The following is a 104,021-nucleotide window of genomic DNA, read 5'->3' as shown; positions in this document are numbered from 1 at the left end:
CATATTTGGATGAGAGGGTGGAGCTGACCATAGGGCTAGCTGCTAGATTAGTTGGCACAGTGCATTTACAATCTATGGTTAACAGTGATAATGCTAATGCTAATTTTCGCAAGTGAAAAACAGGCCTAAAACTGTTAAAACAAAATGTACTCACTGGAAAAAGTGAACATCCAACTCCTTAGAGGGTCTTTTATTACAACCAAATGTTGAACAAAACTTTTTTTAGGCGACCAAAATGTTACAATTAACTTTCATGAACTGAAAACACACTGTGAAATAGCAGCAGCTACACCTGTACACCATGGTTACGTTACATAATCAACGTTGTCGCCATGGTAGCGACTTGTCAATCACAGTGTAGCCACACCCTAAAGCATATGCTCCTTTATCATCTATTTTACTCTAAATAAATAATTTACAAAATGAACATCATGATGTATAGAAGAAGACTTGAAACTAGCGGTTGAGACCATAAACTCATTAGGAAAGTGTTTAATGAGATAATAAATCAAGTAAGGACATTTTCTCATAGACTTCCATACAATCAGACTTCTTTTTGCAGTTAGTGGAGTCTCCCCCTAATGGCCATTAGAAAGAATGCAGGTTTAAGGCACTTCCGCACTGGCTTCACTTTTCAGACCAGCAGCTACCCGCTTGAGTGCACCACTACCCCATGTTCTAAATAGGATTAAAAGCATTCATGTTTTCTTCCAGTTTCTCCATGCATATATTGCATGTTAGCAAGTTATGTAACATTGCTTTTAGTCCTATTTAGAAAATGGGGTACTCATGCACTGCAGCCTCTTGAGTATTACAACAGCAAACAAAAATAATCCTGACCAAAAAAAAAACCTGCCATCGTTTCACAGATGAAAAAAAGTACCAGGAAAAATGATCCTGGCAAAAAAAAAATTCCCACCTGTTTCACAGATGAAAAAAATTTAATTAAATTTAGATCAGACTAAGAAAATGGATCACCAATTTTTTTTTCTCACTTGCCTCCCAGGGCTTCTGTACATCTGTCTTGAGAAACGAAAGAAAAGAGTTTTCACATTCAATGGGCCTCATACAAGAACCAGATGTACAGACTGTTTTGTTTTTATATTTTACAAGGTACAAACAAAATTTATGAGCGATTAATACCTGTATGAACAGGGAAAAACACTTGATTGGCTTAAGAATAATAATGCCTTACTTTTAAATATGATGTTGAAATCAACTAAATTAACTAAAATCAGGCGGAGGTTCAGACACTGTTCAACCATTCGACATGTGGGTGAAGCATGACGCCTTTATGGTTAAGATGGTGGCAGAAATATAAATGGTAATATATCCAATGCTCACTTGCTGAAATGATTCATGTGTAAGGTGAAGATGGCCAACATGTCTTCATGACCACTTTATTAACAATTTATGACACTTGTCTCCAAGAACTATAATGGGTAACTTACTAATTTAATTATCAAGACTAAACCTTGGCTATGATCATCAAAGTTCCATCAGAGAAAAAGATTATTCACAAACTTGTTGACTTTCCCCCAAGTGACAGTCTGGCCTGTAGCAATCAGAAGGCTTTCTTTTTTCCTGGATTATCCAGTGAATAGCAGTCAATGAATACTGTTTCAATTTCAAATCAAAGTCAATTCTTGTGTCTTTCTTCTTTCTTTCTTCTTGTTTACCATATGATGATGATGATGATGATGATGATGATGCATTTCTCAAATGCCAGATTGCGAGCAGTGAGCAGCTCCTACTCTTTCACTCAGTGTACAGACTGCGCATTGCACAGAGAAGCCTTGTTTCCACTAGCTAGCTGCTTAAAATTTAATGTAGTAATTTAATGTAACTGTTTTGTATGGTGAAGCAAAGCAGTTTGCTTAAATTAGTCACAAAAAGATGTTGTGAGTGACTGGAGGAAGAGACTTCTGCATCAGGTTCTCCTCTATAAGTGCCAAGTAACGACAGGTATGTGGCTGCTAATTCAGCCATTGATGGGGAAAGGGCAGAATTAGCAGCTGCTGCTGAAAGAGCCACCTTAATTCTCCATGCACTCAGAAAAGCAAATTTAAAATTTTACCCTCCTATTATGTTCTAAAAGGATATACATGTATATACTTACTTTGATATTTTATGTACTTTAGACTACATTTAACTTACAATGTACAGATTGCTTTTAGTTTAAAATAAGTACAATGTATATAAACTCAACACAAATTTGTGTTTGGTAGATTATTTCTTTGTTGTAGCAATGCTTCTTGGAAATAAGTCTTATACCGTTGGAAAGCGTGTTTATTTCCCTTTTAAATGGTGCCACATTTGTAAGGAACATGCATTTGTGGGATGAGCAGCAGAGGTGCTGTGAGTTGCGCCCATGAAAAATTTGCCAAATCTTCTCTGCCAATGCCAAACAGCTTATTCTGCCATTGACTCTTCCTTGGTGTTTGGTGGATTGGATGATTAAAGTTTGAAGAAAAAAGACATATTGGCAATTTAACAATTTATTCATTTAACAAACAGGAGCCTCAGTAGCGTGTGGAAGAACCATATACAGCCACAACAGCCTGGCACCTCCTCCTCACGCTGGTCACCAGCCTGGTCACACACTGCTGTGGGATGGCATCCCATTCTTCAACCAGCATTTGGTGCAAGTCAGCCAATGTGGTTGTGTTGGTCACTCTGGCACGAACAGCACGCCCAAGCTGATCCCACAAGTGTTTTATAGGGTTGAGGTCAGGACTGCTGGCAGGCCAGTCCATCCTCTCCACTCCCAAATTCTGGAGGTAGTCTCTGATAAACCCCACTCTGTGGGGGCGAGCGTTGTCATCTTGGAGGATAGAGTTTGGTCCCAGACTGTGGAGATATGGGATTACCACTGGTTGCAGAATCTCATCTTGATATCTCTCTGCATTGAGATTGCCTCTAATGATGACAAGCCTCGTTTTTCCAGTGAGGGAGATGCCGCCCCACACCATCACACTGCCACCACCAAAAGATGTTACTCTATCGGTGCAGCAATCAGCATAGCGTTCTCCACGTCTTCTCCACACTTTGACCCTACGATCCAACCGCCATAGGCAGAATCTGGACTCATCGCTGAACGTAACGTTCCTCCACATGTTCAGGTTCCAGTGCACGTGTTGCTGACACCAGTGCAAATGGGCCTGGCGGTGAAGGGCAGTCATGGCAGGCCTCCTGGCAGCCCTATGAGACCGGAGATTGGCTGCGTGCAGTCTGTTCCGGATTGTCTGGGCAGAGAGCCGTCGGCCATATCGTCCTGCAAACCTTGACTGCAAATCTGTAGAAGACAGCCTACGGTACCTAAGTGCTGACAGGGTGAGGAAACGGTCTTCTTGGTGTGTTATATGGAACTTGGCCCTCACTTTGGAGATAGTACAAGGGCTCGCTCCAAATAATGCCGCAACTTGGTTTTGCAGAACACCAGCTTGAAGTTGCCCTATCGCACAGGCCCTATCAAGATCGGTCAAACGTGGCATGCCGATTCTTGGAGCAGACACCTACTGACCACTGTAGCAGGGCCCATGCTCACCTGGGGGTACCAGAAGCTCAAAACAAGAGTCAATAGCAACAGCAAAATAAGCTGTTTGGCATTGGCAGAAAAGATTTGGCAAATTTTTCATGGGCACAACCCACATACTCAGCTCTGCTGCTCATCCCACAAATGCATGTTCCTTACAAATGTGGCACCATTTAAAAGGGAAATAAACACGCTTTCCAACGATATAAGATTTATTGCCAAGAAGCATTGATTACAACAAGTTTATTTTATTGCTTATGATGAACAGAACATCCAAATATATATATAAATAATTCCCAAAATAACTTGTTTATATTTTCTTATGTGTTAAAATGAGCAATTATTGTTACATCTGTTGTGTTATGGGCTAAAATTGACACTGAAATTGATTTGAACTGATATACTTCCCTAGGCTTATGGCCCCTCCAGTTGTATTTTTTGCCTCCTCTGTTTAACCCCTCAATATCCACCCTTTTTATAGAATTTTCACCTATTTGGCATACTCAAATGGAAAAGCTTATAACAGAAGAACTGTAAGGCCATGATGCATGTATTAGGCTTTGGATGATGAGCAAAGCAGGACACTGAAGTGTTGTTGGTTGTTCAGCAGCTAAAAAGTCTTTACAGCCATCCAGACGATGGACATTTACATCAGAAATGGCTGAAATTCATTTTTGGAGACAACCTTTGTCTTGTGTGTGTGTGTTCGGCACATTTTACAGTCTGCTTAACAAGACTACAAGTTCAACTACAAGTACAAGACTTAACAAGTACTCTACAGGGTTTTCCCCTTCTTCATCTTCAATCTTTGGGTGAAGGTTTGAAACATGATTTTTTTCCGTTACTCAGTTAAAGGAATATAATATATCTGTGCTAAATCTAAGCTAGTGACCTCTGGCTACGTTCTTCCCTTTGTTCAGGATCAGACTCCGACGGGCACAGGTCTTATCTCATGTGTCATGTGACACATATTTCAGCCTTTGGCCGTAACCAATGATAGTGATGTGGAAGATGTTCAGCCTCATAAACAATCCGATACCCACATCCAACAAATGGACAGCTAGCTCGCTAAAGCTTCATACTCGACCTTATATAAAGATAATTAATGTAGAGCTTCTTATTATTAGTAAATTACATTTTATTACAAAAGCATCTCCTGGTCACTCAGGTTCTGCTCTACTGGTCACTCAGGGTCAGCAGTAGAGATTTATTAAATCAATTCCACAGATCTACAATTTACCAACTTTTTATTTTGATATGGACAAACTGCGTGGTAGTGGTGCAACAGGTATGCAGGCTGTATACAGGATTCACAATCAGGCTTCAAGCAGTTGTGCAATGACATGTTTACCAGCCAAATCGGCCTTTTCTGGCTTCTACTTCTGAAACTATTGTTTGCATTTCAGTGGCAGTAAAGTTTTTCTGCATCTCATGAATCAGACAGTAATTTTGCGTGCGCACTTATTTTGTGCACAAAGTAAGAACATTTCAACAAACATATTAGTGAATGAGGCCCAATGTGTTCTTGAAGGTCTTTTAATAATTCCCCTCATATAAATTTCACTGTCTTGTGTAATTTGATGTTTATTATTTCTAATTTATCAGGAGTCATTGAGATTTGTAGATAATCAGTAACTTAATTCCAAAACATTGTTAACTTGCAGTAAACATGGACAAGTTCCAGGTAGACTGGAAAGGGATCCAAATGTAACATCAAGTAAAATTCAAAATTGACAGTTACTTGGATCTTTTCAGGACTGTTGAATGTGTTGAAAAGACATGAAACCTGGTGAATCTGTTCTAATGTCTCACTCCACAGTGATGGTCTTATCAGCACACCTGCTGTCGGTGCTCATTGCTCCACAGCCAGCTGATGGCAGGCTGAAGGAAAATTTCTTCATGATGCTTTTTCAAGGACAAAGGAATTTCAGTGGTTAGAGGTTTCTGTTCTGTCACAAACCTCATATTGCATACTGCTCTCTCTGTTAGTGAGGCAATAGAACATTTTACCATTTCCTATATAGCTGTGATTTTATCACTATTTTAACCACTAAGTTTCAGGACATCCCTGGTACTCTTTTTTTTCAGGAAACAACAGCCAGGTGCAGTGACCTCCTGGAGTCTTGTCATTGTGGTGTGTTACATTCATTTTCTCCATTGATGTCAGGTCTGTTCCAATACCCACATTTACAGTGTTTGCAAGTAGTCGAGTGGCTACTTGTGTGACGTAGTTCCTTTTACTGTCACAGAGCCCAGGTGCCTGTTAAGACCACAGGAGTGTGGAAGTTTACCAGAGCTCACTGGGACATTCTTTACTAAAAGCACATCCCATCACTCACGCAAATACAAACACTGTTAAGTACATGGCACAGTTGAGCTCAATGATTTATTGAAGTAGGAGTGAGATCAGCCAAAAAGTATTACAGTCACAGTCAGATGACAGTGAAAAACACACATTCAGATGAGAGCACAAAGCAATTTGTTAGTTTGTTAGCAATGAGTTAGAAGTTCTAGAAGCACGTAGCTTTACTAAACACACAAGAGACAAAAGACAATGATATATTGAATGGTTTTTGTCTGATAACATTTTATAAGAATGGAACATATTTTTCCAAATCTTTGAAAATGGATATGATATTTAATATTGATCTTGACAATGTAAGATATGCAATATTACTCTTATCAGTCCCATCAACAAGAAAAAAGGATTGTTAATATTACATAATAACCATGTGTGGAGGTTCTGATCTAACTGGATATTAAAGGATAGGTTCCCAATTCTTAAATCAACAGTCAGGTGTCCATATGAACAGTGTTCATACTGGTTATTAAAAGATCCCCTTCAAATGTGCTTTCAATGTAAGTGATGGGGGCCAAAATCTACGGTATGTCCACACAGTTATTTAGTGCAAAAATGCATTTAAAAGTTGATGTGAGGCTTATATGAGTCTTCAGCAGTCTGAGTTAGTCATATCAAGTGGATATCTGCCACATTTACAGTCTTTTTAGCATCAAATTCCCTCTTTGTGTTTCCTCAGACAGTGTTTTCCCGTTGAGCTGCGGTGGAAGTATAGTAACAAAAGGACTGTAATGTTGAAAGATATCTACTTGATTTGACTCGTTTGGACACTGAAGCTTCATATTCGCTTCAGATAAACTTTTAAATACATTTTTGCACAGAAGGAGGACTGTGGATTTTGTCCTCCATCACTTTCATTGTAAGTGCATTATGAAGGGATATTCAGTGGTCAGTGTTACATACTCCCCCCCTGCTGGATGGGATATGTACAGCCTTATTACTGACCCTTTGTTTGTGCTCTCTCCCAGGTGGCCCTGAGAGGATGATTGAGGGGAGGGCCTATAAAGAAGGAAGGAATGTGGTTTGGACTCTCTCTTCCATTTTCCCAGCCTGAGTAGCTGTAGTTTGGTTCTTGTTCTGTTGTAGTTTTGCCTTTGTTAGTTCATTGGTTTGGGTTGGTGAGTCTGGTAGTCCTAGCTTTATTTCTGTTAGATTTAGTTGTTATGTGGATTCAGGTTAGAGAAGAGCCCAGATCCTACAGCCCTTTGTGGGCTAGTCTGGGTGTCTCCTCTTCTTTTTGTTAATTTTAGTTCATCAGCTTTTGTTATTTGGTTGTTGTTTTTGTTAATAAATGTGTTTAATCTTTGTGGAAAATCCTGACTCCTAATTATGTTGGGCCTTCTGTGGGCGAGCTGGTTTTTAGAGGGTTGTAACATAATTTTGGGGGCCCGTCGAAGCTGATTGAAGACTTTTGAAGTTTTCAATGTGTGTTTTCTGGCATCTAGATTTGGTGGCTTAGTGGCAGTAGTGGTTTGTACGCCTGAGGCCAGGTGTACTGTGTGTTGCCTTTTGTGTTTTTGGTGACTTTTGTGGACACAGTTTGTTGGCTTTGTGCATGTTGCTGTAATTTAGGTTGCAGTAGTTTGAGTCAGGAGTTTACTGTTTTGAGGCTGTGTGTAGCAACATTTTTTGCTGTGATTGGATTTTGTTGACTCTTTTGAAGATGGAATTTAAATTGGAGCAGTTTGTTGAGTCTCCTACCCTGGGGGGGTTCATCAGTGTACTAAGGATAATCTGCTATTAATTGCCAATCACTTTAACGTTGTTGTTTCTAAACAAATGGAAAAAACAGGTGGTTAAGGCGGAGTTATACGCTGCTTTAGTTGATAAGGGTATTCTGCCGCTGCGTAGTACTCCTAAATTTCCAGACCGGTCAAGTCAAACTCTCGATCAAACGGTAAGACTTAAAGAATTGGAAGTTGAGTTACAGCGTTTGGCTTTAAAAGAGAAAGAACTACGGCATTTGAACGATCTTGAAACAAAAAAGCTTGAGCAGCAAACGAAAATTCGCTTGCGTGAATTAAAGCTTGGTGTTGTTTCTCAAGTTTCCGCTAAATCCGCAGATTTTGATGTGAGCAGAAACATTCGTTTGGTCCCTCCTTTTGATGAAAAGGATGTTGGTAGTGTTGAGCACATGGCTTCTACGCTGAAGTGGCCGAAAACATGTGTGGACTTCGCTGTTGCAATGCGTCCTCAGTGGTAAAGCGCAGAAGGTTTACTCGTTGCTTCCGGCGGAAGAGTGTCTTGATTTTGACAAAGTAAAATCTGCCGTGCTTACGAGCTGGTGCCTGAAGCGTACCGTCAAAGGTTTCGTAGGTTGAAAAAGCAAGGACATCAAACTTATGTTGAATTTGCTCGCGAGAAAGAGGCTCTTTTTGACCGCTGGTGTATATCTAATGACGTTAGTGATTTTGCGCAGCTTAAACGGTTAGTGCTGATGGAGGACTTCAGAAACTGTTTCCCGGAGAGGGTGTCAACATATTTGAATGAACATAAAGTTTGTGATGTGTTTAAAGCTGCTGTTTTGGTTGATGACTATGTCTTCACTCAGAAGGCCATTTTTGTGGATCGCCCTTTCAGTTACGTTAATAAGTCTTTTGAAAGCCTGAATGGTAATGGGAAGAATGGTGCTAAAAGTTTGGCTTTGTCTCAGAGTGGCGGAGGTTCTGGTCCCCCAGAGCTTGATGTTAAGGTTGACAGGGAGGATGTAAAGGATAATGTAATGTGCACCTATTGTTAGAAAAAGGGGCATGTTGTGGCAAGCTGCCCTGTGTTGCAAAAACGAAATGTAAAACCAGTAGCCTTAGTAAACAAGTTTGATAAAGACTTGAACGAACCTGGGATGTCTGAAATGTCCAGTGGGCTGTCGGACTTTGTTCCTTTTGTGATGGATGGTGTTGTCTCGTTGCCTGGCAACAATCTTAAAGTTCCGGTGAAGATGCTGCGGGACACGGCTGCCTCCCAGTCCCTCATTCTGGAGGGTGTTTTTCCACTTGGCAATGAGTCTGCTGTCCGGTGTTGGGTCTGGGCATGGAGAACATAGGCGTGCCGTTGCATAAAATCCTGGTTGAGTCAGACTTGGTGTCCGGTGAAGTAGCTGTGGGAGTGCGCCCTGGTTTCCCGATTCAGGGAGTTGCCTTTCTAATGGGGAATGATTTGGCTGGCGAAAAGTGCTTGTTACGCCTGAAGTGACGCCAGTCCCTGTTAGGCAGTCTCCAGATGAGCTTGCTCAGAAGTTTCTCAGAGTTTTTGCAGCTTGTGCTGTTACTCGATCTATGGGTAAAAAGGATGATGAGGAGGTTGATTTGAGTGACAGTTTTCTCTGTGATACTGGTGATAGTAGCTCCTGTCCTCCAGACGCTGCTGAGAGTGGCACCATGTGTGTTAAAAACTTACCTGAGGTTGAAAACTTGTCCCTGTCTCGTGAGCAGTTAATTGTTGAACAAAGAAATGATGCTATCTTGTCCCCTCTATTTGAAGCTGCGGCAGTTGGAGATAAAGTTGAGTCTTTGTCAACAGGTTATTTTGTGAAGGATGGCCTGCTCATGCGTAAGTGGACATTAATGAATGCCACTGCTGCAGATGACTGGAGAGTTGTGACTCGGATTGTTATTCCAGGTCCATATCGGGCAGAAATCTTGAATCTGGCACATGACAATCCTCTTGCTGGTCATTTGGGGGTCCGGAAAACTTACAACCGCATTTTGCGGCACTTCTTTTGGCCTGGGCTAAAGAGGGATGTTGCACGTTATTGTAAGTCTTGTCACATATGTCAGGTGGCTGAGAAGCCAAACCAGACCATTCCTCCTGCTCCACTGTATCCAATTCCTGTGATGTGTGTGTGTGTGAACCATTTGAACGTGTCTTGGTTGACTGCGTGGGCCCACTTCCACGGACAAAATCTGGTAATAAGTTTTTGTTGACGGTGATGTGTGCGTCCACTCGATTTCCAGAGGTGTTTCCTTTGCGTAAAAGGCTCTGACTAAGTTCTTTTCATTGTTTGGTCTACCAAAAGTTGTGCAGACAGACCAGAGTTCAAACTTTATGTCGCGGGTGTTTGCTCAGGTGCTGAAGCAGCGCAAGATTAAACACTGCTATTCCAGCGCGTACCATCCTGAGAGTCAGGGCGCACTTGAGCGCTTTCACCAGACATTAGAAACTATGTAGCGAACTTATTGCCTGGAGTTTGAAAAGGACTTGGATGCGGGGGTTCACATGCAAATGTTTGCTATCTGGGAGGTGGTTCAGGAATCTCTTGGGTTTAGTCCATCAGAGCTAGTCTTCTCTCATACTGTACGTGGTCCCTTGAAGCTCTTGAAGGACCAGTGGCTGGGGGAAGGAACAGAGCAGAACTTGCTGGATTTTGTCAGTAAGTTCAGGTTCAAGCTACGACGTGCTTGTGAGATAGCCAGAGATAATCTCTGGGCAGCGCAGGCTAGGATGAAGGGCTGGTATGATAAGCACGCTAAAAGCAGAGAATTCCTGCCTGGTAAAGTTTTGGTGTTGCTGCCGCTTCCTGGGTCTAGCTTGCAGGCTAGCTATAGTGGTCCTTACCTGATCCAGGAAAAAAACTAGTGATAGAGACTATAGTAGCCACTTCTGATCAGCGGCGTAGAGCTCATCTGTCACATTATGTTGAAAGCTTACTGTGATAGGGAGAATGTACAGCTGGGGATGGAGTCCAGTTCTGGTTCAGGTGGCGCTGCTGTGACCTCTGCAGCGCTGTCCAGTGCTGAAGTCACTGCACCATGTGTTTAGTCTTGTTGCGCTGTCCAGTGCTGACGTGAGTGATGGAGTTCTGTCTGTAGTTCTGACCCAGGGAAATTTGTCAAACTCTGAGGTCTTGCAAAATCTCCCTGCTCATTTGTGTCATCTGCAGTGCTAGGATTTGATTGAGTTAATTGAGTCTAACAAAACACTGTTCCCTCTCAGACACACCCGTTGACTCACGATATTGATGCGGGTGACTCACAGCCCATTAAGCAGCGTCCTTATCGTGTAAACCCAGACAAACGCCGCCGTCTTAAGAAGCAGGTGGTCCAGTATGATATTGCTGAGCCCAGCTGTAGTGCGTGGAGCTCCTCGTGCTTGCTTGCTGATAAAGCTAATGGTGAAGATCGCGTCTGTACCAATTTTCGAAAGGTGAATGGTGTAACAAAACCAGACTGTTATCCTCTTCTGAGGATAGAAGATTGTGTAGATCGTGTCGGGGGAGCCAGGTTTGTTACCGAGTTAGATCTACTAAAAGGATACTGGCAAGTTCCGTTGACTGAGCGTGCGAAAGATCTCAGCATTTGTTACACCTGATGAATTTCTTCAATACACCGTCATGGCCTTTGGCATGCGTAATGCGCCGGCCTCCTTTCAGCGTTTGAATGTCGTTCTCGCTGGGTTGTCTTTCTGTGAGGCATATCTCGATGATTTGGTTGTGTGTTCTGAGTCGTGAGATGAACATCTGGAACATCTGCGTACAGTGTTTTGCCGTCTGAAGGAGGCGGTTTTGACTGTGTACCTGTCTAAATGTGCGTTCGGGCAGGCCACAGTGATTTATCTTGGAAAGGTGGTGGGGGGAGGTCAGGTTCGTCCTGTTCAGGCGAAGGTGTGTAGAGTGTATTTTGGCGTTTCCTGTTCCAACCACTCGAACTGAGCTTCGCCGCTATTTAGCTATGGTTGGCTATTACAGAGGATTCTGCCTCGTCCTTAACTGTCCTGCTTAGTCCAAAAGTGAACTTTAAGCGGTCTGATGCCTCCCAGTCCGCTTTTGAACAGACCAAAAGTCTCCTGTTAAATGCACCCGTCCTCGCTGCACCGCGCTTTGATCAGTCAGCTGTGGATGCGAGTGACACCGGCGTGGGCGCTGTTCTCTTACAGGATGGTTCTGATGGGGTAGAGCATCCGATTTCTTGTTTTTCCAGAAAACTTTGATTTCCATCAGAAATGGTATTCAACCATTGAAAAAGAAGCCTTGGCGCTTATTATCATGGCTCTGGAACATTTCGAGGTTTATGTCGGCTCGTCTAGCGCTCCCGTAGGCCTACTTGTGTATACGGATCATAATCCTCTCGGTTTTTTTTTTTTTTTTCTTTTTTGCATAGGATGCGAAATAAGAATGGGCGTCTGAGCTGGAGTTTGCGACGACAGGCCTTCAATGTGGAAGTCAGACATATCCGTGGCAGGGATAATGTTCTGGCTGACGCATTGTCGCGTCTGGAATCAGCAGGTTCCTGAACAGTGAATCCTGACCAGACTGTACACTTTTGGTTTGTTAACTTTCCCCGCGGGATGCACTGTCCAGTAACATGTACAGCCTTATGACTGACCCTTTGTTTGTGCTCTCTCCCAGGTGGCCCTGAGTAGATGATTGAGGGGGGAGGGCCTATAAAGGGGGAAGGAATGTGACTTGGACTCTCTTCCATTTTCCCAGCCTGAGCAGCTGTGGTTTGGTTCTTGTGTTTGTTCTGTTATGTTGCAGTTTTGCCTTTGTTAGTTCATTGGTTTGGGTTGGTGATTCTGGTAGTCCTAGCTTTATTTCTGTTAGGTTTAGTTATGTGGATTCAGGTTAGAGAGGAGAGCGCTTTTTGTTCATTTTAGTTGGCTCACCAGCTTTTGTTATTTGGTTGTTTTTGTTAATTTGTTTTAATCTTTCTAGAAAATCCTGACTCCTATTTATGTTGGCCCTGCTGTGGGCAAGCTGGTTTTTAGAGGGTCGTAACAGTCAGTATGAACAGGAAGAATGATTACAGCAAGAAAAACAGATTTCAGTGTTTATTTGGGCTCCTGACAGTAGTTTTTAATAATATTCACTCTGAATCCAACATTGTAACTTCAACTTCTTGTCTGTTGATTATAGTTGGTCAAACAGAAACTGCTGTCCCTCAATAGTTCCAGCATGTCGTAACCACAAACTGACATTGTTACATTTCTGTTTTCCATTTGGACTAAAACAACATACGTTTAGTGAGCTTCAGAGGCATTGGTAGATGTATTTTTGAATTTTGGGCAGAGCCAGGCTAGCTATTTCGCCCTGCTTCCAGTCTTTGTGCTAAGCTAGGCTAACCACATCCTGTTCTGTACTTAAAACAGATATGAAATTGATATCCATCTTGTCATCTAACTCTGAGAGAAAGTGAGCAATTTCCAAAAAAATGATCTATTTCTTAAAAGTGTGAACTCACCTCAGAGGTACAGCTGCAGCAGGCAGACCTGTTTTTTTTTGTTTGTTTGTTTTTTGTTTTTTTCTGAAAATTGCCAACTTTTCCACTCTGACTTAGAGAGGCAGTGATGTCATGTCTGTGCTTTAAATCAAATCAGTTTATAAACTGAATTAGGGCCATGGCTTATTAATGTCCCTGTATGTGTACAGCAGACAAATGGACTGCTGAGGACACTGCACCAAACCACCTGGCCCTTGATAGTCATGTCTGCAGTCTCTGCACTAAGTTAAGCTTGTTTCATGAACAGTCTCTTGGTGCTGTTTAATGGACAGGTTGCTGGCTTCAATATGCACTAACCTCCCAGCATGCACTGGGTGCTTTATAGCTAAGCAAGAAGTGGATAGTCTGATGCCAACTATCCCCTCCAGGTTAGGACTGTGTCCATGTGAGGTTGTTCATGTCATACTGTATTCATTTGTCTTCATTTTATGCAACATGTAGTTCTGTTAAATGTTCCTCCAACACTGTATTTCACCAGTTCATTCTGCTACCGGGTTATGGGTAATTTCTAACTGGCACCTGTTGGTGTAAGTGATCTCACCAGTAGTGTACAGTACAAGCAGTCACTTATTTGACCTCAGTCCTAGTTTGCACTTTTGGAGGAGGGATTGGCCTGTGTGATTCACACAGGGATTCCTACCACATATTTTTCCATTGTGTAAGTAGGGGTGTATGTAGGGCAAGTCCTGAACAGCTGGAACTAGTTTTCCTCATACATAATGTATTTTTGGTCTTGAACAGCGGAACACAAGCATTATGTGAAAAACATACATAAATAGAGCTTGTGAAGAACAAACACACAGGACTAACATCTGTATTTGGGAGGCCCCAAATACAGATGTTAGACTGATCAGTGATTTTTTTTTTTTTTTTTTTTTTTTTTTTTTTTTTTTGTCAAGATGCTTTTCATAAATTGTGTGTTTTGTATTTTATCATTTGGAGTGTTGTTGTTTGGTGTATGTGTTTTAATGAACTGCCAAAGACAATTTTCCTTTTTTGTGGACAATAAAGTTGTATTGTATCAGGGCAAAGATTTTCTACTGAAAGCATGATGAGACTGTTACACAAAGTAAATCAAATAGAACCACAAGACAATAGCCAGCCGATGGCCACTGACACACATGAAAGTAAAGGCTAATAATCTCATGTCACAGGAGGACTGTCCCTTTCAAATTCTCAAGAGTTCTTTCAAAACCTGGAGATTATCTATTGGTGCCATCTACTGGACATGTCACATTGTCAAAGAAGATTTCTAATTGTTGATCATAATTGGCTTTCTCTTAATCTCTTGCTCTTCCTCTGTTATTATCTGTTTGATTTGCTGTTATCTGTTGTTGCACCTACCTGCAAGTCATGTCATTGACCTGTAGCTTTCTCCTTGTGGATGAGACAGGAAGAGATGTATTTGTGTCAGATGTGAATCAGAATGCTCTTGGTGCTAACTAAAATGTTTATTTGCTCAATGTTAGATGTGAAATAAAGAGCCAGTTATTTTTCTCAGATTTTGCAACCCGCTAGAAAATTAAAAGATTGCTCTAAGAAAGAAGAAAAATCTAAATTTGCAGCCCACATATAACACTGAGTTCTAAATATTTGAAACACTGTGAAATTGTCCTTCAGGCTGGATTTGTGACTCATGTTGTAAACTCCAAGTTTCAAAAACCCCTTTGAGAGAACTTTCAGGTCACACCAACAGACACATGACACATCCACTTTTCTGTGTATCACACATTTTATTTTTGCAAACAAGTTGGATGTCTCATCAACATACAGTGTGTTATTTTGAAGTGCAGAATGAACCCAACAAGGGCTGAAACACTAAAACTACAAAAGTCAATTAAGTTTTATTTTTCCTTGTTGAAGTAACTGACACCGACCAACTTCACTGTATCTCATACAAGTGTTTCTGACATCCGAGTGGTTGAGCTGTCTGACCGCTCAGATGAGTCTTGATCTGTCTTGAATCTGTCTCATTTGCATCTTAATGTACTTGTCTATGGGGAAGACTTTAGACACAAGATCAGAAGCTGTCTGGGTGTTGTTATGTAATTGGGGTAGGTGGTATAATGTTTTGGAGTATCTGATTCTCCTTCATTGAGGGGGTGGGGATGGCAGCTAGAGTCTGGTTTGGCTTTCTGTATTTTGATGATGACTTGGGTGGTGTCTTCTGGGACTTCTTTTTTGGGAGTCGGGATAGTCTTGTGAGTCCCACCACCTTCAGCTTAATTGGAGCTTCAGATATTCCTGCCATGTTCCGTGCCTGGCAGCGATATTCACCAGCATCCTTGTAGGATAACCCGTTCAGGCTGATTATTGACCAGCGAACTCCTACTCGAGGAGATTCCTGCATGACTAGAACAGAAGAAGTTGCACAATGTCAACTCTCAGCACACAGTGTTTCCCCTCAAAGTATTCTAGCATGGTGACCTGCTACAGAATCACAAGACACACTAGCATTTATAATTTACAAATATAAAAAATATATTTATATCATTTTCTCAAACTACAGTTCATTTGGATGGAATTGTTCACTTTAGCTACCAGTAGTGTTGTATTTACATTTATCTGAAGTCATTTGGAGTCTGAGGTATACAATCTTTCCTAGCAAAAAATATTAAAATGGCACTTCACTGATTTCACATGTCAGGTTCAGTTTGCCTTTTATAGTTAGTGCTACTGAGCCTATGAAAACCGTTGTAATGTGAATGAATACTGTATGGTATAAACATATTTAAAACTTTAATGAGACAAAGAAGTACAACTTACAACTTTCCAAATTCCTGGGTAGCTGTTCAGAGTTGTCAAGGATGTTCTTTTGGCAGCAATCTGTACAGAGTACCAGATCACAACCACATGACTCAACTGAGACTCAAAATGTTTGTAAAACCAATTCATCACCTGAGAGGGACCTGGAATTCTCACCAGCATTGGCTGAGGTTTTGATCCAGGTCAGAGTTGGTGTTGGATAGCCAGTGGCGTCACAGCGGAGGATTACGTTGCTGCCCAGTGGAGAGATGACTCTGGTGGCTGCAGGCTGGACAGAGGGCCTCATACAGCGGGACAGCTGGACCTGGGTCAGCAGCATCCCTGACTGACCCAAAGACCTGCTGCATGTCAGCAGCTGGTCCATGAGAACCACAGGACTCCCCAGGGACATGGAGAGTGACATCACCATGGAGATCTGGCAGTCACACAACCAGGGGTTGTCATGGAGACCTGGGTATCCAGGAAAATTGGGCTTGTTTTCATCATTGAAATGTTTGCTGTAGGTCACAAACTGGGTGGAGAAATGGTGTGGATGTAATGACAGGTTTGTGTAATTTAATTCAGTATTGTTGTCACTACAGACAGTTTCTGCCAAATATATTTTCACAGTGAAAATAACAGTGATGGTAACAATGACAGTGATGTCTATTCACAATCCATGTGAGGCATTTGCTTCTTTGACAATTCTGAAGTATTTAGCACCAAGTTGGATATATGAGAGCTTAAAAAAATTATATGTTTTCTTGTATGGAAGTCCCATTTAACACTGCTGAGAGCTCCTTCTCTAGGCAGGTGGTGACAAATACTGTAGCAAAAACTAACATTCTCACTTCAAAGACTGTAAATGATTGAACTTATTCTGCATTTCAACACTATCCAGAGGAGTGAGAAAAGAGTGGACCACAAAGATAACTAAATTGTGTGGGCTCATACTTTTTTTTTTTAAATCAGCATTTTACAAAACTTTTGAACTCTGACAAATTTTCCACTTATGAGCTCACAATACTACTAGTGTTCATGAGGACGTTTCCAAAGAGGATGGTAAATTACAAGTTCATTTAATGGTGCTTACTCAATGATGTTAACAACTTTTTTTGTTCCTCCTCAAAATGAAATGACACTGAAACGGAGAGAAGAAAATGACTCGTGGAGTCGTGTCCATTTCTGTCAAAAGGTTGAACTCACAGGTTCCATTTAGTGATTTGCATATGCTATAAACAATATAAACATTACTGTAAATCAACTAACTGTGTGAGCAACTCTTCAACATCATGAATATTGACCTGGATCTTCTATTGAAAGATATTTACACATTCACTCTTCTTCATGGCTTTGCTGATCTAAACCAAGTAAGCATATTGTTGATAGGAGTAGAACGTCATGTCTCTCTATTCATCCAAAACATACTGTACCCAAAATTCTTCTTTGTACTGGTCCTCCCTGTTGACCAGGGAGAGGAAACCAAAGGTCCAACAGCTCAGCAGGCAATATAGTCAGCCTAAAGAGAAAAACAGAGGCACTTACAACACCACATACAGCTCCTACCCATTGATCAAAGGCATAAAACAGACCAACAACCCATCTCACAGACACCCATAACTCCATTCATCATCCCTCCTCAACACCCCCCCCCCCCACCCCCACACACACACACACACACAGCTATACCACAGCAAGGACTAACCCATTCAATTTTCAACAACACAATATACAAACCATGATATCAAGTCATCACATTCAGATACATATACAGAGACCCTCCTCCCCCACAGTAGACACAGCCCTGTCTATACACCCGACCTTCTGAAACCCCACAACATCATTCACCTAGCTGTAATAAGCATATTCAGCCAGAGGAGAGGAGAGGAAAGGAGAGGAGAGGAGGGGAGAGGAAAGGAAAGGGAAGAGGAGAGGAGGAAAAAGAAAGGAGTGGGGAGAGGGGAGGAGAGGAGAAGAGAGGAGAGGAGTGGGGAGAGGATGGGAGAGTGGTGGAGAGGAGAGGAAGAGAGGAGTGAGAAGAGGAGAGGGTAGGACAGGAAAGGACAGGGAAGTTAAGAGAAGAGGAGACAAAGAAAGGAGTGGGGAGAGGAGAGGACAAGAGGAGAGAGGAGGAGAGGAGGGGAAAGAAGTGGAAGAGAGGAGTGGGGAGAGGATAGTAGAGTAGTGGAGAGGAGAAGAATAGAGGAGTGAGGAGAGGGGAGGAGAGGAGGAGGAGACAGGAGAGAAGTTGAACATGTCTGTTGAATACCTCTGAGGTTACATGGTTCTTTAGCAGTTGGACACACCTGTTGCTGGACAGGTCGAGGTAGGTGATGTTGGGGAGAAAGAGTGCAGCGTGGGCAGGAAGGCTGGACAGACGGTTGTTGTGGAGGCCCAGAGTCTGAAGGCGGGGCATGTCCCTCAGCCCCTCCCAGGGGAAGGCTGTCAGGAGGTTTCCATCCAGACGCAGCTCTCGCAGGGCCTTCAGGTTCACAAAGCTGCTGGGGTGGATTGATGTGATGGAGTTGTAGGTCAGCCACAAGAAGCGCAGCTCTGACAGGTTGTAGAAGGCTGCTCGGGGCACCCTGGAGATTAGGGTCTTCTCCAGGCGCAGCTTGACTGTGTCAGCTGGGACATTAATGGGAACAGCTGAGATTCCAGGGTCACTGCACTGCACCAACCTGACAAGTTAAACACAAACCTGTAAGGGTTAAGGTTTGGACAGATAAATATCACTGACTGTATATAAATATGGAGGTTATGACAGCTCCCCAAAAGTGAAGCCAAAACATCTGGATTGCCCCCAGATGGCTGCTGCAGTATAAGTCATAAGTCCCGCCCCCTCCATGTTAGTGGATGGGACATGAGCCAGTCTAAAAAATTTTTCCTAAAGATGGTTTCTATCATTTTAAGTAGTTCTTATCATGCTGATGGTTGTCCAGGTCACATTTACTATTTAATAACTTATCCTGATTTATAATAACCAATCACTGAAAAATGTATAGCATTTCTGGTGGCACCCTGCAGCCTCCACAGGGGAAGACATGTATATCAAAATGTGCAGTCATTAATGGAATCTTATTGCTTTTGGATAATGTCTCCTCTTCCAAAGAATATGATGTATGTATTACACCCTCAATTTGCAATATAGAATGCTATCCAGTGACAGAATTTACATAGATTTGATTACAATATTTATTGCATTAGCACTACTGTGTTGTGTTACTTCTTTAATATGATAATTCTTAAAATATAATAGGCTGTAATGAGTTACATTCAAGCAGAAATTAATTGCGCACAGAGAGAGAGAGAGAGAGCGAGAGAGAGAGAGCTAAAGTGTATTAAGTCAACCTCACTCAACCTGAGCTCTGCTATTCCAGTGTTCCCATAAGTGCAGGCACATAAAGCTGGACAGGAGTGGACCACCGACAGAGAGGACTGCAAGATGTGAAGAAGGACCAGCAGATACATCCTTCAGACAAATCCCGTATTCACACAGGCCCTTTGTATCTCCATATTCCCAGTCATGTCCAGTCTGAGGCTGTGTCCACAGTGCAGAGTGAAACTGAATCCCAGATTAGCTGGGATTACACTGCTTACAAGCGGCATGTAATCCCACGCCTCACTGTCAGAAGAACAAGTCACAACATCAGGGCCGTTGGGACCTTGAGGACAATTTGACCCCACCACTCCACTCTGTAGAGTATTTCATAAACAGCATTATACATCACACAACAGTGTAAGGCATCAGTGTATAATCCTAAAATGGGACTGTTAATTATGCTATTATTAACAGAAGGGGTGTAACGGTACACAGAATTCATGATTAGGTACGATTTTGGTACACCAAGGAAGAAAAAGAAAGTTAGAAAATGACATATTGGTCCTTTAATTTGTGAAACGTAAACATCCATGGCTAATTGGCCAACTATTACTGACAGTTTAGTCGCTGCAGTGGAAAAGGAAAACAAGCTTTCTGTTTCTTGCAAGGAGTCAGGACACCTGCTGACAGCTGTTTTATGCTGATTTATTAATTATTATTAATAATTACTGTATATAAAGTAGTGTAAACTAGCTCCACCTCTAGCAGCTACAACAGGAACATGCTGCTCTAACACTGATGCTTCACTATTAATAATCTAATGATGTCATATAATCATAATTGGTCAATTGGTCAGAGGGACTAAACCACTACTTTTACTGCAATACTTTAATTAACGTTACATTTTTCTCTCTCAGAACTCGTTCTTACAACATGCTGTCTGAATGCGTCAGAAATCAGATGTGTTTATCGTTGCTCTGTACGGCTTCACTCAAAGGTGGAGTGAAAAGCCAACCGTCACAGAGGGGGGGGGGGGGGGGGGGGTAACGGCGCATATTTTAATAATAATGTTTCACTCGGTCAGTGTTACGGGTCTCTCGATTATCACTTTGATGGCTGCAACACATGGTAACCTGACTACCCTTGGCTAAACCGGCTAACATAGCACGCCACAGCCATGGATGTATACAGAAAACGTGTTCTCTTTATACATCCATGGCTCCAGCTATGTGGTGCATTGTCAAAACGTTCCGGGTGGAACTCGCATTGTAGAACTATTGTTCCGCACTACGGACTAAATGGGTATGAAACTATTTTGACAGTAATTGTTTGGGTCACAGAGCGTATTCTTCATATGACTGCATGCACCGAACCATAACGTCCGTACCGTGACGGTTCGGCAAGAACACACGTAACGTTACACCCCTAATTAACAGTGTTATTATAGTAAGTGATGCTGAAAACTAACACTAGTGTTTCCATGAGGAATGTATTGTTTAGATTCTTTACCCCTGAAAACTTGGGCTTCAAATCTCAAAGTATTTCTCTATAGAGTTTAACATTCAAAAGCTACTCTGCTTTATCAGGACTGTGTGGGAGTGGTTTGATCAGGTTTGATTGACAGTGAGCACATGATTGACAGGACCCCATCACCCACGGTAAAAAGCTAAAAACACACTTTGTGGGTCTTTTATTGAAGTAAAGGTAACAGCACCACAGTGTAAGAATCATTACTAGAAAAAATCCATTCGAAATTTGACTTATAAGTAAAAGTACTCTTTATGCAGAAATATGGCTGTATTGATTGTCACAGTACTTTATGTTGTATTGGCCAATTCTTAATACTAGTGCATTTATGTGTAAAGACCATTCTCATACTATTGAGCAGTGTAATATCTAGGTCATCATCTGTTTTCTGTGTAAAACATGAATCAGCATAGTAATGAGTAGGGAGTGAAAATTACATTATTTTCCTCTGATAGGTACTGGAGTAGAATTTTAAGTATCAAAAAGTGGAAACTGTCAAGTAATGTGCATTGTAAGTACCTCAAATCTGTAAAACTGTACAATACTTAAGTAAATGTAGTTTGTTACATTACAATATTACTGAACAAAGGAGCAAGGTGTGTCAGGTCTTTAAATATCCAAACTGTTGTAGAGTTTAGGTCCACATAAAGTTCTAAGCAAATAATCATCAATTCCAGCCATGTCATACCTTCCTCTTTCTCTCTGTCTCACGTTTCCTGTCACAACAGCATCAGAAGAATAATTAGTCCTTTCAGCAAAGTATTCTTGATACAATATGAGTGCAGAATGATATGTGTCATGGCTCAGCCATCAGGAAGTGAACAAACAATAGCTGTAGCCCTGTCCAGGCACTGCATCCTCTGAAGGATGTGGCAACAAAGGTGGGTCCTCTAGAGGACCCTGAAGACCAGGCTGGCCCTGCTTCAAGGAAGTTCTGCTCAAATGGTCAACACACTGGCAAATACCAGTGGTAAACTCAGGAAAGTTCCATGGTACCTGAGTTTGCACTGTTTAAAGAATAACAATAACAGACAGCTGTTAAATGATTTTTATGTTATTTTGGGGCTTTTGTCAGTGGATCCATTCACAGTTATAATTAATAATAAAGACACTGTGTGAGAAAAAAAAAGTCTGTTCTTGTATTTGTATTTTACATACACGCTTGAGAATTCTGCTTCTGCTGCCTTGCCAGAAAAACAAATTAGAATACAGGGGCAGAAATGGTCTCTGGTTTAGAAAGTAACCCCTTGATGGGGATTAAGTTAAAGCCTAAAACTCTTCTATTTCACAGGCGTTATAAAACTGTGTGCAATAATCACAGAAATTACACAGTGATTATGATCATCGACTTTACTGTCAACAATTAACACTGGAGTGAATTCCATGAAATTAGATGTATGTAGTTTAATAAAGATTCTGTGTTATATTTGATCACATTTGTGTGCTGCACCCCTCTTTTAAATAGACAAGACCAGTATAGACATGTTTCTCTGAACTGTTCCATATTTGTGTGGCATGCATAATGTGACACACTTGTCCAGATTAGATTACCGGGTTTACCGGGGCTCAAGCCCCGGGTCCAACGACGTGAAATGGCCCAAGGGATTAAAAGACTCCTGCCTCGTTTGTACGTTTTGTCCGTTTGTGGTGTCTCGATTTAGAGCGAAGTGAGACGTCACCTCGTGTTTAGTATCTCTGCTGCTCCTAAGCGGAAACCGAAAGTGCAACTGTTGCACTTTACACTTTTAGTTTCACTCTTTTTAATCTTTCTGCCGTCTCTTTATATTTCTAATAAGGTTGTTTGACCCTCTGAACGTCAGTTCGCGGCAGTTACTGTTATTCAGAGTTTCTATCGGCGTGTAACGCCGCAGCGGGAAGTTAAAGCGGTTAGCTGAGGTTAGCATGCCGGCCCGTGTGTCGGTTTAATCAGTGACCGTGTTATCTGGTGATTTTCAGGCGAACGTGTCGTGATGACAGCAGCTGTTGAAAACACAAACAGAACATGTCGGTGTCTTCCCAAAAGTCTTAAATGATCGTATGTTCAACACAGTATATATTCGGCTGATCCTTTTTGTATTACATTGTGTAAATTAAATGATGTCGCCAACAAGAAGCATTCACATTTTCTCGCGTAGTTTTCTGAAATCAGTAGTTTTAAATAGCTTGCTTGAGATGAAACGCTGAATCTCATTGCAGTATTTACAGTCATAGTCACAAGTTAAACAGACGGTAGGCTGGTCAATCCCAGTGAATAATGACCACACTCTATACTTTTAGTGTGTGCACAATGACAAAGCAGGTTAATTGGTTGAATATGGGCCACTTTGCAATTGAGGATAACGGTATTAAATCACAAGATAGAGTATAGCGGCACTGCCAGTTTATAGGCTTCGGTTTGTTTCCCACATTTTAAGAAACGTTACGACGTGAATGCTTCTTGCTGAGCACAATTTGACTCACACAAATGGTTGGCGTAGATAAACATTGATTGACTGAATCAAGTAAAATTGATAAGGCTTTTAGGGGCCAGCGATTGTCACTACGAGCAACCACAACTCATTCAGCTGAATCTTGCCAGTGAACACACACACTCACTCACACAGGCGCTGGTTACACCGAAACACCTTTCGCGGTGTGACCGAGTTATCACGTGGCTCTGAACTGAACGTGTCGTGGTTGTCGTGGTGACGCTTCCTCCAAATAGTATTCGTCTAGTCTTTTTGTATTACGTTATGTAAATTGGATGGTGTCGCCAACAAGAGCACTTGCATTTCCTCGCTTATTTTTCTGAAATTAATCTTTTTAAATAGCTTGCTTGAGATGAAACGCTGAATCTCATGGCAGTATCCACACTGTTGCTCACAAGTTCAACAGACGTTCGGCTGGTCAAAGTCAATTGATTATATGAATATAATATCCACAATTCCGATTCAGGATAACGGTATAAAATTACAAGATAGACTAAAGCTGCACTGCCAGTTTACATTTTACGTTTCTTTCCCACATTATAAGAAACCTTACGAGGTGAATGCTTCTTGTTGAGCACAGTTTAACTTCTGTAAATGGTTAGTGTAGATAATAAACACATCTATTGATTCAAGTTAAATGATAAGGCTTTTAGGAGCCGGGTGCCGTTACTACTAGCAGCCACGACGCATTCAGCTGAAAGTTGCCAACGAAACACCTGTCAACTGTCAAACATTATATTAAAACGGAATCATGCTTGACTTGACATCGATGTTATTGGAAGGTGACGTTGTTAGTGCCCTGGACTTTCCCCCCGAGTGTGTGTGTGTGTGTGTGTGTGTGTGTGTGTGTGTGTGTGTGTGTGTGTGTGTAAGCGCACATATGCGTGCATTATGTGTGAGAGAGATGGCCAACGGTGGGCCGGTCTGTAACTTTTGGTGACGCAGTTTCTGTATCTGTTTTGTATTTGGTGCTGCGCAGTGTTGTGTCGTTGTGTGGCACTCCTGCTATCTGGTCGCGGGGGAACGCGCAACTGAAGATAGTCGCTGTAAAACGACAATCAAACGTACCGATAATCATAATCATTTATAAAGTGAGTAGATTTCAAAAGGGACGAACTGACTCATGTTTTTGAGACACAATTTACTTCGAATAATAACCTACACAAATCAATATCATTCTCATTCCACGTCACATTCTGTTTAAAATCCAGATATAATTAGAATAAAATATATTCATATTTTGTATATTTATAATATTTATTTTCTGTCTCTATAGTTCTATATTTTATGAATTCTCTATATAGGGTATTTTTTTGCAGGCACTTTGTACCCCCTTTGTGATCCACGGCCTATCTCTATAATTTTGCGTTTTGATATATTGTTTTATTGGACAGTTTTTGTCATAGAATGATCCAAATAGTTTTAGAAATGTTTCATAGGCTTTGTCAATATCTTCTTCATCATATAGGCTACTCCTTTCCATTTTTGTGTTAATGATTCATGTCTAAATGCTCACCTGTATTTTAATTTACTGGCATAATTGTCCTTCCCATAATCACAGTCATAAGTCACAAAAACTGGCAAATGGTCACTGATGTGCATCCCTTGCTATCTCCAACAAGGAAAATGTCACGTCCTGCTCTGAGTGTAGTGTACATTTGCAAGTAGTGCTGCTGTAATTACCACCCAGGCCTGCAGGTGGTGCACGTTGACATGTATAGACTATATAGAAAAGTGCTGGCTATGCGGCTTTGCTCCAATTGGATGATGATGTTGCGTTCTCGTGAACCTGTCGCGAACGCGCCTCACAGGGCGTACGATCACCTCACTCTTTCGTATGGTTTGATTCCTGAAAGTTAATGTCAGTGGACTCGCTGTAAAATGTCCGCTGTAACGCCGCCTGTGCAGGACCAGTATGTTTTCCATCGACGTGATTTTGAAGAGCCGTCGTTTGAAAACCAGAGCAGATGTCACACTCCTCCTCAGCCCGTCCTCGGCGCGCGGCAGATCGCACCACACCAGCAGCGACACCGGGTAAAGTACATGAGCAAGCTAGCTGTAGCCGCTTAACGTCAGATGATTTCATGCTAACCCGGTCGTCCTGACATTGGACCCTTGCTGACCAAGAGTCAACGGTGGTGCTACTAAGCTTACAGCGAGACCCTGTGCTAGTGAGAGAACGAGTCCGTGTTCGTTAAGGTCACTTTACTGCGACTCTACAGTTATCAATCTGACTTCTAACCCTGAGTGACAGCGGAGCGGTCTGTGCCAAACTCCACTTAAACATGTGATAATGAATGTGTCTTTTTAAGTCAGGCGATACTTAACTTACCTTGTAGAACATGACTTATGAACTAAAATGAATCAACAACATTAAGTACTCAATTCGGGATATACTTGAGCCCGATAGATAATTAGCTACATATATAATAACGTTAGGTTGTATGAGCTGCCTCGTGTATTGTAACATGTAACGTCAAACTTGTCATGTCCTACTAGTTTGGGTGTGTGTGTGTGTGTACCTAACGTTTCGGCTGGGCAGCACAGCAAGTATAAATGTAGTTTGGTGACACGTTATCTTCTCAAAGAAAAAAAAACATCATGTGACAAGGCGAGGTTTAATCTTGAGTTCAGTTTAACAGACTGGGTAGGTAGCTACTATCAGCGGGTCTAATTACAACAGGGCTTCAGACTGTAAACACCAAACTATATTGAAGTCTTGGTGCAGTTTAGTTATTTTACAAGTAAACTTGAATAAAAAGGGTTGTCATTATATTAGCATTGCGCTAGTTGTTTTCGAATCCAACATCATTTTTAGTTCAGACTGGTGGCAGCGCTACGTTGTAATTAAAGGCATTGCTATAGCTTCAAACCAACAAGTGAATCCACATTCTCAACCCACAACCTCTATTCGACATGATGCTGTAATTTCTATCAGTGTGTAGTAGGGATGGGGATTGTTAGGATGCTGTTGATACCAGTATCAATACTGACTCTGTTTATCGATACCCATACTTATCGATAATCTTATTGATACTACTCTCCATAAAAGACATGACATGAAAAGATGTGAAAAGATTCAACAGTTGTTTTATTATTAAATTGCTTGCTGAGTTTCCTGTTTATATAATAAAGGACAAAGCTGTGGCTGCTGCTTGACGTTGCTGTTTATAACGGATGCTAACTGTGACCTAAGCTAATAACCACAGACTTATTTTTAACGATAACAAGTGTTACCTTGATTTGATGCTGCACTGTTTCAGATTTATAGAGCTGTATTTGGAAGTGTTTCATGAGGTTGCTGGTGTAACTTCCTTTACATGCAACTACCTTTTTACATATTTTGTGTTTAGCTGCATTTTTTTTATTAAATTTAGTCAAGTGAGCAGACACACTTTCAAACGTTTTGCTCTGTCAGCCAAGACTGGAATTCACAGAATGTAAACACACAGTCACACAAGTTCATCTGCAGCTTGGTCATCATTAGGAGGCGGTTAGGAATTTGAAAATGGCAGCTATGATACTGATAGCAGCACCATTTATCCAGGAGCTTATCAGTATTTCAGTACTGATCAGTCAGGAACTGTTACCAACTTAGTATCGGTTCTCGCTACCCGTCCCTAGTGTGTAGTCACAGTCTTTGATGTGTGTGTCAGTTATTCACTGTGGTAAAGCCTTGCTGGGATGAAGGTTTTAAGGTTTGCCTGCAAGATTTTCGTTTTGAATGGGTGTGCAGCGAGTGGTGTGCTGCTGTCTAGAAGTCAGCTTGTTTTCCTGCCTGTGGTGATTTCTGTACGGACTGTAAGCTTTGTTCAGAAAGGCAGCAGGTGAAATGTATTAGAGCGACATGATGGGGTGTGTCTCATATCTCTCTCTTGTTCAGTGGTCAGGGAATTGTTCTAATCATCCTCTCATTATGCTACTGGTTCAGTTACATTAGGAAACAGATGGGCCAGTGGTAACACAGCTCTGAGGAGTTTCATGATAATGACATCTCATCATCAACATGTCTGCCCAGAGCGGTGTTGCCAGATGGACATAACGTTGCCAAATCAAAGCTTAAAACCTGCCCAGTTGTCTTAATGTAGCCCAATTCTTGAAAGGCTTTTTTCACATATATATGGGTTCCATCACCTCTGGTTTCTGCCCAAATGGTACAAAAAGCAGCCTGAATTATCACAACCTGACCAAAACGATTTCTACCTACCCAATCAGATGAGAAGTAGTCTGAACGCTGTTCAATCTAGCAACACTGGCTCAGAGTGAGGCAGGCTGTAGTGCCAGCAAATGAAAGAATGTACTGTACAAGCTCATAATGAGGTGACTCGTACTATTTTAACTGTTGGAAGAAACACACTGAACAAGCTGCTTCCAGTTAGTGAGCTCTCTGCTTCTTCCATTGCACTCTGGGAACTGTTGAGAGACATAATGCTGTAATGAGGAAGTGACTGTAATTACTGTCGTCTGATTGGTACTGTTCATGTCAGTATGTAAGCTCTAATTACAGCTGGGAACTGTGTATTGTCTTAAAGCTCACTCATACGTTAGACTTGGCTCTAAAATATGAAAACAGTCTGAAAGAGCTCGTCATTGTTCATGCTGTCTTGCTGTGTAGCTGCACACTACAGCTGTAATGCTGTTATTACAGTCTTGGGTAGTAGGAGTGGTAGTTGTAATTGCTGTCTTGACTTGTGTGATGATGTGAAAGCTTACAAGTTATAATTGTAGAGGAAAAGTAGTGAGTGTGACTCTCTGTGTTATACTGTTTTGTAGAAAGCATGACTGGCTCCCTTTCTGCTGAACTTTACTTGAACCCCTGATAGTATAAATGAACTGTCTTTCTTAATACAATACCTGATCTGTTTACCACATTTATGTGCTAAATGACGGAAGGTTGAAATATATCCTAGCCTGCACATTGACCTTTTTTTATCAGTCTGAGACAAGAGTGTGTCTTCATTTGGGAAATGCCTTAATTAATCATTAATGTCTATCCCTTCATTGAATGCAACTATTGACTCTTTGTTCTTATGCATATATAAACCCTGGTGAGGATGCACTTGGGTTCCATTCCTCAGCAGTCGCTGACTGTCACTTTGTTGGTTTCAGTCCTTTTGTGCAAAAGATAAATAAATATTAAATAAACAAATTTCTCTTTGTCAGTCAACAGACAACTTCCACAATAATCACAGTCACCTTTGGATCATGGATGTGACATGAACTAAAATCAGACTGATATTGGAGTTTTGATGCCAACAGCTTTGAGTGTTTAAGAAATCCAATCTTTTTTTCATGAACACATAACATGAACAGACATTTTTAAATGAATCTTTGCTAGCAGCATGTCTGTAAATATGTCATCAGCCTCTGCTGCACTTTGTGTTCATTGCCAACTAGCAAATGTTAGGAAAACATGCAAAACTAAGAACATGGGAAACATAACTGCCAAATATGAGCTTGTTAGCATTGTCATGGTGAGTATGCAGATGTTAGCATTTAGCTCAAAGCACCACTGTGCCTGAGTACAGACTCTGTTAGCATGGCTGTAGACTCTTAGTCTAACTTCAACTTCTTTCTGGTGGACATACAAAGGACATAGTTTTTCAAAATCACCTAAAACATAAAGTATTTTTGCATTTCTCTACAGATATCTCTTCTATATCTGCCAGTATATTGGTTCAGAGAATGTATTAGTCTGATTATAAGCAGCAGGACTTGAATGAAGTGTGTGGAATGAGTTAATGCTGTCAGGACCTAGTGCACTGAGTGACAGAGTTTATATTTATACAGTTGTGTCTATCCTATAATATCTCTGTGTATTAATAATACTCATTATTCATAATTCTGGTCAATGTTGCATATTGTTCGTTTACTGCTAAATGAGGTTTTGCCTGAATATAATGTAGTACCTCTATTCCTCACATATTTCATTTGCTGCATTATCCAAAAAGATTCATCTCCATCTGGTTATTATTTATTATATATTACAACATTTTTAATGTTGTATATCACAATAAATACTGTTATATAGTACATTGTGTGGTAGAGGACTTTATCCACATCAACTACTTCTAATTACAGTTTGATAAAATTGTATTAATTATCCATTAAACAGTACATTACATTAAAATTGTATTCATATGATAATTTTGTCATGATACAGTTGTATGTAGAAACAATAGTTCATGGTTGTTAGTTGAACAAAGCCATTAATTATGATTTCATAAACAGAAACTGTTTTCCAACCACTCCATAAAGCCATCCCATATACGAAAGTGAGTCCAATGACGGTGTGTGTGTCTGTGTGTATAACCTGTCCTGTTTGGCCTCCACAGGGTGACACCATCAGGACCCGACCACGGCCTCCCAGCAACCCCGGCAGCAGGTGGCCACACATGGATGACCCCACTACCAGGGAGCCTCAGACGGATGACTGTGAGCGGATGGGGACTCTGTTTGGGATGATCAACAAGTGTCTGCGGGGGATGGGCTTCAGCCAGATGTACTTTGGGGACAAGATAGTGGAGCCAGTGGTGATCGTCTTCTTCTGGCTGCTCCTCTGGTTCCTGGGCATCCAGGCACTCGGACTGGTGGGAACTCTGTGCATCATCATCATCTACATCCAGAAGGAATGATGAGCTGCTGATCAGAGCAGAGCCTGCGGTTCTCTTTGGTTAATGCTCACACACACGCAGGACTCATTTCACACTGACGGAGGTTTGGGTCTGTGCTGCTCTGGTGATGGTGCCGATGGACACGGCAGGTTTATGTGGATGTTATCGAGCGTTTTCGTTCAGAGCAAATCCAAGTGGTGTGTAGCTTCCCCTGCCTCAGTGGCAGGAGTGCTGCTCTCCTCATGACTTAATGGTGTTGATCAGCTGATTTTAAAGGAACATGACATGTGAGAAGTGTCTGGTCTCTGTGTGAGTCAGAGGCTAACAGAGAGAGGAAGCTCGGGAGTGCCAGCTCGCAGGAAACAGAACTGTGTGTTTGGCTTAAAAAGATAAGAGATCTGTACCATGCAAGATGTTCATGTGGTGTGCAAACCCAGCAGTAATATCACTCCAATAATCAATCATAAGAAACAGTGTCTGAATGTATGATGGCAAACAGTACGTTATGCTCTTGTGAAGGCTTTTTGCTGTAAAACTTTTATTCTGTGATAGATGCGAGGGAGTTGGATGATAAATGAGGAAGTGTAATTATTGTTATTGCTCCAATAATAGAATTTCATCTGATGATTGCGTCTGACAATACAGAGCCTCTTTACAATCTGCTGTGCAGAGAATTGCCACCTGCAGAACCTGGTTCTGAATGAGGATCACTTCTAAATAATGTTTTCTCCTCTGCTCTCTGTCTGTCAGTGGCTGTATTTTCCTGAGAATGTGACACAAATACACAGCAGATACCACAGAGGAAATAATAAAATGAAGAATGGTTACAATTTACCTTAATCAACATCAGCTGTTCTCGTTAGTATGAGTGACAGCAGTAAGAGAGACAGAACTAGCAGAATAGAAACGTCTTTGTGCTAATATTGAACCATAATGCACAAGCTAAAACCAAACACTGACTAAGTAGCTGTTTTATCCTAATTAGCCATGTATCTTAAAATGTGATGAATTCTTCTTACAGACCCAAGGAAGGTTGAATTGAGGGTAACTGGACTTGGTTGTAGATACTTGAAGACAAGGGGATTCTTCAGTTCTGACTGACTGGCCCAGAGTCCTAGGTATTTAACCTCTGTGGGGTCGTTATAAAGGTCATTGATACCACTTGGTTTGTTAGTGCTCCTGGCTGTAACCACAGTCAGTCATTAAGAGTTGTTGGAGTCACCTGAGGCCCAGTGTAAACAACAGTTGTTGGAGTTGTCACATAGCCAAATGTGAATGCTTGTTAAATCTCCTTGGAAGGGATGAAAGGACAGTATTGTAAGTGGGAGGATGTGGTAGACCTCCTCCCCTGTTGAGAGATGGTTTCTCTACTTTGACGTAAATGGCCTCCTTCACTCCTCTATCAAACTATTTGTCCTCCCTATCCAAAATATGTATGCTGTTGTCCTCGAAAGAATGTCCCTCATCTTTCAGGTGCTGTTGCAGACATCCAAGAAAGTCCAGGAAGGTTACGTCACAACGCGTTCACTCATTGGCAATAAAAAACAATTAATACGTGTGAATTGCTTCACAATTCTACGTATAAAGCCTTTAATCGTTGTTTACTTTCCCCAATGTACAAGTCATGTGCATTCCTCAGGGCAGTGGACTGCATACACTAGATTGCTCTTCTTGTGTTAGGGTGTGCAGTCTTTCAGGTGGACCAGTATCTGTCTTAGTGTGTTGCTGGATTTGAAAAACACAGGGATGCAATGTTTCTTAAAAATCATTCTGAGTTTCTGCGATACTCCAGACATGTATGGAATAACTATGTTGTTGTGTTTATTCTTCTTTTCTTCACCACCTGCAGTGTTGTCGTTCTTCTGGATCTTGTGGCTGTTTTCACAAAGGTCCAGTTGTGATATCCACAAATTTTAAGTGCATCCTTCAGGTGTTTGTGCTCCCTCTCTTAGGCCTGGGCATCAGCTCGGTGGTGCAAGGTTCTGATAACTCCTAGCTTAAACTCCAGTGGGTGGTGAGAGTCAAAAACTACTGTATTGGTCTGTGTGTGGGTTTCCTGTATACTCCAGTGTGGAGGCTCCTGTCCTCTTCTATGTGTGCGACACAACATCCAGGAGCACTTACAAACCAAGTGGTATCAGTGACCTTGATAACAACCCCACAGAAGTGAAATACCTGGGACTGACTCCCCACCAGTCAGTTAGAACTGAAGAAGCCCTTTGGATGAGAGGCAAAATATTTTCAAGTATCTACAACCAAGTCCAGTGGCCCTCAATTCAACCCTCCTTGGATAACCATGACCTAGATGATGCAGAATCTTCACAGACAATTCTTCTAGACTTTGAAATCAACCTCCTCCCTCTACCAGATAAGAGAGATCAACTGTGATATTCCACATTAGTCATATCTTAAGCCATCAGACTGTTTTAGTTGAGTTCAATGTACACTAAATGCCTCTTTATAATCATCATATCTAATCAAACACAACATCTTCTTTTTATATATCTTCTTCAGTTCAGCTGTTGTTAGTCTAACACAAACACATCAATCCAAAGCTGAATGTTCTCACTTCAGACAGATGAAGATGAGGCCAATCCTTTTCCTCTCCATCAGCTGCATGTGCAACTTATCTGTGTCAGCCATTCACATTCACTGGCAACGTTTTGCTCCAGCGCAGGAAGTACTGTGGTGTTTGATGAGGTGACTTTATAATATTTAACCAAGACCACAATCTTTTCCAAACCGTAACCAATGGCACAGATTTCCTAAACATAATTAACCATAAATCTGTTCATCTACTGTTGTTGCCAAGAGTGAAACCTATACTGGGCTGCATGAAGTTTCCATTCAAATTTATGAATCTAATGCAAAATGCGTTAGATAAAGGAATGAAATTTAAAAAAAAATGATTTTAGCAAAATGTCTCAATGTGTTTTGAGTCACAAACGGTCTGGGAGCATCTAAAAGGTGGATTTTAGTTTGATTTGAACTTTCAGTGCTCTGGTGGTCTCAGGTAGTTTTAAAGTTCAACATATTTTATTCTTTTCTGTTGTATTTTCTGCTGACAGATTCAAACGTGATTGTAGAGGAAATGATGCACAGATTTTGAAGTTTACTACTGATTGTTACATTTTTCCAGGGGAAACATCATTACTGATGCACAGTATGGTCATCACTGACTTACTGTAGCTATGCTGCATCTGTCCTTGTTCAATTATTTTGAATATACATTATTGTTTATGAGGCATTTGCACTGAGAGTTTTATGCATAACAAAATAAATATTGAATCTACATGTATAACAATGTTTATCATTAAAAGCGAGCCTTCCTAAAAAAATGTGTTTTGGCTGTGACTGAGTTCTTTAGCATCTTTTGGCAAGTCTGAATGAACATGTATGTGTCAGCATCATACACTTGAAATGATTTGTTCTGGGAGAGTCATGTGATCTATGATCAGATCATTTGTCACATTGTCACACCACTGTGCTCCGTTATCAAACTTTGGACGATCAACTGCATGTTTTATTGTCAGTATGTAATTAAAGAATAATTCAGGGCTTTTTAGAACTTCGGTCTTGTTTACATGGTTTTGGCCATGATATCTATCAGTAACAACAAAACTACCCACCAAATGAATTATTCAGATCTGGGAACACAGCAATATCACTAAAAACAACTGGCTGTATTTCAGTCAATTTCGATCTCTTTACAGCACTGAAACTGCCTTAATTAGGGAAACAAATGATCAAGTGCGAACAGCTGATGTTGGTGATTGTACAACTATAATTCTACTTGATCTTAACTCAGCTTTCGATACTGTCCATCATGGATCGCCTTGACAGAAGGATTGTCCTCAGGGATACTGCTTTAGATCATACTTGTCAAACAGAGCTTTCTCACTTGTTGGTGATGCCTCCTCTTCACTGGCCCCTCTGACATGTAGTGTTCCCCAAGGCTCAATCCTTGGCCTCCTGTTGTTCTCTATATAATGCTCCCACTAGTACATATTTGCAAACATATTTCTTATCATTTGTATGCAGATGACACTCAGATCTATGTCGCATTAAAAACTGTGAAGAATGCAGCCTAATCACCCAATGTCTTTATCAGGAATCAAGTGCTGAACATCCCAAAACTTACTCCAGCTAAATAAAAATCAATAAAATATATCAATAAATAATTGTATTAGCCACATCTTCTCTACTGAACAGTCTTGCCTCCTTGTTTACTTGCAGCCCAAAACCTGGGTGTAGTGTTAGATATGAACTCTCCTTTGACAAACAAGTCACAGAAGTTGTCAAGTCACACTTCCTCCAACTGACAAGTCTTTCAGAAAAGGTCTTTGCTCTCTTGCACTAACCTTGTGAAGATCATACATGTGTTAATGACATTGTGTCTAGATTACCAGTAGTCATTCTATTCAGGGTTGAGCCAAAAACAATCTCACAAAATGCAGCTGCATGGCTTCTAACAAATACTAGAAGACAAGATTATTTCATTCCTGTTTTAGCCTCTCTTCACTGCTTACATGTCACTTTTAGAATTGATTTTAGAAATTTTACTGATCACATTTCAAGCACTTCATTCTACTTTCTTCTCTCTGAACCAACTCAGTAACCCGCCACAGTCCTATTCTAATTCAAAATGTGTCAAAATCAACAGCCAAATTAAATTAGGCAAATCTTGATAGAATAGATTCTTATAAAGTGTTGACACACTGAAATACTGAATCATCACTATATGTTGTGACGCTTCTGCAAGTGTCACTCCTAAATGAACTTAGAGCAAAAACATGTAGAACTATCCGGCAACTAAGACTCCAGGTCCTCTTTGTGTTTGCATTTATTTGTGGAGAAGCCTCATGAAACATTAACATTAAATACAAAAAAACAAGTCACTACAACATTTGTTTGAAGGTGGTCTGTAGGGCTTTTAAATATTAGTCTTTGATGCCAAAAATCTGAGTGTAAAATTCGTCACCCTACCCCTGGCAGGTTTGGAAAGCACAAAGAAAAGAGAGAAAAGGAAGGGATGGCGGGTAGAAAGGCACATCAAAAGGAAAGAAAAGTGCAGAAAACCAACATTATCATTAACACACACAACAAAAACATTTGATTGAGTGAAAGTGCATTCTTGTCTCACCACATGGTCCATTAATAGCCATGTCTGAGCTTTTGATCACATCACACTATGTTCCTCAGCAGACAGAGTTTGAACAGTTGTCATGGAATTATAGATGTTTCCATTTCTGATTTTTCTGAGCACCTTTGTGTTGTCAAAAAAACACCCAGTGTTCCAAACAGTTCCTGCAGTTATGTGGTTAACTTTGCTCGACTCCAGTACTTCTAATTGCTTGTGAGAACAGAACACTGGTGCAGTGATGTCTGCTCTGCATGTACTGTGGATGGAGCTGTCTTACATTAACCTGAGGTAGTCAAATGTCAGGCAGATATACGTTTATGAGACTCATAAATACTTGAGGTGTGAGCTCACACTGACAGGGTTCAGTGAGCAGATACAGAGAACAAGTCGACTTCAAACTGTACAGGTAGGTTGACTGAATTTTACACTCACTGTAGAGCCAACAGAGCCGAACACACACTATTTACAAACATATATAGATTTACATGAATGTACACACACCTTCCACTAACCCATGTAAGCTGTACAAACATCACACTTCGCTTCAGGGCAGGAACGGGAAAAAAACAAGTGATGGTTGATCAGACAGGCTGAAACAACATAACACACCACAAACAGCTGCTGCTCTATCGACAGTGTCAGTGTTTATCTTTAGGGCGATACAATGCAGTAGAATATACAAGCACACACATTATTTACATTTTTACAATCACCTACCTGGATGTATGACACTTTATTATATACATGAAGCTGAGTGAGTCTCTTTACCTCAGCCTGAGGTGCTCTGAGCAATCAGGACACTCTTAACTTTTCATTTCATTTTCTCACAAGAAAATGTACAAGGTGCACAAAAATATATATTAAAAAAAAAGAAATATGTCAACCCCCTTTGATGGTCGATGTTAAATAAATATAAGATAGGCAGGAAAGATGGGACTCCTCAAAAAACAGGATTTGAATGAGATAAGATGTAGAGCCGGAAACGTATCAATAATCAATAAGCTGTTTGGCTCATAGAAAATACAGTAAAAATACCTACAGTCTGGTTCCAGCCTCTCCACTCTGAGCTTTTGCAGCTATTCTCTGTTTGGCTTCATTATCACTTCAGGTGTTTGGACTGTTGGACAGATCAAATACATCATTTAAGGCTCTGCTTAGAAATCTGTGACTGGCATTTGTCATTATTTTCAAAGACTAAATGATAATTGAAAAATAATTGATAATCTACTTTGAATAAACATAATCTTTAATTGCAGTCATGCTAACATGAAATATTGTAAATAGTTATGTGGGTACTCAAACTCTCCACTTGGATCATGCAAAAAGAGTGAGGAGCTAGTTTTCATGAATAATAATCCGGTGGAAGATTTCTGTTTAAAGAAGATGACACTTAACATGCCTTCATCTGACAAGCCAATCAGTGACCTTGTGGCCTGTTTACAAGTCATGAATGGAAACACACTAATGATTAAAAGCCTAGAGCAGGAGATCATGAAGTTGTTTCCCCAACATTAAACGTGCAGCCATGCTGAAAACCTCGTGATGTCATCACTACATGGACATTAACAGTTTGAGCAAGTTTGATCACATTAACTCTAATTCAAACCTGCTCTGGCTCTACTGATGGCTCAGAATCAGAAGCTGAAAGATTTTAGAGCAGCAATGAGTGAAAATTCATCTCTCAGTGTCCGTTGCCGCCCTCAGACAGGATGCGGCTGGGCTCGGTGAACTTGGCGGTGGCGATGTAGAACAGGGCGGGACCTGGCACGAGGGCCAACAGTGGCAGGTCCTGCTCCAACTTGTCCAGTCGAGAGATAGAGATGATACCGTACGCATGGAGCAGCCAGTGGCTGAACAGCACGACCAGACGTTTCTTCTTAGCAACCAGGTTCTTAAAAGACTGAGGTGGAAGAGATGGAGGACACAGAGAGAAAGGAACAGGTTGGTAATAACACCAGGAGATCTAATGTTACCTACTCTCAAGAATTCCAATCAAGTTTCTAAACAGCTTGGAGTTTGTAAAAATGAAGCCCATCCTTTTTCCCCTTCTAAATCCATCTACATAGCAGACCATACCTGGAGAGTTACAATATAGATATAGATTAATAAACTGATGCAGTTGACAAATATATTATAAATTGCTAATTAAATATTAATTTAAATAACGTATTAAAAACCAACCAGCTGTTATAATTTGTTGGAGTATGAGCCAATCAGAGCTCCTTCTGCTGCTGTGTCAGTTGGACTTCATTTATTTTGAATATGATTTTCCTTTTAATGAAAGCAATCACTAAATGAAAAGTGAAAAGGTTTTGTGGCTTGTGAGCCAGAGTGTGATAAGAATGAACATTAGTTCAACAGAATAACAAAGTCTAATTTAAAAGTCTTTCTGCATTTGATTTTCACATTACAAGTTTTTATTGTTAATTCTGAACTGCTTGAATTATTAACTGGCCAATTTAATTATGAGTTTTTTCAGTTTGAGGTTTTCAATGCATCATTTAAGTTTTATTAAATTAATAATATTTATGAAATGTTTTATTTTATGAATTAACCATGATTAAAGTGAATCATAGAAAAGGTCTATAATTACTGTGATGGCACACTCCAGACTCTAAATAACACACACATTCCAAAACCTAATTCAAGAACTTCTCACTGACTTTTACAGTAAAAATTACTCACATAAATGACACGTGTCAAAAGAATTTTTAAATTATGAACACAGAAACAAACAGTACCTGTATCTCAGAGGCAGACATGTAAACAGCCAGCGTGACCAGAGACAGGACCAGTATGATGTAGGGAAACGCGTAGTCTGAAACACACACAGACTGTCACTCACAGCTGCTCAACCTGTTCAGTTACTTTGTTGTGGAAGCTGAACAGATGAATACTGCTGCTTCTGCAATCAGTAAACAACTCCACTCTGAAATAGTGAGCAGCCTAACTGATACTCACAGAGCAGTCCTCCTCCCACAGCCTGCAGCACAGTGAGGATGGGGAAGAAGTACAGAGCGGCATAGATGCTCTTGAAGCGATCAGATTTGCCCAGACCACACGCAATCTTCTTCACCAACAGAGGACGCAGCAGCATCATCAGCACCAAGCAGAAGGCGTAGTAGATTAACACGATGGTGTAGCTGAGGAAGAGAAAATATATACAATATTTTATTTAAAGACAAATTCACTTGACTGCCATCTTGAATAATGAACTAAATCATATATCAAAATGATTTAAGATAAATAAACTCACTTCATTTTATTTGGGCCTAACTAACAAATCTATTAACATACATAATGTATATACATAATGTGCTTTGTGAGGGAGCCACTTCTACACCATTCCTTGGAGTAATTATAGATAATAAACTGATGTACAAATCACATATTAATATTTTCTCATCAAAAATAGCAAAAAACAGGAATTATTGGCAAAACTAGATACATGCTTAATTTCAGCTCTACATTATACTTAATTACTTCATTATTTATCCTCATATAAGTTACTGCAATATGGCTCTGACGAATACGCGCAAAACAAAACTGAAAAAGATTTATCATTTCCTAACCCTAACCCTAACCCTGGTCCTAACCCTGGTCCTAACCCTAACCATAACCATAACCCTAACCCTAACCCTGGCCATAACCCTAACCCTGGCCATAACCCTAACCCTGGTCCTAACCCTAACCCTAACGCTAACCATAATCCTGACCCTAACCCTAACCATAGTCCTAACCCTAACCCTAGCCCTAACCCTAACCCTAACCCTAACCCTAACCATAACCCTAACCCTAACCCTAACCCTGGTCCTAACCCTAACCCTGCCTTCTGTCATCAGTTTCAGAATTTTTAACAGTGGTCCTAGAATCTGGAACTCAAGTAATTTTGTAAATTTATGCTCAGAGCTTTTTCCTCACTGTTAACTTTTAGTTCCTCTCTCTTTGTTTCAAATGTTTTTTATTGTGAAGCATCACACTTCCTGTCCACAGATTCTGCTTTGCACAGATGAGCACATGGATGTTGACTGTAGATATTTTGCTGATGATGATGATGATGATGATGGCTTTTTGGCATCTCTTGTGGTTGTATGAATATTTCCTTGTGATTTAACCTGTTATATTATTTATCTGTTATATTTTATCTTCTATTTCTATATTGTGCAAATAAACAAACAAACAAAGAGGAAATTCAGTCACAGACACTGTCAATGAGCAATTAAGCGATAATTCAATAAAGACCTTTCTCACTGAGAAGTATGAGTTTCACATTCTACACTTCTTATGAGTTCCACCTATGGAACTACACAGTATTCCACTTATAGCTTTCATCAATTTGCCTTTTTATCCATAAAACTTTCCTATGGATCACAGTAAAACTGCAGGTACATACTACACTGTATCAGAAAACATCAGCATATTCACAATGTTTACTTATTCAGTTTAACACTGCACATGCATTTCTCTAACTGTGCAAGTGAATAGTTGATTGATCAAAGAAATGAAACTCCTCTCTGCTTCACTTCCAGGGTTTATCTTCTGCAGCTATCTTCATATATCAGGACTTGAAGCTTTGAGCAGGTTATTCCACTCATGAATGATTAAAGTGCAAGTACTGTTCTCTCTTTATATAGAGACTCTATCAGTATTATGATTGTAAACTCTGGGAAAACATTACTTTCGCATCCCCATTAATGAGGAGAGGCTGCGGCCTAGTAACACCACAGAGCCACGGGGCGTCTCTGAAGCACTAAAGCAATGTTGGAAGAGAGGATTTCACAAAGATCATGATTGATTATGTTGTGTCTATGCCGTCAGCAATGTTCACATTCTCTACCACAGACCTGGTACTGAGCTACAGCTTCTCCTACTGGATGGAGCAGTTGGAGACACATTGATTCTGAGGGAGGTGAGGAATGTGCTCTTCATGGTTCTGGACAGCATTTGAACCATGGGGAAATGAGGAAAGCATATGGTCTGTAGCAGGACAAAGCCAAAAGCATGCCCGGGGTGGTGCTGGAGAGTTGAAGGTGAGCTTAACAGAGGCTTCAGAACTGACAATCATCACATTTTTAGTTTTCTTCAGTATCCAGGGATAGTCGTCTGTACATCCATGTTACACTGCAAACAGGAGCTGCTAATTGCTGATTCAGCAGATGTTTATTGGAGACTATTTGCCAAAATGTTAACAAATATGGTCTAAAAATGGGGCTGAAAGAGAAAAGCAAAAATGATGATTAATGGGGTCTTGCTCTCCTGATGCTTTTATTTTTTCTGTCGTCATTTTGGTTCCCGATATGTTGGTGTTAAGCATGTTTCCATCTATCTATTTTTGACTTCCTTCATTTTCACACATAAGTCAAATTTCACACTGAGCTGATAAAATGCAGAAGGTAAAAACTCTGAGTTCCACTTTAAGGACGTGGAGATTTGAATGACAGGAGGAGCAGCGAGCTCACTGAAGAGCAGTGGCTCGTTGCAGCTGGAAGGATTACTGAACAATGAGACAAATCACCACATCTCCCCTACAGACACATACAGTCTGAATGGGAGACAGTTTCTGCACATTGTTCCAATATTTGAATGAACAATACTTATATTGACATTGTTGGTAAATCTTCTAAGCCTCATGATATAAAACAAGCATCTTACGTTACTATGATGAATAGAATGCTTCTGAGAGGTGAGGAAATGTAAAAATATAAAATGGATTTCCTGACTGCCCTGGTGGAGGCTGTTGAATATTCACATGTCCAGCAGTGGGAAATGCTACAAATTCAATTCCAAATAGAAGTCACAGTGCAGTTTATAGCTGCAACAATGAATCCATTAGCTGCCAACTATTTTGATAATCAATGAATCGTTTCATTTTTTTTAAGAAAAAATGTCCAAATTCTCTGATTCCAGCTTCTTAAATGTGAACATTTTCTGGTTTCTTTAGTCGTCTATGACAGTAAAGTGAATATCTTTGGGTTGTGGACAAAACAAGACATTTGACGACGTCATCTTGGGCTTTGGGAAACAGTGATCCACATTTTCATCAACGTCTTATGGACCAAATTAACTGATTAGTCAAGAAAATGAATTGACAATGAAAATAATCATTAGTTGCCGCTCTAAACTAGAACACGGTGACCAGAATGCCAGTGAAAGTGAGTGTGTTGTGACCTGAGACTGCTGTTCTGTGGTCAGTACTTACAGTGGGTACACGGCTTCCTGGGTGCAGTGTAATGTGTTGATGTAGTCTGGACTGGGGTTATACAGCATGGTGTACCAGTCTGACAGCATCTGGACCCGGCAGGAGCGGATACTGAACATCCATACTGGCTCTGTGACCAGCAGGGTGACCACAGCTGACACACTGCACTCCAGCATGGCTGTGATGTGCTGCAGCAGAGCGCTGGAGCTGAAGGCGACAAATAACAGAGTAAGCAGACAGTAAGGGGCGATACATTCTAACACACAAATGACACTAGATTTTCTACCTTTCACTTCACTGCAGTAGAATGTGCCTCTGGAATAGTTTTCACTGAGTCTGAAGTGTTTTGAGGGCTACTGTTGCATTCTGGGTGCCTCTTGTTTAGCCACGTCTGATGCCAGCTCACGCTAAGTGAAGAAACACCAGGGGCACAAAAACCATGCATGTGCAGAATGTACGGTAAGAATGTTCACACCTCACACTTGTGTGATATATATATATATATATATGTGTGTGATATATATATATATATATATATCACACACCTCACACTTGTGATGTGTGTGTGTGTGTGTGTGTGTATATATATATATACACACAGTTTTACACTGTGTGCTTCAATTCAGGTGATACCACACATTTTGATTTTAATCTGATCTCACATAACTCCAGGGAAGGGATCATATTGCTTCACGTACCAACAAACCTGAAACCAATCATTCTTCTCTTAATGGAAAGTAAAAATAAAACATTACTCTAACTTTCAGTTTGACCTCCAAATAAAGCAGTTTATCTCACCTGGATAAACTGTTGGTTTGTCTCAAAGCTGTTTGATCATGTTACTACTCATGTTTCTTAACTAGTGAAGTCACTGTTTTCCCAGATTTCAACCATTACCTTGGAGAGGGACATATTATCATAACTGATAAAAAAAACAGACCCAAGCTGTAATAAATCAGAACTGTCTTGAAACATTTTAAAGGACGGGTTCACAATGTTTCAAGTGTGTCTTCAAACAACAGTCAAGTTTTCCTCACTGTAATCATTCCTCCTGTTCATACTGGATATTAAAAGATCCTTCAAATGTGCTTTCAATGGAAGTGATGGAGGCCAAAATCCACAGTATGTCCACACAGTCATTTAAAAGTTGATGTGAAGCTTATATGAGTCTTCATCAGTCTGAGTTAGTTATATCAAGTGGATATCTGACACATTTACAGTCTTTTTAGCATCAAATTCCCTCTTTGTGTTTCCTCAGACAGTGTTTCCCTGTTGAGCTGTGGTGGAAGTATAGTAACAAAACGACTGTAACGTTGAAAGATATTTACTTTATTTGACTCATTTGGACGCTTCATATTAGCTTCAGATAAACTTTTAAACACACACACAGAAGGGGGACTGTGGATTTTGTCCCCCATCACTTCCATTGTAAGGTCATTATGAAGGGATCTTCTAATGGTCAGTATGAACAGGAGGAATGATTACACCAAGAAAAACATGTTCATGTGGGCTCCTGACTGCACTTGAAAAAATTGTGAACTCGTCCTGTAACATAAAACCTGTGTGCACAAAAATGCAAGAAGAGAATTAGTGAGTGCTGGCTTTGCATGTGAGTTCAATGGACTTTAGCTGCTGGATGGTAACACTATGTGGCCCTGTTTACACCTGGTATTAACATCCGTCTGGGGTGATCCAATCACAAGCGGACAGCTCTAAGTACAGGTGTAAACGAACCCAAGACGCGTTGAGGATGGATTGAGATCCGATCACTCAGACCACATTATTCAGAGATGGTCTGGGCTGCATGTGACCACATTCTTTCAGCAGTGTAAACGCAATGCATCCTGGGCCACACTGAAGGACCACCTACTCAACTGACGTCCTCTATTTTCCAGCAGACTAGACACAGGACCCTCCATCCAAAGCTTTTCAACTTGTTTGATAACAGGATAAACAAATTATTTTGTTTTTCATGTGAATTAAGAATGTAATCCACCTCCCGTTTTTTCCTGTTTTTCCTGTTCCCCTAACCGGTTTCCCTCTTCACATCTACAATTAGAAAAGAAATTAAACCATTAATTTTTCGCTTGTCTGTCTAAAAAAAAATATTTCAGAAGCTAAAGGTAGCTGGATAGTTTCCTCTGTCCTGTCTGTTGGTCATTATCCTGAATAAAGAAAAGCATGCGTGTGTGTGTGTGTGTGTGTGTGTCTACTCTACTGTGTGTCCACACCTCTTCTTTCCAGAGTACCACTCGATGAAGAACCAGTGCAGCACTAGTGGTAACATGGCCATGAAGCCCAGATAGAGCCAGTCGTAGAGCTCAGGGGACTCTGTGCAGCGTTCACACACCTTCTGGACGTTGGCCCGTTCTCCACGAGGACACACCTGACAGCACAGAGGGATTAGAAGCAACCCACAAAAACTCCAAGCCAGTTCCTTACATAGAAGAAGCTGATGTTCTCCTCATATCCTCTGTGTAGCATTCTGTTCCTTTACAGCACTAATATATGTGTCCTGCAGAGGTGATGGATGGATGTCCACTTTGATGTTAGTACATGAACTACAGAGATTATACAAAGTCACATTTAACATCTGGATTCACTACCTGCTGACAGGAAGTAGAACTCTGTAACTCTCTTTTCAAAATTCCCTTTAATGCATGTCTCCATTCCACCATTTACCATGGCAACAGAGACCATCCTCAGGGCATCAAGGTGCATTATGGGTGCAGGAGGTCTGCATGCAATAATATGCTGATTATAGCCAGCCAAAAGAGATTTCACTTCCTGCTAAAGTGATGGCTTTTGTAAAACAGAGGTGACTCTTACACTAATGTTCCTTACAGCTTCATTCACACATGACATGACAGTTGTGGAAAGAGCCAGAGGCAGCAGAGAGCAGAGAGGGCTAGAACAGCAGGGAGTTGTGTTTTTTGGTTTATTTACAGGCTGCATCATTGATGGATTTTAAAACTTATTTTGCAGTTGAAGCCTTAATTACTCATGAGTGTGAAGGATGTTCACTCCCGCTCCTCACAGTGAGTCCACTGATACTTCTTCATGTCAGTTCCATCATGTAAAGCAGCTCTGGGGAGTTTTCTTGAAAACGAAAGTCTATTCTTGAGATGTGAAAAAAGTTTTGAATGCATTTCCTTCCTCACAAAACATTTGCAATGTTACTTTTTGAAGTACAGTATTTTAAATCCTGTATTGTTTACAGTAACTAGCTTGCAGTCTTGTTCTCACCTGTAGATGATTGGAATAGTTTGAATCCATTGGGGGGAACTGTGTATCGCCTCACCAATGTGCACATATATGTGCATGTGCCTGCTCATAAAAAAACTGCTCCATAGTGCTACTAGTGGACAGAAACTCCACAGAGTGTCTTTAAAATGATTGGAGAGGGAATTCTGCTGTCTGCTGTATAAAGTCCAACATGCACACACACACACTGAATGACAGGATGTTCATTTTATTCCTATTAGCTCACATGCTGTATGTGAAGAGTTTGCTGGATATTCATTTATTCATCCATGCAGCTGTTATGAATGTAAATGTATAATACAGAGAGAGAGAGCTGCTCCAGTTGTAGACTGACTAGATATGAGAAGAGTCTCCTCAACAACTTACAACTGTCTCTTTTACAGTGTTTAGTATAGACCCACAATTACAACAATTCTGTTTCTTATTGCACTGAGACAGAGTCCCAGAGTCCCCCCCCCCCCCCACACACACACACACACATCTGATGTTCAGTACTCACACCACAGTCTCCCTCCACTGATCCATTGACCATCATCCTGCCACAGTACAGGCCTGGACACGTTAAGCTCATGGCCACAGCTGCAAGGACATGCAAACACCTTATATAACATCATATGTACTGTAGTCAGCAGTGGAAGAAGTATTCAGAGCCTTTACTTAAGTAACAGTACCAATACAGCAATGTAAAAAACTCTATTACAATTAAAAGTCCTGTATGAAAAATCCTTCTACAGTAAAAGTACATAAGTATTATGAGCTTGATGTAGTTAAAGTATTACAGTAAAAGTACATAAGTATTATGAGCTTGATGTAGTTAAAGTATTACAGTAAAAGTACATAAGTATTATGAGCTTGATGTAGTTAAAGTATTGCAGTAAAAGTACATAAGTATTATGAGCTTGATGTAGTTAAAGTATTGCAGTAAAAGTACATAAGTATTATGAGCTTGATGTAGTTAAAGTATTGCAGTAAAAGTAGTGGTTTGGTCCCTCTGACTGATATATTATTATATATGACATCATTAGATTATTAATACTGAAGCATCAGTGTTAGAGCAGCATGTTACTGTTGTAGCTGCTGGAGGTGGAGCTAGTTTACACTACTTTATATACAGTTAACTAGTTTAGTCCAGTGGTTCCCAACCTAGGGGTCGGGCCCCTCCAAAGGGTCAGCAGATAAATCTGAGGGGTGGTGAGATGATTAATGGGAGAGGAAAGAAGAAAAAACAAAGTTCTGATACACAAATCTGTTTTCAGTTTTTGGACTTTTTCTCTAATCTTTGATTTTTGCTGAAATATTGGATCATTTGAACATTTATTGAAATGAAAGCATGTGAGAAGTTTAGAGGGAAAAATCACTATTTGGTGGAGCTGTTAACAACTCATAGACATGTGAAATGTGACCCCGACTACACACTGCTTTTTGTAAGACGTCAAAAGACAAAAAGGTTGGAAACCACTGGTTTCATCTTTAACAATGTGTTGTATTTTAAAAGCTTGTTATATTATCCATTGTGTCAAATCTTCATCTGAAAAGTAACTAAAGCTGTCAAATAAATGTAGTGGAGTGGAAAGTGTCAGAGGGAATATTTCCCTCTGACATGTAGTGGGGTGGAAGTATAAAGTAGCAGCACATGGAAAGACTCAAAGTACAAGTACCTCAAATTGTATTTAATAACAGTACTTGAGTAGAAGTACTCAGCACTTTGCTACAGGTACGTGAATGGTTTCAAACATAAACACTCTGAGTAGTTTTTTTTTCTTGTTGCAGTGTTTCTAAGTTCCCATATACTTCATATTTTCCACGTGAAAGCTGAGGTGAACTGTAAAAAGTAACGTTAAAAGCATGATGCTGCTCAGGTCAACAGTATTTTATAATGAGTTATATCCAACTTTAAAAAGAGGTGTAACGTTACAGTTTGAATGGTCTCCCAAACAGAAGCAGAGAGAGGACAGTAACAGCTGCCGACAGCTTCTCTGTTTATTGTCATTTCAGAACATCTTCATAAAGATAAAGATTCGGTTACGTTTATTATATCATACTAATGTTTCAAGCTTCCTGGAAAGAAGCTCAGTGATAGCTCAGGACCAACCCGACCCAAATATCGAAGAATGGCACATATTACTTTCACTAGTCGCTCTTTAAACTATCATGTATAACGTTACAGTCACCATTTTATTTACGAGAGACGTCTCCTGATGATCAATTTGGGGCGGTTTATTTAGCTAATAAAACAATACTATTACGTAGAGTGGCTAGTGTAATGTATCTTAACGAGTCAACTATTGTAAGATAAAAGACACTTACTCATTCTGGCCCAAATAACGATTAAACAAAAGGTTTCCAGCCTCAGTGTAGTTAATGTATTTTCATTTAGCACACAAACCGGATGCAGACTGAAACAAGGTAACACAAACAGGAAGTCGCGGTGTTCTTCTTCTTTTGATGAAATTTGCGGCAGATTAGACGCAGCAAAGCTGCCCTCCACAGGGCATCTGTAGAATTACATTGAATCAGTTAAATTCTTATTAGAGTAAAGTGCGATAGAGAAAATTAGTAACAGTTTTTGTTGTTTCACAATGTTCCGCGATGAGTATTGATTTCAATGGATGATCTGTAACTCCAGGTTATGACAGAGTTTACAGAGTGATGCTTCGTTTAGTGTGCTAGTTGGTACCAAAGATTTTTGGTATGAGTTTTTATTTTACTGGAATAAATTCTATCTCAATACTAATTTGAATATTGTAAAATAAATACAGATAATGGCGGTTGAAATGCAGCCTGCATCCTTTTCATTGCATGGCAGCCATCTACTGGAGGTATTACGCACTGTCCATGTTCTCTCCAAAAATAAATAAATAAATGACCATTCTGCCTTTCTACTCCCGTGTCCTTCTTATTCTGGTCTCCTCCATTTAATTTTGTTAATATTATTTGATACATAGCTGAATGTTTCATTGTAATATATCATAAAATATTATTGTATTATTGTAAAATATTATTATATTATTATATTCATTTGTCCGTCTTGCTATGTAGAGAGAAAAAAATGTTTGGGGGGTGGGGGTGCTGTTTATTTCACAAAATAATGTATTGTTATTTACAAATCACCAATATCTGTTAGAATTCGTGAGTCAAAAGTAACCAACACTGGTTATGTGTGCAGCGTTTCACTTGATGTTGCCCAATAAGAATTCAGAATCTCAGACACTGGTTCTAAAAATTGTATCGACAGGAAAGAGGCAGAGGAGAAAAAAGTGAAATCAGCTGGGGCAGTGTAGGCGAGGCATCAAGGCTATTGTGGCTGCAGGACATATCATTTTTTGAGGCGCATAAGGCCAAACTGAGGGGGCATGGTGGTCATGGCCCCCATTAAATTCCTGCCCTGCTTGAAACATACTCATTTGTGACTTTCCCTTTATAATATACACATCACTATATCACATCACATCACATAACTGATTATAGTGTTATTGATCTGGACAGAAAAATTCATCATCATTAAGACTGTAGTGAACAATACTGACAAAAATTCTCTAAACCTAACAGTGTCAAAATCCACTCATGACCTTGTACTGCATGGTGGATCGGTTTCTGTTTCAATGAATTTACTTATCGCTGTCCTGCTGACGAAATTATGCAACTGTTCTGATAACCATTGCATCTCTCTAGCCTTCTGTTTGTTTGCTCCACAAGCACACGAGCATCCAAGCTGTGTGCCCATCTCTTCATCCTCCCTCTTTCTCCCTATTTTCTCCTCCTGTCCTCTCTTGTCTCTCAGGCGTCTCTTTGCTGGACCAACACCCATCCTGGATCTGCTCTGCTTCCATGGCTGTTGGTGCCATTTCCTGAGGTTTTGGATCTGGTTTCCCATCCTGCAGGAGTTCAGCCTGACCTCATGTCTCTCGCTCTGAATGACATCTTTATCCTTCTCTCTCTCCTGTGTGAATCATGCCTTTTCTTGTCTCTTCTTCCATGTATGTGAATGGTGTAATGTGAGTCTCCCCTATATCCATATGTAGTCTGTCCTCCTCCCAGGTCTCCATGGTAATAGAAGTGGCATGCCTCAGGTCCTATTCTGTTCTGGTGGCACCCAGAAGCTGCTTGGCATCCTCTTGATCACATTCTTCATATAAATCCATTATAATTCTGTTATGCTGTTCAATGCTATATTGTGTAATTTGTCTATCTATATTGTGTTCTGTACACACATCTATTGCACATCTCTGTCCTGGGAGAGGGATCCCTCCTGTTGCTCTGTAAAGCCCCCTAAGGCAAATTTGTGAATTGCGATATTAGGCTATACAAATAAAATTGACTTGACTTGTACTTCTTTGTTGTCTCCTCATGGACAATCATAAATAACCATGGTGTGTTTGCCACTGTGATCCTTGTACATGGGTCTGTTTCACTGAGAGCACCAACTGCTGATGTTTCAAACATTGTAGTGAACTATGCTGACAGTCATGTGAAGCTGATCCCACTCAGGCACACTCACCACATCTGGACCTTGTGGGGTACAGTTGGGATCATCATCTTCAGAGACTACAGATGCATGAATCTGTCCTCTGAATCTCCTCCTTACATTCTACTTGTCCTGCAAGCAGCACGTCTATAACCATGTTGCAAGAAGAATGTCAAAAAGTCAAGTCAAATCAAATCAATTTTATTCATATAGCACCAAATCACAACAGAGGTTATCTCAGGGTACTTTTCACAGAGTGCAGGTCTAGACCGTATTTTCTTGGACCCAACATTACCAAATGAGCAAGCACTCTGCGACAGCGGCAAGGAAAAATTTCCCTTAAATGGTAAGAAACCTCAAGTAGAACTGGGCTCTGGGTGGGCAACCATCTGCCTTGACCGGTTGGGTTGAGAGAAATACAACCAGTCACAACACTGTTAATAAGGAACAAAACAACACAGTATTTTCAAGTGGACCCCCAGTCACATTTTCAAACAACTGCATTTTATCTTGGTTTAATTTTACCTCACTGTGACAAAGTGGGTGAGAATACACCATTTGTCCCTATTTTCACAGTCAATGCCACATTAACCATGCTTGTTAATTGTTTGTTTAGCCATAGGTCCATGATCAATCTGTAACTTACAGACACATACTATCCCAGATTTGTTTGTGGTTTGCATTATGTTTGGTTACAGTTCACATACCAGCAACATTTTTGGTTAAAGTAAAATAGAGACAAGTATTTTTAAGTTTAGTTATTGTTTATTGGGTCTGCTCTGCTTTTCATAAGTTAATCATTTTCTTTCTGTGCTACTTACCATACCCACCATGTGCTCCACAGACAAGAGGAGGACGCACCTAACAATGTCCTTTATTCATACACTGGGTGACATCATCAGTGATGTCACTGGGTTGGATCATGTGGGGGGTGGTGGTAAACTATGTCAAGTAAGTTATTTACTGTGACTGTGATCTGTTTATGTATGGTTGCAAGTGTGTTATATGGTAAGCTATGGAAAAGTGTTTCACCTTGGAGGTTAGTGAGATTGAATAACTTTATCTCTGGGATGAGAGACATGGGATGTACCTGCAGCAATGGTACAGTCCAGATTGCCTCTGATGGACTGCTGATGGAAGGGTCTATTTAAGCAGTTGCTTTTTGGCTGTTAGGGGGTTAGTATGTCAGTGTGTAGCTGTGTGCGCTTGATAAATTAATATAGGTTGAGTTGTTATGAGTTGAGTTTTGATCAGTTAGACCAACTGTTTAGTTGGGGTTTTTTTGTTTTTTGCACATATTTTTTGTTACATGTGTAGCATGGTACCACTTTTTCTTGTAAATAAACCACCTTTTGATACCTGGACGAGGTTTCCTTTGTCTGCCTCCTACCAAGTTACCAGCTAATCCGGTCAGGCTACACCACACTCAAATTTACTTGCAGAATGCAACAAGTCAACAGTTTGCTGCCAAGAGTATTAGAATCAGGTCAATAGTTAGTTAGCTGTAACACAACAGGTAAGCAGCTAGTTAGCTCTAACACAACAGGACAGCTGTTATTTAGCTATAACACAACAGGTCAGCAGCTAGTTAGCTAAAACACAACAGATCAACAGCTAGGTATGTATGGTGGAAGTATGTGTGAATGTGAGGTATAAGGACTGCTTTATTTTATTAACCGTATGTGTTGCTTTACACTCTCTTCCCTTTGTCTTTTTGTTTTGAACTTTTCCCCAAGGGGAGTTTTTATGCCAGAGAGAGAGACCATGTGAATGCTTTGTTTCTCTATACATGCCGAAAATTATGCTGATCTGTGGTGTCCCGAAAGACAGTCCTGGGCAGAGTTAGACATGCATACAAATAAAAATAATAAAGTTTCAGTTTGATTAAATTTTCAGTTTTAATATTGGCAGACACAGACTTCCACATCTGGTGTCATGGTGGTCAAACTGAATTTAGAGCTAGCTCTAAATAGACCAACCATCAAAACACTGAGACATAGCCTACCCTAAACTGATAACAGCTATTTTACTCAAAATGGGCTGTTTATGTTGCCCATGTTCCGACCATTGGCAACAGCTCACTTTTATTTGAAAGGCTAAATAACTGATGTAACCTATTAATACAATGGTAAACGCATTGTTTGTACAAAGCCAATTGTCATATACGCAGGCTGCTATACATCAGTTTTCACCTTATAATGTCATTTTATTTACAGGAACATAGATGCAAAATCGATCACCAGTTACCATGGCAACATGGTTCATAAAGAAGGCGTGGTTTCAGAGAAGGAGAGAGGGGATAAGACGCAGGTAGAGACAGATGCGAGTGGAGGTTACACAGATGTTAAAACGGGAGCATCAAAGAGGCAGAAGCAGAGCTAGGTTTTCTTTCTCCTCACAACAGGGTGGGAGCCGCTGTTTTCTCCGATCTCTTCGGCGGCGTTAGACACAGCTGATGGTAAAGAAATGGACTGACTTTCTTCTCCTCTCCTTATGCAGGATTGCAAAGGCCAAATGGAAACGCTACATGTAGCCTACAGTGTTGTTTGTAACGACATGGAGTTGTGCATATATCGCTACCGTGGCTTTGCTGGATATGCAGGCTGTGTTCTCTCAAAAATATCCAGAAGAAAACACGTTTCGGGCTCCGTTAGAACAAAGCTGGAACATCAAGAAAACAGTTTGGACCTTAATAGCGTATAAAAGACAACGACTTGTTCCGTGTAGGTTTTCAAAACAAGACTGTTTGACTGTGGACAGGCTGGGAATGTATCATGTAATTTAGCAAACATGATGCTTCAGCAAGATATAAATACGACTCTTTCTCAAATTTTGATGGAATGTTAACAAAATACAAATAACTTCCCGGTAAGTTATAGGCCTGTGGCTAAATGTTATGTTTTTATAAAGCTTTGTTGTGATAACACCTAAATAATGCTAGCTGCAAATGTAGTTACACATCACACTCCGGCGTTATAACTGCATATAAATACTACAGAATGTGTGTAATTTTCGAAGCAGTGTAGCCACAGTATTACTCTACCTTATTACCTATGTCAAATACAGAAATGCAGTGATACTTTATATCATATGGCAAAAACTGGCAAAGTACTACATTGTAATTTGGTGTAATTTAGTATAGCTTATTAGTTCAATAATAATTGTGAAGCACACATTTTGGCCAGTGTATGTTTAAATGAGATTACAAATAGATTTCCACCTAGAGAATTCAAATGAAACAAACAAAAACTACAGGTGGCTCCATCTTCTTGACACTTAGATGAGCAATGAATCATATCACAGTTGGAAATTCTAGATAATAACCTTCTCCGAAGTTGAATTTATGTGACAAAATTGCTAAATCTGTCGGCGTTGCGCATGCATTTTTCATGATGGGCTCCTGTTGATCAATGGTGGCATCAGTCAATGACCTCTTAATCTTGAGAGCTGGGCTTAAATAGAAGAATGTCGCTGGGGAGCTATGTGGCATATAAAATTCATAGCCAGAAGCTGCTCTAGCAATGGAGCATAATTGATGTTACACATAATCACTCACAGGTCCAATTACTGGCAGTTTTCAACAGTGGTGTAAAAATGGTCAGGTGTAATTTCTTTTAATCTCAAAACACATTTGTTTTACTTTACTACTAACCAGAACAAACTATATATTGCACTATGACAGATATTTCAAACAGGCCTAATAAATCAGCATTTGTCAGATAATGAAAATCGAAAACTACAAATGGATGAGAAGGAGTTGTCATCTATGTTTGAATCCAGGACACCAGCACGGACTCTAAATCTGAATGGATATGTGTGTGTGAGACGAGGGATGAGTGTTCTTGTACTGTTTTTGTGCTTCATCGATGGATACACCTGTTAGCACAGCCCTGCGGGGCAGCAGTGGCAGCAACTATACAGCTGACACCTCAGGTCTGAGCTTCAACAACCAGCTGAGCACTGCCTCACCTGTTGTGCCAAGGTAATTCATCCACTGCTCCATTTTTCCTTTCTGCTTTAGGAATTAAAGCTACACTGTACACATTTGCATGTGGGTGGCATCAGAAGAGAGTTGAACTGCTTGAATTATTTGACTAAGAGGGGCAGTAGGTTATCTTAGAATTCTGTCGGCAGAGGGTATTTCAATAAAAGCGAGAGTTCTCTGGCACCTGTACCACCATACACCTTTTCCTCGAGCTAGAGTGATCTGTAGCTGACACAAACAAGAAGGTTATATTTTTACAGTAAAATAATTGATATCAGCACCTGAAAACAGCTCCTTAAGTGCTTGAAAAATTAAATGTTTTTACAGAAAAACCATATCAGACAAAGCTTATTCAAAGCATTTTTCTCTGTATTTTTATATGTCCTGAAATATGTCTGGAGGGGATCTTTATGAACTATGACTAGCATAGCCCATTAAACAGAGATAATATACCATCACGTTTTCTGATAAGCAATATAGGGTTTCTACCCAATGTCACTTTGTTGTCCTGTAGTGAGAAATGGAACTAGTTATGACTGAAGGCCTGGAAGACCAGTAAAAATTGGGTGTGTAATTGTTTTTTTTCTGCTGGCAGTTAGCAAAATTATTACAGTTTTTGTATTGATTACACAGAAATACAGATCTATAGTAATGTTTACTCATGTTGACTTATTCTATGTTTACTCATTCTTTAAGATGGTTGCAGACTAAATTTTGACAGTTTTGTACTATATTTTATCTATTATTTAAGTTCATTTAGATAACATTTACAATTTGAGAACATTATATTTGGTAAAGTAAGGTATCCAAAAAAGTAGAGTATCAAAACATTTCATACAGCACTCCATCCTAATAAAGATTGTAATTTTCTTCAATATGCATGAAGTGTTAGTTGTATACATACTATTCTTGTTGTACAATGATTTCTCATATTTTTGTTTTTTAGGGTTGTTTCCATAGTGACCAGCCTAGTGACTGCCACTACAGAGGCAACAGTGAGAACCACAGGGAACATATCAGTGCTCAGAGACCAAAGAGGGAGCGAGCTCAGCCAAATCCATCAGGCTTCGACCCCATCGGTGCTTAGCGCTGCTGAGAGCAACTCGGTCCTGCAGGGCATCACTGTGGCAGCTCAGGCCCTGGTACTCCTCTCCATCTTCCTCCTCTCCAGCCTCGGTAACTCAGCGGTTGTCATCGTCATCATCAAACACCGACAGCTCCGGACAGTGACCAATGCTTTCATCATGTCGCTGTCGCTGTCAGACTTCCTCACAGCTGTTCTATGCCTGCCGTTCTCCTTCGTCATGCTCTTCAGTAAGGACGGTATTTGGATGTTCGGGGATCGTTTCTGCGTGGCCAATGGGTTTTTCAACACCTGCTTTGGCATCATCTCCACCCTGACTATGACATTGATCTCCTTTGACAGGTACTACGCCATAGTCAGACAGCCACAGGCTAAAATAGGGCGCCAGAAAGCCACTCGGTTGTTGATAGCTGTGTGGTTAACTGCAGTCATTTTCTCTCTGCCTTGGTATCTGTTAGTCCGAACACCTACAGAAATACATAAGCGAGGTTTCTACCACTGTATGTATGTATTCCACTCTGGCACCTCACGCATGGGAACAGCCTACAGCATCTGCCTTATCGTCGTCTGTTATTTACTGCCCTTTTCCCTCATGTGTTTTTGTCATTATAACATCTGTAAGACAGTTCGGCTCTCTGAAATACGAGTCAGGCCTGTGACCACATATGCATACTTACTGCGCTTCTACAGTGAAATGCGCACAGCCACCACAGTTCTCATTATGATTGTTTTCATCATTTTTTGTTGGGGACCGTATTGTTTAATGGGATTGGTCACAGCAATGGGGGACTACACATTCAACCCTGCAATGGACACAGTTGCCATCTGGCTAGCCTGGGCAAATGGAGCCATCAACCCTCTGATCTATGCCCTGAGGAATCCCAACATATCCATGTTACTGGGGCGCAGCCGAGAGGAGGGCTATCGGACCAGAAATATAGCAGCTTACTTGTCCAGCCAAACGCAGAACCGTGAAGTCCGGCTTAACCAAGCAGAGAGAATAAGGGACCGCTATGTGAGTCGGGTGGGGGTGAATAATAACAGCCGACTGTCGAGTTCAAGTCCAGGAAAAGGAGGAGGGGGAGGAGAGGTGGCAATGTGGGCCTGTAAAAACCCTGCTGTGTTCTTCTGCAGGGATGCCCAGCCTGACACTGCAACACTACCCAACACTGTCAGTGCACCAAAAATGAAGACAGCTGACACCAGCCTGTGACATTTTGGATAATATTTGAACCATCTAATAGTTGCTTTCATCTTATATGTTTGGTATGGATCTAAAGAATGCTGTTGTTGGTTTGTGACATTTACAGACTCAAAAAAATTTTGTGATCCAAACCACCACCTGATTTTGTCCCAGCAGTCAACAAAGGCTAAATCAGTTTGTAGATGGGGTTCTACTGAAATGTGGGAAGACAATGCTGGTGAGGGTGATAACTATTCAAAAGCCTATTGTTGTCCAGAAGTAAAATGATGATGAAATAAAATTAATTTATTTGGTGAGGACACCATGAAGTCCTGCAAAGGATCCATGTGCAGGACCTCTGGAACTCCCACTGTGATTTAGTTAACCATGAAAGGTTTGTGTTGTGCTACAAAGGTCATCATGTCAGATATCATTTTGTATGTAAATGGCAATGCAGCATGTGGATGTGGAAAACTGATAAAAACTTGAGCATTTTCTTAATCCTAATTCTTCCATGCTTTAAATGTAATGTACTGTACATGTCATTTTCAGACTGTCCTCACCAGAGAAACCACAGCAATGGCTGTTTGTTCAAATGCTTAAAATGACCTAAGTTTACTGTTTCCTAACAAGCAACCTCTTTTGGTCATGTGAATAATAACGAGACTGTTCTGTATCAGAAGCAGGGTCAGGAGTAGACGGAACCTTTAATGGCCAGCTGCTCACTCTAGAAAGTGTCAGAGCTGAGTTTGTCCACACATCCTTGTGAAATACATGTTTCTAGAAGCTTGCTGATGTACTCTCACTTGTTGGAGAATAACTGTAACTGGCGAGCTAACTGCTAAGAGACTAGCTAGCTAGCCACACTAGCTAATGCTACCCAGTCACGATGGTAAATACTAGATTGGATCAGCTGGAGAGATGAACTCTCTCGAGTGTGGTTAGGGTTAGAGTTATGGTTAGGTTAAGATTGGGGTTAAGGTTAGGGATAGGTTAAGGTTAGTGTATAGATCTCACTAGAATTTCGCAAATTGCAAATCTTTGCTTGAATATTTGTGTCAGTTTATACTCCAGCAGAGCAGGTTACATACTAAAGAAGACGATGTGACACAGTTAATAGGCTATGATAGCTTCCTCTGCTTTGCATTCTCTAGCTCTGCATTCATATGGTCATAAAGGAGGTGGTCAGGGTGGCTGGTTGGTTGGTTGGGTGTACAAAGTGTCTGACTGGGACACAGGAGACAACAATTGACATTTCTGTTCTCATGAGCAGTCAATGTTGGTCTCTTTAAACCATGATGATCTTCTAACCTTAACCAAGCAGTTTTAGTTGCCTAACCTTAACCAAACCTTTTCTGAGCATCAGAAAATACTCAGATGATTTGTTTTTGTAACAGTCATATGGGTTACTTTGGATACAGCACTGACAAATGACCTGTTTTGTTTTTAAGGTGTGAGGACTTGTTGCATTTGTGCCTGTCTGACTGTTGTGGCATTATTTTTGAGTCATGGCGTATGGCATTAGTTTTTATTGCATTTATGATTGTTAATTTTTGTAAAGGTATTAGCTTGAATGTGTCTCAACATGTTTTGGGTTACATTCTTGAAAATATAGCACGGAAACGTTTTAACCTTGTGAACCAGAAGTGATCTCTGTTACAACAGAGACAAACTGTTTTATAATGAATAGATATACTCTGAGATAAGTTTAGATTGCAAATTAAGTAGTACACATTGACATCAGACATATGGATTAGTTGACTTGAAGTGCAATCAGCCACTTAACACAAAATGACCACAAGTTATCAGCAGTGGTTCACAAGTGTCAAAGTCAGTCTGTCAATGACTACTGAGAGTTCAAGGTTTCCAGCAGGGCTACACTGTGGGGCTAGAACAGTGACAGTTAAATTTTGGCATTGAAAACAAAACCTGAACTTTGCATTGAAACATTAAAACACTTGTATTGGAAAAAGTTGTATTGGCACTGAAATTAGTATTGGCACTGAAAAAAGTTCCACTGAAAAATAAAAGGGACAAAAAAATTACGATCTTATTATCTTATTTTATTGTGATATTTTTTGCATTATGATGTTTTTCTATGTCAATCTTCAGATTTTTTCTACATGTCTGTCTTTTTTCAGTGACTGTTTTTACGCTATCAGTTTTTTTTCAGTGTCACTGGTTTTCAGTTGCAACTTTCTGTCAGCGTTTTGATGTAGAGAGGAGGGCCCTTGCTGGGCCCACATTACCCAGTATGCTTTGTGGTCCTATGAAGATATCTGAGGACAATGGCATCATCATAGAGATTTTGAGCCATACTTTTGTAATTTTCGCTCTAGGACTGTTAATATGTCATTTTATTAAGATTTAATATTTTTTCAGGAGAGAAGGTAAATACGTGGTCAGTTTATCCAAATTAAGTGTCCTCCCATCTTTAGACGTTTGTACTCCCGAGTCGAACCTCAACACATCTACCATGACAAAATGATCTTAATATAGACTGATCTGTTCATTTTAATACATTTAAATTTATTGAAATGTGGTGATATCTGTACATATAGAGCCCCACAGGCAGTGCTGTTGCTCTGTCCAGTAAAAACATGAAGCTTCACTTAACATTCAGACACACTAATGTGGCAGCTACAAGTGTTAGATTTTGTCTGTGAGACCAACATTTATCTTCCAAAAGGAATTATATCATATATCCAAACACTACGCAGACTTTAGAGCCAGCAGTAAATTAACAAAGAGCTGCACAGATCAGTTCATTGGCTCATGTTCTTCCCGTGATGACAATGGATGTTGACCGGCTGATCATCTCAGGAATCAGGCTGCTTGCGGCTGAGATTACTGGCTGGTCTCACCTGGCCAGCGGCTCCAGAGCATTGCAGCAGATTTACTAACAGGCGTTATTTGGATAAACTGACTACATATTGGGAATCTACACGGTTACTTTTTCAGCTGGAAAAATAGTAAATCTTAATAAAGTGACATATTTACAGTCCTTGAGAGAAAACTACAACAGTCATGCACAGAATCTGCCCCCAGGTATCTTCAGCAGACTGCAAGGCGTACTGGGTAATGTAGGCCCAGCAAGGGCCCTCCTCTCTACACCAAAATGCTGACAGAAAGTTGAAACTGAAAAACAGAAAGTTGAAACTGAAAACTAGTGACACTTAAAAAGAAAAGTAACAGTGTAAAAAAAAAACTGTCACTGAAAAAAGACAGACATGAAGAAAAAATTTAAAGACTGACATTGGAAAACATCATAATGCAAAAAATATCACAATAAAATAAGAATGTAATTTTTTTAATGTTCGTGTTTTATTTTTCAGTGGGACTTTTTTCAGTGCCAATACAACTTCCAATACAAGTGTTTCAATGCCAATGTTTCCTTTTTCAGTTCAGGTATTGTTTTCAATACCAAATTTTATTCTCAATGCCAAAATTGAACTGTTCTAGCCCCGTATATACCAGCTTTGTCTGACAATGCAACAATCTCCCAGGCCCCCTGAACTATACAATGGGCACACTACACTTGGTGTCACAGGTGGACATTATAATGATTTTGCTGTCTAGAATTGTTTCATCCAGTTCAAGTTTTTTTGTTTTTTTATGCAATGTGACACATCATCAAACGAACATTAGTTTGCAAATTATGCTTTTTTTTATTATGCAATTAAAATGTTACGGTGCTGCTTCACATGGTCTTTGCTCTTGAATTCAAAGTAAGTTCAGTCAGTTGCTGGTTCAAAGGGTTTAATTCAGTTCAGAAGGCCCACATAATCTTTGTGAATAAAGTTAAGAAGTGCAGAAACCACCTTTTAGCAGCAGAGTTACAGATTCATAGACATACACAAATAATTTACATTTTGTATATATTTGCTGCTTATGCCTTGACTGCAGAGAGATGATAGGGAATGAGGGGAGAAAGAGATGGAGTATGACATGCAACAAAGATCTACGACTGTTCACAAGAGGGGCACCTTAATGTTCATGCCCTTAAGAGGTGATATTTCTTCAGCCAGAAGAGTTGGTGGAGGTTTTTGCTGGGTGACAGACCCACATATTAAAGACTTTGGGGGAATTATTCTGTCATAATTGAGCTGAAATACAGAAAATGGAAAGTAACTAATGTTGGCTTTCAGAGTCTGATTAACTACAAGTTTTGTTGGCGTGAATATTCTTGAAGGGTATAATGTTACAGTATATTCGGGGGGAGATGAGCATGCTACAAGTCTTTATTTAGTTAGTTTCTCTCATATTCATTTTTACATTTGAACATTTTTTGAAGCAATTGTTTGAATCAAAGTGGTACTGCCTGTCAAAACCACATAGAGGTGAAAGAGTAAAGAAGCACAGCAGGTTGAGGTTGACTTTGCTGTTTGACTGTTTTTCAAAAGATAGTTGTGTTAATGTCTTCACTGATTACATTTTGACAATACAAGCGAGAAAGGCTACCTAAAAATAATCTACTGATGCCCTCAGCTGTTTCTGTCTGCCCCATGACCCTCACCTTGAGACCATGCTGATCCAGGAGAGTATCAAATGTCCAGGATGCATGGATGAACATACCTGTCAGTGCATTTTCACTGACTTTTTCATCAACAATAATACACAATTTTTGTTTGTATTTTGTTTTTGTATTATAAAGAGATCAAGTGAGAGTTTGGTTTGCTAATATCAATTTTATGAAGTCATCATCAACCTCTGCCATGGAAAAATGTATTTCAAACATTCTGTTACAGTGTTTGTGTGAGGTGCACACAGTCTTACCACCTGTTTTGTCTTGAGCAGCTTATTTGTGGGAAATGGCAGTTGTGAGTGTGCATCATTTATACATCTGACCCGAGGAGTTTCATAGACCAAACAAGAAAGGGGGGGATCAGTTTGTGGCAGCAGGGTAGCTGCTGTCCTGTGTCATGAGAGCTTTTTTATCAGTTCACATCCTGTTCTGAACCCTAAAGGTCATCTTTCTTTGAAGACTGTTACTGTAGAGAGCTATTTAAAGACAAACAGCCAGGACAGGAGATCTGACAGAGGAAAGCACCCTGTTTTATTAATCACAGACCACCTCATACCTGTAGGAAACATTTTGGATGATGTGGTGTTACATCCTTCCATATATTAAATGGATTTGCCATTTTGATATTCAACTCCTTGAAAATGACCTCAGCATTCTAACTTAAATATTATTATTTTTTAATATTTTGCAGAGCACCTTTGTAGTGCCACATTTAATATGGGTGACATGTATGATAAATTTTGCTAAATTTTAAAAGTAATATAGCAAATAAAAACATTTAATGTTTTTAAACCCTTTGAAACTGACTTTACAGTCTTCATTAGCAGATGGAGTTTGTGGTATATAAAGTACAATATGTATATATGAACAGTATGTATGAAAACAGTAAAACAGTAGCAAAAATGTCCTGAAATCGATTTAGAATGGCAAAAGAAAAAAAGAGGAAGTTTCAGACCCTGAAGAATATTGGTCAAATCAGTGATTTTTAACCAACCAGTGTGTTCACACACAGTAAATCAAGATGACATTTTATTTGCTTTGACTCTTGTCCCAAACATTATAGCCTTCCCTTCAGTCTGTCTCAGTGTCATTGTTTTTAATGATATAGTTACAAATTCATACCAATTAATGAGATATCACTTGCCTTTGGTAAAGCCCAATTGCAAAAATATATTTTTGTACACTAGACACTACATAAAAAGCTTGTTCACTAACAATGTATTGAACATTAAAGTTCCAACTGAGTACATTGACTGTATGATACTGTAAATACATTTCAGTTGTCACACCATCATATGCTGCAGATTGATAGTGCTTGACCCTCTTTTATTCCAATTCAAGCACTAAATATAACAATGAGAGTGAGACATGAACTCTATTATTTGTGCATTAGAGTTATATCATGTATGCTGCACTAAATGTAAAGAGCAACGCTTTTTGTTTTATGACTGCTGTGTAGTGAGGTTAACATTAACTTGTCCTTGGCTGCTGCTTATAACAATGACTATATCAGTAAGCATATTGTCTGACATACAGTACTTGGGTATGGTACACTGTAATGAAGATTAAAGCCTTTAGGGGGAGCTAGCAGAGCTTTAGACTTTCAGTTTTGTTCTATTTGAACAGTAGCAGAGCTGTTTCATAGTAATTCTCAAACTAATAGACTGATAACAGAAAACTACTGCAGTTGATGCATGTTTGGTCAGATTTTTTTTTCTTTTTAGCCTTAGACAGTAAACTGTGTGCAACCATGCTTTTAAACAAACTGTTGACAGCTTCAAAGATAATGAGTTTATCCTTGCTAAGCTGATATCACCCATCAGTCTAGTGTTTAAGACTAGAGACAAAAGAACAACACCCGTCACTGCACTGCAACAGCACACCAGCTAAGTGCATTGGAATGCCACCTGGCCTCATGACACACACACACACACACATGCACATGCACACAGACACACACACAAACGCTCAGAGAGGGGAAGGGGAGAGTAATTATCTGAAGGTATTCATTACACTCTGATGACGTTTGATGACATAACAGTAAGATAACATCTGGGTCTCATTTTGAAGAACCTCCAGTGTCTGACAGGTCATTTCTCAAAGGTGATCAAAGAGGTGAACATTTGCACAGGTGACTTGAAATGTGTCACCATGTGAAAACTGTTGTTGAGCATTTCGTTTACAGCTGCAGTGACCTCAGTTCTTGGTCATTAAGTTACAGCAGAGTTGTAGTCAGGATTCTAGATATAATGATGCCAGAAATCAGTAATACTTTACAACACAGCCAGTGTTTTACAGTGTCATTTCATTGTATGAATCAAGTACCAATAAAATACTTAGCAGTTCCTACTGGTACTGAAATGTTGGTAAAGAAAACAAGACTGTGGGGAATAAGGGCGTAACAACTGGACATTTTAGAGTAAGCATTTTTGTAAATACTGAGTACCTATCAGGAACAATACTGGTTTACTAGCTTTTAGAGTTTTCAACTGGACTTCACAGCCCCCAGCTTGATGACTTTTGACCTCGTCTCAGAGGATGATAGCAGTGGTTTTGGTCTGGTGTTCACAGACAGCTGATGTGTTCATTCAGTCTCTTTATTCAGGGTCCTTGCTGTTTCACTTATGTAGTTTTCCCCATTACTGTCACATGTGATGTCATGATGATGTCATACTCCACTGCAGTCTTCCTCTCAGGGGGGTTCTGTCTTTAGGGTGTACCAGCAGAGATCTGAAGGTGTTGAATGGCTTAGAAAGATTCTGGGCAGATGTTCTGACTGTCCAGAGACATATAAGGGAGGTTTGGTGGGATTGTCATCATCCTTGTACCTGTCGGTCAACAGTGGCTCATGGACCTGCTGCTACTCCCTCTGTCTATCCTCTTTCTCACTGATAAGATGTAGGAGGCTCCTCACACTGATCTCTGATGTTGTAAGTAGTCAGAGTTCAAATTAAGATATTGTTCTGTGTGTGTGGGTTTCCTGTACACTGTGCTCTTTATCAGTATCTGATGACAGATGGTAGAAGGTGTTTTCAGGAAAATCTGATCAAAATGTTTCATCTACTAGTAAAGTCCAGTAGGGAAGACAGGTGACCTCATGGCTATTCTTTTAGTCTGCTTGTAAATATGGTCTTTGTGCATGAGATAGGTGGTGTCAAGACACAACATAACAGTTGTTGATCTGATCTAAGTTGAAGTTGTTGTCTATCAGCTGAGGTCCTGTGTTAGCTACTGTCTAATGTTGAGAGGTAGGATGATGATGCAGCCTTCCCTCTAGAGCTGTGACACTGTTCTCTGCTCTCAGCTCAATCTGCTGAGTGGATCTTTTAAGATGAGGTTATTTTGTCACACAAAACCTAACAATTATGTTAACAATTCTGTAGCCGTTTTTTCTTAGTTGTCAAATGTAGAAATGACAGTGGTGGAAGGAGTATTCAGATCCTTTACTTCAGTAAAAGTACCAATATAGCAATGTAAAAAAAAACTCCATTACAATTAAAAGTCCTGCATGAAAAATCCTACTGAAGTAAAAGTACATAAGTATTATCAGCTTTATGTAGTAGTATTGCAGTAGTATTGCAGTAAAAGTAGTAGTTTGGTCCGTCTGACTGATATATCAATCAGAGGGACTGTTAAATCAGTCTGACTACACACTGCTTTTTGTAAGACGTCAAAAGACAAAAAGGTTGGAAACCACTGGTTTCATCTTTAACAATGTGTTGTATTTTAAAAGCTTGTTATATTATCCATTGTGTCAAATCTTCATCTGAAAAGTAACTAAAGCCGTCAAATAAATGTAGTGGAGTGTAAAGTACAATATTTCCCTCTGACATGTAGTGGGGTGGAAGTATAAAGTAGCATCACATGGAAATACTCAAGTAAAGTACAAGTACCTCAAAATTGTACTTAAGTACAGTACTTGAGTAAATGTACTTAGTTACTTTCCACCACTGAGAAAAGATTAGAATTGTGACAAAATTAACGTGTAAAAAATTATAAAAAATATATTTATTTTGTGAATTTGTACTACAAAATGTAAGAACCAGAGTTAATGATGAGAGCAGAATAGTAGACTAGAACAGAACATGAGATTCATGAGCTAAAAAAGAACAACACAAAACTTACATTTATAAAACTTCTAATTCACTTCCTTCTGTTCCTTACTGACAGTCCACTCAGATACGTTCCAGTCACATAGCCTAAAGTATGTTGATTAGAGCATGATCATGTGAGACCAACTGGTTCTGAAGCAGCAACAAATATTGCTTATCAGACGTGATGGGATGCTGCATAGATATGATCACAGACACTGTCACACACGCCTCTCTCTCCCTCACACACAATGCAGTGGGTGAGGTCTGGGCGTGACTGCCTCCACCAGGAATGCAGTAGTGTGTGTTCTGAACTCTCCGCATACTGTACACACTCACCCAGGCTGATCTGTCACTTTTTCTTTACATTCTACTTGACACATACACAGAGACACACAGCAAGTTTAACTCATGGACACATCAGAGTGGAAAGAGGAAAAGAAGAGACAGAAATACAAGAACAGGAGCTGTGTGGACAGATGAAGTCAGTGATAGATGATTTGTATTTTTCTTGGACACCTGGATGTTTCTGCCAAACTTTGAGGAAACTACTGAATCAAACCAGATCTGGGTGACTTTTCTTTCTCTAAACATTTGTGGATTCCATTTTTTACTCAGTTTCCAACTAAACAAACTCTCTGTGGATTACAACTGTGGATTCTCTCTGAACATTTGAAATGACTTCAGCTCTAATGAAGATGCCACAGGCTGATTTAAGATTCAGAATAACATTTAGTTTTGACACTAAATTTTCAGCCTAAGAGCTCTGTGAAGGTCTGGGTTCTTGGAGTTTGAGTCTGGTTTCAGCATTGTTTTGCGTCCTTTAGTCTCTTGTTTCTTTTCTCTTTCTCTCTCTTTGGATTATATAAAACATGTAGAGACAGAACCAGTGTCTGCACAGTTATTGAGATTGTTTTTTGAAGAACGTCTTCAGTGATAAGCAGCTGTTATAATGTTGGAATGATATACAGTGAGAGCAGAGTGAATGATCTCTGTTATAGATGTTCACCGGACACCTGACTGCTACATACACTGAACATGGCATCTCACTGCATTACATAGAGCTGGAACTGTCATCACAAAGGTAAGAAACCCAAGATGATCCATACACTTTATGTCACTTAATGTGTTTTATCAGGACCTGCAGCCAGGATTTTAGAGATATTGAGGTATTCTGTAAATTGTATCTCACCACATGATGACTAAATGCTGTTTCAAAGCCATCTCCACAGTAGTGCAAGAAGAACTCCCATCCTTTGCTGGAGTAAATGTGCCAGTACAATACTGTAAAAATACTCCATTAAAAGAAAATCCTGCATTCAAATTCCTACTTAAAGTCCCCCTCCACTCAAAAATGTTTTGCCTCTTGTTCCTTTACAAGAATGTTTGAGTTCCATTGCGCAGAATGATATATGTGCAGAGTTTGACACTACAAGGCTGTTCTCACATTCCCTCTTCTGAAAGTGGAAAGTTTCTCTGTGCTCATAGAAAATCTGAGTTTAAGGGGCAGACCTATGAGCATGACTTGTGACATCACAACTAGTTTGGAGCCAATCCTGGTCCAGTATGCCACTTACACAAGTGTTATGTGGAAGCTTGAAGCCTGCAGTGCACATACACTGAGAATGGACTTAAAAGTGAAGAAGTAGACATCTTGTGTCCAGCACTTAAAGCTTTGAAATTAATATATTTGCATATTCATAGAGTCTGGATTTTTTTTAATGAGGGAGAAGAAGTACGTGTAATTTTAAGGATTTTAATGAGGTAATTGGACTTTTTGTGTGTAAAAACCATATTAGACATATTATTATTCCAAGCAGAGTAGCTTTATATATCTTAAAACATGTCTGGAGGGGAATTTTAGCTGCTGGATACAAGATGTCTCCTACTTTACTGAAAAGTCTATTCCAAGTGAATGTGCACTAGAGAGTTACTTGTGTAAATTGTATACTGGCCCTCACTTGCCTCTAATTTAGTCATGATGTCACAAATTATACTCATAGGTACGCCCCTTAAACTCAGCAGATCAATGTGAAAACAGCTTTCTAGTGTCAAACTCTGCACATATATCATTGTGCACAGTGAAACTCAAATATCCAAATGAAGGAACAAGAAGAAAAACATATTTTTGAGTGAAGGGGGATTTTAAGTAAAAGCAAAGTGTCCTCAAGGTATCAAACGTTGTTCTGTAGAAAAATGGGGCTTATGACTGATTATTAGGAAATGATTAGATTATTAAAGAACGAATCCGAACGGAAACGCTGACCCAGCCATTAGCAAAAAGCAGTGATGCAGGTTAGATCACTGATGCACTCCCCTGATGATAATGCTGATGGTGACATACTTGGTTGCTTTATGTTAGAGCATGAACAAGCGATGTTGCAGCGCTGAATCTGAGTGTGAGATCTTTATAAATGCACCGGACAGAGGGACAGACAGCTGCTGAGTGCCGATAACTCTGGAGGAGACAGAAAGAGGGACGAATAACACCTGCGAGTTACACTGGACTCTGCTCTGATTAGGAGTCATTTGCTGGCGGGAGGAAACTTTGAGGGTTAGGGGGTTTATATTGGTTTATATGTAGCTACGTCATCATGCAGAAACCTACGTCAGGTCACATGAGAAAAAGGTTTTAGAAGGGCTTATTAAAATTGGCATTTTGATGCTAAAACATATATACTTTGACCAAAAATTTTAATACATATGGAGCACTAATGTGAAGCTACAGAATATATAAAAACCCAATAAATAAATAAATGAATAAAATAATGTACACGCCATTCCATACTGAACTACGTACATATTGAACTACTTTATAAACAGTTAGCTAGTTAGTCCAATGGTTTCCTACCTAGGGATCGGGCCCCTCCAAAGAGTCGCCAGATAAATCTGGGGACAGAACGATTAATGTGATAGAGAGAAGATAATAAAATAATGTTCTGCTTAATAATATGAATTCATCATGGACTTTAATCTTTGTTTTTTTTAAATATTGGATCATTTGAAATATTGGGCTCTAATTAGACACAGCTCCTTCAGAAGGGCTCAGCCAAAGAGATTAAGAACCTCTTGTTTCATCTTTAACAATGCGTTGAATTCTGTATTTTATAAGTTTATCATACATGTTTTTTTATTGTAAAATCATAGTCTGGAAAGTAACTAAAGCTGTCATTTAAATGTAGTGCAGTAAAATGTTCAATATTTGAAACAGCTGTTAAAGTGAAAAGTAACATATAGGACTAAAAATAAGGAAAAGTATAAAAGGTCCCCTTTAGGTACAGAAATGGGTAAAGAAAAAGTCATATTTACAGATGCTGAATACATAACATATATCAAGCATCCTGTATAATATAAATGTTATTGTAGAATGTAACCTGCCTTCAAGAAAAAATACAACCAAAGTACCCAGAAACAACACAGAGGACATGACCTCACCTACATCCCTGAGATTTATCCATCAGTATTTTTCCTTTACATATAGACTTGTATTCTGTTTTACTTGATTAAGGACGTTTATCTAGTTAATTCGAAAAGTTCAATAAGACTTTCACGAGACGTTTGTGGTATCTGTCAGAATTATTGTAAATGAAAGCTCCCTTGCAAATAGTTAGTGGTAAGTTAAGTAAAACTTAGCAGGGCTGTGACTGACCTTGGATGCTGCTGTTATGTTGGCCTTTGGAACTTGACAGATCTTCTATCTGGGGCAACAGTTTGGAGTTCAAATAAAGAGTACACAGGCTTGCTGTGTGCGGTTGAGTTTGTAGTGTTACTGTTTCGCAACTGCTAGCAGGTCACTCTTAGCTTGTTAAGTCATCTGATCCAACTCAAAGTATTAAATTCATTTTATCATATCTGACTGGAGGTTCACATCATCATTGCCATCAAACTTCCACGTGGCCCTGGAATCTGCAAAGTACATTACATCCTACAATACAAAACTACATTGGACTAAAAATTTGGGGCTAAAAGTTTTCAAAAGGGTGGTGCTAGAGCAAAGGTCATGAGGTCATTAAAATGAAAACTGGTGGCATATGAATCATTTCCTAGATTATGGACTCGATTGAACACATATAGTACCAGTCAAAAGATTGGACTTTCCCATTCACTTGAATGAGAAACTGTGTACTGTAGATACTTAGAGTATTAATTTAGACCACTGAACTTCTCAGATCTGCAGCAAGTTGTGCAGTCAATATCTCAATGTGTCCAAAAGTTTGTACCCAACCTGGACATGTCCCTGACTATCTTATGAAAACCTGAGACCAAAAACGAAACAAGAAGAGACAGAAATGAGACGTCGAACAGATAATAGTGAATAACACACAATTTGATGCTGCACTGCCTTCAATTTGTTCTAAACATATTTGCCTTTGTTAATCCTCTGACTGAAAACATCAGCTCATAACTGGTGTGCTGTATGTAAAAGAACCAGTGGCATCACAGCAACCTAATGTTTCACTTTTGGGAAAGTGGCATTTATTTATGGTATTCAATATGTGTACAAAAACTGAAATTCTGTGGAGGTGGCTAACAATGCAGCTAGCATGGCTGCCTCCTGGCCAAACTGGAGCACTCTTAAAGTAATAAGCACAACCTCTACATGATGATGATACATTCAGATCAGTCATTTGCAGCTGTTTCATTAGCTGAGTAAAGATGATTAAAGATTTAATCTTGCTTTATTTTCATAACATCTGTCATGCACATATATGTCTTTATGCTTGTGTGTGTATACATAGAGTATGTGTCTGTCTTTGTGATGCACTTTGGTGCAAAACTTGTTTGCTTTTTAAAGTGCTATACAAATAAAATAAACTTGAAACTTGAAATAAATTTCATAAAAGCAATTATATTAGCAGATACAATTTACAATTTCATTTAGCAGACACTTTTATCCAAAGCGACTTAAATCTGAGAGCTGATAGAACACAAGCAGGGATACTGACAGATACAGAGGGAGTTTTGCTTTTCTGCTTGATGAGGACATGTGGTTAGCAGCCTCATCAACAACATAGATCCATGTTGGGAAACAACAAGCTCCAGCAAACATTTACTGACTGAACTGTCCTTGAGCCCCAGGACAGCTGACTTCTGTGTGGCTGACACTGACCCTTGACCTCCATGTGGAAGAGCTCAGGCCAGAGAAAACACACTTTCCCTGCAGGGATCAATGAAGTATTGATTAAACCCTGCAAACTCTGAGCTGGCAGGTTCATCTGAGCATCAGGATGAATTATAACCCTCCCATCAATCTATACACAACATGAACACACACAGACTGTGCTGATCATTATTTGAGTCCTGCAGCAACCATTGACATGCTGTTATGTAAAAAACATTTACGTGACTGAGGCAAGGAACCTGAGTGTACAGTGTATTAACAAACATCCACAGACATCCGTCGTAAAAGTACCAGTACTTTTATTTATTTGATTGGTTGTCAGAGAATGGTGATTTCAGTCAGTCAGTGTTTCGATCTGTCCAGCATTTTACTTCTGAAACAATACATTAACTCAACAACTACTGGCCACATTTACAGTAGTCGTTGGCTTTTTCCATTAAATGTTGTGAATGTTCATGATTTTAGCTATAACTTAAATACAAAGTTAAAATTAAATTTTTTAAAAAAAAAAGTCAAATGTTTGTAAGTGTGCAAACAAAAACATCCTCTTTACAGTCAAAGTGTCACTTTGGCTGCAACAAAGGCTGATTGAACTGAAACTGTATTACCACTCTGTTGCTGGTTAGATAATGTATATAGTAGAAACACATAACCTTATTTGTTGTGACTTCTATATTCAGCAGGTATCTTAGGACTGTGGAAGGACCAGAGCATGTAGACATTACTCACAGTTTACACTGAAACTGTTTTTTTTTTCAGGCAACATACCAAAGTGCCATGTCTGTCATAAATCAAACCGTTAAATAAACGATCAAACACATGACTGTTGTGGAAGTGCACTGAACCACACCTCATGACTCAATGGGGTGAACAAGAACACTTCCAGTTGTGGTTTGTTGATCACACCCAAATGAATGTGTGTCTGTCTGTTCTTTTATGTGTGTGTTTGTTCACCTTGATGTGTTGTGTGTGTTGTTGAGAATGTTAGAGACATGTTTATGGGTGTTCAAGCTAATAAATATTAATGCTCATTTTATGTATTCATGTTTAAAGAGATAGTAAGTCTGTATTCAAAAGGTGTGCCTGTGATATTAATGTATGGATATAGGTTCAAACTCCCTGTTCTGAGGTTGGAGATCTGGTTGCTTATCAAGCCTGCATCTTTGAACAGACTACTTAAAAATGGAAAGCCCCAGCTGCACCACCTAAAGGGTTCAGCGTTCATGAAACCCTGCAGTATAAAAATGTAGGAGTGTTGGATGGAACAATGTACCAAGAGTTTAACCTTTCCAGTTATGGGGTGTGAGGGACCATGCTGACTGGTATGAAGAATAACACGTGAATTTTCAAAAAAGAGAGTTTAATTTACCCTAAAAGAAAAATCAGTTTACAAATATTTGTTCTAACAAGTATTTTCAATGGAAAGTAGCTCAAGCTTGTTTGAAAAGTCATTAAATGTCGCTACGTTCCACCATGCTCTAACTTGACATAAATGACTTCAACTAGCTTTACCATTAGCTATTTTGATTTTTCAGGTTGCTATTGTCTCATCAATATGCATCAAAATCTACTGCTAATTTCTAAAACATTTTATTAAAGCTGCCATGAATAGAAAAAGAAATCCATACTGGAATGAAGTCATTCTTGTAAACTTTTGGAACGTCTATGTATTTTGAGAGAAAATTAAATCTAAATAGTCACGTTTTTTAAAAAACATCAAAAAAGCAAATAAATAATGATACAGGGTATGGGCAGGCAAAAAAGGTTTCAGTTACATGATGGTCATATAATGATTTGCAGTAAAGTGAATACACATTCTCTGAATTTCTAATGTGGAGCCACAGGTGGTCAGTCTGTCAGTTAGGCTAACATCATGGTTGACAGGTGACTTGGGGTTTGTGTGTCTGTAGTTTATACCTGAGTACCACTAAGGTTTATTGGTACACCTGGTCAGGGGTAGTTCTACAGTATATGTGTGCACACTCAAGCACAGGAAGAGATTTATTGATGAATCTGATTCTATGTGTAGAAATGAGCACACGCACAAAACTGTGCATGTTAAATGAAGCCCGCAGACTCTATGTTTCTCTGAGCTGGTGAACAGTAAGTTCACATACTGACTTATAGTTAATGTGCTATATTCACTTTTCCTGGTGTGAATTGATATATTTGATGGAATAGCATCATCCTCTGGGTGCCATGAATATCAAACCCATCAACATGACCAATAGCTGTTGACAAAATCTGCTCTGGATTCAGTAAGTAAAACATCCTTATTAGCAGGATGATATACACCTACAGGTTACAGTGTGGTGATACATTGGTGCTCTTCAACTGATGAAACAGACATCAGAAAAACATATGAGGGTTTGTATTTTGTTTGGGATACTTAAAGAAATGTTTGCTGTGTGTTTTTAGTTTAACTGACATCATCTTTTCACTGATATTTTATTTTTCCTTTCCAGTCACTACTTCTGATCAGGCTCTGGCCGTAACCATGGCGTCCCGGGGGAAGCAGCAACAAGGGAGCAGCCTATCATCTCTATTTTCTTGCTGCCTCAAAGGAAGTGACCAACCAGAGATCACCTACTGCCATGATAACATCACCACTATGACTGTACTGGAACCCAACCTGCCTATGCCCCCTCTTCAAGAGCTGGACTCTATGTTCACTGAGCTGGTGGTGAGTACACAACCAGAGAGAAAATGTTTTGTTTTTTCTGAACACTGCTTATTCATATGTGCCTTCAAAGATCCATAATTATTCAACAGCTTGCTTCTTATCTTCTTCCTTCCCCCTTTTTTTCCCTCTTTTCCAGGATGAACTGGACCTTACAGAGGAGCACAGAGTCGCCATGTTTGCTTTGCCAGCAGAGAAAAAATGGCAGATCTACTGTAGTAAGAAAATGGTAAGAAACTCTAACAACTATAGCCAACTTACCTGTATAAGCCGTTCATAGGGCAGCTGCTTTCCTAGAGCAGGAGTTACTGCTTCTACTGATGCTTCAAACACTGTACATTGTAGAAGTGTTGTCCAAACATGGCTAAAGAGGAAAGATAGCTTCACTCATAGAGAGGGGCGAGATGTGATGAATCAACCTACACAGACTTTTACACAGTATCTACTGGAAGGTATTGATGGTGTTGGGCCCAATTGTGTGTATGAACAGTGACAGCAGTGGTTGCATAAAGACTGAAAATAAGATCTTGAGAGAGGAATTCAAACCTGCCCACCTTTTCACGTCCACACAGCTGACAATCATTTGAAGCATATTGAGGCCTTGACATTTGCCATATCTTGTCTTTAATGTGTCTTGCACTACAGTTTTTCTAATAGCCACAAGATGCTGGAACCAAGAAAAACTTTTTTTTATAGTTAATAACAGTTAAGTGTTTTAATGTGTGTTTTGCTGTTAAACTTATTAAAGCTCATGTTCAGGGAGTGTTTTTGCATGACTGAAAGGTGTCTCAGACAGTTTCATCAGTGGTTGCTGCTTGCTAGTCCTTCTTCAACTCAACCAGGGCTTCCTACCTTTCATACAAATTAGGATTTTTTGATAATAACAATTTTGACTAAAAAAGTTCACAAGTCAAAATAAACATCATGGATCTATAAAATGTTTCTTAGCAAAGGGGAATTTTAGTTTCAGATGGACTTTAAATGTAAAAAATCTTCCACATAAAAATGCCACACTTAGACACACCTCATCCATAGTGCACTCACTTTTTATTCAGAGCAGCTGCAGGTTTCTCATTTTCTACTATTCAATCTACCATGAGTTCTCCTAGTGAACCCTTCTAGTGCAGCCAATGGTCTACAGATAAAACATGGGTGGATTTATTGTATGCATGTAAGTATATGCATAGCCCTGACCTGTGTGTGTGTGTGTGTTTGTGTGTGTGTTTGTGTGTGTGTGTGTGTGTGTGTGTGTGTGTGTGTGTGTGTGTGTGTGTGTGTATTTCAGGAAACAGAAGAGAATAAAGGAGCAACCAGCTGGCCAGAGTTTTATATTGACCAGCTCAGGTCCATAGCTGCTGTGAGTAATACTCATAATCTGTTCTCAGTTCATTCACAGACACAGAAAGACATATTTTGTTTTGTTACTTGCATTTGCTTTATAATGGGTGAAAAATACTGATGATTATTAAAGTAAGTAGGAGTACATTTGATGAATGTTGCAGTTTTTCTTAATGTCATGTCCACTGATATCACAGAATGCCTCTATCTTATACTATAAACCACCAACACTTAGTTCTAGTGAAGGACCAAACATTCTCCATTACTGCCTCTGAGTAGGTTTGTATGTCTGGAACAGTGACACATTGAGAGGCATTATTTTGTTCACCCCTTCTCCCACAGAGGAAGACTCTGCTGGCACTGGAGGATGAGGAAGAACAGGGAAGACATAAGATCGTAGAAGGTCTGAAGACAGCCCTGAGGACACAGCCCATGAGGTACAAGTCCAGTTCTAACATGAACATCATTCTGAATATGTAGAATATAACCTTAACCTGTCACTTTGATTGATCTCCCCCAGCTTTGTCACACGTTTCATTGAGTTGGACGGCCTGTCTTGTATCCTGAATTTCCTCAAGTCAATGGACTATGAGACAACAGAGTCTCCGATCCACACTTCACTGATTGGCTGTATCAAAGCTCTGATGAACAACTCACAGGGCAGAGCTCATGTCCTGGGTCACTGTGAGAGCATCAATATCATCGCACAAAGTCTGGCCACTGAAAACATCAAAACCAAGGTAGGTGCAACGCTAACTACATCATAGAATACTTTTAAACTGTCTCTTACTCTTAAATCATGAACGATCTGGTTCATATGTTTGTTTTGTGAATGCTGTTTGTGATTGGGCACCATTCTGGACTCTGTACTTTACTTGAGCATTTCCATGTGATGCTACTTTATACTTCCACTCCACTACATTTCAGAGGGAAATATTGTACTTTCTACTCCACTACATTTATTTGACTTCTCACATGCTTTCATTTCAATAAATGTTCAAATGATCCAATGTTTCAGCAAAAATCAAAGATTAGAGAAAAAGTCCAAAAACTGAAAACAGATTTGTGTATCAGAACTTTGTTTTTTCTTCTTTCCTCTCCCATTAATCATCTCACCACCCCTCAGATTTATCTGCTGACCCTTTGGAGGGGCCCGACCCCTAGGTTGGGAACCACTGGACTAAACTAGCTAACTGTATATAAAGTAATGTAAACTAGCTCCACCTCCAGCAGCTACAACAGTAACATGCTGCTCTAACACTGATGCTTCACTATTAATAATCTAATGATGTCATATATAATAATATATCAGTCAGAGGGACCAAACCACTACTTTTACTGCAATACTTTAACTACATCAAGCTCATAATACTTATGTACTTTTACTGCAATACTTTAACTACATCAAGGTCATAATACTTATGTACTTTTACTGCAATACTTTAACTACATCAAGCTCATAATACTTAAGTACTTTTACTGCAATACTTTAACTACATCAAGCTCATAATACTTATGTACTTTTACTGTAGTAGGATTATCATGCAGGACTTTTACTTGTAATGAGAGTATTTTATATAGTTGTATTTGGTACTTTTAGTCACACACTGAAGTGTCAAAGTAAAACTACTAGTTTGGTTTTGTTGGAATTTAATTCAGTAGCATGGCAGTCTTGTCAGCTACAAAATGTTTATGGAAAGAAAATCTGACATTATACAATAAATGAATGTGGTAACAACAGATGGAACATTATTTCAACCAATCCAAAAAGTGTCAAGCCAAAGAGTTACTTAAAAGTTAGTTTGTCATGGTTTGCATGGTTATGCTGAGTGGTTCTGATCACAGATTTCGTCATTTTCTTTCTTTGAAGTCCAACTTTTAGTTTTCCCACTAATATCACTGTGGAACCAGGAATAATATCTTGTGATTTTTAGTCAACCCTTCCTTCTCTCTCTGTAGGTTGCAGTGTTAGAGATCCTGGGTGCAGTGTGTTTGGTGCCAGGAGGCCATAAGAAAGTTCTGGAAGCCATGCTGCACTACCAGACATTTGCCTCAGAGAGAACACGCTTTCAGGTCTGTTTGTGTTTGTTCATTTGTTTGTGCTTCATATAATTTTCTGTAAAATGGATGATGCATTAAATAGATGATTATTAATCTGATGTCTTAACACAATAACCTAAGCTCTGACTACACTGTCAGACCAGATTTCACTTCTATTCATGTTGAATTGACCAATGGACTGTCTTGAATAATTATATTTAGAGTCCACAGCAACCAAGGAAAAGGAAAGTACACATTGAAACTAGCTGGCCAAACTGAGGACAATGTCAAACAAACTATAGAGAGAAGAACTAAATCTATGTATTCAATATAAGCATGAAATATGAGATGCTTCATGGTGGTTTAAGCTGTGTATGTTCTGTTTTGTGTGCAGACCCTGCTGACAGACTTGGATAGATCCACAGGTCGCTACAGAGATGAAGTTAATCTGAAGACTGCAATCATGTCCTTCATCAATGCTGTGCTCAGCAAAGGAGCAGGAGAGGTGAAGTGAACTTTCACACTTTCTATATATCATCATTTTATCATGTTAAATATCTCCTAGGAGTTATGTAGAATGATAGAATATGATTTGTTTTTGGGTGTACTCACTTCTCTTCCACCGGCCTCCTCAGAGTATAAGGCTGGTGATATTCTGTAGTTTTCTTATTGTCAACAAATACACAAAAAGACTTCACCTCACTTCTCTCTGTGATAAACAAAAGATTCACATATTTTCTTGCTGTACTGTGGTCTGTTAATGTTGTTGATGGTGAAATATTTGGTTCCAGATTAGTGTAGAAGAAAGATGCTACTACCTGATGTTTTCTTTTGCTGCAATTATTTCAGACGTTATTGTTGCTTTATTGAGAGTATCCTGGATTAACATTATGTTGTTGAACACTTAACCAGTCCCCTCAGAACTGTGTTCTAGATCTGGCTGTTTTAACTATTTTAAAGAATATTAAGGTGCATTTTTTCTTTAAGGTGTGTTTATGTCTGTCTAAAGCAAACACTTAACTAAATTCTCTTCATCTTGTTGACATTACCTGTCCCATTGCCATGTCGCCGTGTGTGTGTGTGTGTGTTTTCAGACCAGTCTGGAGTTCCGTATCCATTTGCGCTATGAGTTCCTGATGTTGGGAATTCAGCCGGTCATTGACAAACTACGCTCTCATGATAATTCCACCCTGGACAGGTACATCATCACTAAAAGTGAACAAGGTGCTAGCATGTAGAAACATGTACACTGTGTCATGGACCTAATCAGCTAAGCAACAGGTCAGAAGAGAGTGTTTATGCTTTGACTTTTAAATGGCTCTCTGAGTTTGGTTGTTATGTGGTTGTTTTCTTCCAGACATCTGGACTTTTTTGAGATGCTGAGGAATGAAGATGAACTTCTGCTGTCCAAACGCTTTGATGCAGTAAGTCATTTATTCAAACCTTTATGCCGTTGATTTTTGGAAATCTAAATGTGTTGATCAAGTTGCTAATGCAGTGCTAACACATGCTGCAGAATCAGGCATTTGAATGCAAAGATGGCAAGATGAACAATGTGTTCTATTATAAAAAATACATATTATGCATTGCATTTCTATTTGATGTCAAATAAAATGTGAAAATGCAAATCAGATGACATAAGTCTGATGATTAATGTCTTTTGGTGCATTGCATCAGGTTCATATAGAAACTAAAAGTGCGAGCCAGATGTTTGAGCTGATCAAGAAGAATCTGAATCACACTGAAGCTTACCCTCACCTCCTGTCTGCACTGCAGCACTGTCTCATGATGCCATGTAAGACTGTCATAATATACTGTATGCAGATTTATATGACTGATCCATGCCTGTAGCAGCTTTTCCTCCCTGCTGACCACTCTCTGTGTCTCTAGATAAGCAGAACAGTAACACCCTTCAGTACTGGGTGTTGCTGGACCGAATAGTTCAGCAGCTGGTTCTGCAGACAGACAAAGGTGAAAACCCTGACGTTGCTCCACTGGAGGACTTCAACGTTAAGAACATTGTTCGCATGTAAGTTTCCAGGGTCATAATGAACCAGAGAAATATTGTGCCATATTTCAGTAATATTTCAATAAGAAATCATCAACTTAGAGCTATCTAATGGAATTACCTCTTACTGTTTATACACAGTAGGTAAAGTCAAATACCTACATGACGTAATCATTTTGCTGACAAAAACTCTTTGTTTTGTAATTTTGACATGTTACCTAAGAAGAGCATGTAACATGTTTATGAGTATAACATAGAGACACTTGTTCAGAGAAGGCTACTGCATTAGATTTTAGATTTAGATTATTCGCCCTTGACACCAGTGATAGATAGTTCAGTTATACTGCAGTTGTTTATGGTATAATTTGGTTTATGACTAGCAAAGATGCATCTATGTTGTTTCAAATCTTTAGCCTACATACTATGATACTTTTATTTTTTCAACAACAACTGAAAATAATTATTGAAATAACAGTTCTGTACTGTAAATGATGAAGAGGTTTTTTTTAAAAGGGGAGGCAAGATGACCCTGGAAAACTCCAGTCTCCAAAAAAAAAAAAACAACTATGGTGTGTGCATATGTGTAGTAGATGCAAACCATGTGTAAAATACCTTATTAGTCATGTTTGTATGGGTTTGTGTCTACAGGCTGGTTAAGGAGAATGAGGTCAAACAATGGAAAGAACAAGCAGATAAAATGAGAAAAGGTAAACACACACAGACACACACATTTATACGCTATATACATACTGAAGGGATTTGAACTTTGCATCCTGTTAGACCAGAATTGGAAAAAAAGTGGAGCATACATACAAACTTTGGCTCTACTGGTTTAATCTTTTTTGTTTTAAATAATAAAAAAAAATATATTTTACAGATTAGCTGATTTGATCAGCTGGGCATAAGTGTTCCATGTAATTCACAAGCTATACTAGACATGCAAGCAGGTATATCAGAAATCATGATAAATAAGTGCAGATACAGAAACTTACAAGCTTGTTTGTTCTTGGCTCTGCCTCTCCGCTCCTCTTGTCTCACAGCAGCTCTTCCTCCAATAATTATACTTTGAATAACTTAACTGCAGTTTGTGGAATGAACACTATCCTATATGGTAAGTCTCTAATTTCTATCCATCTCACCTTCTCTTTTCCCCAGAGCATCAGAACTTACAGCAGCGTTTTGAAAAGAAAGAGAGGGAGTGTGAGGCCAAGAATAAGGAGAAAGAAGACATGATGGCCATGCTGAACAAGATGAAAGACAAACTGGAGCGAGAAAGCAATGACCACAAGCAAGCTAAACTACAAGTAGCAGAGCTGTCTGCTCGGCTGCAGCAACTAAACTCTGTATGTTCACCAACACAAGATACATTTATCTGTGTTTTGTATTTTTGTGTGATAGTGTGATAAAATATATGATCCCCAAGCTGAATGTTTGTTTGTTTTTTCATTTTCTGCCATTAGTTTTTGTTTTTTTTTATCCCAGCATCACAATGATCATTCATCTGTCTGTTCATGATGATTCAATCTTAAGTTATCTTCTTCTCTGTTGTCTTGTTAGACCACCAGTGTTCCAGGTGGACCTCCTGTGACTTCCGGTGGTGTAGAACCTCTTGTTCCTATCCTGTCTGTAACTCCTCCTCCTCCTCCTCCTCCTCCACCACCACCTCCTCCTCCTCCTCCAGGAGGCCCACCAGTTTTTGGCATGGCTCCATTTGCTCCACCTCCTCCTCCAGGAGCTCCATTAGGAACTGCCCCCCAGAAGAAGAAGAATATTCCTCAGCCATCAAACCCACTGAAGTCATTCAACTGGAGCAAACTGCCTGAGGTACTTACTATTATCAGGCCTGCTATTACTATTACTATTATTATTATCATTATTATTATTACTATCACTACTACTGCTACTACAACGCCTACCATCGCTGTCAGTACTGCTGTTATTATACAATTACATACACATATTACATACACCACTACAGTGCTGCTACTAATATTACAGCTGTTAGTGTTACTACTACACTAATCCTCATGTATTTAAACCAGAAGTTCATCCATCCATTTTCTTTACCGCCTTTGCTCTAGTGGGTCGTGGGGGAGTGGGATCTGATCCCAGCTGACCCTGGGTGAGAGGCAGGGTACACCTGGACATTTACCAGTCAACCACAGGGCTAACATATAGCAGTAGAGACAAACAACCATTCACACCTACAGGCAATTTAGAGTCACCAATTAACCTAACCTGCACATTTTTGGTCTTTGGGAGGAAGCCAGAGCACCTGGACGAAACCCACGCAAAAAAAACAGAAGTGCTTTTAGCTAAATGTTAATATCATCATGCTAACATGCTCATAATGACAGTGCTAACATGCTGAGCAGATTTAGCTGATATAATGACACTGTATGTATCTTATTTTGGTGTGTTGCATGCTAACATTTGCTAACTAACACTAAGCACACACATTAGTTTTGCATGTATTTGGTCATAAACTGAAGTATTGGACAGAATAAAAACTTTCACCTGATGATGACACTGAATGAAAAGTCAGGATCACCAAAGTTATTGCAATTCATCCTGAAGGGAGCATGAATGTCTGCACCAGATTTAGCAATGCATTAGTTTTGGAGATATTTCACTAAAAACCTGATGTTAACCTGCTAGTGGCTCCACAGGAAAAGTCAAGATCACCAAAGTCAACATGATTCATTCTCTGGGAACCATGAATATCTGTAGAAAATGTTATGGCAATCCATCCAACAGTTGAGATATTTTAGTGTGTCAGTCAGACCAAAGTGGTGGACTGACTGACTGACTGACTGACTGACTGACGACAGGCCAACAGGCCAACATTGCCATAGAGCCACACCACTAGCATGGCTAAAAGAAGTTCCAAAATGAAAGCTAAACCGATGTCCCAGGTGTCCCCTCGCTGTCACCTGAATGCCTTTCCTCAACGTTCCAGTGACATGACAATATGTTATCATCAACAGGCCTTTTTAACTAGTCTATGAACATTTATGTATACAGTACATATTTAGTATAGATGAGCATGTCCTAAAATGGTTGAACCAACATCTTGGTCTGATTCTGATGTCTTCATGACATTTTAACATTGACATTTTAAGCGCCACATTCAATATAATCCTGAAAATGAAAAAATGATATATATACATCCATGTGAGGCAAACATATTTTATTAAATAAATCATATAAAGATGATCAACACAGAAGCAATATACTGCTGCTTTCTGGATCATAATTGATGATGATAACTTAACTCATGAACACCAAACAGCAGCTCACAGGCTTCCTTGGGAACTCCTTTAGGAAAATAGTGACTTACTGAGCTTTGCAGTGATTTAAGAGCTATGTGGATATGGTTGAAAGCGGCAGAGAGAAGTTTTCTTTTTTGTCAGACTGCATTATTGTTTGTTTTAGAACAAGTTAGAAGGAACCATATGGACAGAGATTGATGATCTCAAGGTTTTCCAAGTTCTGGATCTTGACGACTTCCAGAGGACCTTCTCAGCTTACCAGAAGCCACAAGTAATGTATTACACACTGACACTAAACATATAAGACCCCTGGCTTCCCATGCCTTCAGCAATAATGGAATTTTCTCTTTTGCCTCCTTTCATTTTCTCTGTTTCACTGACATATCCATTTATCCATTCATAGATTTCTTTTCACTGCGTCACGGCCATTGAGTCACAGCCATGAATAAATTATTTTCTTTTCTTTAGAGATTGTGTTTATTGTCTCATGACGTGCACTGTTACCTTGAGATCATGACACAATGCCAAATTCCCAATCTTGTATTGTGTTGTATTATAACACGTTTCTCTGTATTAACAGAAAGAGGCTGAGGATGACCATACTTCTGCTAAGAAAGTCAAGGAGCTGTCAGTTATTGATGGTCGCCGAGCACAGAATTGTAACATTCTGCTTTCACGGTCAGTGTGTGTATGTGTGTGAGGATTGAATGAATGAATGAAAAAAACACTGCTGAACGATGGAAGTCAGACATAAACTGTGTTTGTTGCTGTTAGCAGCCTGGACACATTGTTCATCTCTACAGGCAGGCTGGTAAAGTCGTTTACACACACTAGTGCCCAGAAAATCTGGTATTTCAGGTTTAAGTAACGTTACATGTTTGTATCACAGACTGAAGTTGACCAATGAGGAGATCCGTCATGCCATCCTGACCATGGATGAACAGGAAGACTTACCCAAAGACATGCTGGAGCAGGTACCTAAACATACACATCATCAGAACATGTTTCAAATGAAGACTTTACAGTGTAGAATCATGTGTGTTTATAACCAAACCAAAGATGTATGGAGAGTGAATATGGAACTTGCATTCATTAGATGGTCAAAAACAGAACTCCACATGAATGCTAATGTTGCTCTGTGTCTGCTGCATTTGCCATAACAACTTTACAAGGTGATAATATGTGTTTGCCAGCCGCATGAAATGTCATCAACACGCCCATATATTCACACATGGGCTCAATTAGACATTACACAGACTTTGTACTAGGGAGCGGTCAAGGAAACATGAGTCAGTTGGAGATTTTGATTATCTAGGCTCATACATGTAACAGTAAAAAAAACAATCAAATGAAATGCACTAATGACTGTTTGTGTTTATGTGTCTGTGTGTGAAGCTTCTGAAGTTTGTTCCTGAGAAAAGTGACATTGAGCTGTTAGAGGAACACAAGCATGAACTGGAGCGTATGGCCAAAGCAGACCGCTTCCTGTATGAGATGAGCAGGTACACACCAGAACACACACACACACACACACACAGCAGCCTTCTCAACACACAGCCTGGATTTCTATTGTCTTTCAGCATAGCGGTTGATTGCAGCAAGAACATACAGGAGGCATTATACACTTTGAAGAGTAATTACACAATAGAACTTACATATATAGAGGAAAAGCATTGTTACTAGGTTGAAATTCAGTTGAACTTCTGATCACACCCATGATCACAGCTGGGTGTGGTTGTATATGTCACCACAGTCTGCTGCTGCACATAATGGTGCAGTTATTCTTTAAGATAAAAGCGCTGCAGAATAGTTGTAGGCAAAGGTCAGGTTCTCATGGTATTTCATCATACATGTTGCTTTTACACAGCACTTACAATACTTTAACATTTTACAATAACCTTGACAAAAGATTTATTTAGACTCAAAGAAGTTTGATTCACAGTTGCTTAGTCACTTAAAACAGGGTTTTACTTCAAGTGATATATAAAATCTCTAAAAGGACGGGTTCACAATTAATAAAGTCTGTCTTAAAACAACAGTCAGGAGCCCAAATGAATATTGAAACATGTTTTTCTTTACTTGATTTGACTTTTTCCAAATGAGTCAAATCAAGTAGATATCTTTCAGTATTACAGTCTTTTTGTTACTATACTATAGGAAACACAAAGAGGGAATTTGATGCTAAAAAGACTGTAAATGTGTCAGATATCCACTTGATATGACTAACTCAGACTGATGAAGACTCATATAAGCTTCACATCAACTTGTAAATGACTGTGTGGACACACTGTGGATTTTGGCCTCCATCACTTCCATTGAAAGCACATTTTAAGGATCTTTTAATATCCAGTATGTACAGGAGGAATGATTACTTTCACTGTTCATATGGACACCAGACTGTTGTTTTAAGACACACCTGAATAATTGTGAACCCGTCCTTTGAGCGATGTTCCACGTTTGAATTCACTTACAGTTTCACTGTTTATTTTCCTCTTCTCCAGAATCAACCACTATCAACAGAGACTCTTATCTCTGTACTTCAAAAAGAAGTTTGCTGAAAGAGTGGCTGAGGTCAAACCTAAAATCAAAGGTACTGTTTTCCACCCCAAAGGGTCATCTGTTTACTCAGTGAATGGATGCAAGTAAATGTTTGAGAACATAGCATGTTATGCATTTCTCTCAAGGTTTCTATTACTTCTGTTTTAGAAGGTATTAGACATTACAACACTGCAAGATGCAAGATATCATTTGTATTTGAGAAGAATGTTGCATATGAAGACATCTTGTGTGATACTGCCTCCTTGTGCCTGTGGTTGCAGCTCTGTGTCTTGCATCCATGGAGGTGGTGCAGAGCAGGACCCTGCGTCAGCTCCTAGAGGTGGTTCTGGCCTTTGGGAACTACATGAACAAAGGACAGCGAGGAAATGCCTATGGGTTTAAAGTCTCAAGTCTCAACAAGATAGCTGACACCAAGTCAAGCATTGACAAGTACAGTTCACAGCATGCTTTCATATATTATAGGCCTTTTTCATGGAAGACATGTTGATACAAGACAGTATGAAAAGCACAGGTGTAAATTAAGGTGTGATTAGCTCTTTCAGTTTCAGGATCCTGATATTCCACATGCTGACTCACTGTCATGCTTTACAGGGACACTACATCTTTGTTTTTTCCAACTATAACAAGTCAAAATGTGTGCTGTGAGGCCTATTTTCTAGTTTGACCATTTCTTTGAGAAGTATGACGATTGATAAATGACTGATAAGTGTGTGTGGTGTGTGTCTGTAGAAACATCACTCTACTCCACTACATGATCCACGTATTGGAGAAGAAGTTTCCTAAGGTGGCAGCCTTCAGTGAAGAGTTACAGAATGTGCCAGAAGCTTCAAGAGTCAAGTAAGAACTAACAGACACAAATAGACACACACACACTCACACACACACACACATATAGTATTATGCCAGTGACTGCAAAAACAGAATCCGGTTACGCAATCAAACATATTTATAAAACTAGAGGTAGGATATGTAACTGTCTCACTCTCTAATCAAGTATGTAAAGCAGAAGTGGGAGATGTAGGAGATGCTAAAATAATAAAATATTGCCCTCCAATGTAGACCCTAAATGATTCACGGGAGTATTGTCTTTTTATCTTAAAAAGATAGCGCAGTGTTTCGGAAAATATGCTTAATTGCTAGCTTCCAGAGAGTGAGATGAAAGGATTGATATCCATCTCATGTCTGTGTGTTAAATGTGGATGTGGTTAGCCTAGCTAAGCCAAACAGTGTTTCTATGCTGAGCTGCAGTGGAGGGACAGTAACACAAAGAGGGAATTTCTGCTCATACATATTAGCTTCAGATAAACTTTAGAATATATTTTTGCACAGATTGAGGACTCTGGATGTTGTTCCCCATCACTTACAGTGATGTGTGTGGTATGAAACGGTCTTTTAATAGCCAGTATGAACAGAAGGAATGGTTACAGCAAGAAAACCCTTTTTTAACGTACATTTAGTTACCTGACTATTGTTTTAAGACAGACTTGAAAATTCTAGAACGTGTCTTTTAACATGCTGGAACTATTTCCAGCGTGCACTTAATTGCTTTGCTGTGTGTCCGGCCATGGTGGTACAGGCACCATGGTAGCAAACTTGACAACCTCACTGTGACCACAAAACTCCTCAGAGTCACTGCACCCAACTGCTGATAAACAAGAAATAGTTCAAGTTCCAGCTCCACCTAAAACCACAGAGACACATATCAGAGAAAAAACTGATGTTCCTTTTACTTTCATGTTACTGTCTATTCCTTTCATCATTACCTCTCCCCCCATCTCTCTCTCTCGCTTTCATCGTCTCTCTAGTATGACAGAGTTGGAGAAGGACATTGGCAATCTGAGAAGTGGTCTAAAGAGTGTTGAAGCGGTGAGAGAACATAGAATTAAGTATTGAAAATCTTTTCAGTATTGTCTGAGAACGTTTAATCAACCAAGGACCTGTAAACCCATAAAAATAATCAAAATGCATGTGTGGAAAATTTCAAAGTCAGTGTATTTGTACATCAATCTAACTAATCAATGTCAATATGTCTGCCTGTGTGTTTGTTCATCTCCAGGAGCTGCAGTACCAGCAGGCTGAGTCCTCTCATGGTCCTGCTGATAAATTTGTTCCAGTGGTCAGTCAGTTCATCACTGTGGCCTCCTTCAGCTTCTCTGAGGTAGAGGAGTCACTCAGTGAAGCCAAAGAACTGGTGAGTGGGCAACTGGCAATTGTGACTTAGTTTTACTTTGCCTTCAAAAAATGTCAAACATCATCATTACAATAAGTTTCAAGGTGTAAAATCACTCAGTAACTAAAAACCCAGTGGTAGACCTATGGGAGATTTAGAGTGATGTGTTAGATAGTGGTCTCCACCACCATCATCAGGCTAGCTGTTCCCCCTGCTTACAGTCTCCATGCTAAGTGTTTGTAAGGGCTCATTTCTAGTTACAACACTACTTTAAGCACATTATGACTAGATTATTAAAGTGCATGTGATAGCCATAGATTCAATTTCTATACAAGTCAGTTCCAGCACACATCCTCAGTAACTACAAGTCTTCACGGTGATTAATTACACCCCTGTATTTGACTTGTGTGTGTTGTCTCTTTTTCTCTATGTCCTTCACTCTCTGTTCCACTGTCACTCTTCATATCTCTTGCTGAAGTATGGAAAGGTGCTGAGACACTTTGGGGAAGACTCGTCCAAGCTGCAGCCTGATGAGTTCTTTGGGATCTTCGACACTTTCCTCACTGCCTTCTCAGAGGCCCAACAGGACAACGAGAACATGGCCAGACGCAAGGAGGAAGAGGAGAAACGGGCACTCATGGAGGCACAGGTTAGAAGACATTATTAGCTCACGCAGGCACAGAGATGTACTGTAGGCAGATCACTTAAAAGGATGTCAACACTCACTGTGGAGAGCTAATGTCTGACATTGCCTACCCACTTTCCCAGTTTTGCATAAATTGATACCAAGTCTGATGGTCATCTCACAAGTGGACAAATGAGTAAAAATATTAAATGAATCATAACATCCATCCTCTCCTTCTCTTTTTCCTCTCAAGTTGAAGAAAGACAGGGAGCAGAAGGCAAGGAAAGCCAAAGCAAATGAAGATGGCGAGGAGGGCGGTGAGTTTGATGACTTGGTATCTGCTCTGCGCTCTGGAGAGGTGTTCGATAAGGATCTGTCCAAAATGAATCGCAGAAAACAGCGGAGACACAACTTGTTCGACAGCAGCCGGGAGAGACCAGCAACAAAACTAAACCAGTGACACTATGTGGACAACAGCATCTCACTGGGACTGTTACAGCCCTGCTGAAACACATGACGCTCTCTGTGGCACAGTGACAATGGTGGGGAAGGTTGTTGGATACACAGAAGACCAGAAACTCACAAGCATGAACTCGATAAGATCTGGCCTACAGGTCCAAACAGAAAATACTTTTTTAAAAGTCTTTATGTTCAGGATTTTAAAAATGTGGACTTTGGTGCCCCCTGTGGTAGTCTCAAAAAAGACTATGTGCACGCTAAACCCACTAACAACAAGACTGAGTCATTTTTCTTCAAACAAAAAGCATGTGCCATCAAAATCATTTGAAAGATGTCATCACAAAGACATTCAGCACATATAGGTTATGCAGATGGTGCATATTGGTGGTGTGGAAAGTAATGTTCCTGCATGAATTCAAGTTGCACTAGTTTTTGTGTATGTGTGGCTGTAAGTGAAACATGCTCTAACCGAAGATGTAGAGATATTTCCTTCTCATTGTCAAGTGGAGGTTTAGCATGGGAAATGGCTTATTTGACTTAAAGCATGTACTACTTTTTCATGTGTTATTTTAGGTTACTTATTTAAAGGTTCTATATGTAGGAATTATGCAGTAATTGACATGTATTAATTGTTTTTTATTGCCAATGAGTTAAAGGGTTGTAACAGAACTTCAAAAATGAGATTCTGGGTTGTCTGTAACAGCCTGTGGACTGATTTCTATGTGAAGGATCTGGGCTGGATTTTCCGCGAAAATCCCTGCTGACTGCCTTTCCTCTGTCCATGGTGTGGATTGACTCTCACTGGCCACAGCACAGCAGGAGCCGCTGTGTGTGTGTTTGTGTGCAACCAAGTGCACGTGGGAGGGCTGACTGAGTGGGAGTGAGAGAGAGAGTCCAGAAACATGGTGCAAAACAGAACGTTACGGATATTTTATGTTATTATGAGTGTAAGCAAGGAAGGAAAAGAATGTTTTGTACACAGATGTAAAATAGCTCAGTAGACACAGATTGTATTGAACAGATTGGATGAAATTTGTTCTATTTCCAATATGTTTGGAATGTTGCAAAGTTTCTTTACAAACTATTTAACCATCTAAAATAATAGTTTTACATTTTGGGAAATTAACTTGTTCTCTTTCTTTCTGAGAGTGAGATGTTCAGATAGATATGTGTTAAGTACAGAGTCAGGGTGTGGTTAGCCTAGCTTAGCATAAAGACTGGAAACGGGGAGAAACAGCTAGCCTCTGTCAAACGTAATAAACCACCCCCAAACCTGACTAATTAACACACTGTATCTTGTTTGTTCAACACAACCTGGGGAACAACAGTTGCAGTCACAGTGAGGGTGAAGGTTTGGTACCATCTTCTCCGTAAAGAGACAAAAACCAAAAGCTGTGCTCTAGAGTTGTTGTTAGGTGTATTTTAAACTTTGGATGGAGCCAGGCTAAGTTTTTCCATTCTTAATGCTAAGATAGGCTAACCATGTTGTGATTCTAGTGTGCCTAGCCTAGCTCCGTACTTAAACAACAGACTTGAGATTTATGTCAATCTGCTCATCCCACTCTCAGAGAAAAAGAGAACAAGCATATTTCCCAAAATGTTGAACTTTTCTTTTAATTAAACTTCATTTATTCTATCTGTCATGGTTCTATCCCAGTCTGGCTCTATGTCCCTCAACCAGCCCACCAGATGCCCTCATACTTTTTCCTCGTTTGTTGAACTGGACTTAATGGGAGAAGGCCATGTAGCAGCCAATAATGTAATAACTGCAAATAACATAGTAATATTTCCATTGTAATGTGATAAAAGTTAATAATGCAATAACTTACCTATAATGTGATAAAATATCTATGGTAATCATAACAATAACAATAACATGAAATCTGTACCTCTTTGAGGTCCTTTAATACAAAGACCACCATTTTTTCTCTTGAAAAATATCATCTTTAATTAAACATATTTAAATCACTTTTTCAGGTAAACTGCACTTTCTCTCTTTATATTTATATGTAACAAACCTGACTCTGACAAGTTACATGAAAATGTATTACCATCAGAATGCTTGCCCTATTTACATCGCTGACTATTTGAATACAGTCATGGCAAGCTCGACAAAGAGTCTAAAACTGAAGCAAATGACACCTATGGTTCATTCTTTAAGACCTGTATTTTTTGGCAGTCCCCATAACTGACCACAAGATGTCCGTTGATTAACAAGTTACCCAGTCACGTAACTCTGACATTAGGCTTTTGTCTTTGTCTGCAAACTTCTGTCTTCCTTATCACACATATTGAAAGGAAATTAGTGATTCAATTTAATTTTATAACTACATTCTAATTAATTAAAATGATCAAATGTGCATTAATCTCACCCAAATAAACTGTACTTACTATCCATTAGCTAAGTAACAGTTTATCCAAATACTATCTATACTATTATATTTTAACCATTTGTTTCTTTCTGCGTCTCTGCTGACTTGCACACCATTTTTCACATATTCTTAGTTGCAACTGGGGTGTTCTGGTTCTCAGAATAAAGACATACAGTATTGTTTAATGACAAATATTTTTTATTAGATCAAATTATTTGAGCTAGCCTACTCTGCAATCTTTCCACGTACCCTCTGGCAGCTGCAAAAGTATTCTCTGGGGTAAGTAAGTAGCTACACCTGGCTGGGAATCACTGACCTGCTGAGTATTTCTGGCAGCAGGATGGTGTGTGTGTGTGTGTGTGATATTGAGTCAAAATAAACTCCAGTGTGTGTGTTCATGGAAATGAAGGAACATGTCACCCAGTAAAACAGTGTGGCTCACTGATGTGTTTTAATAGTTTTTGGACAACAGTGGAGCTGTATGGCCCAGAGAAATAAGATACATCACAACACTTGTTAGAAGATCAGTTTATTGTTGGTCAGTGGTGGTGTGTGGGTGGGGTGGGGGCGTGGGGGTCAGTGTACTGTTCCGTATAAGCGATGGAAATATTATTTGTCGCCCCTGGTGGAGCAGAAACAAAACAAAGCTGCATTCAAGACCGCGCAGCACCGGAGCGGTTGTATACGGTTGCATGACATGTCCATCTTATAAAACAGATAATTCGTGTCGCACTTTACAGTCTTAATGTTGGATGAGGTCGGTTAAAAGTCCTCCCGTCAGCGTATAACGTGTCAGAAATCCTGAGTGTACGTAAGGTTTTTTAGCTGTTTTCCCTCCGTGCAGCGGGATGTTCACGAGCACCCAGCCAACATATGTGTCATTTGGCAACAGCTGTGCCCACTTCCTGATTTCACATCACAGCAACAGATGAGAGCGGCTGTTTGAGAGCCAACGACCGCCGCACTGTCATATTTTGAACCGATAACCATAAGAGACGCTTCGGGTTACGGCTCCAGCGTCGTGCCGCCGCTCTGCTGCGATGGTGGAGACTCCAGCTGGCTGCCTGTTTGAAGACATCCAGCATGAAGACATCCAAGTCGAAGCGGTAAACTTAGTGACTTACTGACCAACAACAGCCCGCCTGGAGAGGACGTTAACGTTAGCTCTCCACCGCTGGGAAAATGTTCCGGAGTAACGTTAGGAGTTTAAATGTTGAAATGTTGCTACGTATTTTTTTCTGCTGACGAGCAAGGCTCAGATAAAGACAGACACGGGCTACGTGAGAAAATCTGCTAGTGGAGCTGTACCGTTCACTGTCCTCTAATGTGAAACACAGAGAGAGGATAATAAACTGAGGCCTGAACAAACCATGAAACATGACATTTGCCACTGAAGAACCTAAAAGCAGTTTAACAACCAGAACAAGGCCTCAGACTAGCTATAAAATGTTACCCTGGTTAGTTGTTTGTAGAAGTGCTGAGAAGTGAGCTGGTGAATTACACTTTGTGCTTTCAAGGCAACAAAAGTGAGAGCATTTAACCTCCCCTCTAACACTGAGGGCTAGTGTCCTCTTTACTACGGCCTCTTTAACCTGTCAGGGAGAACTGGGGTAAAAACTGCTGCTGGGCCCTTGTTAACCCTCAGCTCCTCTCCTTTTCTCTGCATCATGCTCAGTACTCCTGTGCTAGACTAGACTAGCCTTAGGTTTGCTTTGTGGTTATTTGCTTAAACACAAATGAATGTAGGAATATGCACTGGTGTGGAACAGGGTGCTAACATGTATATTCTGTCTTTTTAAATTATGTCTGACAAAAATGACTTTAACAGTTCATCTTAAAATGCTTGATGCATTATTATGTTGTGGCCTAGGTATAAAGAAATTATATTTGATGGACAAACAAGCATATGGAAAGCATATCCTGCCTACTATTTAAGCAAAAGCTAAGCTAAGATGGTCTTAAAACTAGTTCTCATGATGGGGCCTCAGGAGCAAGTAGTAAAGCGAGCACTTCTAGAGCATATTCACTAAATCCCAGATAACCACAAACAAATTGCCAAAGAGTGAAGCTGGGGCTGAAGCTGTTAGTTAGCTGTCCAGACAGTAGTTGTTATGGCTCAGTTTTCTGTCTAAATCACCACCTCTTGTCTTTTCCCTCCAGGCTGTTGGCAGAGGTACATTCGGAGTTGTCTACAAGGCCGTATGGAAAGGAAAAGATGTAGCAATCAAGACCATCGAGAGCGACAATGAAAGAAACGCTTTCCTTGTTGAGGTACTGCAAACACTTTTTTTGGTTGTTGTGTTCTGTATGTGCTGCAATAAAACTTGCAGCCAGCTTTGTAGTTCAGAATTGTAGAGGTGCTTTGTTAAAGCCTGCGTCCACCACAGGAACTTTTACAAGGGCAGGGGAACTTTTACCAAGGATTAAGGGACAAATTTCAATTTCTCTGCCATAGTGCTTGGTGCTCTGGTGGAAATACTCTCTGATGGCCAAGTGAGTGTGTGCACAAGCTAAGAGCACACACACACACACACACACAGGAGTGCTCCTAGTAGAGTTTCTGTGGCTGTGAAACTGCTTTGTTGAAAACAGCTTTTAGTATATCAGCATTACAAACATATTCTGACACTCAGGGTCATCTGAGTGATTAGTGGGAGCAGAGGTGCTCCTGGAGATGTCCTGCTGAATGTCAACAATAATAATACTTATAACGTCTTAAAAGCATAAAGAGCAATGTAGTAAACTGAATATATTTTAGATGTTGGTCTGTTGGTTGGACAGAACAAGACATTTGGGCCCTATTTTTGTGAACCGAGCAGCACGACACAGATCACAGTCAGGTGTGTCCTGCGCAGTGATCTGGAGGTGTGACCAGTGCACTTTTAGTATTTTTGTAGCCAGGTGCACCAGTAGTGCTCTTGGATGCAGGGCGGGATCAGTAAGAATATATAACAGACATTATAGGTGGATGTGTTGGAGGCTGTGACAATCATGACCAATCACATTCACTACGTTCATCCCCTTTAAACACAGGGCTTCCCCCTGCAGAGTTGACCTCACAGGACATTTATTGTTGTCGAGGTTTCAAATATGAATACAGGAACTCAAATATACTGGCAAGAGCAGACCATGACTCTTTTTTTTTGTAAGTTGAATTCACTTTTCTGGACACTTTAATGAGCCAGTAATCACCATGGTTTCTGTGTGTAGTAGTTTGCAATTTGACTCGGCATCACAATGATCAATACAATAACCAGTCCATACAGTTAAATACCTCTGTAGTGCCATATATAAAAATGTGGTTTAGTATTTTGTATGTCATTTTTAAAAAAAATGTATTGCTGAAATAATTTTTAAAGTTCAAATTCATAAGCTTTGACTGTTTCTGTGCAAAATAACTGCAGAAGTTTTGGGAACAAATCTTCAGAGTGCAACACACACATGATCCTGATCATTTGGGTTTTTTAAAATAACAGGTTTTTGTGTAAAATGTAACCAACATGTAATCACATGTGGCTCATTGCAGCCTCACATCTACCTGTATTGTAAATAAAAATGCATGTGGACACTTTGACCAGACCTGTTTATTTGCATTAGAAACTGTACATAATAATTAACCATAAATGATCAACTTGATGTAAACAGAAGCACAGATGTTTCTACAGTTATTTTGTAACATTCTGCTGCCAGTTGCACAACATTGCTGCAGACAGAACAGCTTGAACATTCAAAAGGTCAAATCAAATCCGTGCATATAGATATTTTCATGTTGAGGTGCAACTTGTTCTTTTCTGCTGCAGGCTGCTCTGATTGTTTTAATGCTGTGGTGCATTCAAGCGCTGTGCTAGCAGGATGACTTGTTTCCTGTTTTTTCTTCCAACTAGTAGAGCTTGGTCTTTAAATACGGGTCTGAGTACAGTTAATACAGGCATAATCTTCAAAGATCAGTGTAAATGTGTTAACTGCTTATCACCTTTTAAAATACGTACAGTATATCAAGATAAATAGAAACATAATCTACTGCAGCGATGTTATATAGATAAAGACATCAGGATCTGGATTAATACATTCATAGTAACATATATATTTATCATCTGCCCCTTTTTGTTTCTGTGCAGCTGCGCCAGCTCTCGAGGGTGAATCACCCCAACATTGTTAAGCTGTTTGGCTCTTGTGACAATCCAGTAAGTATATAACAGGCATAACTGTGAGGATAAGGTATGTAATTATGTATTGTCATAGATATCTCTTCTGTCCTGAATTTAAAAAGCGATCATCTGAAACCATCATTCATCACCTCATATGACATCCAGTTTAGAATTTAGAGAGGGAAGTGAGGACTGTTGCTTCATACACTTTGAACTTCCCATCATTTAGTAAGAAACACTGCAATGCTGTGGATAGAGAAAGAAGAAGTGTTATATGTCAGTGGAAGAGCAGCGCTGTGCTCTTTATGCTAGTTCAGTGTACTACAGCAGCGGATTATGTCAATAAGAATCAGTATATCAGACTTTTTTATGCATCATAACAATAGTCAAAGTGGCATACTACTAAGATTTGGATTATTTCACTAAATCAACAGTACCATTAGCCACTTTTCAATCTTCCAGTCCACATAGAAAGTGTTTTTAGAAGAAGTGTTATAGGTGTCTGTCACTCGCTTCCATTTTATTGAATATATCTGAGACACACACATCACCTGGAGACACCTCACCTTTATTTACGCTCTGAGTCTAATTTTTTCTCCCTCTTGCACGTTTAGTGAAGCGTAATCCCCACAGACAGCTGTTTGAATCACACAAATCTCCTGCTGTTTATATTTTCTGAACTTATTAACCGTATCTATATTGATTGATGAAGGCTCCCAGTGTGGCTGTGAGCTTGACCTTTTCACTATATGCTACGGCAGGCGGGAAAATAAAATCAAATGAATCAATAAATACAAACAATGTCGATTTCTTCCTGTGAACATGAAATCTATTTTGGTTGAGTACATTTCTGCTGTCAGTCAGCCTGGTGAAGACTGCCGCTGTCCAGGTCAGAGTCAGTGTGGAGGCTTTAATAGCACCTACCTGCTGCTAACGTCTGGCTTTTGATGTGGATTCCCAGTCCTCAACAAATCTACTATTTCCTCCTGTTTGAGTAACGTTTGTTAAAAACTACAGTGGTCACACACACACACACTGCAGGGAAGTCAGAAAGTATTGTGAGACGAACACATCGTTGTTTTGGTCTTTTAATGGGATTTGTTGTCAATAAGACAGATGCCAGACTGATCCCTGATCAAGTACCCATCAAGTGCTGACATCAGTTGCAATGATACAGTGATAAAGCCATTAGTTTAGCTCATCGTCTCTGTTTAATGTGTTGTCAGTTGCAGGTGGGTTTAGAGGAAGTTACAGGTGATCTGTGTGTAACTATCTTACTTTTTGTTCTCAGGTCTGTCTGGTCATGGAGTATGCAGAATGTGGCTCTTTATATAACCGTAAGTCATATCATGTCCATCACAAGTTCTAGTCGATTGAAGTTGACTACATTAGACCATCATTCTTCTTCATTGTAAAGGATGTACAGTGGCACTGTAAACACACTTCTCTGTCTGCTTGTCACTCAATCACAGTCCTGCACAGTGCTGAGCCGCAAGCCCCCTACACAGCTTCCCACGCTATGAGCTGGTGTCTGCAGTGTGCCAAGGGTGTTGCTTATCTGCATGCTATGAAACCAAAGGCCTTAATTCACCGGGACCTCAAACCACCAAAGTAAGACTCTTGATGATGAAACAGAGTGGAAGTTGCACAGTTTAGAGTTTTTCTAAGAACTCAGAAAGCAAACACAGGTATGTAGGGCTGTAGAGGAGGGATTTCTAGGTGATGGTGGCTTAGACTGTTTGCTGATGAGCAGCATCCAGTGAGCAGAAAAGCAAGAGGACTTCATGTGGACTACTACAGTATCAGAAAAGAATAGTTACACATAGTTTTTTCCTTTTTTATTGAAGTAAATTGATTTTTTTTAGGTTGCATTAGTCCTTTAACACAACCAGAGGGTAGTAGAAAGCACTTTATCAGTATATTTTTCCCCCCAGATGCTGAAGTATAACAGCTGAGCTGTAGTCTTGTGTTTGTCATGGCTGTCCTCTGCTCTGTTTCAGTCTGCTCCTTGTGTCTCGTGGCACTGTGCTGAAGATATGTGACTTTGGAACAGCGTGTGACATTCAGACCTACATGACCAACAATAAAGGCAGTGCAGCCTGGATGGCACCAGAAGTGTTTGAAGGTGAGCCACAGTCACTTCGTCACTCTCACTTCTCGTTCAGGAGCTCAAACTGATGACCAGTATTGTTTATGAAATACTGTAGGAGGCAGAAATATTTTGCTACTATTAGTGACTACATTTGTACTTTTTTCATTGAGTTCAACATCACAGCTAGACTTGATTCTGATTGGCTTCATTCTCTGGTACAGAGGAGCTGGAGTTTTCAGCCAGTCAGGGTGCATCTTTGACCAGTAACAAGCGCTGTGATGCAACACAATTGGAGCTTGTGAGAACGTTTTGTTAACACATTTTCTTAATTTAACTGTGGCACATGTGGTTGTGTGGATCAGAAGCCCATGTGTTTGGGACAGCTGTTTAAAAGATATGACACTAGTTTATAAGCTACTGTTTAATTACTACATCCCAGGTTTTATATCACACTTCACCGTACTCTTTTGTACAATAAATACAATTAATGTGATGTCGGTGTGTGTTCCTCAGGCAGTAACTACAGCGAAAAGTGTGACGTGTTCAGTTGGGGCATTATCCTGTGGGAGGTCATCACACGCAAAAAACCCTTCGATGAGATTGGTGGCTCTGCATTTTGTATAATGTGGGCTGTCCACAGAGGTGAGTGGAGTCCTGTAGCAACTACAACCGTGTCGCCAGCTGCTCTGACACTTTACTTTTGTTTTGTGGAGGTTTGATGTGAAGCGGTTGGCTAATCCTGCTAAGAATCAACAGCTCAGTCTGCAGCCCTGTTCAACTTGAAGCCAAGATGGTCAAGGAGGTCTGGCTGGTATATACTATGTCAGAACTGCTTGTCAGACCATCCAATAGCTTCAGACCGCCCCCGAAGAGTGTGGCCTGTTGGGGAACAAGTACAAACACATTTTAGCATAACCTGGCCTGGATAATTGGATAAATAGATGGATTATAAGGTTCAGTGAGCCCTCACAAGCCTCACAGAGCTTCAGACTTGCTATTGATTCTCAGTGGGATCAGCTGTACTAGTGAAGGTCTAGGTGAACACACACAGCACTGTAATGTACATTAGGAATTCAGAGCTTCCAGGCCACTGACTGTTTGTTGTGATGCAGGTACACGGCCTCCTCTGATCAAAGACCTCCCAGAGCCCATAGAGACTCTGATGACCCGCTGCTGGGACAAAGAGCCCAGCCAGAGACCATCCATGGAGGAGGTCAAGAATACCATGAGCCGTCTCATGAAGGTGCACTGTTCTCACATTTTACCACTCACATTCGCTGGTTTGCTTTTCAACTGACCAGGGCCTCGTTTCCCAAAGGCATCTTATGGCTAAGATGATTGTAAAAATCCATTTTTACAAATCAAGAGGTGTTTCATGAAAGCATCATAACTGAAGATGCTCTTAGAAATGACGCTAGATGAAGGAGTGGCTCCTACCCACTTTTGTAGGAGCCTGAGAGCTTCTCAAGAAGCTCCACAACTTGCAGGAGGAACCAAAAACTACATGTTTGAAGTTTTCCTTGTTTTGTACATTTTTAAGTCTATATTTTTTCATGAACACTGATAAGTGACATTTAAGGTAAAATGAGTGATGTTAACGTTTAAACTAGAAAGTAAAACTAAACCAACACACACTAGTAAATTCAGCAATAGATTAGTTATGCTATGTGGAATGTGGTAATATTTACTGAATCAACAGGTCTCCTCTGATAAATGTTCTCTAATCAAGCTTTATGGTTCAGCTCTTTTAAAACAGCCTGCTTATGTGTGGTGAACTTTGATGTTCCAGTACTTCCCAGGTTCTGAGGAACCACTCAAGCTCCCTAACCAGTCCTCAGCCAATAGGAGCGGCTCTTCATCAGCCACAAGCACAGGTAGCTAAACATCCGCAGCTTTAACACAAGCATATTTGTTTCTACACACCTTTTGTTTCAAACATGAATCTTTGCTGCCTGCAGGCTCATACGCCGACTACACCATCAACAGTAACAAGAGTGACGACAACGCAGAACACAGAAACTCTGTCGGCAAAGAGGAAACCCTGAAAAGCTTTGAGGCCAAATTCCCACTACAGTTCAAACCCTCAAAGGTAACATAAGTATAACAGCTGATAGCACAGCATCATACATACTGGCACCACTTCATGATTTCAACCTTTTTTTTTTTTTTATTCCCCAGCAGACAGCAACATTGCGAACCAGTATGTCCAGGGTGTCCAGCGTGGACAGTCAGCCAGGACGCTCCCAAAGCCCCACCCACTGCAGCAGCCCTGCAGCCACCACCGGCCAATCAGAGTTGAGGATGACATTTAGTCCCACAGGTAGGGATAACAGCTGATACCGAGTGAGAGACAGTATTCATTTTATTTAGTCTTAGTCCTGCGTCAAATGTCCTCTTATTTGATCATATTTAGTTAACCTCATCCTGAGTAAAAGTCTGGGCATTTTATCCTATCTTAGTCAAAGAAAACCTAACTAACTATTTCAGTATAGTTTTAGTCAATGAAAACTGTCACCGACACACACACACTCCAGCGTATAACCGACACACACACTCTCTCTGTGTCTCTCTCTCTTTCTCTCTCTTAACGTCTTATTCATTTATGCAACCTCCCACCCCCAACTACATAACTTATCACTGAGGAGTCATATTCACCACTCATATTTAGAAAATAATATAGTTTAGAATATGTTGTCTCCTCTTTTTTGTCAAGGAAAATAAAGAGAGATTTTGGTAGAGTTTTTATTTTTTAAACATTTTACTTTTGTCTTTTTTCGTCAACAATATCACATGTTAGTGTTTAGTGACGTTGGTGCCATTTCGTCGTCGTCTTGTCTTAGTCTTGTTAATGAAATGAACACTAGTGAGTGATGTTATTTTGACTGTCTAAAGGTGATTGGTAACAGCATTGATTTATTGAATCAGTAGAATCAGACATGTGGCCCAGCGTGTCTTCACCTGCCTTGTGCAGGACTAAAAGTAACATTAGTCTATTTATCAGTTAATAGTTAGTTAACAAGTGAAGAACAGCAGTCACTTGCTCATCAGAGAATTACATGAAATGCTGCATTTTCCATTTCAAGTTCTAGCAGCACCTTGCTAACTGAATTATGACTGACTGACAGCAGCTCACTGTCATTCCTTGTAATGTTAAAGAGGTGAGATCTAGTAGGTCCGAGTTCTGCCTTGTTGTTCACTTTGTTTTTTAAACTGTCTATGAATATATTCATCACTGATGAGCTGCAGAGGCGACAACATGTAGCAACACCGTGACAAACATCATCATGTTTATGTGCTGTTTTGTTGCCAAGTGCAGTTCAAGTGTGGGAAGGACAGCAGTGAAAACCTCAGAGCTAATATAGAGTTTCTTTCACATGAACATGTCAGGACTTTTAAATGTTAGTGCTAGAGAAAGCTTCCCCAGGTCGATTTCTCTTGGAGAATGCAGATTACTCTGCCATGTATACGTGTTAGCGGGTTTCTAATGGCTTTCTACATGTGCACATGTGCTTAACAGGAAAAGCACAGCACGTAGCGGTTAGATGAAAGGAGAGATCATCACACAGGGCGACGCGTCCTCGCATAAAATACTGCATCCAAAGCGGAGGCTAAAACTGAAACTAAAAAAGAAGTAGTCTGTAGGAGTCCAAATAAGTCAGTTTACTCCTCAACATTTGACTTTTAAATTCAAACACTTTCATGCTGTGAGGATGAGCTCCACTCTGTCTCTCTCACTGTGCTGTGTGTGTGTGTGTGTATGTGTGTGTGTGTTGGAGCACTGCTGCTCCAACACACACACACACACAAACACAAAAAAGGAGAAAGTCAGGAAGCAATGTCTTCTGTCACTAATATTCCAAATCAGTAAGGCTGGCAGTAAGAGACTAATCTGCTGACTGATCTGCTGCATGTGTAAGCAGGTTACTACACTGCATGTAAACGCCTTCCATGATTACTCACATAAACTGGTTTCTCTGAGTAACCTGGTTACCCAAGACCACCAACAGACCACCTGAGTGGCCAGCTGTCCAGCGCTGGGTGCTGAAGGACACGCTGGAGCTGCTGGTCCTGTGATTTGCATCATGAGGTCATTTCCTCTTGCATTAATTTTGACACTTTTAACTTATCAAAAGAAACGGCATACTTACAACCCATGCATGAGGATGAGACAGGAGTGTAGGTGTTATGACCTGGCTAAAGTTGCCACAAATTTATTAAACAAATCAAATTTACTCAAATTAAAGAAATAACTAAATATTTCCAGTGTGGGGTGTGGATGTCAGTAGTGTTAGTGGCATAAGGTGTGGATGAGTGTAGTAAGTAGAAACAGAAGCAGAACCTACACCTCCAGTTATGGGTAGTGAAGTTCCTGTGTATGTTGCACTGTCCTCAATACACCACTAAGGGGCATTACAGTGTAACATTACAGATGTGTGTGCTCTGTGCTACAGCAGCTCTTTTCCAGTAACAATGATTGTGTACGTGTATGCGTGTGCGTGTGTGTGTGTCCTTAGCTACCAATGGTTTGGACAGCTCTATTCCCATGGCATGCCTGAAACTGGATCACCAGTTACAGGTAAGTTGAAACTATGTTTTTGTGTTCATTAGATGGAACGTTAATAGTAATGTTATGATGTTGCCTGTTATGTCTAGAACATTTTTATGTGATCAGTTATTTATTAAAATAGAACATGAGTCGGTATGAGATTTTATTTTGGTTTGTTTAAGTACATGATGACAGCTGTGTTGCATCCTCCAATCACTTTCTCTAACCTTGTGCAGGGGAGTAACAAGAACATATCAATACTTAAAGACATATATACACATACAGTACATAACAAAACTGAGTACAGCCCCAGTCAGTATCACTAAAATGTTAAGTAATGAAATCAGTGACCTCTTTCAATTGTTATTGGTAGTATGGGTCCTCCTGTACCTCCTAACCACTGCTGCAACTACTCTCCCATCTTTATGAAGTCTCACAATCTGGTTTCTTACTTGTTCAGGCAATTCCTCACCATGTGGAGCCATGTTGCATCAGACACAACCCAGGTCAAAACTGAGAAAGTTGTTGTGTTCACAGGTTCTTTTATAACCTTGTTCAGGCAATTAGTGTGAATTGGAGTCACAGGTGTACTCGCTTTGTTGCCTTGAGGTTGTTACTTTGAGGTCTGTATTTTCAATTTAGTCTATTTAACCTGCTTGTTTTTAATTATAAATGAGATCAAATAGCCTACACTTCACCCTAAAATACTACAGTTATTGTAAGATGATAGAATGTTGAATCATTTAACATTGTAGTGATATTGCACAGGGGTGTACTCAGTTTTGGTATATACTGTATGATATATGCAGACACACGTGGCAATGCATACATGCATTGTAAGTGAAAGTAATACAAATATAAATAGATACATAAATAATTTATTTGTTACTAAATAAATTTAAAAGAGCACACTAAAATAAATCTCCCTTTAATTTTTATCAGCAACGTTTTGACCAACTACAGGTCAAACACCCACAGGAGAGAAACGAGGGATATGTATATATTGGCAAAATGACGAGTGACATCATAATAATCTAATCACATTATTTATGCATGTCAGTATATCCTCATCACAAGGGAAATAAAACCATTAATATGAATAGGATACATGTATGATTTTAAAGGAGTTTTGCACAAATTTCCCAACCAATAAGTCACAAATGATACAATAAAAACAAAAATGGTGCATGGGTGCTCCTTGTATTGCTATTGCTTTTTAGTTTGATACTGCTATTAGCATTTGACAGTATTGCTCTCATCCTGTTCTTAAATGAGACTATGTGAAACCTGCATGTACCCTGTTATGGAACAGTGTATTAATTGCTTTCAGCCTCTAGCCCCGTGTCCAAACTCCAAGGAGTCCATGGCTGTGTTTGAGCAGCACATCAGGATGGCTCAGGAGTACATCAAAGTCCAGTCAGAGATCGCTCACCTTGTTCGGAGGAAGTAAGTCAAACAACAGGATTTAGTAATAGTGGATAGTTAGCATGAATTCAAAAGATTGAACTACTGTTAAACCCACCTAATTATCATGAACTGTCAAGGAGGCACTCTCATTAGCTGTGTAAATGACTTACAGTATATATGTATGTAAGATCATTTGGTAACCATGGTAACATGTATGTGAAATAGTGTCTTTATCAGTTAGAAGTGAGGATTTAAAACAGAGGTGTGTGTATTTTATCATCTCATTGAAAAGTGAGTGAAAAGTAGAAACCACACAGTAACTATGCCCATGTAATATTACAGTAAAAGATGCCTCTTTCATTATTGACAACAGATGAGGTCCAGTTACACCCTGGACTGATAAATCTCACAGTCAGACATTTGTGAGCTCTTTGACACCAGAGAACAGATTCAGATGTATATCAATCTCATGTCTGTGTTAAGCACAGAACTGGAGTCGGGATGTGGTTAGGCTAGCTTAGCATAAGCTAGATAAGCTCTGTCCAAAAAAACCCAAAAAAAAACACCTGTCAACACCTCACATAAAACTCACTCATTCACTCTGTGTCTTTTTTGTTTAATCTGTAACCACAGATGTAACCCAGCTTTTCATCTAGAAATGAAAAATGTAATGTAAAAACCACAAATTTTTGTTTTTGTATTTCTTCTTTTTGTACAAATTAAACAAACAAGATACAATGTGTTAATTAGTGAGCTTTAGAGGCGTTGGTAGGTGTATTTTTAAACTGCAGAGCCAGGCTAGTTGTTTCCCCCAGTTTGCAGTCTTAATGCTAAGCTAGGCTAACCCCATCCTGACTTCTAAGCTCACTGTCTATTTAGAAGTGGCCATGATGTAGTGAAAGTGAGGCTTTCTGCTGCTTGGTCTGTTCAGACAGGAGCTGATGTCTGAGTTGGAGGAAGACCAGAGGGAGCAGCAGACTTCATCTCGACTCATCCAGGAGCACAGCAAGCTGCTGGAGGACAACAGCAGCCTGTCTGCCTACTACCAGGGCCTGAAGAGCAACCTGAGCCTGAAGAGTCAGAACCCGCACCACAGCTAGGACACAAGGCTGGGACACAGCACACACTCCATGTCTCCACAGTCATTTTACTCTTTCTCTGAAGGCTGAGAGGAATCACTCCATGAGCTGACCATGAAGCAGGGAAGCCAGTATCCTGGGAAAATAAGACCTTTAACTTACCACAAAAGAATGTCTCAAGATAACATTAAAAGCATGTCATTAGTGGCTTTAAAGTCAAACTGAAACTTGAATTCTTCTCACTTTTTGTGTAATGAAATATAAACTATAATGATAAGGCAAATATCAAAAGAGGGAAGAGAGAAATCTGTAGTAACAGTGTCTCACCCTCAAGCCTCTGAGTGTTTTCCGTGACCTCGGTTAGCTGAAAATTCTGGAATTCAGCCTGTATTTTATGTCATACTTGTCTGTTTGGACTGTGGGTCATGCTAACTTTGCATGTGCCACTTCCATTTTAGAGACCAACAACATAAATCTGGGGAAGCAGTGTGAGCCTCCTAAAACTTTCCAAATCAACTTTAATTGTACATAAATCTTTCCAATCACTTAGTCTGGTTAATATAAACACGGAAATGAGCGATTAGCTGTTAGCTAGCAGCACAGCTTCAATTACTAAACCATCTTGCACTGCTGCCCTCATACGTATACTTTGTTTTGCTGGAGTTTGTGTTTTCCTGTATCACTACAATGGAGGTGGTGTGTTAGCATTGAGAATGTCCACAGTTATGAGAAGAGAAATATTGGAATTTCCTTTTAAGTTTTTTTTACACTCCACCTCCATGAAAGCAGAAGCTAGTTAGCCTCACTCGCTAACATTAGCACTGTTTATTTCTACTCAGCATTAGCTGTCTTCCTTTCTTACATAGGCCTAAATGAGGTGAGGCAAATGACTAGACTGTCCAAACTCACAGCAACAGGAAGTAATGTGACAGGTGATTTGACTCACAGTGTAACATAACTATGGAAAGTAACATTCAGAGTAACTGACACCAATCAAATTACAATATTGACATCATCAGTTGAGACCAAAAACATAGATTTGACCAAATATGTACAAAACAACCATCAGATTTTCTATCAAGATGAATTTCAGTTTGACTTTAAAATTAGTGTGAGCAATATGTGTTATCCAGAGATAATGAAATGGCTGAGAGTTAATAAGCCAAAAAAAAAGTAGCAGCTAGCATGTCCTCTCTGGGCCTCTGTAATTTAGTGATGGGCTTCATTTCAATCATCCAAAGAGACTTGACATGGACTTAAATACTTACTCCTAAATGGATTTGTTTGGGGTTAGACAATGACTTGCCTTTTAGACAGTGAGTTTTATTTAATTTCAGTGTTTTTTTTTCTGAATTGTTGAAAAGTAACTACAATTGTGGTTTGTACATTTTTACTCTTATATATTCAGTTTATCCCACCCTTTTTATCATCTTTCATGAAAAGAAGAAAGGCGCTGACATTGTGGGCCGCATCATTTTAAACCAATTTTACTGTGAATACAAGTGTTACCAAAGGAACTGTGCTTCAGAGACATGCTGCCTCGGAGCAAAGAAAAGCTTTTTTGAGAGGTTGTTTGAAATGGAAATAACTGTAAAATAATGAACCTGACAGAATTTTTTATCCATTTAATTTCTTATCTGCAGTTATTTTTTACACAGTTATATTTCACAGAATGGTATTAACATTATTCTTCACTGCACTTATTTGGGTTGGAGAAATGTTCAGCATATGTTTTGCTATCACATTTGTGTGGGGGTTTCTATGACAGTGGGTCATTTTGGGATGGGTTGTTGTTTAAATACATTTGTCCAGATGTTGCCTTGCCATTTTTCCTGTACAGTTTATTTTTTTCATCTCAGTACACTTTTTTGAATGAATGAACGCCCAAGAATTCCTGAAATATTTCTTCTGTGATTTTAAAATGTACAGGCTGCAGTTATATATGCTTTAGAGAAAGTAAAAAAATGTTTGTAGTATTTTGTCAGTTGTCATTTTATACAATACTGTCTTTATTGCAAGTTTGGTGCTCTGTCTAAAGGAAGATTGTGAGTTGTGAAGCTCCAGCTGTCAGTCACAGCAGGAGAGATGTCAGTGATTGTGTAACTCTGGATGAGTGGAGCATTTGTTGTGCTATTAGTGTGACACACAGTGAAACAATGGAGGCACAGACAGCAGGGATCGTTTTCACCAAGGTAAATTATAATACTGTTGGTCAAAAATACAATGCACATGGGAAATTCAGTTGACTAACATTTAGCGACACAACCTCTGAAGCTGCAGTAAGAGGAATGACTGCATCATTACCAACAGATCAGAGTGAATCTCAGCCTCAGCAGACTTCAGCCAAACTGAAGAATTAAGTGTTGGTTGGGTGATGAAGA

The 104,021-nt window shown here is 39.8% G+C and overlaps 6 protein-coding genes across 7 annotated transcripts; 4 read left to right on the top strand and 2 right to left on the bottom strand.

Annotated features, from left to right (window-relative positions):
- Positions 1-13,849: 13,849 nt before the first annotated feature.
- lrit3b (leucine-rich repeat, immunoglobulin-like and transmembrane domains 3b) lies at positions 13,850-20,207 on the bottom strand. The gene is made up of 6 exons (XM_067613878.1): positions 19,215-20,207; positions 18,160-18,534; positions 17,287-17,372; positions 16,031-16,324; positions 15,875-15,934; positions 13,850-15,460 (listed from the first exon to the last, which is right to left on the bottom strand). Exons 1-6 carry the CDS (start codon positions 19,322-19,324, stop codon positions 15,150-15,152), a joined length of 1,236 nt encoding a protein of 411 aa, XP_067469979.1. The 5' UTR covers positions 19,325-20,207; the 3' UTR covers positions 13,850-15,149.
- Positions 20,208-24,928: 4,721 nt separating this feature from the next.
- Positions 24,929-33,104, top strand: fam241a (family with sequence similarity 241 member A). Its single transcript, XM_067613880.1, has 2 exons — positions 24,929-25,204; positions 29,506-33,104. The coding sequence occupies exons 1-2, from the start codon at positions 25,052-25,054 to the stop codon at positions 29,803-29,805; spliced, it is 453 nt and encodes a 150-aa protein (XP_067469981.1). The 5' UTR covers positions 24,929-25,051; the 3' UTR covers positions 29,806-33,104.
- Positions 33,105-34,609: 1,505 nt separating this feature from the next.
- Positions 34,610-46,813, bottom strand: jkamp (jnk1/mapk8 associated membrane protein). Its single transcript, XM_067613879.1, has 7 exons — positions 46,698-46,813; positions 44,890-44,969; positions 43,358-43,512; positions 41,127-41,333; positions 37,889-38,070; positions 37,669-37,745; positions 34,610-36,827 (listed from the first exon to the last, which is right to left on the bottom strand). Exons 1-7 carry the CDS (start codon positions 46,699-46,701, stop codon positions 36,609-36,611), a joined length of 924 nt encoding a protein of 307 aa, XP_067469980.1. The 5' UTR covers positions 46,702-46,813; the 3' UTR covers positions 34,610-36,608.
- A 4,314-nt stretch (positions 46,814-51,127) lies between these two features.
- LOC137199979 (G-protein coupled receptor 135) lies at positions 51,128-59,599 on the top strand. Its single transcript, XM_067614628.1, has 3 exons — positions 51,128-51,313; positions 52,636-52,837; positions 53,787-59,599. The coding sequence occupies exons 2-3, from the start codon at positions 52,722-52,724 to the stop codon at positions 55,135-55,137; spliced, it is 1,467 nt and encodes a 488-aa protein (XP_067470729.1). The 5' UTR covers positions 51,128-51,313; positions 52,636-52,721; the 3' UTR covers positions 55,138-59,599.
- Positions 59,600-64,048: 4,449 nt separating this feature from the next.
- On the top strand, positions 64,049-87,965 carry LOC137199533 (disheveled-associated activator of morphogenesis 1-like). Its single transcript, XM_067613875.1, has 26 exons — positions 64,049-64,807; positions 71,311-71,528; positions 71,665-71,754; positions 72,811-72,882; positions 73,206-73,300; positions 73,384-73,603; positions 74,823-74,936; positions 75,298-75,408; positions 75,998-76,101; positions 76,261-76,327; positions 76,581-76,698; positions 76,794-76,932; positions 77,560-77,618; positions 78,067-78,254; positions 78,469-78,735; positions 80,347-80,454; positions 80,764-80,861; positions 81,073-81,157; positions 81,579-81,685; positions 82,685-82,773; positions 83,003-83,171; positions 83,472-83,579; positions 84,548-84,608; positions 84,799-84,933; positions 85,391-85,561; positions 85,791-87,965. Exons 2-26 carry the CDS (start codon positions 71,343-71,345, stop codon positions 85,995-85,997), a joined length of 3,168 nt encoding a protein of 1,055 aa, XP_067469976.1. The 5' UTR covers positions 64,049-64,807; positions 71,311-71,342; the 3' UTR covers positions 85,998-87,965.
- A 1,091-nt stretch (positions 87,966-89,056) lies between these two features.
- LOC137199534 (mitogen-activated protein kinase kinase kinase 7-like) lies at positions 89,057-103,613 on the top strand. Of its 2 annotated transcripts, none has more exons than XM_067613877.1 (14): positions 89,057-89,474; positions 90,529-90,639; positions 92,487-92,552; positions 93,808-93,853; positions 93,989-94,127; positions 94,517-94,641; positions 95,122-95,250; positions 95,721-95,851; positions 96,398-96,482; positions 96,567-96,697; positions 96,790-96,928; positions 99,123-99,184; positions 100,485-100,600; positions 101,493-103,613. In XM_067613877.1, exons 1-14 carry the CDS (start codon positions 89,409-89,411, stop codon positions 101,659-101,661), a joined length of 1,515 nt encoding a protein of 504 aa, XP_067469978.1. In that variant the 5' UTR covers positions 89,057-89,408; the 3' UTR covers positions 101,662-103,613. The 2 variants fall into 2 exon arrangements, with proteins under 2 accessions (XP_067469978.1, XP_067469977.1); XM_067613876.1 differs by having other exon boundaries at positions 89,060-89,474; positions 96,787-96,928.
- The last annotated feature ends 408 nt before the right edge of the window (positions 103,614-104,021 follow it).

The sequence above is a fragment of the Thunnus thynnus genome, chromosome 16 (genome assembly GCF_963924715.1).
Source record: "Thunnus thynnus chromosome 16, fThuThy2.1, whole genome shotgun sequence".
In the NCBI taxonomy this organism is placed as follows: domain Eukaryota; kingdom Metazoa; phylum Chordata; class Actinopteri; order Scombriformes; family Scombridae; genus Thunnus; species Thunnus thynnus.
This window is presented reverse-complemented; position numbering and strand designations above follow the sequence as displayed.

Bases quoted from the DNA above. Each gene is read 5' to 3' on its own strand.
- fam241a (XM_067613880.1), top strand. From the start codon at position 25,052: ATGTCCGCTGTAACGCCGCCTGTGCAGGACCAGTATGTTTTCCATCGA. The intron at 25,205-29,505 runs GTAAAGTACATG...TGGCCTCCACAG, and splicing joins CACACCAGCAGCGACACCGG to GGTGACACCATCAGGACCCG.
- jkamp (XM_067613879.1), bottom strand. The intron at 41,334-43,357 runs GTGTGGACACAC...TGTCGCCTTCAG, and splicing joins TGGTACTCTGGAAAGAAGAG to CTCCAGCGCTCTGCTGCAGC. The intron at 37,746-37,888 runs GTGAGTATCAGT...TGTGTGTTTCAG, and splicing joins TGTGGGAGGAGGACTGCTCT to ACTACGCGTTTCCCTACATC.
- LOC137199533 (XM_067613875.1), top strand. From the start codon at position 71,343: ATGGCGTCCCGGGGGAAGCAGCAACAAGGGAGCAGCCTATCATCTCTA. The intron at 72,883-73,205 runs GTGAGTAATACT...CTTCTCCCACAG, and splicing joins AGCTCAGGTCCATAGCTGCT to AGGAAGACTCTGCTGGCACT. The intron at 73,604-74,822 runs GTAGGTGCAACG...CTCTCTCTGTAG, and splicing joins CTGAAAACATCAAAACCAAG to GTTGCAGTGTTAGAGATCCT.
- lrit3b (XM_067613878.1), bottom strand. From the start codon at position 19,324: ATGTATCTGCTGGTCCTTCTTCACATCTTGCAGTCCTCTCTGTCGGTG. The intron at 18,535-19,214 runs GTTGAGTGAGGT...TTAACTTGTCAG, and splicing joins ACTGGAATAGCAGAGCTCAG to GTTGGTGCAGTGCAGTGACC. The intron at 15,935-16,030 runs GTGAGAATTCCA...TACTCTGTACAG, and splicing joins CAAAACCTCAGCCAATGCTG to ATTGCTGCCAAAAGAACATC.
- LOC137199979 (XM_067614628.1), top strand. From the start codon at position 52,722: ATGGATACACCTGTTAGCACAGCCCTGCGGGGCAGCAGTGGCAGCAAC. The intron at 52,838-53,786 runs GTAATTCATCCA...TTTGTTTTTTAG, and splicing joins GCCTCACCTGTTGTGCCAAG to GGTTGTTTCCATAGTGACCA.
- LOC137199534 (XM_067613876.1), top strand. From the start codon at position 89,409: ATGGTGGAGACTCCAGCTGGCTGCCTGTTTGAAGACATCCAGCATGAA. The intron at 93,854-93,988 runs GTAAGTCATATC...ACTCAATCACAG, and splicing joins ATGTGGCTCTTTATATAACC to TCCTGCACAGTGCTGAGCCG. The intron at 94,128-94,516 runs GTAAGACTCTTG...GCTCTGTTTCAG, and splicing joins CGGGACCTCAAACCACCAAA to TCTGCTCCTTGTGTCTCGTG.